Raw genomic sequence first — 132,533 nt, 5'->3', positions numbered from 1 at the left:
CTGGGTGCTCAGTACTCAGGGTGCTGGGTGCTCAGTGCTCAGTGTGCTGGGTGCTCAGTACTCAGGGTGCTGGGTCCTCAGTGCTCAGGGTGCTGGGTGCTCAGTGCTCGGGGTGATCAGTACTCAGGGTGCTGTGTGTTCAGTGCTCAGGGTACTGGGTGCTCAGTACTCAGGGTGCTCGGTGCTTAGTACTCAGGGTGCTGGGTGCTCAGTACTCAGGGTGCTCATTGCTCAGGGTGCTGGGTTCTCAGTACTCAGGGTGCTGGGTGCTCAGTACTCAGGGTGCTCAGTGCTCAGTACTCAGGGTGCTCAGTGCTCAGTACTCAGGGTGTTCAGTGCTCAGGGTGCTGGGTGCTCAGTGCTCGGGGTGCTGGGTGCTCAGTGCTCACGGTGCTGTGTGCTCAGTACTCAGGGTGCTGGGTGCTCAGTGCTCGGGGTGCTCGGTGCTCAGTGCTCAGGGTGCTGGGTGCTCAGTACTCAGGGTGCTCATTGCTCAGGGTGCTGGGTTCTCAGTACTCAGGGTGCTGGGTGCTCAGTACTCAGAGTGCTCAATGCTCAGTACTCAGGGTGCTCAGTGCTCAGTACTCAGGGTGCTCAGTGCTCAGGGTGCTGGGTGCTCAGTGCTCGGGGTGCTGGGTGCTCAGTGCTCACGGTGCTGTTTGCTCAGTACTCAGGGTGCTCAGTACTCAGGGTGCTGGGTGCTCAGTGCTCAGGGTGCTGGCTGCTCAGTGCTCAGGGTGCTGGGTGCTCAGTGCTCAGGGTGCTCGGTGCTCAGTGCTCAGGTTGCTGGGTGCTCAATACACAGGGTGCTGGGTGCTCAGTACTCAGGGTGCTCAGTGCTCAGTACTCAGGGTGCTCAGTGCTCAGGGTGCTGGGTGCTCAGTGCTCGGGGTGCTGGGTACTCAGTCCTCAGGGTGCTGGATGCTCAGTGCTCAGGGTGCTCGGTGATCAGTGCTCAGGGTGCTGGGTGCTCAGTACTCAGGGTGCTGGGTGCTCAGTGCACGGGGTGCTAGGGGCTCAGTACTCAGGGTGCTGGGTGCTCAGTGCTCAGGGTGCTGGGTGCTCAGTGCTCAGTGTGCTGGGTGCTCAGTACTCAGGTTGCACAGTACTCAGGGTGCTGGGTGCTCAGTGCTCGGGGTGCTGGGTGCTCAGTACTCAGGGTGCTCAGTACTCAGGATGCTGGGTGCTCAGTACTCAGGGTGCTGGGTACTCAGTGCTCAGTACACAGGGTGCTGAGTGCTCAGTGCTCGGGGTGCTGGGTGCTCAGTGCACAGTACTCAGGGTGCTGGGTGCTCAGTGCGCAGGGTGCTGGGTGCTCAGTACTCAGGGTGCTGGGTCCTCAGTGCTCAGGGTGCTGGGTGCTCAGTGCTCGGGGTGATCAGTACTCAGGGTGCTGTGTGTTCAGTGCTCAGGGTACTGGGTGCTCAGTACTCAGGGTGCTCGGTGCTTAGTACTCAGGGTGCTCGGTGCTCAGTACTCAGGGTGCTCATTGCTCAGGGTGCTGGGTTCTCAGTACTCAGGGTGCTGGGTGCTCAGTACTCAGGGTGCTCAGTGCTCAGTACTCAGGGTGCTCAGTGCTCAGTACTCAGGGTGCTCAGTGCTCAGGGTGCTGGGTGCTCAGTGCTCGGGGTGCTGGGTGCTCAGTGCTCACGGTGCTGTGTGCTCAGTACTCAGGGTGCTGGGTGCTCAGTGCTCGGGGTGCTCGGTGCTCAGTGCTCAGGGTGCTGGGTGCTCAGTACTCAGGGTGCTCATTGCTCAGGGTGCTGGGTTCTCAGTACTCAGGGTGCTGGGTGCTCAGTACTCAGAGTGCTCAATGCTCAGTACTCAGGGTGCTCAGTGCTCAGTACTCAGGGTGCTCAGTGCTCAGGGTGCTGGGTGCTCAGTGCTCGGGGTGCTGGGTGCTCAGTGCTCACGGTGCTGTTTGCTCAGTACTCAGGGTGCTCAGTACTCAGGGTGCTGGGTGCTCAGTGCTCAGGGTGCTGGCTGCTCAGTGCTCAGGGTGCTGGGTGCTCAGTGCTCAGGGTGCTCGGTGCTCAGTGCTCAGTTTGCTGGGTGCTCAATACACAGGGTGCTGGGTGCTCAGTACTCAGGGTGCTCAGTGCTCAGTACTCAGGGTGCTCAGTGCTCAGGGTGCTGGGTGCTCAGTGCTCGGGGTGCTGGGTACTCAGTCCTCAGGGTGCTGGATGCTCAGTGCTCAGGGTGCTCGGTGATCAGTGCTCAGGGTGCTGGGTGCTCAGTACTCAGGGTGCTGGGTGCTCAGTGCACGGGGTGCTAGGGGCTCAGTACTCAGGGTGCTGGGTGCTCAGTGCTCAGGGTGCTGGGTGCTCAGTGCTCAGTGTGCTGGGTGCTCAGTACTCAGGTTGCACAGTACTCAGGGTGCTGGGTGCTCAGTGCTCGGGGTGCTGGGTGCTCAGTACTCAGGGTGCTCAGTACTCAGGATGCTGGGTGCTCAGTACTCAGGATGCTGGGTGCTCAGTACTCAGGGTGTTGGGTGCTCAGTGCTCAGGGTGATCGGTGCTCAGTACTCAGGGTGCTCAGTACTCAGGGTGCTGGGTGCTCAGTGCTCAGGGTGCTGGGTGCTCAGTGCTCAGTGTGCTGGGTGCTCAGTACTCAGGTTGCACAGTACTCAGGGTGCTGGGTGCTCAGTGCTCGGGGTGCTGGGTGCTCAGTACTCAGGGTGCTCAGTACTCAGTACGTTGGGTGCTCAGTACTCAGGGTGTTGGGTGCTCAGTGCTCAGGGTGATCGGTGCTCAGTACTCAGGGTGCTCAGTACTCAGGGTGCTGGGTGCTCAGGGCTCGGGGTGCTGGGAGCTCAGTACTCAGGGTGCTGGGTGCTCAGTGCTCGGGGTGCTGGGTGCTGAGTGCTCAGGGTGCTGGGTGCTCAGTACTCGGGGTGCTCGGTGCTCAGTACTCAGGGTGCTGGGTGCTCAGTACTCAGGGTGCTGGGTGCTCAGTGATCAGGGTGCTCTCTGCTCAGTACTCAGGGTGCTGGGTGCTCAGTGCTCAGGATGCTGGGTGCTCAGTACTCAGGGTGCTGGGTGCTCAGTGCTCAGGGTGATCGGTGCTCAGTCCTCAGGGTGCTCAGTACTCAGGGTGCTGGGTGCTCAGTGCTCAGGTTGCTCAGTACTCAGGGTGCTGGGTACTCAGTACTCAGGGTGCTGTTTGCTCAGTGCTCGGGGTGCTGGGTGCTCAGTACTCGGAGTGCTCGGTGCTCAGTACTCAGGGTGCTGGGTGCTCAGTGCTCAGGGTGCTGGGTGCTCAGTACTCAGGTTGCACAGTACTCAGGGTGCTGGGTGCTCAGTGCTCGGGGTGCTGGGTGCTCAGTACTCAGGGTGCTCAGTACTCAGGATGCTGGGTGCTCAGTACTCAGGGTGCTGGGTACTCAGTGCTCAGTACACAGGGTGCTGAGTGCTCAGTGCTCGGGGTGCTGGGTGCTCAGTGCACAGTACTCAGGGGGCTGGGTGCTCAGTGCGCAGGGTGCTGGGTGCTCAGTACTCAGGGTGCTGGGTGCTCAGTGCTCAGTGTGCTGGGTGCTCAGTACTCAGGGTGCTGGGTCCTCAGTGCTCAGGGTGCTGGGTGCTCAGTGCTCGGGGTGATCAGTACTCAGGGTGCTGTGTGTTCAGTGCTCAGGGTACTGGGTGCTCAGTACTCAGGGTGCTCGGTGCTTAGTACTCAGGGTGCTGGGTGCTCAGTACTCAGGGTGCTCATTGCTCAGGGTGCTGGGTTCTCAGTACTCAGGGTGCTGGGTGCTCAGTACTCAGGGTGCTCAGTGCTCAGTACTCAGGGTGCTCAGTGCTCAGTACTCAGGGTGCTCAGTGCTCAGGGTGCTGGGTGCTCAGTGCTCGGGGTGCTGGGTGCTCAGTGCTCACGGTGCTGTGTGCTCAGTACTCAGGGTGCTGGGTGCTCAGTGCTCGGGGTGCTCGGTGCTCAGTGCTCAGGGTGCTGGGTGCTCAGTACTCAGGGTGCTCATTGCTCAGGGTGCTGGGTTCTCAGTACTCAGGGTGCTGGGTGCTCAGTACTCAGAGTACTCAATGCTCAGTACTCAGGGTGCTCAGTGCTCAGTACTCAGGGTGCTCAGTGCTCAGGGTGCTGGGTGCTCAGTGCTCGGGGTGCTGGGTGCTCAGTGCTCACGGTGCTGTTTGCTCAGTACTCAGGGTGCTCAGTACTCAGGGTGCTGGGTGCTCAGTGCTCAGGGTGCTGGCTGCTCAGTGCTCAGGGTGCTGGGTGCTCAGTGCTCAGGGTGCTCGGTGCTCAGTGCTCAGGTTGCTGGGTGCTCAATACACAGGGTGCTGGGTGCTCAGTACTCAGGGTGCTCAGTGCTCAGTACTCAGGGTGCTCAGTGCTCAGGGTGCTGGGTGCTCAGTGCTCGGGGTGCTGGGTACTCAGTCCTCAGGGTGCTGGATGCTCAGTGCTCAGGGTGCTCGGTGATCAGTGCTCAGGGTGCTGGGTGCTCAGTACTCAGGGTGCTGGGTGCTCAGTGCACGGGGTGCTAGGGGCTCAGTACTCAGGGTGCTGGGTGCTCAGTGCTCAGGGTGCTGGGTGCTCAGTGCTCAGTGTGCTGGGTGCTCAGTACTCAGGTTGCACAGTACTCAGGGTGCTGGGTGCTCAGTGCTCGGGGTGCTGGGTGCTCAGTACTCAGGGTGCTCAGTACTCAGGATGCTGGGTGCTCAGTACTCAGGGTGCTGGGTACTCAGTGCTCAGTACACAGGGTGCTGAGTGCTCAGTGCTCGGGGTGCTGGGTGCTCAGTGCACAGTACTCAGGGTGCTGGGTGCTCAGTGCGCAGGGTGCTGGGTGCTCAGTACTCAGGGTGCTGGGTGCTCAGTGCTCAGTGTGCTGGGTGCTCAGTACTCAGGGTGCTGGGTCCTCAGTGCTCAGGGTGCTGGGTGCTCAGTGCTCGGGGTGCTCAGTACTCAGGGTGCTGTGTGTTCAGTGCTCAGGGTACTGGGTGCTCAGTACTCAGGGTGCTCGGTGCTTAGTACTCAGGGTGCTGGGTGCTCAGTACTCAGGGTGCTCATTGCTCAGGGTGCTGGGTTCTCAGTACTCAGGGTGCTGGGTGCTCAGTACTCAGGGTGCTCAGTGCTCAGTACTCAGGGTGTTCAGTGCTCAGTACTCAGGGTGCTCAGTGCTCAGGGTGCTGGGTGCTCAGTGCTCGGGGTGCTGGGTGCTCAGTGCTCACGGTGCTGTGTGCTCAGTACTCAGGGTGCTGGGTGCTCAGTGCTCGGGGTGCTCGGTGCTCAGTGCTCAGGGTGCTGGGTGCTCAGTACTCAGGGTGCTCATTGCTCAGGGTGCTGGGTTCTCAGTACTCAGGGTGCTGGGTGCTCAGTACTCAGAGTGCTCAATGCTCAGTACTCAGGGTGCTCAGTGCTCAGTACTCAGGGTGCTCAGTGCTCAGGGTGCTGGGTGCTCAGTGCTCGGGGTGCTGGGTGCTCAGTGCTCACGGTGCTGTTTGCTCAGTACTCAGGGTGCTCAGTACTCAGGGTGCTGGGTGCTCAGTGCTCAGGGTGCTGGCTGCTCAGTGCTCAGGGTGCTGGGTGCTCAGTGCTCAGGGTGCTCGGTGCTCAGTGCTCAGGTTGCTGGGTGCTCAATACACAGGGTGCTGGGTGCTCAGTACTCAGGGTGCTCAGTGCTCAGTACTCAGGGTGCTCAGTGCTCAGGGTGCTGGGTGCTCAGTGCTCGGGGTGCTGGGTACTCAGTCCTCAGGGTGCTGGGTGCTCAGTGCTCAGGGTGCTCGGTGATCAGTGCTCAGGGTGCTGGGTGCTCAGTACTCAGGGTGCTGGGTGATCAGTGCACGGGGTGCTAGGGGCTCAGTACTCAGGGTGCTGGGTGCTCAGTGCTCAGGGTGCTGGGTGCTCAGTGCTCAGGGTGCTCGGTTCTTAGTACTCATGGTGCTCGGTGCTCGGGGTGCTGGGTGCTCAGTGCTCTGTGTGCTGGGTGCTCAGTGCAAGGGGTGCTGGGTGCTGAGTGCTCGGTGTGCTGGGTGCTCAGTGCTCGGGGTGCTGGGTGCTCAGTGCTCGGGGTGCTGGGTGCTCAGTACTCGGGGCCCTCGGTGCTCAGTGCTCAGGGTGCTCGGTGCTCAGTACTCAGGGTGCTGGGTGCTCAGTGCTCAGTGTGCTCGGTGCTCAGTACGTTGGGTGCTCAGTACTCAGGGTGTTGGGTGCTCAGTGCTCAGGGTGATCGGTGCTCAGTACTCAGGGTGCTCAGTACTCAGGGTGCTGGGTGCTCAGGGCTCGGGGTGCTGGGAGCTCAGTACTCAGGGTGCTGGGTGCTCAGTGCTCGGGGTGCTGGGTGCTGAGTGCTCAGGGTTCTTGGTGCTCAGTACTCGGGGTGCTCGGTGCTCAGTACTCAGGGTGCTGGTTGCTCAGTACTCAGGGTGCTGGGTGCTCAGTGATCAGGGTGCTCTCTGCTCAGTACTCAGGGTGCTGGGTGCTCAGTGCTCGGGGTGCTGGGTGCTTAGTACTCAGGGTGCTGGGTGCTCAGTGCTCAGGGTGATCGGTGCTCAGTCCTCAGGGTGCTCAGTACTCAGGGTGCTGGGTGCTCAGTACTCAGGGTGCTGGGTGCTCATTGCTCGGGGTGCTGGGTCCTCAGTGTTACGGGTGCTGGGTGCTCAGTGCTCGGGGTGCTGGGTGCTCAGTGCTCGGGGCCCTGGGTGCTCAGTGCTCGGGGTGCTCGGTGCTCAGTACTCAATGTTCTGGGTGCTCAGTGCTCAGGGTGCTCGGTGCTCAGTACTCAGGGTGCTGGGTGCTCAGTGCTCAGTGTGCTCGGTGCTCAGTACGTTGGGTGCTCAGTACTCAGGGTGTTGGGTGCTCAGTGCTCAGGGTGATCGGTGCTCAGTACTCAGGGTGCTCAGTACTCAGGGTGCTGGGTGCTCAGGGCTCGGGGTGCTGGGAGCTCAGTACTCAGGGTGCTGGGTGCTCAGTGCTCGGGGTGCCGGGTGCTGAGTGCTCAGGGTGCTGGGTGCTCAGTACTCGGGGTGCTCGGTGCTCAGTACTCAGGGTGCTGGGTGCTCAGTACTCAGGGTGCTGGGTGCTCAGTGATCAGGGTGCTCTCTGCTCAGTACTCAGGGTGCTGGGTGCTCAGTGCTCAGGATGCTGGGTGCTCAGTACTCAGGGTGCTGGGTGCTCAGTGCTCAGGGTGATCGGTGCTCAGTCCTCAGGGTGCTCAGTACTCAGGGTGCTGGGTGCTCAGTGCTCAGGTTGCTCAGTACTCAGGGTGCTGGGTACTCAGTACTCAGGGTGCTGTTTGCTCAGTGCTCGGGGTGCTGGGTGCTCAGTACTCGGAGTGCTCGGTGCTCAGTACTCAGGGTGCTGGGTGCTCAGTGCTCAGGGTGCTGGGTGCTCAGTACTCAGGTTGCACAGTACTCAGGGTGCTGGGTGCTCAGTGCTCGGGGTGCTGGGTGCTCAGTACTCAGGGTGCTCAGTACTCAGGATGCTGGGTGCTCAGTACTCAGGGTGCTGGGTACTCAGTGCTCAGTACACAGGGTGCTGAGTGCTCAGTGCTCGGGGTGCTGGGTGCTCAGTGCACAGTACTCAGGGTGCTGGGTGCTCAGAGCGCAGGGTGCTGGGTGCTCAGTACTCAGGGTGCTGGGTGCTCAGTGCTCAGTGTGCTGGGTGCTCAGTACTCAGGGTGCTGGGTCCTCAGTGCTCAGGGTGCTGGGTGCTCAGTGCTCGGGGTGATCAGTACTCAGGGTGCTGTGTGTTCAGTGCTCAGGGTACTGGGTGCTCAGTACTCAGGGTGCTCGGTGCTTAGTACTCAGGGTGCTGGGTGCTCAGTACTCAGGGTGCTCATTGCTCAGGGTGCTGGGTTCTCAGTACTCAGGGTGCTGGGTGCTCAGTACTCAGGGTGCTCAGTGCTCAGTACTCAGGGTGCTCAGTGCTCAGTACTCAGGGTGCTCAGTGCTCAGGGTGCTGGGTGCTCAGTGCTCGGGGTGCTGGGTGCTCAGTGCTCACGGTGCTGTGTGCTCAGTACTCAGGGTGCTGGGTGCTCAGTGCTCGGGGTGCTCGGTGCTCAGTGCTCAGGGTGCTGGGTGCTCAGTACTCAGGGTGCTCATTGCTCAGGGTGCTGGGTTCTCAGTACTCAGGGTGCTGGGTGCTCAGTACTCAGAGTGCTCAATGCTCAGTACTCAGGGTGCTCAGTGCTCAGTACTCAGGGTGCTCAGTGCTCAGGGTGCTGGGTGCTCAGTGCTCGGGGTGCTGGGTGCTCAGTGCTCACGGTGCTGTTTGCTCAGTACTCAGGGTGCTCAGTACTCAGGGTGCTGGGTGCTCAGTGCTCAGGGTGCTGGCTGCTCAGTGCTCAGGGTGCTGGGTGCTCAGTGCTCAGGGTGCTCGGTGCTCAGTGCTCAGGTTGCTGGGTGCTCAATACACAGGGTGCTGGGTGCTCAGTACTCAGGGTGCTCAGTGCTCAGTACTCAGGGTGCTCAGTGCTCAGGGTGCTGGGTGCTCAGTGCTCGGGGTGCTGGGTACTCAGTCCTCAGGGTGCTGGATGCTCAGTGCTCAGGGTGCTCGGTGATCAGTGCTCAGGGTGCTGGGTGCTCAGTACTCAGGGTGCTGGGTGCTCAGTGCACGGGGTGCTAGGGGCTCAGTACTCAGGGTGCTGGGTGCTCAGTGCTCAGGGTGCTGCGTGCTCAGTGCTCAGTGTGCTGGGTGCTCAGTACTCAGGTTGCACAGTACTCAGGGTGCTGGGTGCTCAGTGCTCGGGGTGCTGGGTGCTCAGTACTCAGGGTGCTCAGTACTCAGGATGCTGGGTGCTCAGTACTCAGGGTGCTGGGTACTCAGTGCTCAGTACACAGGGTGCTGAGTGCTCAGTGCTCGGGGTGCTGGGTGCTCAGTGCACAGTACTCAGGGTGCTGGGTGCTCAGTGCGCAGGGTGCTGGGTGCTCAGTACTCAGGGTGCTGGGTCCTCATTGTTCAGGGTGCTGGGTGCTCAGTGCTCGGGGTGATCAGTACTCAGGGTGCTGTGTGTTCAGTGCTCAGGGTACTGGGTGCTCAGTACTCAGGGTGCTCGGTGCTTAGTACTCAGGGTGCTGGGTGCTCAGTACTCAGGGTGCTCATTGCTCAGGGTGCTGGGTTCTCAGTACTCAGGGTGCTGGGTGCTCAGTACTCAGGGTGCTCAGTGCTCAGTACTCAGGGTGCTCAGTGCTCAGTACTCAGGGTGCTCAGTGCTCAGGGTGCTGGGTGCTCAGTGCTCGGGGTGCTGGGTGCTCAGTGCTCACGGTGCTGTGTGCTCAGTACTCAGGGTGCTGGGTGCTCAGTGCTCGGGGTGCTCGGTGCTCAGTGCTCAGGGTGCTGGGTGCTCAGTACTCAGGGTGCTCATTGCTCAGGGTGCTGGGTTCTCAGTACTCAGGGTGCTGGGTGCTCAGTACTCAGAGTGCTCAATGCTCAGTACTCAGGGTGCTCAGTGCTCAGTACTCAGGGTGCTCAGTGCTCAGGTTGCTGGGTGCTCAGTGCTCGGGGTGCTGGGTGCTCAGTGCTCACGGTGCTGTTTGCTCAGTACTCAGGGTGCTCAGTACTCAGGGTGCTGGGTGCTCAGTGCTCAGGGTGCTGGCTGCTCAGTGCTCAGGGTGCTGGGTGCTCAGTGCTCAGGGTGCTCGGTGCTCAGTGCTCAGGTTGCTGGGTGCTCAATACACAGGGTGCTGGGTGCTCAGTACTCAGGGTGCTCAGTGCTCAGTACTCAGGGTGCTCAGTGCTCAGGGTGCTGGGTGCTCAGTGCTCGGGGTGCTGGGTACTCAGTCCTCAGGGTGCTGGATGCTCAGTGCTCAGGGTGCTCGGTGATCAGTGCTCAGGGTGCTGGGTGCTCAGTACTCAGGGTGCTGGGTGCTCAGTGCACGGGGTGCTAGGGGCTCAGTACTCAGGGTGCTGGGTGCTCAGTGCTCAGGGTGCTGGGTGCTCAGTGCTCAGTGTGCTGGGTGCTCAGTACTCAGGTTGCACAGTACTCAGGGTGCTGGGTGCTCAGTGCTCGGGGTGCTGGGTGCTCAGTACTCAGGGTGCTCAGTACTCAGGATGCTGGGTGCTCAGTACTCAGGGTGCTGGGTACTCAGTGCTCAGTACACAGGGTGCTGAGTGCTCAGTGCTCGGGGTGCTGGGTGCTCAGTGCACAGTACTCAGGGTGCTGGGTGCTCAGTGCGCAGGGTGCTGGGTGCTCAGTACTCAGGGTGCTGGGTGCTCAGTGCTCAGTGTGCTGGGTGCTCAGTACTCAGGGTGCTGGGTCCTCAGTGCTCAGGGTGCTGGGTGCTCAGTGCTCGGGGTGCTCAGTACTCAGGGTGCTGTGTGTTCAGTGCTCAGGGTACTGGGTGCTCAGTACTCAGGGTGCTCGGTGCTTAGTACTCAGGGTGCTGGGTGCTCAGTACTCAGGGTGCTCATTGCTCAGGGTGCTGGGTTCTCAGTACTCAGGGTGCTGGGTGCTCAGTACTCAGGGTGCTCAGTGCTCAGTACTCAGGGTGTTCAGTGCTCAGTACTCAGGGTGCTCAGTGCTCAGGGTGCTGGGTGCTCAGTGCTCGGGGTGCTGGGTGCTCAGTGCTCACGGTGCTGTGTGCTCAGTACTCAGGGTGCTGGGTGCTCAGTGCTCGGGGTGCTCGGTGCTCAGTGCTCAGGGTGCTGGGTGCTCAGTACTCAGGGTGCTCATTGCTCAGGGTGCTGGGTTCTCAGTACTCAGGGTGCTGGGTGCTCAGTACTCAGAGTGCTCAATGCTCAGTACTCAGGGTGCTCAGTGCTCAGTACTCAGGGTGCTCAGTGCTCAGGGTGCTGGGTGCTCAGTGCTCGGGGTGCTGGGTGCTCAGTGCTCACGGTGCTGTTTGCTCAGTACTCAGGGTGCTCAGTACTCAGGGTGCTGGGTGCTCAGTGCTCAGGGTGCTGGCTGCTCAGTGCTCAGGGTGCTGGGTGCTCAGTGCTCAGGGTGCTCGGTGCTCAGTGCTCAGGTTGCTGGGTGCTCAATACACAGGGTGCTGGGTGCTCAGTACTCAGGGTGCTCAGTGCTCAGTACTCAGGGTGCTCAGTGCTCAGGGTGCTGGGTGCTCAGTGCTCGGGGTGCTGGGTACTCAGTCCTCAGGGTGCTGGGTGCTCAGTGCTCAGGGTGCTCGGTGATCAGTGCTCAGGGTGCTGGGTGCTCAGTACTCAGGGTGCTGGGTGCTCAGTGCACGGGGTGCTAGGGGCTCAGTACTCAGGGTGCTGGGTGCTCAGTGCTCAGGGTGCTCGGTGCTCAGTGCTCAGGGTGCTCGGTTCTTAGTACTCATGGTGCTCGTTGCTCGGGGTGCTGGGTGCTCAGTGCTCTGTCTGCTGGGTGCTCAGTGCAAGGGGTGCTGGGTGCTCAGTGCTCGGGGTGCTGGGTGCTCAGTACTCAGGGTGCTGGGTGCTCAGTACTCAGGGTGCTGGGTGCTCAGTGCTCAGGGTGCTGGGTGCTCAGTACTCAGGGTGCTGGGTGCTCGGTGCTCAGTACACTGGGTGCTCAGTACTCAGGGTGCTGGGTGCTCAGTACTCAGGGTGCTCGGTGCTTGGGGTGCTGGGTGCTCAGTTCTCAGGGTGCTCAGTGCTTGGGGTGCAGGGTGCTCAGTACTCAGGGTGCTGGTTGCTCAGTGCTCAGGGTGCTGGGTGCTGAGTACTCAGGGTGCTGGGTGCTCATTCTCGGGGTGCTGGGTGCTCAGTGCTCAGGGTGCTGGGTTCTCAGTGCTCAGGGTCCTCGGTGCTCAGTACTCAGGGTGCTCAGTACTCAGCGTGCTTTGTGCTCAGTGCTCAGGGTGCTGGGTGCTCAGTACTCAGGGTGCTGGGTGCTCAGTACTCACGGTGCTGGGTGCTCAGTACTCGGGGTGCTTTTTGCTCATTACTCAGGGTGCTGGGTGCTCAGTGCTCAGGGTGCTCGCTGCTCAGTACTCTTTTAGCTGGGTGCTCAGTACTCAGGGTGCTGGGTGCTCAGTGCTCGGGGTGCTCGGTGCTCAGTGCTCAGGATGCTCGGTGCTCAGTACTTTTGCTGCTGGGTGCTCAGTACTCAGGGTGCTGGGTGCTCAGTGCTCGGGGTGCTCGGTGCTCAGTACTCAGGGTGCTGGGTGCTCAGTGCTCAGGATGCTGGGTGCTCAGTACTCAGGGTGCTCAGTACTCAGTACTCAGGGTGCTGGGTGCTCAGTGCTTGGGGTGCTGGGTGCTCAGTGCTCAGGGTGATGGGTGCTCAGTGCTCGGGGTGCTGGGTGCTCAGTACTCGGAGTGCTCGGTGCTCAGTACTCAGGGTGCTGGGTGCTCAGTGCTCAGGGTGCTGGGTGCTCAGTACTCAGGTTGCACAGTACTCAGGGTGCTGGGTGCTCAGTGCTCGGGGTGCTGGGTGCTCAGTACTCAGGGTGCTCAGTACTCAGGATGCTGGGTGCTCAGTACTCAGGGTGCTGGGTACTCAGTGCTCAGTACACAGGGTGCTGAGTGCTCAGTGCTCGGGGTGCTGGGTGCTCAGTGCTCAGTACTCAGGGTGCTGGGTGCTCAGTGCGCAGGGTGCTGGGTGCTCAGTACTCAGGGTGCTGGGTGCTCAGTGCTCAGTGTGCTGGGTGCTCAGTACTCAGGGTGCTGGGTCCTCAGTGCTCAGGGTGCTGGGTGCTCAGTGCTCGGGGTGCTCAGTACTCAGGGTGCTGTGTGTTCAGTGCTCAGGGTACTGGGTGCTCAGTACTCAGGGTGCTCGGTGCTTAGTACTCAGGGTGCTGGGTGCTCAGTACTCAGGGTGCTCATTGCTCAGGGTGCTGGGTTCTCAGTACTCAGGGTGCTGGGTGCTCAGTACTCAGGGTGCTCAGTGCTCAGTACTCAGGGTGCTCAGTGCTCAGTACTCAGGGTGCTCAGTGCTCAGGTTGCTGGGTGCTCAGTGCTCGGGGTGCTGGGTGCTCAGTGCTCACGGTGCTGTGTGCTCAGTACTCAGGGTGCTGGGTGCTCAGTGCTCGGGGTGCTCGGTGCTCAGTGCTCAGGGTGCTGGGTGCTCAGTACTCAGGGTGCTCATTGCTCAGGGTGCTGGGTTCTCAGTACTCAGGGTGCTGGCTGCTCAGTACTCAGGGTGCTCAATGCTCAGTAATCAGGGTGCTCAGTGCTCAGTACTCAGGGTGCTCAGTGCTCAGGGTGCTGGGTGCTCTGTGCTCGGGGTGCTGGGTGCTCAGTGCTCACGGTGCTGTGTGCTCAGTACTCAGGGTGCTCAGTACTCTGGGTGCTGGGTGCTCAGTGCTCAGGGTGCTGGCTGCTCAGTGCTCAGGGTGCTGGGTGCTCAGTGCTCAGGGTGCTCGGTGCTCAGTGCTCAGGTTGCTGGGTGCTCAATACACAGGGTGCTGGGTGCTCAGTACTCAGGATACTCAGTGCTCAGTACTCAGGGTGCTCAGTGCTCAGGGTGCTGGGTGCTCAGTGCTCGGGGTGCTGGGTACTCAGTCCTCAGGGTGCTGGGTGCTCAGTGCTCAGGGTGCTCGGTGCTCAGTGCTCAGGGTGCTGGGTGCTCAGTACTCAGGGTGCTGGGTGCTCAGTGCACGGGGTGCTAGGGGCTCAGTACTCAGGGTGCTGGGTGCTCAGTGCTCAGGGTGCTCGGTTCTTAGTACTCATGGTGCTCGGTGCTCGGGGTGCTGGGTGCTCAGTGCTCGGTGTGCTGGGTGCTCAGTGCACGGGGTGCTGGGTGCTGAGTGCTCGGTGTGCTGGGTGCTCAGTGCTCGGGGTGCTGGGTGCTCAGTGCTCGGGGTGCTGGGTGCTCAGTACTCAGGGTGCTCGGTGCTCAGTACTCAGGGTGCTGGGTGCTCAGTGCTCAGGGTGCTGGGTGCTCAGTACTCAGGATGCTGGGTGCTCGGTGCTCAGTACACTGGGTGCTCAGTACTCAGGGTGCTGGGTGCTCAGTACTCAGGGTGCTGGTTGCTCAGTGCTCAGGGTGCTGGGTGCTGAGTACTCAGGGTGCTGGGTGCTCAGTACTCAGGGTGCTGGGTGCTCAGTGCTCGGTGTGCTGGGTGCTCAGTGCTCGGGTTGCTGGGTGCTCAGTGCTCGGGTTGCTGGGTGCTCAGTGCTCAGGGTGCTGGGTGCTCAGTGCTCAGTGTGCTGGGTGCTCATTGCTCGGGGTGCTGGGTCCTCAGTGTTACGGGTGCTGGGTGCTCAGTGCTCGGGGTGCTGGGTGCTCAGTGCTCGGGGCCCTGTGTGCTCAGTGCTCGGGGTGCTCGGTGCTCAGTACTCAGGGTTCTGGGTGCTCAGTGCTCAGGGTGCTCGGTGCTCAGTACTCAGGGTGCTGGGTGCTCAGTGCTCAGTGTGCTCGGTGCTCAGTACGTTGGGTGCTCAGTACTCAGGGTGTTGGGTGCTCAGTGCTCTGGGTGATCGGTGCTCAGTACTCAGGGTGCTCAGTACTCAGGGTGCTGGGTGCTCAGGGCTCGGGGTGCTGGGAGCTCAGTACTCAGGGTGCTGGGTGCTCAGTGCTCGGGGTGCTGGGTGCTGAGTGCTCAGGGTTCTTGGTGCTCAGTACTCGGGGTGCTCGGTGCTCAGTACTCAGGGTGCTGGGTGCTCAGTGCTCAGGATGCTGGGTGCTTAGTACTCAGGGTGCTGGGTGCTCAGTGCTCAGGGTGATCGGTGCTCAGTCCTCAGGGTGCTCAGTACTCAGGGTGCTGGGTGCTCAGTACTCAGGGTGCTGGGTGCTCATTGCTCGTGGTGCTGGGTCCTCAGTGTTACGGGTGCTGGGTGCTCAGTGCTCGGGGTGCTGGGTGCTCAGTGCTCGGGGCCCTGGGTGCTCAGTGCTCGGGGTGCTCGGTGCTCAGTACTCAATGTTCTGGGTGCTCAGTGCTCAGGGTGCTCGGTGCTCAGTACTCAGGGTGCTGGGTGCTCAGTGCTCAGTGTGCTCGGTGCTCAGTAAGTTGGGTGCTCAGTACTCAGGGTGTTGGGTGCTCAGTGCTCAGGGTGATCGGTGCTCAGTACTCAGGGTGCTCAGTACTCAGGGTGCTGGGTGCTCAGGGCTCGGGGTGCTGGGTGCTCAGTGCTCGGGGTGCTGGGTGCTGAGTGCTCAGGGTGCTGGGAGCTCAGTACTCGGGGTGCTCGGTGCTCAGTACTCAGGGTGCTGGGTGCTCAGTGCTCGGGGTGCTGGGTGCTGAGTGCTCAGGGTGCTGGGAGCTCAGTACTCGGGGTGCTCGGTGCTCAGTACTCAGGGTGCTGGGTGCTCAGTACTCAGGGTGCTGGGTGCTCAGTGATCAGGGTGCTCTCTGCTCAGTACTCAGGGTGCTGGGTGCTCAGTGCTCAGGATGCTGGGTGCTCAGTACTCAGGGTGCTGGGTGCTCAGTGCTCAGGGTGATCGGTGCTCAGTCCTCAGGGTGCTCAGTACTCAGGGTGCTGGGTGCTCAGTGCTCAGGTTGCTCAGTACTCAGGGTGCTGGGTACTCAGTACTCAGGGTGCTGTTTGCTCAGTGCTCGGGGTGCTGGGTGCTCAGTACTCAGGGTGCTGGGTTCTCAGTGCTCAGGGTGCTGGGTGCTCAGTACTCAGGGTGCTGGGTGCTCAGTACTCAGGGTGCTCAGTGCTCGGGGAGCTCGGTGCTCAGTACTCAGGGTGCTGGGTGCTCAGTACTCAGTGCTCGGGGTCCTGGGTGCTCAGCGCTCTGGGTGCTTAGTGCACAGTACTCAGGGTGCTGGGTGCTCAGTATTCAGGGTGCTCAGTGCTCTGGGTGCTGGGTGCTCATTACTCAGGGTGCTGGGTGCTCAGTACTCAGGGTGCTGGGTGCTCATTCTCGTGGTGCTGGGAGCTGATTCTCGTGGTGCTGGGTGCTCAGTGCTCGGGATGCTGGGTGCTCAGTACTCGGGGTGCTGGGTGCTCAGTGCTCAGCGTGCTGGGTGCTCAGTACTCAGGGTGCTCGGTTCTCAGTACTCAGGGTGCTGGGTGCTCATTCTCGGGGTGCTGGGTGCTCAGTGCTCAGGGTGCTGGGTTCTCAGTGCTCAGGGTCCTCGGTGCTCAGTACTCAGGGTGCTCAGTACTCAGCGTGCTTTGTGCTCAGTGCTCAGGGTGCTGGGTGCTCAGTACTCACGGTGCTGGGTGCTCAGTACTCGGGGTGCTTTGTGCTCATTACTCAGGGTGCTGGGTGCTCAGTGCTCAGGGTGCTCGCTGCTCAGTACTCTTTTAGCTGGGTGCTCAGTACTCAGGGTGCTGGGTGCTCAGTGCTCGGGGTGCTCGGTGCTCAGTGCTCAGGATGCTCGGTGCTCAGTACTTTTGCTGCTGGGTGCTCAGTACTCAGGGTGCTGGGTGCTCAGTGCTCGGGGTTCTCGGTGCTCAGTACTCAGGGTGCTGGGTGCTCAGTGCTCAGGATGCTGGGTGCTCAGTACTCAGGGTGCTCAGTACTCAGTACTCAGGGTGCTGGGTGCTCAGTGCTTGGGGTGCTGGGTGCTCAGTGCTCAGGGTGCTGGGTGCTCAGTGCTCGGGGTGCTGGGTGCTCAGTACTCGGAGTGCTCGGTGCTCAGTACTCAGGGTGCTGGGTGCTCAGTGCTCAGGGAGCTGGGTGCTCAGTACTCAGGTTGCACAGTACTCAGGGTGCTGGGTGCTCAGTGCTCCGGGTGCTGGGTGCTCAGTACTCAGGGTGCTCAGTACTCAGGATGCTGGGTGCTCAGTACACAGGGTGCTGGGTACTCAGTGCTCAGTACACAGGGTGCTGAGTGCTCAGTGCTCGGGGTGCTGGGTGCTCAGTGCACAGTACTCAGGGTGCTGGGTGCTCAGTGCGCAGGGTACTGGGTGCTCAGTACTCAGGGTGCTGGGTGCTCAGTGCTCAGTGTGCTGGGTGCTCAGTACTCAGGGTGCTGGGTCCTCAGTGCTCAGGTTGCTGGGTGCTCAGTGCTCGGGGTGCTCAGTACTCAGGGTGCTGTGTGTTCAGTGCTCAGGGTACTGGGTGCTCAGTACTCAGGGTGCTCTTTGCTTAGTACTCAGGGTGCTGGGTGCTCAGTACACAGGGTGCTCATTGCTCAGGGTGCTGGGTTCTCAGTACTCAGGGTGCTGGGTGCTCAGTACTCAGGGTGCTCAGTGCTCAGTACTCAGGGTGCTCAGTGCTCAGTACTCAGGGTGCTCAGTGCTCAGGGTTCTGGGTGCTCAGTGCTCGGGGTGCTGGGTGCTCAGTGCTCACGGTGCTGTGTGCTCAGTACTCAGGGTGCTGGGTGCTCAGTGCTCGGGGTGCTCGGTGCTCAGTGCTCAGGGTGCTGGGTGCTCAGTACTCAGGGTGCTCATTGCTCAGGGTGCTGGGTTCTCAGTACTCAGGGTGCTGGGTGCTCAGTGATCAGGGTGCTCTCTGCTCAGTACTCAGGGTGCTGGGTGCTCAGTGCTCAGGATGCTGGGTGCTTAGTACTCAGGGTGCTGGGTGCTCAGTGCTCAGGGTGATCGGTGCTCAGTCCTCAGGGTGCTCAGTACTCAGGGTGCTGGGTGCTCAGTACTCAGGGTGCTGGGTGCTCATTGCTCGGGGTGCTGGGTCCTCAGTGTTACGGGTGCTGGGTGCTCAGTGCTCGGGGTGCTGGGTGCTCAGTGCTCGGGGCCCTGGGTGCTCAGTGCTCGGGGTGCTCGGTGCTCAGTACTCAATGTTCTAGGTGCTCAGTGCTCAGGGTGCTCGGTGCTCAGTACTCAGGGTGCTGGGTGCTCAGTGCCCAGTGTGCTCGGTGCTCAGTACGTTGGGTGCTCAGTACTCAGGGTGTTGGGTGCTCAGTGCTCAGGGTGATCGGTGCTCAGTACTCAGGGTGCTCAGTACTCAGGGTGCTGGGTGCTCAGGGCTCGGGGTGCTGGGAGCTCAGTACTCAGGGTGCTGGGTGCTCAGTGCTCGGGGTGCTGGGTGCTGAGTGCTCAGGGTGCTGGGTGCTCAGTACTCGGGGTGCTCGGTGCTCAGTACTCAGGGTGCTGGGTGCTCAGTACTCAGGGTGCTGGGTGCTCAGTGATCAGGGTGCTCTCTGCTCAGTACTCAGGGTGCTCGGTTCTCAGTACTCAGGGTGCTGGGTGCTCATTCTCGGGGTGCTGGGTGCTCAGTGCTCAGGGTGCTGGGTTCTCAGTGCTCAGGGTCCTCGGTGCTCAGTACTCAGGGTGCTCAGTACTCAGCGTGCTTTGTGCTCAGTGCTCAGGGTGCTGGGTGCTCAGTACTCACGGTGCTGGGTGCTCAGTACTCGGGGTGCTTTGTGCTCATTACTCAGGGTGCTGGGTGCTCAGTGCTCAGGGTGCTCGCTGCTCAGTACTCTTTTAGCTGGGTGCTCAGTACTCAGGGTGCTGGGTGCTCAGTGCTCGGGGTGCTCGGTGCTCAGTGCTCAGGATGCTCGGTGCTCAGTACTTTTGCTGCTGGGTGCTCAGTACTCAGGGTGCTGGGTGCTCAGTGCTCGGGGTTCTCGGTGCTCAGTACTCAGGGTGCTGGGTGCTCAGTGCTCAGGATGCTGGGTGCTCAGTACTCAGGGTGCTCAGTACTCAGTACTCAGGGTGCTGGGTGCTCAGTGCTTGGGGTGCTGGGTGCTCAGTGCTCAGGGTGCTGGGTGCTCAGTGCTCGGGGTGCTGGGTGCTCAGTACTCGGAGTGCTCGGTGCTCAGTACTCAGGGTGCTGGGTGCTCAGTGCTCAGGGAGCTGGGTGCTCAGTACTCAGGTTGCACAGTACTCAGGGTGCTGGGTGCTCAGTGCTCCGGGTGCTGGGTGCTCAGTACTCAGGGTGCTCAGTACTCAGGATGCTGGGTGCTCAGTACTCAGGGTGCTGGGTACTCAGTGCTCAGTACACAGGGTGCTGAGTGCTCAGTGCTCGGGGTGCTGGGTGCTCAGTGCACAGTACTCAGGGTGCTGGGTGCTCAGTGCGCAGGGTACTGGGTGCTCAGTACTCAGGGTGCTGGGTGCTCAGTGCTCAGTGTGCTGGGTGCTCAGTACTCAGGGTGCTGGGTCCTCAGTGCTCAGGTTGCTGGGTGCTCAGTGCTCGGGGTGCTCAGTACTCAGGGTGCTGTGTGTTCAGTGCTCAGGGTACTGGGTGCTCAGTACTCAGGGTGCTCTTTGCTTAGTACTCAGGGTGCTGGGTGCTCAGTGCTCGGGGTGCTGGGTGCTGAGTGCTCAGGGTGCTGGGTGCTCAGTACTCGGGGTGCTCGGTGCTCAGTACTCAGGGTGCTGGGTGCTCAGTACTCAGGGTGCTGGGTGCTCAGTGATCAGGGTGCTCTCTGCTCAGTACTCAGGGTGCTGGGTGCTCAGTGCTCAGGATGCTGGGTGCTCAGTACTCAGGGTGCTGGGTGCTCAGTGCTCAGGGTGATCGGTGCTCAGTCCTCAGGGTGCTCAGTACTCAGGGTGCTGGGTGCTCAGTGCTCAGGTTGCTCAGTACTCAGGGTGCTGGGTACTCAGTACTCAGGGTGCTGTTTGCTCAGTGCTCGGGGTGCTGGGTGCTCAGTACTCAGGGTGCTGGGTGCTCAGTGCTCAGGGTGCTGGGTGCTCAGTACTCAGGGTGCTGGGTGCTCAGTACTCAGGGTGCTCAGTGCTCGGGGAGCTCGGTGCTCAGTACTCAGGGTGCTGGGTGCTCAGTACTCAGTGCTCGGGGTCCTGGGTGCTCAGCGCTCTGGGTGCTTAGTGCACAGTACTCAGGGTGCTGGGTGCTCAGTATTCAGGGTGCTCAGTGCTCTGGGTGCTGGGTGCTCATTACTCAGGGTGCTGGGTGCTCAGTACTCAGGGTGCTGGGTGCTCATTCTCGGGGTGCTGGGAGCTGATTCTCGTGGTGCTGGGTGCTCAGTGCTCGGGATGCTGGGTGCTCAGTACTCGGGGTGCTGGGTGCTCAGTGCTCAGCGTGCTGGGTGCTCAGTACTCAGGGTGCTCGGTTCTCAGTACTCAGGGTGCTGGGTGCTCATTCTCGGGGTGCTGGGTGCTCAGTGCTCAGGGTGCTGGGTTCTCAGTGCTCAGGGTCCTCGGTGCTCAGTACTCAGGGTGCTCAGTACTCAGCGTGCTTTGTGCTCAGTGCTCAGGGTGCTGGGTGCTCAGTACTCACGGTGCTGGGTGCTCAGTACTCGGGGTGCTTTGTGCTCATTACTCAGGGTGCTGGGTGCTCAGTGCTCAGGGTGCTCGCTGCTCAGTACTCTTTTAGCTGGGTGCTCAGTACTCAGGGTGCTGGGTGCTCAGTGCTCGGGGTGCTCGGTGCTCAGTGCTCAGGATGCTCGGTGCTCAGTACTTTTGCTGCTGGGTGCTCAGTACTCAGGGTGCTGGGTGCTCAGTGCTCGGGGTTCTCGGTGCTCAGTACTCAGGGTGCTGGGTGCTCAGTGCTCAGGATGCTGGGTGCTCAGTACTCAGGGTGCTCAGTACTCAGTATTCAGGGTGCTGGGTGCTCAGTGCTTGGGGTGCTGGGTGCTCAGTGCTCAGGGTGCTGGGTGCTCAGTGCTCGGGGTGCTGGGTGCTCAGTACTCGGAGTGCTCGGTGCTCAGTACTCAGGGTGCTGGGTGCTCAGTGCTCAGGGTGCTGGGTGCTCAGTACTCAGGTTGCACAGTACTCAGGGTGCTGGGTGCTCAGTGCTCGGGGTGCTGGGTGCTCAGTACTCAGGGTGCTCAGTACTCAGGATGCTGGGTGCTCAGTACTCAGGGTGCTGGGTACTCAGTGCTCAGTACACAGTGTGCTGAGTGCTCAGTGCTCGGGGTGCTGGGTGCTCAGTGCACAGTACTCAGGGTGCTGGGTGCTCAGTGCGCAGGGTGCTGGGTGCTCAGTACTCAGGGTGCTGGGTGCTCAGTGCTCAGTGTGCTGGGTGCTCAGTACTCAGGGTGCTGGGTCCTCAGTGCTCAGGGTACTGGGTGCTCAGTGCTCGGGGTGCTCAGTACTCAGGGTGCTGTGTGTTCAGTGCTCAGGGTACTGGGTGCTCAGTACTCAGGGTGCTCGGTGCTTAGTACTCAGGGTGCTGGGTGCTCAGTACTCAGGGTGCTCATTGCTCAGGGTGCTGGGTTCTCAGTACTCAGGGTGCTGGGTGCTCAGTTCTCAGGGTGCTCAGTGCTCAGTACTCAGGGTGCTCAGTGCTCAGTACTCAGGGTGCTCAGTGCTCAGGTTGCTGGGTGCTCAGTGCTCGGGGTGCTGGGTGCTCAGTGCTCACGGTGCTGTGTGCTCAGTACTCAGGGTGCTGGGTGCTCAGTGCTCGGGGTGCTCGGTGCTCAGTGCTCAGGGTGCTGGGTGCTCAGTACTCAGGGTGCTCATTGCTCAGGGTGCTGGGTTCTCAGTACTCAGGGTGCTGGGTGCTCAGTACTCAGAGTGCTCAATGCTCAGTACTCAGGGTGCTCAGTGCTCAGTACTCAGGGTGCTCAGTGCTCAGGGTGCTGGGTGCTCAGTGCTCGGGGTGCTGGGTGCTCAGTGCTCACGGTGCTGTTTGCTCAGTACTCAGGGTGCTCAGTACTCAGGGTGCTGGGTGCTCAGTGCTCAGGGTGGTGGCTGCTCAGTGCTCAGGGTGCTGGGTGCTCAGTGCTCAGGGTGCTCGGTGCTCAGTGCTCAGGTTGCTGGGTGCTCAATACACAGGGTGCTGGGTGCTCAGTACTCAGGGTGCTCAGTGCTCAGTACTCAGGGTGCTCAGTGCTCAGGGTGCTGGGTGCTCAGTGCTCGGGGTGCTGGGTACTCAGTCCTCAGGGTGCTGGGTGCTCAGTGCTCAGGGTGCTCGGTGATCAGTGCTCAGGGTGCTGGGTGCTCAGTACTCAGGGTGCTGGGTGCTCAGTGCACGGGGTGCTAGGGGCTCAGTACTCAGGGTGCTGGGTGCTCAGTGCTCAGGGTGCTGGGTGCTCAGTGCTCAGGGTGCTGGGTGCTCAGTACTCAGGTTGCACAGTACTCAGGGTGCTGGGTGCTCAGTGCTCGGGGTGCTGGGTGCTCAGTACTCAGGGTGCTCAGTACTCAGGATGCTGGGTGCTCAGTACTCAGCGTGCTGGGTACTCAGTGCTCAGTACACAGGGTGCTGAGTGCTCAGTGCTCGGGGTGCTGGGTGCTCAGTGCACAGTACTCAGGGTGCTGGGTGCTCAGTGCGCAGGGTGCTGGGTGCTCAGTACTCAGGGTGCTGGGTGCTCAGTGCTCAGTGTGCTGGGTGCTCAGTACTCAGGGTGCTGGGTCCTCAGTGCTCAGGGTGCTGGGTGCTCAGTGCTCGGGGTGCTCAGTACTCAGGGTGCTGTGTGTTCAGTGCTCAGGGTACTGGGTGCTCAGTACTCAGGGTGATCGGTGCTCAGTCCTCAGGGTGCTGGGTGCTCAGTACTCAGGGTGCTGGGTGCTCATTGCTCGGGGTGCTGGGTCCTCAGTGTTACGGGTGCTGGGTGCTCAGTGCTCGGGGTGCTGGGTGCTCAGTGCTCGGGGCCCTGGGTGCTCAGTGCTCGGGGTGCTCGGTGCTCAGTACTCAGGGTTCTGGGTGCTCAGTGCTCAGGGTGCTCGGTGCTCAGTACTCAGGGTGCTCAGTACTCAGGGTGCTGGGTGCTCAGTGCTCGGGGTGCTGGGTGCTGAGTGCTCAGGGTGCTGGGTGCTCAGTACTCGGGGTGCTCGGTGCTCAGTACTCAGGGTGCTGGGTGCTCAGTACTCAGGGTGCTGGGTGCTCAGTGATCAGGGTGCTCTCTGCTCAGTACTCAGGGTGCTGGGTGCTCAGTGCTCAGGATGCTGGGTGCTCAGTACTCAGGGTGCTGGGTGCTCAGTGCTCAGGGTGATCGGTGCTCAGTCCTCAGGGTGCTCAGTACTCAGGGTGCTGGGTGCTCAGTGCTCAGGTTGCTCAGTACTCAGGGTGCTGGGTACTCAGTACTCAGGGTGCTGTGTGCTCAGTGCTCGGGGTGCTGGGTGTTCAGTACTCAGGGTGCTGGGTGCTCAGTGCTCAGGGTGCTGGGTGCTCAGTACTCAGGGTGCTGGGTGCTCATTCTCGTGGTGCTGGGTGCTCAGTGCTCGGGGTGCTGGGTGCTCAGTACTCGGGGTGCTGGGTGCTCAGTGCTCAGCGTGCTGGGTGCTCAGTACTCAGGGTGCTCGGTTCTCAGTACTCAGGGTGCTGGGTGCTCATTCTCGGGGTGCTGGGTGCTCAGTGCTCAGGGTCCTCGGTGCTCAGTACTCAGGGTGCTCAGTACTCAGCGTGCTTTGTGCTCAGTGCTCAGGGTGCTGGGTGCTCAGTACTCAGGGTGCTGGGTGCTCAGTACTCACGGTGCTGGGTGCTCAGTACTCGGGGTGCTGGGTGCTCATTACTCAGTGTGCTGGGTGCTCAGTGCTCAGGGTGCTCGCTGCTCAGTACTCTTTTTGCTGGGTGCTCAGTACTCAGGGTGCTGGGTGCTCAGTGCTCGGGGTGCTCGGTGCTCAGTGCTCAGGATGCTCGGTGCTCAGTACTTTTGGTGCTGGGTGCTCGGTACTCAGGGTGCTGGGTGCTCAGTGCTCGGGGTGCTCGGTGCTCAGTACTCAGGGTGCTGGGTGCTCAGTGCTCAGAATGCTGGGTGCTCAGTACTCAGGGTGCTGGGTGCACAGTGCTCAGGGTGATCGGTGCTCAGTCCTCAGGGTGCTCAGTACTCAGGGTGCTGGGTGCTCAGTGCTCAGGTTGCTCAGTACTCAGGGTGCTGGGTCCTCAGTACTCAGGGTGCTGTGTGCTCAGTGCTCGGGGTGCTGGGTGCTCAGTACTCAGGGTGCTGGGTGCTCAGTGCTCAGGGTGCTGGGTGCTCAGTACTCAGGGTGCTGTGTGCTCATTCTCGTGGTGCTGGGTGCTCAGTGCTCGGGGTGCTGGGTGCTCAGTACTCGGGGTGCTGGGTGCTCAGTGCTCAGCGTGCTGGGTGCTCAGTACTCAGGGTGCTCGGTTCTCAGTACTCAGGGTGCTGGGTGCTCATTCTCGGGGTGCTGGGTGCTCAGTGCTCAGGGTCCTCGGTGCTCAGTACTCAGGGTGCTCAGTACTCAGCGTGCTTTGTGCTCAGTGCTCAGGGTGCTAGGTGCTCAGTACTCAGGGTGCTGGGTGCTCAGTACTCACGGTGCTGGGTGCTCAGTACTCAGGGTGCTCAGTACTCAGTACTCAGGGTGCTGGGTGCTCAGTGCTTGGGGTGTTGGGTGCTCAGTGCTCAGGGTGCTGGGTGCTCAGTGCTCGGGGTGCTGGGTGCTCAGTACTCGGAGTGCTCGGTGCTCAGTACTCAGGGTGCTGGGTGCTCAGTGCTCAGGTGCTGGGTGCTAAGTACTCAGGTTGCTGGGTGCTCAGTACTCAGGTTGCACAGTACTCGGGGTGCTGGGTGCTCAGTTCTCGGGGTGCTGGGTGCTCAGTACTCAGGGTGCTCAGTACTCAGCGTGCTTTGTGCTCAGTGCTCAGGGTGCTGGGTGCTCAGTACTCACGGTGCTGGGTGCTCAGTACTCGGGGTGCTTTGTGCTCATTACTCAGGGTGCTGGGTGCTCAGTGCTCAGGGTGCTCGCTGCTCAGTACTCTTTTAGCTGGGTGCTCAGTACTCAGGGTGCTGGGTGCTCAGTGCTCGGGGTGCTCGGTGCTCAGTGCTCAGGATGCTCGGTGCTCAGTACTTTTGCTGCTGGGTGCTCAGTACTCAGGGTGCTGGGTGCTCAGTGCTCGGGGTTCTCGGTGCTCAGTACTCAGGGTGCTGGGTGCTCAGTGCTCAGGATGCTGGGTGCTCAGTACTCAGGGTGCTCAGTACTCAGTATTCAGGGTGCTGGGTGCTCAGTGCTTGGGGTGCTGGGTGCTCAGTGCTCAGGGTGCTGGGTGCTCAGTGCTCGGGGTGCTGGGTGCTCAGTACTCGGAGTGCTCGGTGCTCAGTACTCAGGGTGCTGGGTGCTCAGTGCTCAGGGTGCTGGGTGCTCAGTACTCAGGTTGCACAGTACTCAGGGTGCTGGGTGCTCAGTGCTCGGGGTGCTGGGTGCTCAGTACTCAGGGTGCTCAGTACTCAGGATGCTGGGTGCTCAGTACTCAGGGTGCTGGGTACTCAGTGCTCAGTACACAGTGTGCTGAGTGCTCAGTGCTCGGGGTGCTGGGTGCTCAGTGCACAGTACTCAGGGTGCTGGGTGCTCAGTGCGCAGGGTGCTGGGTGCTCAGTACTCAGGGTGCTGGGTGCTCAGTGCTCAGTGTGCTGGGTGCTCAGTACTCAGGGTGCTGGGTCCTCAGTGCTCAGGGTACTGGGTGCTCAGTGCTCGGGGTGCTCAGTACTCAGGGTGCTGTGTGTTCAGTGCTCAGGGTACTGGGTGCTCAGTACTCAGGGTGCTCGGTGCTTAGTACTCAGGGTGCTGGGTGCTCAGTACTCAGGGTGCTCATTGCTCAGGGTGCTGGGTTCTCAGTACTCAGGGTGCTGGGTGCTCAGTTCTCAGGGTGCTCAGTGCTCAGTACTCAGGGTGCTCAGTGCTCAGTACTCAGGGTGCTCAGTGCTCAGGTTGCTGGGTGCTCAGTGCTCGGGGTGCTGGGTGCTCAGTGCTCACGGTGCTGTGTGCTCAGTACTCAGGGTGCTGGGTGCTCAGTGCTCGGGGTGCTCGGTGCTCAGTGCTCAGGGTGCTGGGTGCTCAGTACTCAGGGTGCTCATTGCTCAGGGTGCTGGGTTCTCAGTACTCAGGGTGCTGGGTGCTCAGTACTCAGAGTGCTCAATGCTCAGTACTCAGGGTGCTCAGTGCTCAGTACTCAGGGTGCTCAGTGCTCAGGGTGCTGGGTGCTCAGTGCTCGGGGTGCTGGGTGCTCAGTGCTCACGGTGCTGTTTGCTCAGTACTCAGGGTGCTCAGTACTCAGGGTGCTGGGTGCTCAGTGCTCAGGGTGCTGGCTGCTCAGTGCTCAGGGTGCTGGGTGCTCAGTGCTCAGGGTGCTCGGTGCTCAGTGCTCAGGTTGCTGGGTGCTCAATACACAGGGTGCTGGGTGCTCAGTACTCAGGGTGCTCAGTGCTCAGTACTCAGGGTGCTCAGTGCTCAGGGTGCTGGGTGCTCAGTGCTCGGGGTGCTGGGTACTCAGTCCTCAGGGTGCTGGGTGCTCAGTGCTCAGGGTGCTCGGTGATCAGTGCTCAGGGTGCTGGGTGCTCAGTACTCAGGGTGCTGGGTGCTCAGTGCACGGGGTGCTAGGGGCTCAGTACTCAGGGTGCTGGGTGCTCAGTGCTCAGGGTGCTGGGTGCTCAGTGCTCAGGGTGCTGGGTGCTCAGTACTCAGGTTGCACAGTACTCAGGGTGCTGGGTGCTCAGTGCTCGGGGTGCTGGGTGCTCAGTACTCAGGGTGCTCAGTACTCAGGATGCTGGGTGCTCAGTACTCAGCGTGCTGGGTACTCAGTGCTCAGTACACAGGGTGCTGAGTGCTCAGTGCTCGGGGTGCTGGGTGCTCAGTGCACAGTACTCAGGGTGCTGGGTGCTCAGTGCGCAGGGTGCTGGGTGCTCAGTACTCAGGGTGCTGGGTGCTCAGTGCTCAGTGTGCTGGGTGCTCAGTACTCAGGGTGCTGGGTCCTCAGTGCTCAGGGTGCTGGGTGCTCAGTGCTCGGGGTGCTCAGTACTCAGGGTGCTGTGTGTTCAGTGCTCAGGGTACTGGGTGCTCAGTACTCAGGGTGATCGGTGCTCAGTCCTCAGGGTGCTGGGTGCTCAGTACTCAGGGTGCTGGGTGCTCATTGCTCGGGGTGCTGGGTCCTCAGTGTTACGGGTGCTGGGTGCTCAGTGCTCGGGGTGCTGGGTGCTCAGTGCTCGGGGCCCTGGGTGCTCAGTGCTCGGGGTGCTCGGTGCTCAGTACTCAGGGTTCTGGGTGCTCAGTGCTCAGGGTGCTCGGTGCTCAGTACTCAGGGTGCTCAGTACTCAGGGTGCTGGGTGCTCAGTGCTCGGGGTGCTGGGTGCTGAGTGCTCAGGGTGCTGGGTGCTCAGTACTCGGGGTGCTCGGTGCTCAGTACTCAGGGTGCTGGGTGCTCAGTACTCAGGGTGCTGGGTGCTCAGTGATCAGGGTGCTCTCTGCTCAGTACTCAGGGTGCTGGGTGCTCAGTGCTCAGGATGCTGGGTGCTCAGTACTCAGGGTGCTGGGTGCTCAGTGCTCAGGGTGATCGGTGCTCAGTCCTCAGGGTGCTCAGTACTCAGGGTGCTGGGTGCTCAGTGCTCAGGTTGCTCAGTACTCAGGGTGCTGGGTACTCAGTACTCAGGGTGCTGTGTGCTCAGTGCTCGGGGTGCTGGGTGTTCAGTACTCAGGGTGCTGGGTGCTCAGTGCTCAGGGTGCTGGGTGCTCAGTACTCAGGGTGCTGGGTGCTCATTCTCGTGGTGCTGGGTGCTCAGTGCTCGGGGTGCTGGGTGCTCAGTACTCGGGGTGCTGGGTGCTCAGTGCTCAGCGTGCTGGGTGCTCAGTACTCAGGGTGCTCGGTTCTCAGTACTCAGGGTGCTGGGTGCTCATTCTCGGGGTGCTGGGTGCTCAGTGCTCAGGGTCCTCGGTGCTCAGTACTCAGGGTGCTCAGTACTCAGCGTGCTTTGTGCTCAGTGCTCAGGGTGCTGGGTGCTCAGTACTCAGGGTGCTGGGTGCTCAGTACTCACGGTGCTGGGTGCTCAGTACTCGGGGTGCTGGGTGCTCATTACTCAGTGTGCTGGGTGCTCAGTGCTCAGGGTGCTCGCTGCTCAGTACTCTTTTTGCTGGGTGCTCAGTACTCAGGGTGCTGGGTGCTCAGTGCTCGGGGTGCTCGGTGCTCAGTGCTCAGGATGCTCGGTGCTCAGTACTTTTGGTGCTGGGTGCTCGGTACTCAGGGTGCTGGGTGCTCAGTGCTCGGGGTGCTCGGTGCTCAGTACTCAGGGTGCTGGGTGCTCAGTGCTCAGAATGCTGGGTGCTCAGTACTCAGGGTGCTGGGTGCACAGTGCTCAGGGTGATCGGTGCTCAGTCCTCAGGGTGCTCAGTACTCAGGGTGCTGGGTGCTCAGTGCTCAGGTTGCTCAGTACTCAGGGTGCTGGGTCCTCAGTACTCAGGGTGCTGTGTGCTCAGTGCTCGGGGTGCTGGGTGCTCAGTACTCAGGGTGCTGGGTGCTCAGTGCTCAGGGTGCTGGGTGCTCAGTACTCAGGGTGCTGTGTGCTCATTCTCGTGGTGCTGGGTGCTCAGTGCTCGGGGTGCTGGGTGCTCAGTACTCGGGGTGCTGGGTGCTCAGTGCTCAGCGTGCTGGGTGCTCAGTACTCAGGGTGCTCGGTTCTCAGTACTCAGGGTGCTGGGTGCTCATTCTCGGGGTGCTGGGTGCTCAGTGCTCAGGGTCCTCGGTGCTCAGTACTCAGGGTGCTCAGTACTCAGCGTGCTTTGTGCTCAGTGCTCAGGGTGCTAGGTGCTCAGTACTCAGGGTGCTGGGTGCTCAGTACTCACGGTGCTGGGTGCTCAGTACTCAGGGTGCTCAGTACTCAGTACTCAGGGTGCTGGGTGCTCAGTGCTTGGGGTGTTGGGTGCTCAGTGCTCAGGGTGCTGGGTGCTCAGTGCTCGGGGTGCTGGGTGCTCAGTACTCGGAGTGCTCGGTGCTCAGTACTCAGGGTGCTGGGTGCTCAGTGCTCAGGTGCTGGGTGCTAAGTACTCAGGTTGCTGGGTGCTCAGTACTCAGGTTGCACAGTACTCGGGGTGCTGGGTGCTCAGTTCTCGGGGTGCTGGGTGCTCAGTACTCAGGGTGCTCAGTACTCAGGATGCTGGGTGCTCAGTACTCAGGGTGCTGGGTGCTCAGTACTCAGGGTGCTGGGTGCTCAGTCCTCAGGGTGCTAAGTGCTCAGGGTGCTGGGTGCTCAGTGCTCGGGGAGCTCGGTGCTCAGTACTCAGGGTGCTGAGTGCTCAGTACTCAGGGTGCTGGGTGCTCAGTACTCAGGGTGCTGGGTGCTCAGTTCTCGGGGTTTTGGGTGCTCAGTGCTCTGGGTGCTCAGTGCTCAGTACTCAGGGTGCTGGGTGCTCAGTACTCAGGGTGCTGGGTGCTCAGTGCTCGGGGTGCTGGGTGCTCAGTAGTCAGGGTGCTGTTTGCTCAGTGCTCGGGGTGCTCGGTGCTCAGTACTCAACGTGCTGGGTGCTCAGTTCTCACGGTGCTGGGTGCTCAGAACTCAGGGTGCTCAGTACTCAGGGTGCTGAGTGCTCAGTACTCAGGGTGCTGGGTGCTCAGTACTCAGGGTGCTGGGTGCTCAGTACTCAGGGTGCTGGGTGCTCAGTGCTCGGGGTGCTGGGTGCTCATTAATCAGGGTGCTGGGTGCTCAGTACTCAGGGTGCTCAGTACTCAGGGTGCTGGGTGCTCAGTACTCAGGGTGCTCAGTGCTTGGGGTGCTGGGTGCTCAGTGCTCGGGGTGCTGGGTGCTCAGTGCTCGGGGTGCTGGGTGCGCAGTGCTCGGGGTACTCGGTGCTTAGTGCTCGGGGTGCTGGGTACTCAGTTCTCGGGGTGCTCAGTGCTCAGTACTCAGGGTGCTGGGTGCTCAGTGCTCAGGGTGCTGGGTGCTCAGTGCTCGGGGTGCTGGGTGCTCGGTGCTCAGGTTGCTGGGTGCTCAGTACTCGGGGTGCTGGGTGCTCAGTACTCAGGGTGCTGGGTGCTCATTGCTCGGGGTGCTGGGTGCTCAGTGCTCCGGGTGCTGGGTGCTCAGTGCTCGGGGTGCTGGGTGCTCAGTGCTCAGGGTGCTGGGTGCTCAGTGCTCGGGGTGCTCGGTGCTCAGTACTCAGGGTTCTGTGTGCTCAGTGCTCCGGGTGCTGGGTGCTCAGTGCTCAGGGTACTGGGTGCTCAGTACTCAGGGTGCTCGGTGCTTAGTCCTCAGGGTGCTGGATGCTCAGTACTCAGGGTGCTCATTGCTCAGGGTGCTGGGTTCTCAGTACTCAGGGTGCTGGGTGCTCAGTACTCAGGGTGCTTAGTGCTCAGTACTCAGGGTGCTCAGTGCTCAGTACTCAGGGTGCTCAGTGCTCAGGGTGCTGGGTGCTCAGTGCTCGGGGTGCTGGGTGCTCAGTGCTCATGGTGCTGTGTGCTCAGTACTCAGGGTGCTGGGTGCTCAGTGCTCGGGGTGCTCGGTGCTCAGTGCTCAGGGTGCTGGGTGCTCAGTACTCAGGGTGCTCATTGCTCAGGGTGCTGGGTTCTCAGTACTCAGGGTGCTGGGTGCTCAGTACTCAGGGTGCTCAGTGCTCAGTACTCAGGGTGCTCAGTGCTCAGTACTCAGGGTGCTCAGTGCTCAGGGTGCTGGGTGCTCAGTGCTCGGGGTGCTGGGTGCTCAGTGCTCACGGTGCTGTGTGCTCAGTACTCAGGGTGCTCAATACTCAGGGTGCTGGGTGCTCAGTTCTCAGGGTGCTGGCTGCTCAGTGCTCAGGGTGCTGGGTGCTCAGTGCTCAGGGTGCTCGGTGCTCAGTGCTCAGGTTGATGGGTGCTCAATACTCAGGGTGCTGGGTGCTCATTCTCGGGGTGCTGGGTGCTCAGTGCTCAGGGTGCTGGGTGCTCAGTACTCAGGGTGCTGGGTGCTCAGTACTCACGGTGCTGGGTGCTCAGTACTCGGGGTGCTGGGTGCTCATTACTCAGTGTGCTGGGTGCTCAGTGCTCAGGGTGCTCGCTGCTCAGTACTCTTTTTGCTGGGTGCTCAGTACTCAGGGTGCTGGGTGCTCAGTGCTCGGGGTGCTCGGTGCTCAGTGCTCAGGATGCTCGGTGCTCAGTACTTTTGGTGCTGGGTGCTCGGTACTCAGGGTGCTGGGTGCTCAGTGCTCGGGGTGCTCGGTGCTCAGTACTCAGGGTGCTGGGTGCTCAGTGCTCAGGATGCTGGGTGCTCAGTACTCAGGGTGCTGGGTGCTCAGTGCTCAGGGTGATCGGTGCTCAGTCCTGAGGGTGCTCAGTACTCAGGGTGCTGGGTGCTCAGTGCTCAGGTTGCTCAGTACTCAGGGTGCTGGGTCCTCAGTACTCAGGGTGCTGTGTGCTCAGTGCTCGGGGTGCTGGGTGCTCAGTACTCAGGGTGCTGGGTGCTCAGTGCTCAGGGTGCTGGGTGCTCAGTACTCAGGGTGCTGGTTGCTCAGTGCTCAGGGTGCTGGGTGCTCAGTGCTCGGGGTGCTGGGTGCTCAGTACTCGGGGTGCTGGGTGCTCAGTGCTCAGCGTGCTGGGTGCTCAGTACTCAGGGTGCTCGGTTCTCAGTACTCAGGGTGCTGGGTGCTCATTCTCGGGGTGATGGGTGCTCAGTGCTCAGGGTCCTCGGTGCTCAGTACTCAGGGTGCTCAGTACTCAGCGTGCTTTGTGCTCAGTGTTCAGGGTGCTAGGTGCTCAGTACTCAGGGTGCTGGGTGCGCAGTACTCACCGTGCTGGGTGCTCAGTACTCGGGGTGCTGGGTGCTCATTACTCAGTGTGCTGGGTGCTCAGTGCTCAGGGTGCTCGCTGCTCAGTACTCTTTTTGCTGGGTGCTCAGTACTCAGGGTGCTGGGTGCTCAGTGCTCGGGGTGCTCGGTGCTCAGTGCTCAGGATGCTCGGTGCTCAGTACTTTTGGTGCTGGGTGCTCGGTACTCAGGATGCTGGGTGCTCAGTGCTCGGGGTGCTCGGTGCTCAGTACTCAGGGTGCTGGGTGCTCAGTGCTCAGGATGCTGGGTGCTCAGTACTCAGGGTGCTCAGTACTCAGTACTCAGGGTGCTGGGTGCTCAGTGCTTGGGGTGTTGGGTGCTCAGTGCTCAGGGTGCTGGGTGCTCAGTGCTCGGGGTGCTGGGTGCTCAGTACTCGGAGTGCTCGGTGCTCAGTACTCAGGGTGCTGGGTGCTCAGTGCTCAGGTGCTGGGTGCTAATTACTCAGGTTGCTGGGTGCTCAGTACTCAGGTTGCACAGTACTCAGTGTGCTGGGTGCTCAGTTCTCGGGGTGCTGGGTGCTCAGTACTCAGGGTTCTCAGTACTCAGGATGCTGGGTGCTCAGTACTCAGGGTGCTGGGTGCTCAGTACTCAGGGTGCTGGGTGCTCAGTCCTCAGGGTGCTAAGTTCTCAGGGTGCTGGGTGCTCAGTGCTCGGGGAGCTCGGTGCTCAGTACTCAGGGTGCTGAGTGCTCAGTACTCAGGGTGCTGGGTGCTCAGTACTCAGGGTGCTGGGTGCTCAGTTCTCGGGGTTTTGGGTGCTCAGTGCTCTGGGTGCTCAGTGCTCAGTACTCAGGGTGCTGGGTGCTCAGTACTCAGGGTGCTGGGTGCTCAGTGCTCGGGGTGCTGGGTGCTCAGTACTCAGGGTGCTGTTTGCTCAGTGCTCGGGGTGCTTGGTGCTCAGTACTCAAGGTGCTGGGTGCTCAGTGCTCACGGTGCTGGGTGCTCAGAACTCAGGGTGCTCAGTACTCAGGGTGCTGAGTGCTCAGTACTCAGGGTGCTGGGTGCTCAGTACTCAGGGTGCTGGGTGCTCAGTACTCAGGGTGCTGGGTGCTCAGTGCTCGGGGTGCTGGGTGCTCATTAATCAGGGTGCTGGGTGCTCAGTACTCAGGGTGCTCAGTGCTTGGGGTGCTGGGTGCTCAGTACTCAGGGTGCTCAGTGCTTGGGGTGCTGGGTGCTCAGTACTCAGGGTGCTGGTTGCTCAGTGCTCAGGGTGCTGGGTGCTGAGTACTCAGGGTGCTGGGTGCTCAGTACTCAGGGTGCTGGGTGCTCAGTGCTCGGGATGCTGGGTGCTCAGTGCTCGGGGTGCTGGGTGCTCAGTGCTCGGGGTGCTGGGTGCTCAGTGCTCAGGGTGCTGGGTGCTCAGTGCTCGGGGTGCTGGGTGCGCAGTGCTCGGTGTGCTCGGTGCTCAGTGCTCGGGGTGCTGGGTACTCAGTACTCGGGGTGCTCAGTGCTCCGGGTGCTGGGTGCTCAGTGCTCAGGGTACTGGGTGCTCAGTACTCAGGGTGCTCGGTGCTTAGTACTCAGGGTGCTGGGTGCTCAGTACTCAGGGTGCTCATTGCTCAGGGTGCTGGGTTCTCAGTACTCAGGGTGCTGGGTGCTCAGTACTCAGGGTGCTTAGTGCTCAGTACTCAGGGTGCTCAGTGCTCAGTACTCAGGGTGCTCAGTGCTCAGGGTGCTGGGTGCTCAGTGCTCGGGGTGCTGGGTGCTCAGTGCTCACGGTGCTGTGTGCTCAGTACTCAGGGTGCTGGGTGCTCAGTGCTCGGGGTGCTCGGTGCTCAGTGCTCAGGGTGCTGGGTGCTCAGTACTCAGGGTGCTCATTGCTCAGGGTGCTGGGTTCTCAGTACTCAGGGTGCTGGGTGCTCAGTACTCAGGGTGCTCAGTGCTCAGTACTCAGGGTGCTCAGTGTTCAGTACTCAGGGTGCTCAGTGCTCAGGGTGCTGGGTGCTCAGTGCTCGGGGTGCTGGGTGCTCAGTGCTCACGGTGCTGTGTGCTCAGAACTCAGGGTGCTCAGTACTCAGGGTGCTGGGTGCTCAGTTCTCAGGGTGCTGGCTGCTCAGTGCTCAGGGTGCTGGGTGCTCAGTGCTCAGGGTGCTCGGTGCTCAGTGCTCAGGTTGCTGGGTGCTCAATACTCAGGGTGCTGGGTGCTCAGTACTCAGGGTGCTCAGTGCTCAGTACTCAGGGTGCTCAGTGCTCAGGGTGCTGGGTGCTCAGTGCTCGGGGTGCTGGGTACTCAGTCCTCAGGGTGCTGGGTGCTCAGTGCTCAGGGTGCTCGGTGCTCAGTGCTCAGGGTGCTGGGTGCTCAGTACTCAGGGTGCTGGGTGCTCAGTGCACGGGGTGCTAGGGGCTCAGTACTCAGGGTGCTGGGTGCTCAGTGCTCAGGGTGCTGGGTGCTCAGTGCTCAGGGTGCTCGGTTCTTAGTACTCATGGTGCTCGGTGCTCGGGGTGCTGGGTGCTCAGTGCTCGGTGTGCTGGGTGCTCAGTGCACGGGGTGCTGGGTGCTGAGTGCTCGGTGTGCTGGGTGCTCAGTGCTCGGGGTGCTGGGTGCTCAGTGCTCGGGGTGCTGGGTGCTCAGTACTCAGGGTGCTCGGTGCTCAGTACTCAGGGTGCTGGGTGCTCAGTGCTCAGGGTGCTGGGTGCTCAGTACTCAGGGTGCTGGGTGCTCGGTGCTCAGTACACTGGGTGCTCAGTACTCAGGGTGCTGGGTGCTCAGTACTCAGGGTGCTCGGTGCTTGGGGTGCTGGGTGCTCAGTTCTCAGGGTGCTCAGTGCTTGGGGTGCAGGGTGCTCAGTACTCAGGGTGCTGGTTGCTCAGTGCTCAGGGTGCTGGGTGCTGAGTACTCAGGGTGCTGGGTGCTCAGTACTCAGGGTGCTGGGTGCCCAGTGCTCGGTGTGCTGGGTGCTCAGTGCTCGGGTTGCTGGGTGCTCAGTGCTCGGGTTGCTGGGTGCTCAGTGCTCGGGGTGCTGGGTGCTCAGTGCTCAGGGTGCTGGGTGCTCAGTGCTCGGTGTGCTCGGTGCTCAGTGCTCGCGGTGGTGGGTGCTCAGTACTCGGGGTGCTCAGTGCTCAGTACTCAGGGTGCTGGGTGCTCAGTACTCAGGGTGCTGGGTGCTCATTGCTCGGGGTGCTGGGTCCTCAGTGTTACGGGTGCTGGGTGCTCAGTGCTCGGGGTGCTGGGTGCTCAGTGCTCGGGGCCCTGGGTGCTCAGTGCTCGGGGTGCTCGGTGCTCAGTACTCAGGGTTCTGGGTGCTCAGTGCTCAGGGTGCTCGGTGCTCAGTACTCAGGGTGCTGGGTGCTCAGTGCTCAGTGTGCTCGGTGCTCAGTACGTTGGGTGCTCAGTACTCAGGGTGTTGGGTGCTCAGTGCTCAGGGTGATCGGTGCTCAGTACTCAGGGTGCTCAGTACTCAGGGTGCTGGGTGCTCAGGGCTCGGGGTGCTGGGAGCTCAGTACTCAGGGTGCTGGGTGCTCAGTGCTCGGGGTGCTGGGTGCTGAATGCTCATTGTGCTGGGTGCTCAGTACTCGGGGTGCTCGGTGCTCAGTACTCAGGGTGCTGGGTGCTCACTACTCAGGGTGCTGGGTGCTCAGTGATCAGGGTGCTCTCTGCTCAGTACTCAGGGTGCTGGGTGCTCAGCGCTCAGGATGCTGGGTGCTCAGTACTCAGGGTGCTGGGTGCTCAGTGCTCAGGGTGATCGGTGCTCAGTCCTCAGGGTGCTCAGTACTCAGGGTGCTGGGTGCTCAGTGCTCAGGTTGCTCAGTACTCAGGGTGCTGGGTACTCAGTACTCAGGGTGCTGTGTGCTCAGTGCTCGGGGTGCTGGTGCTGGGTGCTCAGTACTCAGGGTGCTGGGTGCTCAGTGCTCAGGGTGCTGGGTGCTCAGTACTCAGGGTGCTGGGTGCTCATTCTCGTGGTGCTGGGTGCTCAGTGCTCGGGGTGCTGGGTGCTCAGTACTCGGGGTGCTGGGTGCTCAGTGCTCAGCGTGCTGGGTGCTCAGTACTCAGGGTGCTCGGTTCTCAGGGTGCTGGGTGCTCAGTGCTCAGGTTGCTCAGTACTCAGGGTGCTGGGTACTCAGTACTCAGGGTGCTGGGTGCTCACTGCTCAGGGTGCTGGGTGCTCATTCTCGGGGTGCTGGGTGCTCAGTGCTCAGGGTCCTCTGTGCTCAGTACTCAGGGTGCTCAGTACTCAGCGTGCTTTGTGCTCAGTGCTCAGGGTGCTGGGTGCTCAGTACTCAGGGTGCTGGGTGCTCAGTACTCACGGTGCTGGGTGCTCAGTACTCGGGGTGCTGGGTGCTCATTACTCAGTGTGCTGGGTGCTCAGTGCTCAGGGTGCTCGCTGCTCAGTACTCTTTTTGCTGGGTGCTCAGTACTCAGGGTGCTGGGTGCTCAGTGCTCGGGGTGCTCGGTGCTCAGTGCTCAGGATGCTCGGTGCTCAGTACTTTTGGTGCTGGGTGCTCGGTACTCAGGGTGCTGGGTGCTCAGTGCTCGGGGTGCTCGGTGCTCAGTACTCAGGGTGCTGGGTGCTCAGTGCTCAGGATGCTGGGTGCTCAGTACTCAGGGTGCTCAGTACTCAGTACTCAGGATGCTGGGTGCTCAGTGCTTGGGGTGTTGGGTGCTCAGTGCTCAGGGTGCTGGGTGCTCAGTGCTCAGGGTGCTGGGTGCTCAGTGCTCAGGGTGCTGGGTGCTCAGTGCTCGGGGTGCTGGGTGCTCGGTGCTCAGGTTGCTGGGTGCTCAGTACTCGGGGTGCTGGGTGCTCAGTACTCAGGGTGCTGGGTGCTCATGTCTCAGGGTGCTGGGTGCTCAGTGTTCCGGGTGCTGGGTGCTCAGTGCTCGGGGTGCTGGGTGCTTAGTGCTCAGGGTGCTGGGTGCTCAGTGCTCGGGGTGCTCGGTGCTCAGTACTCAGGGTTCTGTGTGCTCAGTGCTCCGGGTGCTGGGTGCTCAGTGCTCAGGGTACTGGGTGCTCAGTACTCAGGGTGCTCGGTGCTTAGTACTCAGGGTGCTGGGTGCTCAGTACTCAGGGTGCTCATTGCTCAGGGTGCTGGGTTCTCAGTACTCAGGGTGCTGGGTGCTCAGTACTCAGGGTGCTTAGTGCTCAGTACTCAGGGTGCTCAGTGCTCAGTACTCAGGGTGCTCAGTGCTCAGGGTGCTGGGTGCTCAGTGCTCGGGGTGCTTGGTGCTCAGTGCTCAGGGTGCTGGGTGCTCAGTACTCAGGGTGCTGGGTGCTCAGTACTCAGGGTGCTCAGTGCTCAGTACTCAGGGTGCTCAGTGCTCTGTACTCAGGGTGCTCAGTGCTCAGGGTGCTGGGTGCTCAGTGCTCGGGGTGCTGGGTGCTCAGTGCTCACGGTGCTGTGTGCTCAGTACTCAGGGTGCTCAGTACTCAGGGTGCTGGGTGCTCAGTTCTCAGGGTGCTGGCTGCTCAGTGCTCAGGGTGCTGGGTGCTCAGTGCTCAGGGTGCTCGGTGCTCAGTGCTCAGGTTGCTGGGTGCTCAATACTCAGGGTGCTGGGTGCTCAGTACTCAGGGTGCTCAGTGCTCAGTACTCAGGGTGCTCAGTGCTCAGGGTGCTGGGTGCTCAGTGCTCGGGATGCTGGGTACTCAGTCCTCAGGGTGCTGGGTGCTCAGTGCTCAGGGTGCTCGGTGCTCAGTGCTCAGGGTGCTGGGTGCTCAGTACTCAGGGTGCTGGGTGCTCAGTGCACGGGGTGCTAGGGGCTCAGTACTCAGGGTGCTGGGTGCTCAGTGCTCAGGGTGCTGGGTGCTCAGTGCTCAGGGTGCTCGGTTCTTAGTACTCATGGTGCTCGGTGCTCGGGGTGCTGGGTGCTCAGTGCTCCGTGTGCTGGGTGCTCAGTGCACGTGGTGCTGGGTGCTGAGTGCTCGGTGTGCTGGGTGCTCAGTGCTCGGGGTGCTGGGTGTTCAGTGCTCGGGGTGCTGGGTGCTCAGTACTCAGGGTGCTCGGTGCTCAGTACTAAGGGTGCTGGGTGCTCAGTGCTCAGGGTGCTGGGTGCTCAGTACTCAGGGTGCTGGGTGCTCGGTGCTCAGTACACTGGGTGCTCAGTACTCAGGGTGCTGGGTGCTCAGTACTCAGGGTGCTCGGTGCTTGGGGTGCTGGGTGCTCAGTTCTCAGGGTGCTCAGTCCTTGGGGTGCAGGGTGCTCAGTACTCAGGTTTCCGGTTGCTCAGTGCTCAGGGTGCTGGGTGCTGAGTACTCAGGATGCTGGGTGCTCAGTACTCAGGGTGCTGGGTGCTCAGTGCTCGGTGTGCTGGGTGCTCAGTGCTCAGGATGCTGGGTGCTCAGTACTCAGGGTGCTGGGTGCTCATTGCTCGGGGTGCTGGGTCCTCAGTGTTACGGGTGCTGGGTGCTCAGTGCTCGGGGTGCTGGGTGCTCAGTGCTCGGGGCCCTGGGTGCTCAGTGCTCGGGGTGCTCGGTGCTCAGTACTCAGGGTTCTGGGTGCTCAGTGCTCAGGGTGTTCGGTGCTCAGTACTCAGGGTGCTGGGTGCTCAGTGCTCAGTGTGCTCGGTGCTCAGTACGTTGGGTGCTCAGTACTCAGGGTGTTGGGTGCTCAGTGCTCAGGGTGATCGGTGCTCAGTACTCAGGGTGCTCAGTACTCAGGGTGCTGGGTGCTCAGTACTCACGGTGCTGGGTGCTCAGTACTCGGGGTGCTGGGTGCTCATTACTCAGTGTGCTGGGTGCTCAGTGCTCAGGGTGCTCGCTGCTCAGTACTCTTTTTGCTGGGTGCTCAGTACTCAGGGTGCTGGGTGCTCAGTGCTCGGGGTGCTCGGTGCTCAGTGCTCAGGATGCTCGGTGCTCAGTACTTTTGGTGCTGGGTGCTCGGTACTTAGGGTGCTGGGTGCTCAGTGCTCGGGGTGCTCGGTGCTCAGTACTCAGGGTGCTGGGTGCTCAGTGCTCAGGATGCTGGGTGCTCAGTACTCAGGGTGCTGGGTGCTCAGTGCTCAGGGTGATCGGTGCTCAGTCCTCAGGGTGCTCAGTACTCAGGGTGCTGGGTGCTCAGTGCTCAGGTTGCTCAGTACTCAGGGTGCTGGGTCCTCAGTACTCAGGGTGCTGTGTGCTCAGTGCTCGGGGTGCTGGGTGCTCAGTACTCAGGGTGCTGGGTGCTCAGTGCTCAGGGTGCTGGGTGCTCAGTACTCAGGGTGCTGGGTGCTCATTCTCGTGGTGCTGGGTGCTCAGTGCTCGGGGTGCTGGGTGCTCAGTACTCGGGGTGGTGGGTGCTCAGTGCTCAGCGTGCTGGGTGCTCAGTACTCAGGGTGCTCGGTTCTCAGTACTCAGGGTGCTGGGTGCTCATTCTCGGGGTGCTGGGTGCTCAGTGCTCAGGGTCCTCGGTGCTCAGTACTCAGGGTGCTCAGTACTCAGCGTGCTTTGTGCTCAGTGCTCAGGGTGCTAGGTGCTCAGTACTCAGGGTGCTGGGTGCTCAGTACTCACGGTGCTGGGTGCTCAGTACTCGGGGTGCTGGGTGCTCATTACTCAGTGTGCTGGGTGCTCAGTGCTCAGGGTGCTCGCTGCTCAGTACTCTTTTTGCTGGGTGCTCAGTACTCAGGGTGCTGGGTGCTCAGTGCTCGGGGTGCTCGGTGCTCAGTGCTCAGGATGCTCGGTGCTCAGTACTTTTGGTGCTGGGTGCTCGGTACTCAGGGTGCTGGGTGCTCAGTGCTCGGGGTGCTCGGTGCTCAGTACTCAGGGTGCTGGGTGCTCAGTGCTCAGGATGCTGGGTGCTCAGTACTCAGAGTGCTCAGTACTCAGTACTCAGGGTGCTGGGTGCTCAGTGCTTGGGGTGTTGGGTGCTCAGTGCTCAGGGTGCTGGGTGCTCAGTGCTCGGGGTGCTGGGTGCTCAGTACTCGGAGTGCTCGGTGCTCAGTACTCAGGGTGCTGGGTGCTCAGTGCTCAGGTTCTGGGTGCTAAGTACTCAGGTTGCTGGGTGCTCAGTACTCAGGTTGCACAGTACTCAGGGTGCTGGGTGCTCAGTTCTCGGGGTGCTGGGTGCTCAGTACTCAGGGTGCTCAGTACTCAGGATGCTGGGTGCTCAGTACTCAGGGTGCTGGGTGCTCAGTACTCAGGGTGCTGTGTGCTCAGTCCTCAGGGTGCTAAGTGCTCAGGGTGCTGGGTGCTCAGTGCTCGGGGAGCTCGGTGCTCAGTACTCAGGGTGCTTAGTGCTTGGGGTGCTGGGTGCTCAGTACTCAGGGTGCTGGTTGCTCAGTGCTCAGGGTGCTGGGTGCTGAGTACTCAGGGTGCTGGGTGCTCAGTACTCAGGGTGCTGGGTGCTCAGTACTCAGGGTGCTTAGTGCTTGGGGTGCTGGGTGCTCAGTACTCAGGGTGCTGGTTGCTCAGTGCTCAGGGTGCTGGGTGCTGAGTACTCAGGGTGCTGGGTGCTCAGTACTCAGGGTGCTGGGTGCTCAGTGCTCGGGATGCTGGGTGCTCAGTGCTCGGGTGCTGGGTGCTCAGTGCTCGGGGTGCTGGGTGCTCAGTGCTCAGGGTGCTGGGTGCTCAGTGCTCGGGGTGCTGGGTGCTCAGTGCTCAGGGTGCTCGGTGCTCAGTGCTCGGGGTGCTGGGTACTCAGTACTCGGGGTGCTCAGTGCTCAGTACTCAGGGTGCTGGGTGCTCAGTGCTCAGGGTGCTGGGTGCTCAGTGCTCGGGGTGCTGGGTGCTCGGTGCTCAGGTTGCTGGGTGCTCAGTACTCGGGGTGCTGGGTGCTCAGTACTCAGGGTGCTGGGTGCTCATTGCTCGGGGTGCTGGGTGCTCAGTGCTCCGGGTGCTGGGTGCTCAGTGCTCGGGGTGCTGGGTGCTCAGTGCTCAGGGTGCTGGGTGCTCAGTGCTCGGGGTGCTCGGTGCTCAGTACTCAGGGTTCTGTGTGCTCAGTGCTCCGGGTGCTGGGTGCTCAGTGCTCAGGGTACTGGGTGCTCAGTACTCAGGGTGCTCGGTGCTTAGTACTCAGGGTGCTGGGTGCTCAGTACTCAGGGTGCTCATTGCTCAGGGTGCTGGGTTCTCAGTACTCAGGGTGCTGGGTGCTCAGTACTCAGGGTGCTTAGTGCTCAGTACTCAGGGTGCTCAGTGCTCAGTACTCAGGGTGCTCAGTGCTCAGGGTGCTGGGTGCTCAGTGCTCGGGGTGCTGGGTGCTCAGTGCTCACGGTGCTGTGTGCTCAGTACTCAGGGTGCTGGGTGCTCAGTGCTCGGGGTGCTCGGTGCTCAGTGCTCAGTGTGCTGGGTGCTCAGTACTCAGGGTGCTCATTGCTCAGGGTGCTGGGTTCTCAGTACTCAGGGTGCTGGGTGCTCAGTACTCAGGATGCTCAGTGCTCAGTACTCAGGGTGCTCAGTGCTCAGTACTCATGGTGCTCAGTGCTCAGGGTGCTGGGTGCTCAGTGCTCGGGGTGCTGGGTGCTCAGTGCTCACTGTGCTGTGTGCTCAGTACTCAGGGTGCTCAGTACTCAGGGTGCTGGGTGCTCAGTTCTCAGGGTGCTGGCTGCTCAGTGCTCAGGGTGCTGGGTGCTCAGTGCTCAGGGTGCTCAGTGCTCAGTACTCAGGGTGCTCAGTGCTCAGGGTGCTGGGTGCTCAGTGCTCGGGGTGCTGGGTACTCAGTCCTCAGGGTGCTGGGTGCTCAGTGCTCAGGGTGCTCGGTGCTCAGTGCTCAGGGTGCTGGGTGCTCAATACTCAGGGTGCTGGGTGCTCAGTACTCAGGGTGCTCAGTGCTCAGTACTCAGGGTGCTCAGTGCTCAGGGTGCTGGGTGCTCAGTGCTCGGGGTGCTGGGTACTCAGTCCTCAGGGTGCTGGGTGCTCAGTGCTCAGGGTGCTCGGTGCTCAGTGCTCAGGGTGCTGGGTGCTCAGTACTCAGGGTGCTGGGTGCTCAGTGCACGGGGTTCTAGGGGCTCAGTACTCAGGGTGCTGGGTGCTCAGTGCTCAGGGTGCTGGGTGCTCAGTGCTCAGGGTGCTCGGTTCTTAGTACTCATGGTGCTCGTTGCTCGGGGTGCTGGGTGCTCAGTGCTCGGTGTGCTGGGTGCTCAGTGCACGGGGTGCTGGGTGCTGAGTGCTCGGTGTGCTGGGTGCTTAGTGCTCGGGGTGCTGGGTGCTCAGTGCTCGGGGTGCTGGGTGCTCAGTACTCAGGGTGCTCGGTGCTCAGTACTCAGGGTGCTGGGTGCTCAGTGCTCAGGGTGCTGGGTGCTCAGTACTCAGGGTGCTGGGTGCTCGGTGCTCAGTACACTGGGTGCTCAGTACTCAGGGTGCTGGTTGCTCAGTACTCAGGGTACTCGGTGCTTGGGGTGCTGGGTGCTCAGTTCTCAGGGTGCTCAGTGCTTGGGGTGCAGGGTGCTCAGTACTCAGGGTCCTGGTTGCTCAGTGCTCAGGGTGCTGGGTGCTGAGTACTCAGGGTGCTGGGTGCTCAGTACTCAGGGTGCTGGGTGCTCAGTGCTCGGTGTGCTGGGTGCTCAGTGCTCGGGTTGCTGGGTGCTCAGTGCTCGGGTTGCTGGGTGCTCAGTGCTCGGGGTGCTGGGTGCTCAGTGCTCAGGGTGCTGGGTGCTCAGTGCTCGGGATGCTGGGTGCTCAGTGCTCGGTGTGCTCGGTGCTCAGTGTTCGGGGTGGTGGGTGCTCAGTACTCGGGGTGCTCAGTGCTCAGTACTCAGGGTGCTGGGTGCTCAGTACTCAGGGTGCTGGGTCCTCAGTGTTACGGGTGCTGGGTGCTCAGTGCTCGGGGTGCTGGGTGCTCAGTGCTCGGGGCCCTGGGTGCTCAGTGCTCGGGGTGCTCGGAGCTCAGTACTCAGGGTTCTGGGTGCTCAGTGCTCAGGGTGCTCGGTGCTCAGTACTCAGGGTGCTGGGTGCTCAGTGCTCAGTGTGCTCGGTGCTCAGTACGTTGGGTGCTCAGTACTCAGGGTGTTGGGTGCTCAGTGCTCAGGGTGATCGGTGCTCAGTACTCAGGGTGCTCAGTACTCAGGGTGCTGGGTGCTCAGGGCTCGGGGTGCTGGGAGCTCAGTACTCAGGGTGCTGGGTGCTCAGTGCTCGGGGTGCTGGGTGCTGAGTGCTCAGGGTGCTGGGTGCTCAGTACTCGGGGTGCTCGGTGCTCAGTACTCAGGGTGCTGGGTGCTCAGTACTCAGGGTGCTGGGTGCTCAGTGCTCAGGGTGCTCTCTGCTCAGTACTCAGGGTGCTGGGTGCTCAGTGCTCAGGATGCTGGGTGCTCAGTACTCAGGGTGCTGGGTGCTCAGTGCTCAGGGTGATCGGTGCTCAGTCCTCAGGGTGCTCAGTACTCAGGGTGCTGGGTGCTCAGTGCTCAGGTTGCTCAGTACTCAGGGTGCTGGGTACTCAGTACTCAGGGTGCTGTGTGCTCAGTGCTCGGGGTGCTGGGTGCTCAGTACTCAGGGTGCTGGGTGCTCAGTGCTCAGGGTGCTGGGTGCTCAGTACTCAGGGTGCTGGGTGGTCATTCTCGTGGTGCTGGGTGCTCAGTGCTCGGGGTGCTGGGTGCTCAGTACTCGGCGTGCTGGGTGCTCAGTGCTCAGCGTGCTGGGTGCTCAGTACTCAGGGTGCTCGGTTCTCAGTACTCAGGGTGCTGGGTGCTCATTCTCGGGGTGCTGGGTGCTCAGTGCTCAGGGTCCTCGGTGCTCAGTACTCAGGGTGCTCAGTACTCAGCGTACTTTGTGCTCAGTGCTCAGTTTGCTGGGTGCTCAGTACTCAGGGTGCTGGGTGCTCAGTACTCACGGTGCTGGGTGCTCAGTACTCGGGGTGCTGGGTGCTCATTACTCAGTGTGCTGGGTGCTCAGTGCTCTGGGTGCTCGCTGCTCAGTACTCTTTTTGCTGGGTGCTCAGTACTCAGGGTGCTGGGTGCTCAGTGCTCGGGGTGCTCGGTGCTCAGTGCTCAGGATGCTCGGTGCTCAGTACTTTTGGTGCTGGGTGCTCGGTACTCAGAGTGCTGGGTGCTCAGTGCTCGGGGTGCTCGGTGCTCAGTACTCAGGGTGCTGGGTGCTCAGTGCTCAGGATGCTGGGTGCTCAGTACTCAGGGTGCTCAGTACTCAGTACTCAGGGTGCTGGGTGCTCAGTGCTTGGGGTGTTGGGTGCGCAGTGCTCAGGGTGCTGGGTGCTCAGTGCTCGGGGTGCTGGGTGCTCAGTGCTCAGGGTGCTGGGTGCTCAGTGCTCGGGGTGCTGGGTGCTCGGTGCTCAGGTTGCTGGGTGCTCAGTACTCGGGGTGCTGGGTGCTCAGTACTCAGGGTGCTGGGTGCTCATGTCTCGGGGTGCTGGGTGCTCAGTGTTCCGGGTGCTGGGTGCTCAGTGCTCGGGGTGCTGGGTGCTCAGTGCTCAGGGTGCTGGGTGGTCAGTGCTCGGGGTGCTCGGTGCTCAGTACTCAGGGTTCTGTGTGCTCAGTGCTCCGGGTGCTGGGTGCTCAGTGCTCAGGGTACTGGGTGCTCAGTACTCAGGGTGCTCGGTGCTTAGTACTCAGGGTGCTGGGTGCTCAGTACTCAGGGTGCTCATTGCTCAGGGTGCTGGGTTCTCAGTACTCAGGGTGCTGGGTGCTCAGTACTAAGGGTGCTTAGTGCTCAGTACTCAGGGTGCTCAGTGCTCAGTACTCAGGGTGCTCAGTGCTCAGGGTGCTGGGTGCTCAGTGCTCGGGGTGCTGGGTGCTCAGTGCTCACGGTGCTGTGTGCTCAGTACTCAGGGTGCTGGGTGCTCAGTGCTCGGGGTGCTTGGTGCTCAGTGCTCAGGGTGCTGGGTGCTCAGTACTCAGGGTGCTCATTGCTCAGGGTGCTGGGTTCTCAGTACTCAGGGTGCTGGGTGCTCAGTACTCAGGGTGCTCAGTGCTCAGTACTCAGGGTGCTCAGTGCTCAGTACTCAGGGTGCTCAGTGCTCAGGGTGCTGGGTGCTCAGTGCTCGGGGTGCTGGGTGCTCAGTGCTCACGGTGCTGTGTGCTCAGTACTCAGGGTGCTCAGTACTCAGGGTGCTGGGTGCTCAGTTCTCAGGGTGCTGGCTGCTCAGTGCTCAGGGTGCTGGGTTCTCAGTGCTCAGGGTGCTCGGTGCTCAGTGCTCAGGTTGCTGGGTGCTCAATACTCAGGGTGCTGGGTGCTCAGTACTCAGGGTGCTCAGTGCTCAGTACTCAGGGTTCTCAGTGCTCAGGGTGCTGGGTGCTCAGTGCTCGGGATGCTGGGTACTCAGTCCTCAGGGTGCTGGGTGCTCAGTGCTCAGGGTGCTCGGTGCTCAGTGCTCAGGGTGCTGGGTGCTCAGTACTCAGGGTGCTGGGTGCTCAGTGCACGGGGTGCTAGGGGCTCAGTACTCAGGGTGCTGGGTGCTCAGTGCTCAGGGTGCTGGGTGCTCAGTGCTCAGGGTGCTCGGTTCTTAGTACTCATGGTGCTCGGTGCTCGGGGTGCTGGGTGCTCAGTGCTCGGTGTGCTGGGTGCTCAGTGCACGTGGTGCTGGGTGCTGAGTGCTCGGTGTGCTGGGTGCTCAGTGCTCGGGGTGCTGGGTGTTCAGTGCTCGGGGTGCTGGGTGCTCAGTACTCAGGGTGCTCGGTGCTCAGTACTAAGGGTGCTGGGTGCTCAGTGCTCAGGGTGCTGGGTGCTCAGTACTCAGGGTGCTGGGTGCTCGGTGCTCAGTACACTGGGTGCTCAGTACTCAGGGTGCTGGGTGCTCAGTACTCAGGGTGCTCGGTGCTTGGGGTGCTGGGTGCTCAGTTCTCAGGGTGCTCAGTGCTTGGGGTGCAGGGTGCTCAGTACTCAGGGTGCTGGTTGCTCAGTGCTCAGGGTGCTGGGTGCTGAGTACTCAGGGTGCTGGGTGCTCAGTACTCAGGGTGCTGGGTGCTCAGTGCTCGGTGTGCTGGGTGCTCAGTGCTCGGCTTGCTGGGTGCTCAGTGCTCGGGGTGCTGGGTGCTCAGTGCTCAGGGTGCTGGGTGCTCAGTGCTCGGGATGCTGGTTGCTCAGTGCTAGGTGTGCTCGGTGCTCAGTGCTCGGGGTGGTGGGTGCTCAGTACTCGAGGTGCTCAGTGCCCAGTACTCAGGGTGCTGGGTGCTCAGTACTCAGGGTGCTGGGTGCTCATTGCTCGGGGTGCTGGGTCCTCAGTGTTACGGGTGCTGGGTGCTCAGTGCTCGGGGTGCTGGGTGCTCAGTGCTCGGGGCCCTGGGTGCTCAGTGCTCGGGGTGCTCGGTGCTCAGTACTCAGGGTTCTGGGTGCTCAGTGCTCAGGGTGCTCGGTGCTCAGTACTCAGGGTGCTGGGTGCTCAGTGCTCAGCGTGCTCGGTGCTCAGTACGTTGGGTGCTCAGTACTCAGGGTGTTGGGTGCTCAGTGCTCAGGGTGATCGGTGCTCAGTACTCAGGGTGCTCAGTACTCAGGGTGCTGGGTGCTCAGGGCTCGGGGTGCTGGGAGCTCAGTACTCAGGGTGCTGGGTGCTCAGTGCTCGGGGTGCTGGGTGCTCAGTGCTCACGGTGCTGTGTGCTCAGTACTCAGGGTGCTCAGTACTCAGGGTGCTGGGTGCTCAGTACTCAGGGTGCTGGGTGCTCAGTACTCAGGGTGCTGGGTGCTCAGTGATCAGGGTGCTCTCTGCTCAGTACTCAGGGTGCTGGGTGCTCAGTGCTCAGGATGCTGGGTGCTCAGTACTCAGGGAGCTGGGTGCTCAGTGCTCAGGGTGATCGGTGCTCAGTCCTCAGGGTGCTCAGTACTCAGGGTGCTGGGTGCTCAGTGCTCAGGGTGCTGGGTGCTCAGTACTCAGGGTGCTCAGTGCTCAGTACTCAGGGTGCTCAGTGCTCAGGGTGCTGGGTGCTCAGTACTCAGGGTGCTGGGTGCTCGGTGCTCAGTACACTGGGTGCTCAGTACTCAGGGTGATCGGTGCTCAGTCCTCAGGGTGCTCAGTGCTCAGGTTGCTGGGTGCTCTGTACTCAGGGTGCTCAGTGCTCAGTACTCAGGGTGCTCAGTGCTCAGGGTGCTGGGTGCTCAGTGCTCTGGATGCTGGGTACTCAGTCCTCAGGGTGCTGGGTGCTCAGTGCTCAGGGTGCTCGGTGCTCAGTGCTCAGGGTGCTGGGTGCTCAGTACTCAGGGTGCTGGGTGCTCAGTGCTCGGGGTGCTGGGTGCTCAGTGCTCACGGTGCTGTGTGCTCAGTACTCAGGGTGCTCAGTACTCAGGGTGCTGGGTGCTCAGTTCTCAGAGTGCTGGCTGCTCAGTGCTCAGGGTGCTGGGTGCTCAGTGCTCAGGGTGCTCGGTGCTCAGTGCTCAGGTTGCTGGGTGCTCAATACTCAGGGTGCTGGGTGCTCAGTACTCAGGGTGCTCAGTGCTCAGTACTCAGGGTGCTCAGTGCTCAGGGTGCTGGGTGCTCAGTGCTCGGGATGCTGGGTACTCAGTCCTCAGGGTGCTGGGTGCTCAGTGCTCAGGGTGCTCGGTGCTCAGTGCTCAGGGTGCTGGGTGCTCAGTACTCAGGGTGCTGGGTGCTCAGTGCACGGGGTGCTAGGGGCTCAGTACTCAGGGTGCTGGGTGCTCAGTGCTCAGGGTGCTGGGTGCTCAGTGCTCAGGGTGCTCGGTTCTTAGTACTCATGGTGCTCGGTGCTCGGGGTGCTGGGTGCTCAGTGCTCCGTGTGCTGGGTGCTCAGTGCACGTGGTGCTGGGTGCTGAGTGCTCGGTGTGCTGGGTGCTCAGTGCTCGGGGTGCTGGGTGTTCAGTGCTCGGGGTGCTGGGTGCTCAGTACTCAGGGTGCTCGGTGCTCAGTACTAAGGGTGCTGGGTGCTCAGTGCTCAGGGTGCTGGGTGCTCAGTACTCAGGGTGCTGGGTGCTCGGTGCTCAGTACACTGGGTGCTCAGTACTCAGGGTGCTGGGTGCTCAGTACTCAGGGTGCTCGGTGCTTGGGGTGCTGGGTGCTCAGTTCTCAGGGTGCTCAGTCCTTGGGGTGCAGGGTGCTCAGTACTCAGGGTTCCGGTTGCTCAGTGCTCAGGGTGCTGGGTGCTGAGTACTCAGGATGCTGGGTGCTCAGTACTCAGGGTGCTGGGTGCTCAGTGCTCGGTGTGCTGGGTGCTCAGTGCTCGGGTTGCTGGGTGCTCAGTGCTCGGGTTGCTGGGTGCTCAGTGCTCGGGGTGCTGGGTGCTCAGTGCTCAGGGTGCTGGGTGCTCAGTGCTCGGGATGCTGGGTGCTCAGTGCTCGGTGTGCTCGGTGCTCAGTGCTCGGGGTGGTGGGTGCTCAGTACTCGGGGTGCTCAGTGCTCAGTACTCAGGGTGCTGGGTGCTCAGTACTCAGGGTGCTGGGTGCTCATTGCTCGGGGTGCTGGGTCCTCAGTGTTACGGGTGCTGTATGCTCAGTGCTCGGGGTGCTGGGTGCTCAGTGCTCGGGGCCCTGGGTGCTCAGTGCTCGGGGTGCTCGGTGCTCAGTACTCAGGGTTCTGGGTGCTCAGTGCTCAGGGTGCTCGGTGCTCAGTACTCAGGGTGCTGGGTGCTCAGTGCTCAGTGTGCTCGGTGCTCAGTACGTTGGGTGCTCAGTACTCAGGGTGTTGGGTGCTCAGTGCTCAGGGTGATCGGTGCTCAGTACTCAGGGTGCTCAGTACTCAGGGTGCTGGGTGCTCAGTACTCACGGTGCTGGGTGCTCAGTACTCGGGGTGCTGGGTGCTCATTACTCAGTGTGCTGGGTGCTCAGTGCTCAGGGTGCTCGCTGCTCAGTACTCTTTTTGCTGGGTGCTCAGTACTCAGGGTGCTGGGTGCTCAGTGCTCGGGGTGCTCGGTGCTCAGTGCTCAGGATGCTCGGTGCTCAGTACTTTTGGTGCTGGGTGCTCGGTACTTAGGGTGCTGGGTGCTCAGTGCTCGGGGTGCTCGGTGCTCAGTACTCAGGGTGCTGGGTGCTCAGTGCTCAGGATGCTGGGTGCTCAGTACTCAGGGTGCTGGGTGCTCAGTGCTCAGGGTGATCGGTGCTCAGTCCTCAGGGTGCTCAGTACTCAGGGTGCTGGGTGCTCAGTGCTCAGGTTGCTCAGTACTCAGGGTGCTGGGTCCTCAGTACTCAGGGTGCTGTGTGCTCAGTGCTCGGGGTGCTGGGTGCTCAGTACTCAGGGTGCTGGGTGCTCAGTGCTCAGGGTGCTGGGTGCTCAGTACTCAGGGTGCTGGGTGCTCATTCTCGTGGTGCTGGGTGCTCAGTGCTCGGGGTGCTGGGTGCTCAGTACTCGGGGTGCTGGGTGCTCAGTGCTCAGCGTGCTGGGTGCTCAGTACTCAGGGTGCTCGGTTCTCAGTACTCAGGGTGCTGGGTGCTCATTCTCGGGGTGCTGGGTGCTCAGTGCTCAGGGTCCTCGGTGCTCAGTACTCAGGGTGCTCAGTACTCAGCGTGCTTTGTGCTCAGAGCTCAGGGTGCTAGGTGCTCAGTACTCAGGGTGCTGGGTGCTCAGTACTCACGGTGCTGGGTGCTCAGTACTCGGGGTGCTGGGTGCTCATTACTCAGTGTGCTGGGTGCTCAGTGCTCAGGGTGCTCGCTGCTCAGTACTCTTTTTGCTGGGTGCTCAGTACTCAGGGTGCTGGGTGCTCAGTGCTCGGGGTGCTCGGTGCTCAGTGCTCAGGATGCTCGGTGCTCAGTACTTTTGGTGCTGGGTGCTCGGTACTCAGGGTGCTGGGTGCTCAGTGCTCGGGGTGCTCGGTGCTCAGTACTCAGGGTGCTGGGTGCTCAGTGCTCAGGATGCTGGGTGCTCAGTACTCAGGGTGCTCAGTACTCAGTACTCAGGGTGCTGGGTGCTCAGTGCTTGGGGTGTTGGGTGCTCAGTGCTCAGGGTGCTGGGTGCTCAGTGCTCGGGGTGCTGGGTGCTCAGTACTCGGAGTGCTCGGTGCTCAGTACTCAGGGTGCTGGGTGCTCAGTGCTCAGGTGCTGGGTGCTAAGTACTCAGGTTGCTGGGTGCTCAGTACTCAGGTTGCACAGTACTCAGGGTGCTGGGTGCTCAGTTCTCGGGGTGCTGGGTGCTCAGTACTCAGGGTGCTCAGTACTCAGGATGCTGGGTGCTCAGTACTCAGGGTGCTGGGTGCTCAGTACTCAGGGTGCTGGGTGCTCAGTCCTCAGGGTGCTAAGTGCTCAGGGTGCTGGGTGCTCAGTGCTCGGGGAGCTCGGTGCTCAGTACTCAGGGTGCTTAGTGCTTGGGGTGCTGGGTGCTCAGTACTCAGGGTGCTGGTTGCTCAGTGCTCAGGGTGCTGGCTGCTGAGTACTCAGGGTGCTGGGTGCTCAGTACACAGGGTGCTGGGTGATCAGTACTCAGGGTGCTTAGTGCTTGGGGTGCTGGGTGCTCAGTACTCAGGGTGCTGGTTGCTCAGTGCTCAGGGTGCTGGGTGCTGAGTACTCAGGGTGCTGGGTGCTCAGTACTCAGGGTGCTGGGTGCTCAGTGCTCGGGATGCTGGGTGCTCAGTGCTCGGGTGCTGGGTGCTCAGTGCTCGGGGTGCTGGGTGCTCAGTGCTCAGGGTGCTGGGTGCTCAGTGCTCGGGGTGCTGGGTGCTCAGTGCTCGGGGTGCTCGGTGCTCAGTGCTCGGGGTGCTGGGTACTCAGTACTCGGGGTGCTCAGTGCTCAGTACTCAGGGTGCTGGGTGCTCAGTGCTCATGGTGCTGGGTGCTCAGTGCTCGGGGTGCTGGGTGCTCGGTGCTCAGGTTGCTGGGTGCTCAGTACTCGGGGTGCTGGGTGCTCAGTACTCAGGGTGCTGGGTGCTCATTGCTCGGGGTGCTGGGTGCTCAGTGCTCCGGGTGATTGGTGCTCAGTGCTCGGGGTGCTGGGTGCTCAGTGCTCAGGGTGCTGGGTGCTCAGTGCTCGGGGTGCTCGGTGCTCAGTACTCAGGGTTCTGTGTGCTCAGTGCTCCGGGTGCTGGGTGCTCAGTGCTCAGGGTACTGGGTGCTCAGTACTCAGGGTGCTCGGTGCTTAGTACTCAGGGTGCTGGGTGCTCAGTACTCAGGGTGCTCATTGCTCAGGGTGCTGGGTTCTCAGTACTCAGGGTGCTGGGTGCTCAGTACTCAGGGTGCTTAGTGCTCAGTACTCAGGGTGCTCAGTGCTCAGTACTCAGGGTGCTCAGTGCTCAGGGTGCTGGGTGCTCAGTGCTCGGGGTGCTGGGTGCTCAGTGCTCACGGTGCTGTGTGCTCAGTACTCAGGGTGCTGGGTGCTCAGTGCTCGGGGTGCTCGGTGCTCAGTGCTCAGGGTGCTGGGTGCTCAGTACTCAGGGTGCTCATTGCTCAGGGTGCTGGGTTCTCAGTACTCAGGGTGCTGGGTGCTCAGTACTCAGGATGCTCAGTGCTCAGTACTCAGGGTGCTCAGTGCTCAGTACTCATGGTGCTCAGTGCTCAGGGTGCTGGGTGCTCAGTGCTCGGGGTGCTGGGTGCTCAGTGCTCACTGTGCTGTGTGCTCAGTACTCAGGGTGCTCAGTACTCAGGGTGCTGGGTGCTCAGTTCTCAGGGTGCTGGCTGCTCAGTGCTCAGGGTGCTGGGTGCTCAGTGCTCAGGGTGCTCAGTGCTCAGTACTCAGGGTGCTCAGTGCTCAGGGTGCTGGGTGCTCAGTGCTCGGGGTGCTGGGTACTCAGTCCTCAGGGTGCTGGGTGCTCAGTGCTCAGGGTGCTCGGTGCTCAGTGCACAGGGTGCTGGGTGCTCAATACTCAGGGTGCTGGGTGCTCAGTACTCAGGGTGCTCAGTGCTCAGTACTCAGGGTGCTCAGTGCTCAGGTTGCTGGGTGCTCAGTGCTCGGGGTGCTGGGTACTCAGTCCTCAGGTTGCTGGGTGCTCAGTGCTCAGGGTGCTCGGTGCTCAGTGCTCAGGGTGCTGGGTGCTCAGTACTCAGGGTGCTGGGTGCTCAGTGCACGGGGTTCTAGGGGCTCAGTACTCAGGGTGCTGGGTGCTCAGTGCTCAGGGTGCTGGGTGATCAGTGCTCAGGGTGCTCGGTTCTTAGTACTCATGGTGCTCGTTGCTCGGGGTGCTGGGTGCTCAGTGCTCGGTGTGCTGGGTGCTCAGTGCACGGGGTGCTGGGTGCTGAGTGCTCGGTGTGCTGGGTGCTTAGTGCTCGGGGTGCTGGGTGCTCAGTGCTCGGGGTGCTGGGTGCTCAGTACTCAGGGTGCTCGGTGCTCAGTACTCAGGGTGCTGGGTGCTCAGTGCTCAGGGTGCTGGGTGCTCAGTACTCAGGGTGCTGGGTGCTCGGTGCTCAGTACACTGGGTGCTCAGTACTCAGGGTGCTGGGTGCTCAGTACTCAGGGTGCTCGGTGCTTGGGGTGCTGGGTGCTCAGTTCTCAGGGTGCTCAGTGCTTGGGGTGCAGGGTGCTCAGTACTCAGGGTCCTGGTTGCTCAGTGCTCAGGGTGCTGGGTGCTGAGTACTCAGGGTGCTGGGTGCTCAGTACTCAGGGTGCTGGGTGCTCAGTGCTCGGTGTGCTGGGTGCTCAGTGCTCGGGTTGCTGGGTGCTCAGTGCTCGGGTTGCTGGGTGCTCAGTGCTCGGGGTGCTGGGTGCTCAGTGCTCAGGGTGCTGGGTGCTCAGTGCTCGGGATGCTGGGTGCTCAGTGCTCGGTGTGCTCGGTGCTCAGTGTTCGGGGTGGTGGGTGCTCAGTACTCGGGGTGCTCAGTGCTCAGTACTCAGGGTGCTGGGTGCTCAGTACTCAGGGTGCTGGGTGCTCATTGCTCGGGGTGCTGGGTCCTCAGTGTTACGGGTGCTGGGTGCTCAGTGCTCGGGGTGCTGGGTGCTCAGTGCTCGGGGCCCTGGGTGCTCAGTGCTCGGGGTGCTCGGAGCTCAGTACTCAGGGTTCTGGGTGCTCAGTGCTCAGGGTGCTCGGTGCTCAGTACTCAGGGTGCTGGGTGCTCAGTGCTCAGTGTGCTCGGTGCTCAGTACGTTGGGTGCTCAGTACTCAGGGTGTTGGGTGCTCAGTGCTCAGGGTGATCGGTGCTCAGTACTCAGGGTGCTCAGTACTCAGGGTGCTGAGTGCTCAGGGCTCGGGGTGCTGGGAGCTCAGTACTCAGGGTGCTGGGTGCTCAGTGCTCGGGGTGCTGGGTGCTGAGTGCTCAGGGTGCTGGGTGCTCAGTACTCGGGGTGCTCGGTGCTCAGTACTCAGGGTGCTGGGTGCTCAGTACTCAGGGTGCTGGGTGCTCAGTGATCAGGGTGCTCTCTGCTCAGTACTCAGGGTGCTGGGTGCTCAGTGCTCAGGATGCTGGGTGCTCAGTACTCAGGGTGCTGGGTGCTCAGTGCTCAGGGTGATCGGTGCTCAGTCCTCAGGGTGCTCAGTACTCAGGGTGCTGGGTGCTCAGTGCTCAGGTTGCTCAGTACTCAGGGTGCTGGGTACTCAGTACTCAGGGTGCTGTGTGCTCAGTGCTCGGGGTGCTGGGTGCTCAGTACTCAGGGTGCTGGGTGCTCATTCTCGTGGTGCTGGGTGCTCAGTGCTCGGGGTGCTGGGTGCTCAGTACTCGGGGTGCTGGGTGCTCAGTGCTCAGCATGCTGGGTGCTCAGTACTCAGGGTGCTCGGTTCTCAGTACTCAGGGTGCTGGGTGCTCATTCTCGGGGTGCTGGGTGCTCAGTGCTCAGGGTCCTCGGTGCTCAGTACTCAGGGTGCTCAGTACTCAGCGTACTTTGTGCTCAGTGCTCAGGGTGCTGGGTGCTCAGTACTCAGGGTGCTGGGTGCTCAGTACTCACGGTGCTGGGTGCTCAGTACTCGGGGTGCTGGGTGCTCATTACTCAGTGTGCTGGGTGCTCAGTGCTCAGGGTGCTCGCTGCTCAGTACTCTTGTTGCTGGGTGCTCAGTACTCAGGGTGCTGGGTGCTCAGTGCTCGGGGTGCTCGGTGCTCAGTGCTCAGGATGCTCGGTGCTCAGTACTTTTGGTGCTGGGTGCTCGGTACTCAGGGTGCTGGGTGCTCAGTGCTCGGGGTGCTCGGTGCTCAGTACTCAGGGTGCTGGGTGCTCAGTGCTCAGGATGCTGGGTGCTCAGTACTCAGGGTGCTCAGTACTCAGTACTCAGGGTGCTGGGTGCTCAGTGCTTGGGGTGTTGGGTGCGCAGTGCTCAGGGTGCTGGGTGCTCAGTGCTCGGGGTGCTGGGTGCTCAGTGCTCAGGGTGCTGGGTGCTCAGTGCTCGGGGTGCTGGGTGCTCGGTGCTCAGGTTGCTGGGTGCTCAGTACTCGGGGTGCTGGGTGCTCAGTACTCAGGGTGCTGGGTGCTCATGTCTCGGGGTGCTGGGTGCTCAGTGTTCCGGGTGCTGGGTGCTCAGTGCTCGGGGTGCTGGGTGCTCAGTGCTCAGGGTGCTGGGTGGTCAGTGCTCGGGGTGCTCGGTGCTCAGTACTCAGGGTTCTGTGTGCTCAGTGCTCCGGGTGCTGGGTGCTCAGTGCTCAGGGTACTGGGTGCTCAGTACTCAGGGTGCTCGGTGCTTAGTACTCAGGGTGCTGGGTGCTCAGTACTCAGGGTGCTCATTGCTCAGGGTGCTGGTTCTCAGTACTCAGGGTGCTGGGTGCTCAGTACTAAGGGTGCTTAGTGCTCAGTACTCAGGGTGCTCAGTGCTCAGTACTCAGGGTGCTCAGTGCTCAGGGTGCTGGGTGCTCAGTGCTCGGGGTGCTGGGTGCTCAGTGCTCACGTTGCTGTGTGCTCAGTACTCAGGGTGCTGGGTGCTCAGTGCTCGGGGTGCTTGGTGCTCAGTGCTCAGGGTGCTGGGTGCTCAGTACTCAGGGTGCTCATTGCTCAGGGTGCTGGGTTCTCAGTACTCAGGGTGCTGGGTGCTCAGTACTCAGGGTGCTCAGTGCTCAGTACTCAGGGTGCTCAGTGCTCAGTACTCAGGGTGCTCAGTGCTCAGGGTGCTGGGTGCTCAGTGCTCGGGGTGCTGGGTGCTCAGTGCTCACGGTGCTGTGTGCTCAGTACTCAGGGTGCTCAGTACTCAGGGTGCTGGGTGCTCAGTTCTCAGGGTGCTGGCTGCTCAGTGCTCAGGGTGCTGGGTGCTCAGTGCTCAGGGTGCTCGGTGCTCAGTGCTCAGGTTGCTGGGTGCTCAATACTCAGGGTGCTGGGTGCTCAGTACTCAGGGTGCTCAGTGCTCAGTACTCAGGGTTCTCAGTGCTCAGGGTGCTGGGTGCTCAGTGCTCGGGATGCTGGGTACTCAGTCCTCAGGGTGCTGGTTGCTCAGTGCTCAGGGTGCTCGGTGCTCAGTGCTCAGGGTGCTGGGTGCTCAGTACTCAGGGTGCTGGGTGCTCAGTGCACGGGGTGCTAGGGGCTCAGTACTCAGGGTGCTGGGTGCTCAGTGCTCAGGGTGCTGGGTGCTCAGTGCTCAGGGTGCTCGGTTCTTAGTACTCATGGTGCTCGGTGCTCGGGGTGCTGGGTGCTCAGTGCTCGGTGTGCTGGGTGCTCAGTGCACGTGGTGCTGGGTGCTGAGTGCTCGGTGTGCTGGGTGCTCAGTGCTCGGGGTGCTGGGTGTTCAGTGCTCGGGGTGCTGGGTGCTCAGTACTCAGGGTGCTCGGTGCTCAGTACTAAGGGTGCTGGGTGCTCAGTGCTCAGGGTGCTGGGTGCTCAGTACTCAGGGTGCTGGGTGCTCGGTGCTCAGTACACTGGGTGCTCAGTACTCAGGGTGCTGGGTGCTCAGTACTCAGGGTGCTCGGTGCTTGGGGTGCTGGGTGCTCAGTTCTCAGGGTGCTCAGTGCTTGGGGTGCAGGGTGCTCAGTACTCAGGGTGCTGGTTGCTCAGTGCTCAGGGTGCTGGGTGCTGAGTACTCAGGGTGCTGGGTGCTCAGTACTCAGGGTGCTGGGTGCTCAGTGCTCGGTGTGCTGGGTGCTCAGTGCTCGGCTTGCTGGGTGCTCAGTGCTCGGGGTGCTGGGTGCTCAGTGCTCAGGGTGCTGGGTGCTCAGTGCTCGGGATGCTGGGTGCTCAGTGCTAGGTGTGCTCGGTGCTCAGTGCTCGGGGTGGTGGGTGCTCAGTACTCGAGGTGCTCAGTGCCCAGTACTCAGGGTGCTGGGTGCTCAGTACTCAGGGTGCTGGGTGCTCATTGCTCGGGGTGCTGGGTCCTCAGTGTTACGGGTGCTGGGTGCTCAGTGCTCGGGGTGCTGGGTGCTCAGTGCTCGGGGCCCTGGGTGCTCAGTGCTCGGGGTGCTCGGTGCTCAGTACTCAGGGTTCTGGGTGCTCAGTGCTCAGGGTGCTCGGTGCTCAGTACTCAGGGTGCTGGGTGCTCAGTGCTCAGCGTGCTCGGTGCTCAGTACGTTGGGTGCTCAGTACTCAGGGTGTTGGGTGCTCAGTGCTCAGGGTGATCGGTGCTCAGTACTCAGGGTGCTCAGTACTCAGGGTGCTGGGTGCTCAGGGCTCGGGGTGCTGGGAGCTCAGTACTCAGGGTGCTGGGTGCTCAGTGCTCGGGGTGCTGGGTGCTGAGTGCTCAGGGTGCTGGGTGCTCAGTACTCGGGGTGCTCGGTGCTCAGTACTCAGGGTGCTGGGTGCTCAGTACTCAGGGTGCTGGGTGCTCAGTGATCAGGGTGCTCTCTGCTCAGTACTCAGGGTGCTGGGTGCTCAGTGCTCAGGATGCTGGGTGCTCAGTACTCAGGGAGCTGGGTGCTCAGTGCTCAGGGTGATCGGTGCTCAGTCCTCAGGGTGCTCAGTACTCAGGGTGCTGGGTGCTCAGTGCTCAGGGTGCTGGGTGCTCAGTACTCAGGGTGCTCAGTGCTCAGTACTCAGGGTGCTCAGTGCTCAGGGTGCTGGGTGCTCAGTACTCAGGGTGCTGGGTGCTCGGTGCTCAGTACACTGGGTGCTCAGTACTCAGGGTGATCGGTGCTCAGTCCTCAGGGTGCTCAGTGCTCAGGTTGCTGGGTGCTCTGTACTCAGGGTGCTCAGTGCTCAGTACTCAGGGTGCTCAGTGCTCAGGGTGCTGGGTGCTCAGTGCTCTGGATGCTGGGTACTCAGTCCTCAGGGTGCTGGGTGCTCAGTGCTCAGGGTGCTCGGTGCTCAGTGCTCAGGGTGCTGGGTGCTCAGTACTCAGGGTGCTGGGTGCTCAGTGCTCGGGGTGCTGGGTGCTCAGTGCTCACGGTGCTGTGTGCTCAGTACTCAGGGTGCTCAGTACTCAGGGTGCTGGGTGCTCAGTTCTCAGGGTGCTGGCTGCTCAGTGCTCAGGGTGCTGGGTGCTCAGTGCTCAGGGTGCTCGGTGCTCAGTGCTCAGGTTGCTGGGTGCTCAATACTCAGGGTGCTGGGTGCTCAGTACTCAGGGTGCTCAGTGCTCAGTACTCAGGGTGCTCAGTGCTCAGGGTGCTGGGTGCTCAGTGCTCGGGATGCTGGGTACTCAGTCCTCAGGGTGCTGGGTGCTCAGTGCTCAGGGTGCTCGGTGCTCAGTGCTCAGGGTGCTGGGTGCTCAGTACTCAGGGTGCTGGGTGCTCAGTGCACGGGGTGCTAGGGGCTCAGTACTCAGGGTGCTGGGTGCTCAGTGCTCAGGGTGCTGGGTGCTCAGTGCTCAGGGTGCTCGGTTCTTAGTACTCATGGTGCTCGGTGCTCGGGGTGCTGGGTGCTCAGTGCTCCGTGTGCTGGGTGCTCAGTGCACGTGGTGCTGGGTGCTGAGTGCTCGGTGTGCTGGGTGCTCAGTGCTCGGGGTGCTGGGTGTTCAGTGCTCGGGGTGCTGGGTGCTCAGTACTCAGGGTGCTCGGTGCTCAGTACTAAGGGTGCTGGGTGCTCAGTGCTCAGGGTGCTGGGTGCTCAGTACTCAGGGTGCTGGGTGCTCGGTGCTCAGTACACTGGGTGCTCAGTACTCAGGGTGCTGGGTGCTCAGTACTCAGGGTGCTCGGTGCTTGGGGTGCTGGGTGCTCAGTTCTCAGGGTGCTCAGTCCTTGGGGTGCAGGGTGCTCAGTACTCAGGGTTCCGGTTGCTCAGTGCTCAGGGTGCTGGGTGCTGAGTACTCAGGATGCTGGGTGCTCAGTACTCAGGGTGCTGGGTGCTCAGTGCTCGGTGTGCTGGGTGCTCAGTGCTCGGGTTGCTGGGTGCTCAGTGCTCGGGTTGCTGGGTGCTCAGTGCTCGGGGTGCTGGGTGCTCAGTGCTCAGGGTGCTGGGTGCTCAGTGCTCGGGATGCTGGGTGCTCAGTGCTCGGTGTGCTCGGTGCTCAGTGCTCGGGGTGGTGGGTGCTCAGTACTCGGGGTGCTCAGTGCTCAGTACTCAGGGTGCTGGGTGCTCAGTACTCAGGGTGCTGGGTGCTCATTGCTCGGGGTGCTGGGTCCTCAGTGTTACGGGTGCTGGGTGCTCAGTGCTCGGGGTGCTGGGTGCTCAGTGCTCGGGGCCCTGGGTGCTCAGTGCTCGGGGTGCTCGGTGCACAGTACTCAGGGTTCTGGGTGCTCAGTGCTCAGGGTGCTCGGTGCTCAGTACTCAGGGTGCTGGGTGCTCAGTGCTCAGTGTGCTCGGTGCTCAGTACGTTGGGTGCTCAGTACTCAGGGTGTTGGGTGCTCAGTGCTCAGGGTGATCGGTGCTCAGTACTCAGGGTGCTCAGTACTCAGGGTGCTGGGTGCTCAGTACTCACGGTGCTGGGTGCTCAGTACTCGGGGTGCTGGGTGCTCATTACTCAGTGTGCTGGGTGCTCAGTGCTCAGGGTGCTCGCTGCTCAGTACTCTTTTTGCTGGGTGCTCAGTACTCACGGTGCTGGGTGCTCAGTACTCGGGGTGCTCGGTGCTCAGTACTCAGGGTGCTGGGTGCTCAGTACTCAGGGTGCTGGGTGCTCAGTGATCAGGGTGCTCTCTGCTCAGTACTCAGGGTGCTGGGTGCTCAGTGCTCAGGATGCTGGGTGCTCAGTACTCAGGGAGCTGGGTGCTCAGTGCTCAGGGTGATCGGTGCTCAGTCCTCAGGGTGCTCAGTACTCAGGGTGCTGGGTGCTCAGTGCTCAGGGTGCTGGGTGCTCAGTACTCAGGGTGCTCAGTGCTCAGTACTCAGGGTGCTCAGTGCTCAGGGTGCTGGGTGCTCAGTACTCAGGTTGCTGGGTGCTCGGTGCTCAGTACACTGGGTGCTCAGTACTCAGGGTGATCGGTGCTCAGTCCTCAGGGTGCTCAGTGCTCAGGTTGCTGGGTGCTCTGTACTCAGGGTGCTCAGTGCTCAGTACTCAGGGTGCTCAGTGCTCAGGGTGCTGGGTGCTCAGTGCTCTGGATGCTGGGTACTCAGTCCTCAGGGTGCTGGGTGCTCAGTGCTCAGGGTGCTCGGTGCTCAGTGCTCAGGGTGCTGGGTGCTCAGTACTCAGGGTGCTGGGTGTTCAGTGCACGGGGTGCTAGGGGCTCAGTACTCAGGGTGCTGGGTGCTCAGTGCTCAGGGTGCTGGGTGCTCAGTGCTCAGGGTGCTCGGTTCTTAGTACTCATGGTGCTCGGTGCTCGGGGTGCTGGGTGCTCAGTGCTCGGTGTGCTGGGTGCTCAGTGCACGTGGTGCTGGGTGCTGAGTGCTCGGTGTGCTGGGTGCTCAGTGCTCGGGGTGCTGGGTGTTCAGTGCTCGGGGTGCTGGGTGCTCAGTACTCAGGGTGCTCGGTGCTCAGTACTAAGGGTGCTGGGTGCTCAGTGCTCAGGGTGCTGGGTGCTCAGTACTCAGGGTGCTGGGTGCTCGGTGCTCAGTACACTGGGTGCTCAGTACTCAGGGTGCTGGGTGCTCAGTACTCAGGGTGCTCGGTGCTTGGGGTGCTGGGTGCTCAGTTCTCAGGGTGCTCAGTGCTTGGGGTGCAGGGTGCTCAGTACTCAGGGTGCTGGTTGCTCAGTGCTCAGGGTGCTGGGTGCTGAGTACTCAGGGTGCTGGGTGCTCAGTACTCAGGGTGCTGGGTGCTCAGTGCTCGGTGTGCTGGGTGCTCAGTGCTCGGGTTGCTGGGTGCTCAGTGCTCGGGGTGCTGGGTGCTCAGTGCTCAGGGTGCTGGGTGCTCAGTGCTCGGGATGCTGGGTGCTCAGTGCTAGGTGTGCTCGGTGCTCAGTGCTCGGGGTGGTGGGTGCTCAGTACTCGGGGTGCTCAGTGCCCAGTACTCAGGGTGCTGGGTGCTCAGTACTCAGGGTGCTGGGTGCTCATTGCTCGGGGTGCTGGGTCCTCAGTGTTACGGGTGCTGGGTGCTCAGTGCTCGGGGTGCTGGGTGCTCAGTGCTCGGGGCCCTGGATGCTCAGTGCTCGGGGTGCTCGGTGCTCAGTACTCAGGGTTCTGGGTGCTCAGTGCTCAGGGTGCTCGGTGCTCAGTACTCAGGGTGCTGGGTGCTCAGTGCTCAGCGTGCTCGGTGCTCAGTACGTTGGGTGCTCAGTACTCAGGGTGTTGGGTGCTCAGTGCTCAGGGTGATCGGTGCTCAGTACTCAGGGTGCTCAGTACTCAGGGTGCTGGGTGCTCAGGGCTCGGGGTGCTGGGAGCTCAGTACTCAGGGTGCTGGGTGCTCAGTGCTCGGGTTGCTGGGTGCTGAGTGCTCAGGGTGCTGGGTGCTCAGTACTCGGGGTGCTCGGTGCTCAGTACTCAGGGTGCTGGGTGCTCAGTACTCAGGGTGCTGGGTGCTCAGTGATCAGGGTGCTCTCTGCTCAGTACTCAGGGTGCTGGGTGCTCAGTGCTCAGGATGCTGGGTGCTCAGTACTCAGGGTGCTGGGTGCTCAGAGCTCAGGGTGATCGGTGCTCAGTCCTCAGGGTGCTCAGTACTCAGGGTGCTGGGTGCTCAGTGCTCAGGTTGCTCAGTACTCAGGGTGCTGGGTACTCAGTACTCAGGGTGCTGTGTGCTCAGTGCTCGGGGTGGTGGGTGCTCAGTACTCAGGGTGCTGGGTGCTCAGTGCTCAGGGTGCTGGGTGCTCAGTACTCAGGGTGCTGGGTGCTCATTCTCGTGGTGCTGGGTGCTCAGTGCTCGGGGTGCTGGGTGCTCAGTACTCGGGGTGCTGGGTGCTCAGTACTCAGCGTGCTGGGTGCTCAGTACTCAGGGTGCTCGTTTCTCAGTACTCAGGGTGCTGGGTGCTCATTCTCAGGGTGCTGGGTGCTCAGTGCTCAGGGTCCTCGGTGCTCAGTACTCAGGGTGCTCAGTACTCAGCGTGCTTTGTGCTCAGTGCTCAGGGTGCTGGGTGCTCAGTACTCAGGGTGCTGGGTGCTCAGTACTCACGGTGCTGGGTGCTCAGTACTCGGGGTGCTGGGTGCTCATTACTCAGTGTGCTGGGTGCTCAGTGCTCAGGGTGCTCGCTGCTCAGTACTCTTTTTGCTGGGTGCTCAGTACTCAGGGTGCTGGGTGCTCAGTGCTCGGGGTGCTCGGTGCTCAGTGCTCAGGATGCTCGGTGCTCAGTACTTTTGGTGCTGGGTGCTCGGTACTCAGGGTGCTGGGTGCTCAGTGCTCGGGGTGCTCGGTGCTCAGTACTCAGGGTGCTGGGTGATCAGTTCTCAGGATGCTGGGTGCTCAGTACTCAGGGTGCTCAGTACTCAGTACTCAGGGTGCTGGGTGCTCAGTGCTTGGGGTGTTGGGTGCTCAGTGCTCAGGGTGCTGGGTGCTCAGTGCTCGGGGTGCTGGGTGCTCAGTACTCGGAGTGCTCGGTGCTCAGTGCTCAGGGTGCTGGGTGCTCAGTGCTCAGGTGCTGGGTGCTAAGTACTCAGGTTGCTGGGTGCACAGTACTCAGGTTGCACAGTACTCAGGGTGCTGGGTGCTCAGTGCTCGGGGTGCTGGGTGCTCAGTACTCAGGGTGCTCAGTACTAAGGATGCTGGGTGCTCAGTACTCAGGGTGCTGGGTGCTCAGTACTCAGGGTGCTGGGTGCTCAGTCCTCAGGGTGCTAAGTGCTCAGGGTGCTGGGTGCTCAGTGCTCGGGGAGCTCGGTGCTCAGTACTCAGGGTGCTGGGTGCTCAGTACTCAGGGTGTTGGGTGCTCAGTGCTCGGGGTTTTGGGTGCTCAGTGCTCAGGGTGCTCAGTGCTCAGTACTCAGGGTGCTGGGTGCTCAGTACTCAGGGTGCTGGGCTCAGTGCTCGGGGTGCTGGGTGCTCAGTACTCAGGGTGCTGTTTGCTCAGTGCTCGGGGTGCTCGGTGCTCAGTACTCAAGGTGCTGGGTGCTCAGTGCTCACGGTGCTGGGTGCTCAGAACTCAGGGTGCTCAGTTCTCAGGGTGCTGAGTGCTCAGTACTCAGGGTGCTGGGTGCTCAGTACTCAGGGTGCTGGGTGCTCAGTACTCAGGGTGCTGGGTGCTCAGTGCTCGGGGTGCGGGGTGCTCATTAATCAGGGTGCTGGGTGCTCAGTACTCAGGGTGCTCTGTGCTTGGGGTGCTGGGTGCTCAGTACTCAGGGTGCTCAGTGCTTGGGGTGCTGGGTGCTCAGTACTCAGGGTGCTGGTTGCTCAGTGCTCAGGGTGCTGGCTGCTGAGTACTCAGGGTGCTGGGTGCTCAGTACTCAGGGTACTGGGTGCTCAGTGCTCGGGATGCTGGGTGCTCAGTGCTCGGGGTGCTGGGTGCTCAGTGCTCGGGGTGCTGGGTGCTTAGTGCTCAGGGTGCTGGGTGCTCAGTGCTCGGGGTGCTGGGTGCTCAGTGCTCGGGGTGCTCGGTGCTCAGTGCTCGGGGTGCTGGGTACTCAGTACTCGGGGTGCTCAGTGCTCAGTACTCAGGGTGCTGGGTGCTCAGTGCTCAGGGTGCTGGGTGCTCAGTGCTCGGGGTGCTGGGTGCTCGGTGCTCAGGTTGCTGGGTGCTCAGTACTCGGGGTGCTGGGTGCTCAGTACTCAGGGTGCTGCGTGCTCAGTGCTCAGGGTGCTCGGTGCTCAGTACTCAGGGTGCTGGGTGCTCAGTGCTCAGGGTGCTCGGTGCTCAGTACTCAGGGTGCTGGGTGCTCAGGGCTCGGTGTGCTCGGTGCTCAGTACGTTGGGTGCTCAGTACTCAGGGTGCTGGCTGCTCAGTGCTCAGGGTGATCGGTGATCACCACTCAGCGTGCACAGTAATCAGGGAGCTGGGTGCTCAGTATTCAGGGTGCTCAGTGCTCGGGGTGCTGGGTGCTCAGTACTCAGGGTGCTGGGTGCTCAGTACTCAGGGTTCTGGGAGCTCATTCTCGGGGTGCTGGGTGCTCAGTGCTCGGGGTGCTGGGTGCTCAGTACTCGGGGTGGTGGGTGCTCAGTGCTCAGCATGCTGGGTGCTCAGTACTCAGGGTGCTCGGTTCTCAGTACTCAGGGGGCTGGGTGCTCATTCTCGGTGTGCTGGGTGCTCAGTGCTCGGGGTGCTGGGTGCTCAGTGCTCAGGGTCCTCGATGCTCAGTACTCAGGGTGCTCAGTACTCAGCGTGCTTTGTGCTCAGTGCTCAGGGTGCTGGGTGCTCAGTACTCAGGGTGCTGAGTGCTCAGTACTCACGGTGCTGGGTGCTCAGTACTCAGGGTGCTCAGTACTCAGTACTCAGGGTGCTGGGTGCTCAGTGCTTGGGGTACTGTGTGCTCAGTGCTCAGGGTGCTGGGTGCTCAGTGCTCGGGGTGCTGGGTGCTCAGTACACGGGGTGCTCGGTGCTCAGTACTCAGGGTGCTGGGTGCTCAGTACTCAGGGTGCTGGGTGCTCAGTGCTCAGGGTGCTGTGTGCTCAGTCCTCAGGTTGCTGGGTGCTCAGTACTCAGGGTGCTGGGTGCTCAGTGCTCAGGGTGCTGGGTGCTCAGTGCTCGGGGTGCTAGGTGCTCAGTGCTCAGGGTGCTGGGTACTCAGTGCTCAGTACACAGGGTGCTGAGTGCTCAGTGCTCGGGGTGCTGGGTGCTCAGTGCTCAGGGTGCTGGGTACTCAGTGCTCAGTACACAGGGTGCTGAGTGCTCAGTGCACAGGGTGCTGGGTGCTCAGTACTCAGGGTGCTCAGTGCTCAGGGTGCTGGGTGCTCAGTGCTCAGGGTGCTGGGTACTCAGTGCTCAGTACACAGGGTGCTGAGTGCTCAGTGCTCGGGGTGCTGGGTGCTCAGTGCTCAGGGTGCTGGGTGCTCAGTGCTCAGGGTGCTGGGTGCTCAGTACTCAGGGTCCTGGTTGCTCAGTGCTCAGGGTGCTGGGTGCTCAGTACTCAGGGTGCTGGGTCCTCAGTGCTCAGGGTGCTGGGTGCTCAGTGCTCGGGGTGCTCAGTACTCAGGGTGCTGGGTGTTCAGTGCTCAGGGTACTGGGTGCTCAGTACTCAGGGTGCTCGGTGCTTAGTACTCAGGGTGCTGGGTGCTCAGTACTCCGGGTGCTGGGTGCTCAGTGCTCGGGGTGCTCGGTGCTCAGTGCTCAGGGTGCTGGGTGCTCAGTACTCAGGGTGCTCAGTGCTCAGTACTCAGGGTGCTCAGTGCTCAGTACTCAGGGTGCTCAGTGCTCAGGGTGCTGGGTGCTCAGTGCTCGGGGTGCTGGGTGCTCATTGCTCACGGTGCTGTGTGCTCAGTACTCAGGGTGCTCAGTACTCAGGGTGCTGGGTGCTCAGTGCTCAGGGTGCTGGGTGCTCAGTGCTCAGGGTGCTGGGTGCTCAGAGCTCAGTGTGCTCGGTGCTCAGTGCTCAGGTTGCTGGGTGCTCAATACTCAGGGTGCTGGGTGCTCAGTACTCAGGGTGCTCAGTGCTCAGTACTCAGGGTGCTCAGTGCTCAGGGTGCTGGGTGCTCAGTGCTCGGGGTGCTTTGTACTCAGTCCTCAGGGTGCTGGGTGCTCAGTGCTCAGGGTGCTAGGTGCTCAGTGCTCAGGGTGCTGGGTGCTCAGTACTCAGGGTGCTGGGTGCTCAGTGCTCGGGGTGCTGGGGGCTCAGTACTCAGGGTGCTGGGTGCTCAGTGCTCAGGGTGCTAGGTGCTCAGTGCTCGGGGTGCTGGGTGCTCATTAATCAGGGTGCTGGGTGCTCAGTACTCAGGGTGCTCAGTGCTTGGGGTGCTGGGTGCTCAGTACTCAGGGTGCTCAGTGCTTAGGCTGCTGGGTGCTCAGTACTCAGGGTGCTGGTTGCTCAGTGCTCAGGGTGCTGGGTGCTGAGTACTCAGGGTGCTGGGTGCTCAGTACTCAGGGTGCTGGGTGCTCAGTGCTCAGGGTGATCGGTGCTCAGTGCTCGGGGTGCTCGTTGCTCAGTGCTCGGGGTGCTGGGTGCTCAGTGCTCAGGGTGCTGGGTGCTGAGTACTCAGGGTGCTGGGTGGTCAGTACTCAGGGTGCTGGGTGCTCAGCGCTCGGTGTGCTGGGTGCTCAGTGCTCGGGTTGCTGGGTGCTCAGTGCTCGGGTTGCTGGGTGCTCAGTGCTCGGGGTGCTGGGTGATCAGTGCTCAGGGTGCTGGGTGCTCAGTGCACGGTGTGCTGGGTGCTCAGTGCTCGGGTTGCTGGGTGCTCAGTGCTCGGGTTGCTGGGTGCTCAGTGCTCGGGGTGCTGGGTGCTCAGTGCTCAGGGTGCTGGGTGCTCAGTACTCGGGGTGCTCAGTGCTCAGTACTCAGGGTGTTGGGTGCTCAGTACTCAGGGTGCTGGGTTCTCATTGCTCGGGGTGCTGGGTCCTCAGTGTTACGGGTGCTGGGTGCTCAGTGCTCGGGGTGCTGGGTGCTCAGTGCTCGGGGCCCTGGGTGCTCAGTGCTCGGGGTGCTCGGTGCTCAGTACTCAGGGTTCTGGGTGCTCAGTGCTCAGGGTGCTCGGTGCTCAGTACTCAGGGTGTTGGGAGCTCAGTGCTCAGGGTGATCGGTGCTCAGTACTCAGGGTGCTCAGTACTCAGGGTGCTGGGTGCTCAGTGCTCGGGGTGCTGGGAGCTCAGTACTCAGGGTGCTGGGTGCTCAGTGCTCTGGGTGCTGGGTGCTGAGTGCTCAGGGTGCTGGGTGCTCAGTACTTGGGGTTGCTCGGTGCTCAGTACTCAGGGTGCTGTGTGCTCAGTACTCAGGGTGCTGGTTGCTCAGTGATCAGGGTGCTCTCTGCTCAGTACTCAGGGTGCTGGGTGCTCAGTGCTCAGGATGCTGGGTGCTCAGTACTCAGGGTGCTGGGTGCTCAGTGCTCAGGGTGATCGGTGCTCAGTCCTCAGGGTGCTCAGTACTCAGGGTGCTGGGTGCTCAGTGCTCAGGTTGCTCAGTGCTCAGGGTGCTGGGTGCTGAGTACTCAGGGTGCTGGGTGCTCAGTACTCAGGGTGCTGGGTGCTCAGTGCTCGGGGTGCTTTGTACTCAGTCCTCAGGGTGCTGGGTGCTCAGTGCTCAGGGTGCTAGGTGCTCAGTGCTCAGGGTGTTGGGTGCTCAGTACTCAGGGTGCTGGGTGCTCAGTGCTCGGGGTGCTGGGGGCTCAATACTCAGGGTGCTGGGTGCTCAGTGCTCAGGGTGCTGGGTGCTCAGTGCTCGGGGTGCTGGGTGCTCATTAATCAGGGTGCTGGGTGCTCAGTACTCAGGGTGCTCAGTGCTTGGGGTGCTGGGTGCTCAGTACTCAGGGTGCTCAGTGCTTAGGCTGCTGGGTGCTCAGTACTCAGGGTGCTGGTTGCTCAGTGCTCAGGGTGCTGGGTGCTGAGTACTCAGGGTGCTGGGTGCTCAGTACTCAGGGTGCTGGGTGCTCAGTGCTCAGGGTGATCGGTGCTCAGTGCTCGGGGTGCTCGTTGCTCAGTGCTCGGGGTGCTGGGTGCTGAGTGCTCAGGGTGCTGGGTGCTGAGTACTCAGGGTGCTGGGTGGTCAGTACTCAGGGTGCTGGGTGCTCAGCGCTCGGTGTGCTGGGTGCTCAGTGCTCGGGTTGCTGGGTGCTCAGTGCTCGGGTTGCTGGGTGCTCAGTGCTCGGGGTGCTGGGTGCTCAGTGCTCAGGGTGCTGGGTGCTCAGTGCTCGGGGTGCTGGGTGCTCAGTGCTCGGTGTGCTCGGTACTCAGTGCTCGGGGTATTGGGTGCTCAGTACTCGGGGTGCTCAGTGCTCAGTACTCAGGGTGTTGGGTGCTGAGTACTCAGGGTGCTGGGTGCTCAGTACTCAGGGTGCTGGGTGCTCAGTGCTCGGTGTGCTGGGTGCTCAGTGCTCGGGTTGCTGGGTGCTCAGTGCTCGGGGTGCTGGGTGCTCAGTGCTCAGGGTGCTGGGTGCTCAGTGCTCGGGATGCTGGGTGCTCAGTGCTAGGTGTGCTCGGTGCTCAGTGCGCGGGGTGGTGGGTGCTCAGTACTCGAGGTACTCAGTGCCCAGTACTCAGGGTGCTGGGTGCTCAGTACTCAGGGTGCTGGGTGCTCATTGCTCGGGGTGCTGGGTCCTCAGTTTTACGGGTGCTGGGTGCTCAGTGCTCGGGGTGCTGGGTGCTCAGTGCTCGGGGCCCTGGGTGCTCAGTGCTCGGGGTGCTCGGTGCTCAGTACTCAGGGTTCTGGGTGCTCAGTGCTCAGGGTGCTCGGTGCTCAGTACTCAGGGTGCTGGGTGCTCAGTGCTCAGCGTGCTCGGTGCTCAGTACGTTGGGTGCTCAGTACTCAGGGTGTTGGGTGCTCAGTGCTCAGGGTGATCGGTGCTCAGTACTCAGGGTGCTCAGTACTCAGGGTGCTGGGTGCTCAGGGCTCGGGGTGCTGGGAGCTCAGTACTCAGGGTGCTGGGTGCTCAGTGCTCGGGGTGCTGGGTGCTGAGTGCTCAGGGTGCTGGGTGCTCAGTACTCGGGGTGCTCGGTGCTCAGTACTCAGGGTGCTGGGTGCTCAGTACTCAGGGTGCTGGGTGCTCAGTGATCAGGGTGCTCTCTGCTCAGTACTCAGGGTGCTGGGTGCTCAGTGCTCAGGATGCTGGGTGCTCAGTACTCAGGGTGCTGGGTGCTCAGTGCTCAGGGTGATCGGTGCTCAGTCCTCAGGGTGCTCAGTACTCAGGGTGCTGGGTGCTCAGTGCTCAGGGTGCTGGGTGCTCAGTACTCAGGGTGCTCAGTGCTCAGTACTCAGGGTGCTCAGTGCTCAGGGTGCTGGGTGCTCAGTACTCAGGGTGCTGGGTGCTCGGTGCTCAGTACACTGGGTGCTCAGTACTCAGGGTGATCGGTGCTCAGTCCTCAGGGTGCTCAGTGCTCAGGTTGCTGGGTGCTCTGTACTCAGGGTGCTCAGTGCTCAGTACTCAGGGTGCTCAGTGCTCAGGGTGCTGGGTGCTCAGTGCTCTGGATGCTGGGTACTCAGTCCTCAGAGTGCTGGGTGCTCAGTGCTCAGGGTGCTGGGTGCTCAGTACTCAGGGTGCTGGGTGCTCAGTGCACGGGGTGCTAGGGGCTCAGTACTCAGGGTGCTGGGTGCTCAGTGCTCAGGGTGCTGGGTGCTCAGTGCTCAGGGTGCTCGGTTCTTAGTACTCATGGTGCTCGGTGCTCGGGGTGCTGGGTGCTCAGTGCTCGGTGTGCTGGGTGCTTAGTGCACGTGGTGCTGGGTGCTGAGTGCTCGGTGTGCTGGGTGCTCAGTGCTCGGGGTGCTGGGTGTTCAGTGCTCGGGGTGCTGGGTGCTCAGTACTCAGGGTGCTCGGTGCTCAGTACTAAGGGTGCTGGGTGCTCAGTGCTCAGGGTGCTGGGTGCTCAGTACTCAGGGTGCTGGGTGCTCGGTGCTCAGTACACTGGGTGCTCAGTACTCAGGGTGCTGGGTGCTCAGTACTCAGGGTGCTCGGTGCTTGGGGTGCTGGGTGCTCAGTTCTCAGGGTGCTCAGTGCTTGGGGTGCAGGGTGCTCAGTACTCAGGGTGCTGGTTGCTCAGTGCTCAGGGTGCTGGGTGCTGAGTACTCAGGGTGCTGGGTGCTCAGTGCTCGGGTTGCTGGGTGCTCAGTGCTCGGGGTGCTGGGTTCTCAGTGCTCAGGGTGCTGGGTGCTCAGTGCTCGGGATGCTGGGTGCTCAGTGCTAGGTGTGCTCGGTGCTCAGTGCTCGGGGTGGTGGGTGCTCAGTACTCGGGGTGCTCAGTGCCCAGTACTCAGGGTGCTGGGTGCTCCTTACTCAGGGTGCTGGGTGCTCATTGCTCGGGGTGCTGGGTCCTCAGTGTTACGGGTGCTGGGTGCTCAGTGCTCGGGGTGCTGGGTGCTCAGTGCTCGGGGCCCTGGGTGCTCAGTGCTCGGGGTGCTCGGTGCTCAGTACTCAGGGTTCTGGGTGCTCAGTGCTCAGGGTGCTCGGTGCTCAGTACTCAGGGTGCTGGGTGCTCAGTGCTCAGGTGCTGGGTGCTAAGTACTCAGGTTGCTGGGTGCACAGTACTCAGGTTGCACAGTACTCAGGGTGCTGGGTGCTCAGTGCTCGGGGTGCTGGGTGCTCAGTACTCAGGGTGCTCAGTACTAAGGATGCTGGGTGCTCAGTACTCAGGGTGCTGGGTGCTCAGTACTCAGGGTGCTGGGTGCTCAGTCCTCAGGGTGCTAAGTGCTCAGGGTGCTGGGTGCTCAGTGCTCGGGGAGCTCGGTGCTCAGTACTCAGGGTGCTGAGTGCTCAGTACTCAGGGTGCTGGGTGCTCAGTACTCAGGGTGTTGGGTGCTCAGTGCTCGGGGTTTTGGGTGCTCAGTGCTCAGGGTGCTCAGTGCTCAGTACTCAGGGTGCTGGGTGCTCAGTACTCAGGGTGCTGGGTGCTCAGTGCTCGGGGTGCTGGGTGCTCAGTACTCAGGGTGCTGTTTGCTCAGTGCTCGGGGTGCTCGGTGCTCAGTACTCAAGGTGCTGGGTGCTCAGTGCTCACGGTGCTGGGTGCTCAGAACTCAGGGTGCTCAGTACTCAGGGTGCTGAGTGCTCAGTACTCAGGGTGCTGGGTGCTCAGTACTCAGGGTGCTGGGTGCTCAGTACTCAGGGTGCTGGGTGCTCAGTGCTCGGGGTGCGGGGTGCTCATTAATCAGGGTGCTGGGTGCTCAGTACTCAGGGTGCTCTGTGCTTGGGGTGCTGGGTGCTCAGTACTCAGGGTGCTCAGTGCTTGGGGTGCTGGGTGCTCAGTACTCAGGGTGCTGGTTGCTCAGTGCTCAGGGTGCTGGCTGCTGAGTACTCAGGGTGCTGGGTGCTCAGTACTCAGGGTACTGGGTGCTCAGTGCTCGGGATGCTGGGTGCTCAGTGCTCGGGGTGCTGGGTGCTCAGTGCTCGGGGTGCTGGGTGCTTAGTGCTCAGGGTGCTGGGTGCTCAGTGCTCGGGGTGCTGGGTGCTCAGTGCTCGGGGTGCTCGGTGCTCAGTGCTCGGGGTGCTGGGTACTCAGTACTCGGGGTGCTCAGTGCTCAGTACTCAGGGTGCTGGGTGCTCAGTGCTCAGGGTGCTGGGTGCTCAGTGCTCGGGGTGCTGGGTGCTCGGTGCTCAGGTTGCTGGGTGCTCAGTACTCGGGGTGCTGGGTGCTCAGTACTCAGGGTGCTGCGTGCTCATTGCTCGGGGTGCTGGGTGCTCAGTGCTCCGGGTGCTGGGTGCTCAGTGCTCGGGGTGCTGGGTGCTCAGTGCTCAGGGTGCTGGGTGCTCAGTGCTCGGGGTGCTCGGTGCTCAGTACTCAGGGTTCTGTGTGCTCAGTGCTCAGGGTGCTCGGTGCTCAGTACTCAGGGTGCTGGGTGCTCAGTGCTCGGTGTGCTCGGTGCTCAGTACGTTGGGTGCTCAGTACTCAGGGTGCTGGGTGCTCAGTGCTCAGGGTGATCGGTGATCACCACTCAGCGTGCACAGTAATCAGGGAGCTGGGTGCTCAGTATTCAGGGTGCTCAGTGCTCGGGGTGCTGGGTGCTCAGTACTCAGGGTGCTGGGTGCTCAGTACTCAGGGTTCTGGGTGCTCATTCTCGGGGTGCTGGGTGCTCAGTGCTCGGGGTGCTGGGTGCTCAGTACTCGGGGTGGTGGGTGCTCAGTGCTCAGCATGCTGGGTGCTCAGTACTCAGGGTGCTCGGTTCTCAGTACTCAGGGGGCTGGGTGCTCATTCTCGGTGTGCTGGGTGCTCAGTGCTCGGGGTGCTGGGTGCTCAGTGCTCAGGGTCCTCGATGCTCAGTACTCAGGGTGCTCAGTACTCAGCGTGCTTTGTGCTCAGTGCTCAGGGTGCTGGGTGCTCAGTACTCAGGGTGCTGAGTGCTCAGTACTCACGGTGCTGGGTGCTCAGTACTCAGGGTGCTCAGTACTCAGTACTCAGGGTGCTGGGTGCTCAGTGCTTGGGGTACTGGGTGCTCAGTGCTCAGGGTGCTGGGTGCTCAGTGCTCGGGGTGCTGGGTGCTCAGTACACGGGGTGCTCGGTGCTCAGTACTCAGGGTGCTGGGTGCTCAGTACTCAGGGTGCTGGGTGCTCAGTGCTCAGGGTGCTGTGTGCTCAGTCCTCAGGTTGCTGGGTGCTCAGTACTCAGGGTGCTGGGTGCTCAGTGCTCAGGGTGCTGGGTGCTCAGTGCTCGGGGTGCTAGGTGCTCAGTGCTCAGGGTGCTGGGTACTCAGTGCTCAGTACACAGGGTGCTGAGTGCTCAGTGCTCGGGGTGCTGGGTGCTCAGTGCTCAGGGTGCTGGGTACTCAGTGCTCAGTACACAGGGTGCTGAGTGCTCAGTGCACAGGGTGCTGGGTGCTCAGTACTCAGGGTGCTCAGTGCTCAGGGTGCTGGGTGCTCAGTGCTCAGGGTGCTGGGTACTCAGTGCTCAGTACACAGGGTGCTGAGTGCTCAGTGCTCGGGGTGCTGGGTGCTGAGTGCTCAGGGTGCTGGGTGCTCAGTGCTCAGGGTGCTGGGTGCTCAGTACTCAGGGTCCTGGGTGCTCAGTGCTCAGGGTGCTGGGTGCTCAGTACTCAGGGTGCTGGGTCCTCAGTGCTCAGGGTGCTGGGTGCTCAGTGCTCGGGGTGCTCAGTACTCAGGGTGCTGGGTGTTCAGTGCTCAGGGTACTGGGTGCTCAGTACTCAGGGTGCTCGGTGCTTAGTACTCAGGGTGCTGGGTGCTCAGTACTCCGGGTGCTGGGTGCTCAGTGCTCGGGGTGCTCGGTGCTCAGTGCTCAGGGTGCTGGGTGCTCAGTACTCAGGGTGCTCAGTGCTCAGTACTCAGGGTGCTCAGTGCTCAGTACTCAGGGTGCTCAGTGCTCAGGGTGCTGGGTGCTCAGTGCTCGGGGTGCTGGGTGCTCAGTGCTCACGGTGCTGTGTGCTCAGTACTCAGGGTGCTCAGTACTCAGGGTGCTGGGTGCTCAGTGCTCAGGGTGCTGGGTGCTCAGTGCTCAGGGTGCTGGGTGCTCAGAGCTCAGTGTGCTCGGTGCTCAGTGCTCAGGTTGCTGGGTGCTCAATACTCAGGGTGCTGGGTGCTCAGTACTCAGGGTGCTCAGTGCTCAGTACTCAGGGTGCTCAGTGCTCAGGGTGCTGGGTGCTCAGTGCTCGGGGTGCTTTGTACTCAGTCCTCAGGGTGCTGGGTGCTCAGTACTCAGGGTGCTAGGTGCTCAGTGCTCAGGGTGCTGGGTGCTCAGTACTCAGGGTTCTGGGTGCTCAGTGCTCGGGGTGCTGGGGGCTCAGTACTCAGGGTGCTGGGTGCTCAGTGCTCAGGGTGCTGGGTGCTCAGTGCTCGGGGTGCTGGGTGCTCATTAATCAGGGTGCTGGGTGCTCAGTACTCAGGGTGCTCAGTGCTTGGGGTGCTGGGTGCTCAGTACTCAGGGTGCTCAGTGCTTAGGCTGCTGGGTGCTCAGTACTCAGGGTGCTGGTTGCTCAGTGCTCAGGGTGCTGGGTGCTGAGTACTCAGGGTGCTGGGTGCTCAGTACTCAGGGTGCTGGGTGCTCAGTGCTCAGGGTGATCGGTGCTCAGTGCTCGGGGTGCTCGTTGCTCAGTGCTCGGGGTGCTGGGTGCTCAGTGCTCAGGGTGCTGGGTGCTGAGTACTCAGGGTGCTGGGTGGTCAGTACTCAGGGTGCTGGGTGCTCAGCGCTCGGTGTGCTGGGTGCTCAGTGCTCGGGTTGCTGGGTGCTCAGTGCTCGGGTTGCTGGGTGCTCAGTGCTCGGGGTGCTGGGTGCTCAGTGCTCAGGGTGCTGGGTGCTCAGTGCTCGGTGTGCTGGGTGCTCAGTGCTCGGGTTGCTGGGTGCTCAGTGCTCGGGTTGCTGGGTGCTCAGTGCTCGGGGTGCTGGGTGCTCAGTGCTCAGGGTGCTGGGTGCTCAGTACTCGGGGTGCTCAGTGCTCAGTACTCAGGGTGTTGGGTGCTCAGTACTCAGGTCTCTGGGTGCTCATTGCTCGGGGTGCTGGGTCCTCAGTGTTACGGGTGCTGGGTGCTCAGTGCTCGGGGTGCTGGGTGCTCAGTGCTCGGGGCCCTGGGTGCTCAGTGCTCGGGGTGCTCGGTGCTCAGTACTCAGGGTTCTGGGTGCTCAGTGCTCAGGGTGCTCGGTGCTCAGTACTCAGGGTGTTGGGAGCTCAGTGCTCAGGGTGATCGGTGCTCAGTACTCAGGGTGCTCAGTACTCAGGGTGCTGGGTGCTCAGGGCTCGGGGTGCTGGGAGCTCAGTACTCAGGGTGCTGGGTGCTCAGTGCTCTGGGTGCTGGGTGCTGAGTGCTCAGGGTGCTGGGTGATCAGTACTTGGGGTTGCTCGGTGCTCAGTACTCAGGGTGCAGGGTGCTCAGTACTCAGGGTGCTGGGTGCTCAGTGATCAGGGTGCTCTCTGCTCAGTACTCAGGGTGCTGGGTGCTCAGTGCTCAGGATGCTGGGTGCTCAGTACTCAGGGTGCTGGGTGCTCAGTGCTCAGGGTGATCGGTGCTCAGTCCTCAGGGTGCTCAGTACTCAGGGTGCTGGGTGCTCAGTGCTCAGGTTGCTCAGTGCTCAGGGTGCTGGGTGCTGAGTACTCAGGGTGCTGGGTGCTCAGTACTCAGGGTGCTGGGTGCTCAGTGCTCGGGGTGCTTTGTACTCAGTCCTCAGGGTGCTGGGTGCTCAGTGCTCAGGGTGCTAGGTGCTCAGTGCTCAGGGTGCTGGGTGCTCAGTACTCAGGGTGCTGGGTGCTCAGTGCTCGGGGTGCTGGGGGCTCAGTACTCAGGGTGCTGGGTGTTCAGTGCTCAGGGTGCTGGGTGCTCAGTGCTCGGGGTGCTGGGTGCTCATTAATCAGGGTGCTGGGTGCTCAGTACTCAGGGTGCTCAGTGCTTGGGGTGCTGGGTGCTCAGTACTCAGGGTGCTCAGTGCTTAGGCTGCTGGGTGCTCAGTACTCAGCGTGCTGGTTGCTCAGTGCTCAGGGTGCTGGGTGCTGAGTACTCAGGGTGCTGGGTGCTCAGTACTCAGGGTGCTGGGTGCTCAGTGCTCAGGGTGATCGGTGCTCAGTGCTCGGGGTGCTCGTTGCTCAGTGCTCGGGGTGCTGGGTGCTCAGTGCTCAGGGTGCTGGGTGCTGAGTACTCAGGGTGCTGGGTGGTCAGTACTCAGGGTGCTGGGTGCTCAGCGCTCGGTGTGCTGGGTGCTCAGTGCTCGGGTTGCTGGGTGCTCAGTGCTCGGGTTGCTGGGTGCTCAGTGCTCGGGGTGCTGGGTGCTCAGTGCTCAGGGTGCTGGGTGCTCAGTGCTCGGGGTGCTGGGTGCTCAGTGCTCGGTGTGCTCGGTACTCAGTGCTCGGGGTATTGGGTGCTCAGTACTCGGGGTGCTCAGTGCTCAGTACTCAGGGTGTTGGGTGCTGAGTACTCAGGGTGCTGGGTGCTCAGTACTCAGGGTGCAGGGTGCTCAGTGCTCGGTGTGCTGGGTGCTCAGTGCTCGGGTTGCTGGGTGCTCAGTGCTCAGGGTGCTGGGTGCTCAGTGCTCAGGGTGCTGGGTGCTCAGTGCTCGGGATGCTGGGTGCTCAGTGCTAGGTGTGCTCGGTGCTCAGTGCGCGGGGTGGTGGGTGCTCAGTACTCGAGGTGCTCAGTGCCCAGTACTCAGGGTGCTGGGTGCTCAGTACTCAGGGTGCTGGGTGCTCATTGCTCGGGGTGCTGGGTCCTCAGTTTTACGGGTGCTGGGTGCTCAGTGCTCGGGGTGCTGGGTGCTCAGTGCTCGGGGCCCTGGGTGCTCAGTGCTCGGGGTGCTCGGTGCTCAGTACTCAGGGTTCTGGGTGCTCAGTGCTCAGGGTGCTCGGTGCTCAGTACTCAGGGTGCTGGGTGCTCAGTGCTCAGCGTGCTCGGTGCTCAGTACGTTGGGTGCTCAGTACTCAGGGTGTTGGGTGCTCAGGGCTCGGGGTGCTGGGAGCTCAGTACTCAGGGTGCTGGGTGCTCAGTGCTCGGGGTGCTGGGTGCTGAGTGCTCAGGGTGCTGGGTGCTCAGTACTCGGGGTGCTCGGTGCTCAGTACTCAGGGTGCTGGGTGCTCAGTACTCAGGGTGCTGGGTGCTCAGTGATCAGGGTGCTCTCTGCTCAGTACTCAGGGTGCTGGGTGCTCAGTGCTCAGGATGCTGGGTGCTCAGTACTCAGGGTGCTGGGTGCTCAGTGCTCAGGGTGATCGGTGCTCAGTCCTCAGGGTGCTCAGTACTCAGGGTGCTGGGTGCTCAGTGCTCAGGGTGCTGGGTGCTCAGTACTCAGGGTGCTCAGTGCTCAGTACTCAAGGTGCTCAGTGCTCAGGGTGCTGGGTGCTCAGTACTCAGGGTGCTGGGTGCTCGGTGCTGAGTACACTGGGTGCTCAGTACTCAGGGTGATCGGTGCTCAGTCCTCAGGGTGCTCAGTGCTCAGGTTGCTGGGTGCTCTGTACTCAGGGTGCTCAGTGCTCAGTACTCAGGGTGCTCAGTGCTCAGGGTGCTGGGTGCTCAGTGCTCTGGATGCTGGGTACTCAGTCCTCAGAGTGCTGGGTGCTCAGTGCTCAGGGTGCTCGGTGCTCAGTGCTCAGGGTGCTGGGTGCTCAGTACTCAGGGTGCTGGGTGCTCAGTGCACGGGGTGCTAGGGGCTCAGTACTCAGGGTGCTGGGTGCTCAGTGCTCAGGGTGCTGGGTGCTCAGTGCTCAGGGTGCTCGGTTCTTAGTACTCATGGTGCTCGGTGCTCGGGGTGCTGGGTGCTCAGTGCTCGGGGTGCTGGGTGTTCAGTGCTCGGGGTGCTGGGTGCTCAGTACTCAGGGTGCTCGGTGCTCAGTACTAAGGGTGCTGGGTGCTCAGTGCTCAGGGTGCTGGGTGCTCAGTACTCAGGGTGCTGGGTGCTCGGTGCTCAGTACACTGGGTGCTCAGTACTCAGGGTGCTGGGTGCTCAGTACTCAGGGTGCTCGGTGCTTGGGGTGCTGGGTGCTCAGTTCTCAGGGTGCTCAGTGCTTGGGGTGCAGGGTGCTCAGTACTCAGGGTGCTGGTTGCTCAGTGCTCAGGGTGCTGGGTGCTGAGTACTCAGGGTGCTGGGTGCTCAGTACTCAGGGTGCTGGGTGCTCAGTGCTCGGTGTGCTGGGTGCTCAGTGCTCGGGTTGCTGGGTGCTCAGTGCTCGGGGTGCTGGGTGCTCAGTTCTCAGGGTGCTGGGTGCTCAATGCTCGGGATGCTGGGTGCTCAGTGCTAGGTGTGCTCGGTGCTCAGTGCTCGGGGTGGTGGGTGCTCAGTACTCGGGGTGCTCAGTGCCCAGTACTCAGGGTGCTGGGTGCTCAGGACTCAGGGTGCTGGGTGCTCATTGCTCGGGGTGCTGGATCCTCAGTGTTACGGGTGCTGGGTGCTCAGTGCTCGGGGTGCTGGGTGCTCAGTGCTCGGGGCCCTGGGTGCTCAGTGCTCGGGGTGCTCGGTGCTCAGTACTCAGGGTTCTGGGTGCTCAGTGCTCAGGGTGCTCGGTGCTCAGTACTCAGGGTGCTGGGTGCTCAGTGCTCAGCGTGCTCGGTGCTCAGTACGTTGGGTGCTCAGTACTCAGGGTGTTGGGTGCTCAGTGCTCAGGGTGATCGGTGCTCAGTAAACAGGGTGCTCAGTACTCAGGGTGCTGGGTGCTCAGGGCTCGGGGTGCTGGGTGCTGAGTGCTCAGGGTGCTGGGTGCTCAGTACTCGGGGTGCTCGGTGCTCAGTACTCAGGGTGCTGGGTGCTCAGTACTCAGGGTGCTGGGTGCTCAATGATCAGGGTGCTCTCTGCTCAGTACTCAGGGTGCTGGGTGCTCAGTGCTCAGGATGCTGGGTGCTCAGTACTCAGGGTGCTGGGTGCTCAGTGCTCAGGGTGATCGGTGCTCAGTCCTCAGGGTGCTCAGTACTCAGGGTGCTGGGTGCTCAGTGCTCAGGTTGCTCAGTACTCAGGGTGCTGGATACTCAGTACTCAGGGTGCTGTGTGCTCAGTGCTCGGGGTGGTGGGTGCTCAGTACTCAGGGTGCTGGGTGCTCAGTGCTCAGGGTGCTGGGTGCTCAGTACTCAGGGTGCTGGCTGCTCATTCTCGTGGTGCTGGGTGCTCAGTGCTCGGGGTGCTGGGTGCTCAGTGCTCAGCGTGCTGGGTGTTCAGTACTCAGGGTGCTCGGTTCTCAGTACTCAGGGTGCTGGGTGCTCATTCTCGGGGTGCTGGGTGCTCAGTGCTCAGGGTCCTCGGTGCTCAGTACTCAGGGTGCTCAGTACTCAGCGTGCTTTGTGCTCAGTGCTCAGGGTGCTGGGTGCTTAGTACTCAGGGTGCTGGGTGCTCAGTACTCACGGTGCTGGGTGCTCAGTACTCGGGGTGCTGGGTGCTCATTACTCAGTGTGCTGGGTGCTCAGTGCTCAGGGTGCTCGCTGCTCAGTACTCTTTTTGCTGGGTGCTCAGTACTCAGGGTGCTGGGTGCTCAGTGCTCGGGGTGCTAAGTGCTCAGTGCTCAGGATGCTCGGTGCTCAGTACTTTTGGTGCTGGGTGCTCGGTACTCAGGGTGCTGGGTGCTCAGTGCTCGGGGTGCTCGGTGCCCAGTACTCAGGGTGCTGGGTGCTCAGTTCTCAGGATGCTGGGTGCTCAGTACTCAGGGTGCTCAGTACTCAGTACTCAGGGTGCTGGGTGCTCAGTGCTTGGGGTGTTGGGTGCTCAGTGCTCAGGGTGCTGGGTGCTCAGTGCTCGGGGTGCTGGGTGCTCAGTGCTCAGGTGCTGGGTGCTAAGTACTCAGGTTGCTGGGTGCACAGTACTCAGGTTGCACAGTACTCAGGGTGCTGGGTGCTCAGTGCTCGGGGTGCTGGGTGCTCAGTACTCAGGGTGCTCAGTACTAAGGATGCTGGGTGCTCAGTACTCAGGGTGCTGGTTGCTCAGTACTCAGGGTGCTGGGTGCTCAGTCCTCAGGGTGCTAAGTGCTCAGGGTGCTGGGTGCTCAGTGCTCGGGGAGCTCGGTGCTCAGTACTCAGGGTGCTGAGTGCTCAGTACTCAGGGTGCTGGGTGCTCAGTACTCAGGCTGTTGGGTGCTCAGTGCTCGGGGTTTTGGGTGCTCAGTGCTCAGGGTGCTCAGTACTCAGGGTGCTGGGTGCTCAGTACTCAGGGTGCTGGGTGGTCAGTGCTCGGGGTGCTGGGTGCTCAGTACTCAGGATGCTGTTTGCTCAGTGCTCGGGGTGCTCGGTGCTCAGTACTCAAGGTGCTGGGTGCTCAGTGCTCACGGTGCTGGGTGCTCAGAACTCAGGGTGCTCAGTACTCAGGGTGCTGAGTGCTCAGTACTCAGGGTGCTGGGTGCTCAGTACTCAGGGTGCTGGGTGCTCAGTACTCAGGGTGCTGGGTGCTCAGTGCTCGGGGTGCGGGGTGCTCATTAATCAGGGTGCTGGGTGCTCAGTACTCAGGGTGCTCAGTGCTTGGGGTGCTGGGTGCTCAGTACTCAGGATGCTCAGTGCTTGGGGTGCTGGGTGCTCAGTACTCAGGGTGCTGGTTGCTCAGTGCTCAGGGTGCTGGCTGCTGAGTACTCAGGGTGCTGGGTGCTCAGTACTCAGGGTACTGGGTGCTCAGTGCTCGGGATGCTGGGAGCTCAGTGCTCGGGGTGCTGGGTGCTCAGTGCTCGGGGTGCTGGGTGCTTAGTGCTCAGGGTGCTGGGTGCTCAGTGCTCGGGGTGCTGGGTGCTCAGTGCTCGGGGTGCTCGGTGCTCAGTGCTCGGGGTGCTGGGTACTCAGTACTCGGGGTGCTCAGTGCTCAGTACTCAGGGTGCTGGGTGCTCAGTGCTCAGGGTGCTGGGTGCTCAGTGCTCGGGGTGCTGGGTGCTCGGTGCTCAGGTTGCTGGGTGCTCAGTACTCGGGGTGCTGGGTGCTCAGTACTCAGGGTGCTCAGTGCTCGGGGTGCTGGGTGCTCAGTACTCAGGGTGCTGGGTGCTCAGTACTCAGGGTTCTGGGTGCTCATTCTCGGGGTGCTGGGTGCTCAGTGCTCGGGGTGCTGGGTGCTCAGTACTCGGGGTGGTGGGTGCTCAGTGCTCAGCATGCTGTGTGCTCAGTACTCAGGGTGCTCGGTTCTCAGTACTCAGGGGGCTGGGTGCTCATTGTCGGTGTGCTGGGTGCTCAGTGCTCGGGGTGCTGGGTGCTCAGTGCTCAGGGTCCTCGATGCTCAGTACTCAGGGTGCTCAGTACTCAGCGTGCTTTGTGCTCAGTGCTCAGGGTGCTGGGTGCTCAGTACTCAGGGTGCTGAGTGCTCAGTACTCACGGTGCTGGGTGCTCAGTACTCAGGGTGCTCAGTACTCAGTACTCAGGGTGCTGGGTGCTCAGTGCTTGGGGTACTGGGTGCTCAGTGCTCAGGGTGCTGGGTGCTCAGTGCTCGGGGTGCTGGGTGCTCAGTACACGGGGTGCTCGGTGCTCAGTACTCAGGGTGCTGGGTGCTCAGTACTCAGGGTGCTGGGTGCTCAGTGCTCAGGGTGCTGTGTGCTCAGTCCTCAGGTTGCTGGGTGCTCAGTACTCAGGGTGCTGGGTGCTCAGTGCTCAGGGTGCTGGGTGCTCAGTGCTCGGGGTGCTAGGTGCTCAGTGCTCAGTGTGCTGGGTACTCAGTGCTCAGTACACAGGGTGCTGAGTGCTCAGTGCTCGGGGTGCTGGGTGCTCAGTGCTCAGGGTGCTGGGTACTCAGTGCTCAGTACACAGGGTGCTGAGTGCTCAGTGCACAGGGTGCTGGGTGCTCAGTACTCAGGGTGCTCAGTGCTCAGGGTGCTGGGTGCTCAGTGCTCAGGGTGCTGGGTACTCAGTGCTCAGTACACAGGGTGCTGAGTGCTCAGTGCTCGGGGTGCTGGGTGCTCAGTGCTCAGGGTGCTGGGTGCTCAGTGCTCAGGGTGCTGGGTGCTCAGTACTCAGGGTCCTGGGTGCTCAGTGCTCAGGGTGCTGGGTGCTCAGTACTCAGGGTGCTGGGTCCTCAGTACTCAGGGTGCTGGGTGTTCAGTGCTCAGGGTACTGGGTGCTCAGTACTCAGGGTGCTCGGTGCTTAGTACTCAGGGTGCTGGGTGCTCAGTACTCCGGGTGCTGGGTGCTCAGTGCTCGGGGTGCTCGGTGCTCAGTGCTCAGGGTGCTGGGTGCTCAGTACTCAGGGTGCTCAGTGCTCAGTACTCAGGGTGCTCAGTGCTCAGTACTCAGGGTGCTCAGTGCTCAGGGTGCTGGGTGCTCAGTGCTCGGGGTGCTGGGTGCTCAGTGCTCACGGTGCTGTGTGCTCAGTACTCAGGGTGCTCAGTACTCAGGGTGCTGGGTGCTCAGTGCTCAGGGTGCTGGGTGCTCAGTGCTCAGGGAGCTGGGTGCTCAGAGCTCAGTGTGCTCGGTGCTCAGTGCTCAGGTTGCTGGGTGCTCAATACTCAGGGTGCTTGGTGCTCAGTACTCAGGGTGCTCAGTGCTCAGTACTCAGGGTGCTCAGTGCTCAGGGTGCTGGGTGCTCAGTGCTCGGGGTGCTTTGTACTCAGTCCTCAGGGTGCTGGGTGCTCAGTGCTCAGGGTGCTAGGTGCTCAGTGCTCAGGGTGCTGGGTGCTCAGTACTCAGGGTGCTGGGTGCTCAGTGCTCGGGGTGCTGGGGGCTCAGTACTCAGGGTTCTGGGTGCTCAGTGCTCAGGGTGCTGGGTGCTCAGTGCTCGGGGTGCTGGGTGCTCATTAATCAGGGTGCTGGGTGCTCAGTACTCAGGGTGCTCAGTGCTTGGGGTGCTGGGTGCTCAGTACTCAGGGTGCTCAGTGCTTAGGCTGCTGGGTGCTCAGTACTCAGGGTGCTGGTTGCTCAGTGCTCAGGGTGCTGGGTGCTGAGTACTCAGGGTGCTGGGTGCTCAGTACTCAGGGTGCTGGGTGCTCAGTGCTCAGGGTGATCGGTGCTCAGTGCTCGGGGTGCTCGTTGCTCAGTGCTCGGGGTGCTGGGTGCTCAGTGCTCAGGGTGCTGGGTGCTGAGTACTCAGGGTGCTGGGTGGTCAGTACTCAGGGTGCTGGGTGCTCAGCGCTCGGTGTGCTGGGTGCTCAGTGCTCGGGTTGCTGGGTGCTCAGTGCTCGGGTTGCTGGGTGCTCAGTGCTCGGGGTGCTGGGTGCTCAGTGCTCGGGGTGCTGGGTGCTTAGTGCTCAGGGTGCTGGGTGCTCAGTGCTCGGGGTGCTGGGTGCTCAGTGCTCGGGGTGCTCGGTGCTCAGTGCTCGGGGTGCTGGGTACTCAGTACTCGGGGTGCTCAGTGCTCAGTACTCAGGGTGCTGGGTGCTCAGTGCTCTGGGTGCTGGGTGCTCAGTGCTCGGGGTGCTGGGTGCTCGGTGCTCAGGTTGCTGGGTGCTCAGTACTCGGGGTGCTGGGTGCTCAGTACTCAGGGTGCTCAGTGCTCGGGGTGCTGGGTGCTCAGTACTCAGGGTGCTGGGTGCTCAGTACTCAGGGTTCTGGGTGCTCATTCTCGGGGTGCTGGGTGCTCAGTGCTCGGGGTGCTGGGTGCTCAGTACTCGGGGTGGTGGGTGCTCAGTGCTCAGCATGCTGGGTGCTCAGTACTCAGGGTGCTCGGTTCTCAGTACTCAGGGGGCTGGGTGCTCATTGTCGGTGTGCTGGGTGCTCAGTGCTCGGGGTGCTGGGTGCTCAGTGCTCAGGGTCCTCGATGCTCAGTACTCAGAGTGCTCAGTACTCAGCGTGCTTTGTGCTCAGTGCTCAGGGTGCTGGGTGCTCAGTACTCAGGGTGCTGAGTGCTCAGTACTCACGGTGCTGGGTGCTCAGTACTCAGGGTGCTCAGTACTCAGTACTCAGGGTGCTGGGTGCTCAGTGCTTGGGGTACTGGGTGCTCAGTGCTCAGGGTGCTGGGTGCTCAGTGCTCGGGGTGCTGGGTGCTCAGTACACGGGGTGCTCGGTGCTCAGTACTCAGGGTGCTGGGTGCTCAGTACTCAGGGTGCTGGGTGCTCAGTGCTCAGGGTGCTGTGTGCTCAGTCCTCAGGTTGCTGGGTGCTCAGTACTCAGGGTGCTGGGTGCTCAGTGCTCAGGGTGCTGGGTGCTCAGTGCTCGGGGTGCTAGGTGCTCAGTGCTCAGTGTGCTGGGTACTCAGTGCTCAGTACACAGGGTGCTGAGTGCTCAGTGCTCGGGGTGCTGGGTGCTCAGTGCTCAGGGTGCTGGGTACTCAGTGCTCAGTACACAGGGTGCTGAGTGCTCAGTGCACAGGGTGCTGGGTGCTCAGTACTCAGGGTGCTCAGTGCTCAGGGTGCTGGGTGCTCAGTGCTCAGGGTGCTGGGTACTCAGTGCTCAGTACACAGGGTGCTGAGTGCTCAGTGCTCGGGGTGCTGGGTGCTCAGTGCTCAGGGTGCTGGGTGCTCAGTGCTCAGGGTGCTGGGTGCTCAGTACTCAGGGTCCTGGGTGCTCAGTGCTCAGGGTGCTGGGTGCTCAGTACTCAGGGTGCTGGGTCCTCAGTACTCAGGGTGCTGGGTGTTCAGTGCTCAGGGTACTGGGTGCTCAGTACTCAGGGTGCTCGGTGCTTAGTACTCAGGGTGCTGGGTGCTCAGTACTCCGGGTGCTGGGTGCTCAGTGCTCGGGGTGCTCGGTGCTCAGTGCTCAGGGTGCTGGGTGCTCAGTACTCAGGGTGCTCAGTGCTCAGTACTCAGGGTGCTCAGTGCTCAGTACTCAGGGTGCTCAGTGCTCAGGGTGCTGGGTGCTCAGTGCTCGGGGTGCTGGGTGCTCAGTGCTCACGGTGCTGTGTGCTCAGTACTCAGGGTGCTCAGTACTCAGGGTGCTGGGTGCTCAGTGCTCAGGGTGCTGGGTGCTCAGTGCTCAGGGAGCTGGGTGCTCAGAGCTCAGTGTGCTCGGTGCTCAGTGCTCAGGTTGCTGGGTGCTCAGTACTCAGGGTGCTGGGTGCTCAGTACTCAGGGTGCTCTGTGCTTGGGGTGCTGGGTGCTCAGTACTCAGGGTGCTCAGTGCTTGGGGTGCTGGGTGCTCAGTACTCAGGGTGCTGGTTGCTCAGTGCTCAGGGTGCTGGCTGCTGAGTACTCAGGGTGCTGGGTGCTCAGTACTCAGGGTACTGGGTGCTCAGTGCTCGGGATGCTGGGTGCTCAGTGCTCGGGGTGCTGGGTGCTCAGTGCTCGGGGTGCTGGGTGCTTAGTGCTCAGGGTGCTGGGTGCTCAGTGCTCGGGGTGCTGGGTGCTCAGTGCTCGGGGTGCTCGGTGCTCAGTGCTCGGGGTGCTGGGTACTCAGTACTCGGGGTGCTCAGTGCTCAGTACTCAGGGTGCTGGGTGCTCAGTGCTCAGGGTGCTGGGTGCTCAGTGCTCGGGGTGCTGGGTGCTCGGTGCTCAGGTTGCTGGGTGCTCAGTACTCGGGGTGCTGGGTGCTCAGTACTCAGGGTGCTGCGTGCTCATTGCTCGGGGTGCTGGGTGCTCAGTGCTCCGGGTGCTGGGTGCTCAGTGCTCGGGGTGCTGGGTGCTCAGTGCTCAGGGTGCTGGGTGCTCAGTGCTCGGGGTGCTCGGTGCTCAGTACTCAGGGTTCTGTGTGCTCAGTGCTCAGGGTGCTCGGTGCTCAGTACTCAGGGTGCTGGGTGCTCAGTGCTCGGTGTGCTCGGTGCTCAGTACGTTGGGTGCTCAGTACTCAGGGTGCTGGGTGCTCAGTGCTCAGGGTGATCGGTGATCACCACTCAGCGTGCACAGTAATCAGGGAGCTGGGTGCTCAGTATTCAGGGTGCTCAGTGCTCGGGGTGCTGGGTGCTCAGTACTCAGGGTGCTGGGTGCTCAGTACTCAGGGTTCTGGGTGCTCATTCTCGGGGTGCTGGGTGCTCAGTGCTCGGGGTGCTGGGTGCTCAGTACTCGGGGTGGTGGGTGCTCAGTGCTCAGCATGCTGGGTGCTCAGTACTCAGGGTGCTCGGTTCTCAGTACTCAGGGGGCTGGGTGCTCATTCTCGGTGTGCTGGGTGCTCAGTGCTCGGGGTGCTGGGTGCTCAGTGCTCAGGGTCCTCGATGCTCAGTACTCAGGGTGCTCAGTACTCAGCGTGCTTTGTGCTCAGTGCTCAGGGTGCTGGGTGCTCAGTACTCAGGGTGCTGAGTGCTCAGTACTCACGGTGCTGGGTGCTCAGTACTCAGGGTGCTCAGTACTCAGTACTCAGGGTGCTGGGTGCTCAGTGCTTGGGGTACTGGGTGCTCAGTGCTCAGGGTGCTGGGTGCTCAGTGCTCGGGGTGCTGGGTGCTCAGTACACGGGGTGCTCGGTGCTCAGTACTCAGGGTGCTGGGTGCTCAGTACTCAGGGTGCTGGGTGCTCAGTGCTCAGGGTGCTGTGTGCTCAGTCCTCAGGTTGCTGGGTGCTCAGTACTCAGGGTGCTGGGTGCTCAGTGCTCAGGGTGCTGGGTGCTCAGTGCTCGGGGTGCTAGGTGCTCAGTGCTCAGGGTGCTGGGTACTCAGTGCTCAGTACACAGGGTGCTGAGTGCTCAGTGCTCGGGGTGCTGGGTGCTCAGTGCTCAGGGTGCTGGGTACTCAGTGCTCAGTACACAGGGTGCTGAGTGCTCAGTGCACAGGGTGCTGGGTGCTCAGTACTCAGGGTGCTCAGTGCTCAGGGTGCTGGGTGCTCAGTGCTCAGGGTGCTGGGTACTCAGTGCTCAGTACACAGGGTGCTGAGTGCTCAGTGCTCGGGGTGCTGGGTGCTGAGTGCTCAGGGTGCTGGGTGCTCAGTGCTCAGGGTGCTGGGTGCTCAGTACTCAGGGTCCTGGGTGCTCAGTGCTCAGGGTGCTGGGTGCTCAGTACTCAGGGTGCTGGGTCCTCAGTGCTCAGGGTGCTGGGTGCTCAGTGCTCGGGGTGCTCAGTACTCAGGGTGCTGGGTGTTCAGTGCTCAGGGTACTGGGTGCTCAGTACTCAGGGTGCTCGGTGCTTAGTACTCAGGGTGCTGGGTGCTCAGTACTCCGGGTGCTGGGTGCTCAGTGCTCGGGGTGCTCGGTGCTCAGTGCTCAGGGTGCTGGGTGCTCAGTACTCAGGGTGCTCAGTGCTCAGTACTCAGGGTGCTCAGTGCTCAGTACTCAGGGTGCTCAGTGCTCAGGGTGCTGGGTGCTCAGTGCTCGGGGTGCTGGGTGCTCAGTGCTCACGGTGCTGTGTGCTCAGTACTCAGGGTGCTCAGTACTCAGGGTGCTGGGTGCTCAGTGCTCAGGGTGCTGGGTGCTCAGTGCTCAGGGTGCTGGGTGCTCAGAGCTCAGTGTGCTCGGTGCTCAGTGCTCAGGTTGCTGGGTGCTCAATACTCAGGGTGCTGGGTGCTCAGTACTCAGGGTGCTCAGTGCTCAGTACTCAGGGTGCTCAGTGCTCAGGGTGCTGGGTGCTCAGTGCTCGGGGTGCTTTGTACTCAGTCCTCAGGGTGCTGGGTGCTCAGTACTCAGGGTGCTAGGTGCTCAGTGCTCAGGGTGCTGGGTGCTCAGTACTCAGGGTTCTGGGTGCTCAGTGCTCGGGGTGCTGGGGGCTCAGTACTCAGGGTGCTGGGTGCTCAGTGCTCAGGGTGCTGGGTGCTCAGTGCTCGGGGTGCTGGGTGCTCATTAATCAGGGTGCTGGGTGCTCAGTACTCAGGGTGCTCAGTGCTTGGGGTGCTGGGTGCTCAGTACTCAGGGTGCTCAGTGCTTAGGCTGCTGGGTGCTCAGTACTCAGGGTGCTGGTTGCTCAGTGCTCAGGGTGCTGGGTGCTGAGTACTCAGGGTGCTGGGTGCTCAGTACTCAGGGTGCTGGGTGCTCAGTGCTCAGGGTGATCGGTGCTCAGTGCTCGGGGTGCTCGTTGCTCAGTGCTCGGGGTGCTGGGTGCTCAGTGCTCAGGGTGCTGGGTGCTGAGTACTCAGGGTGCTGGGTGGTCAGTACTCAGGGTGCTGGGTGCTCAGCGCTCGGTGTGCTGGGTGCTCAGTGCTCGGGTTGCTGGGTGCTCAGTGCTCGGGTTGCTGGGTGCTCAGTGCTCGGGGTGCTGGGTGCTCAGTGCTCAGGGTGCTGGGTGCTCAGTGCTCGGTGTGCTGGGTGCTCAGTGCTCGGGTTGCTGGGTGCTCAGTGCTCGGGTTGCTGGGTGCTCAGTGCTCGGGGTGCTGGGTGCTCAGTGCTCAGGGTGCTGGGTGCTCAGTACTCGGGGTGCTCAGTGCTCAGTACTCAGGGTGTTGGGTGCTCAGTACTCAGGTCTCTGGGTGCTCATTGCTCGGGGTGCTGGGTCCTCAGTGTTACGGGTGCTGGGTGCTCAGTGCTCGGGGTGCTGGGTGCTCAGTGCTCGGGGCCCTGGGTGCTCAGTGCTCGGGGTGCTCGGTGCTCAGTACTCAGGGTTCTGGGTGCTCAGTGCTCAGGGTGCTCGGTGCTCAGTACTCAGGGTGTTGGGAGCTCAGTGCTCAGGGTGATCGGTGCTCAGTACTCAGGGTGCTCAGTACTCAGGGTGCTGGGTGCTCAGGGCTCGGGGTGCTGGGAGCTCAGTACTCAGGGTGCTGGGTGCTCAGTGCTCTGGGTGCTGGGTGCTGAGTGCTCAGGGTGCTGGGTGATCAGTACTTGGGGTTGCTCGGTGCTCAGTACTCAGGGTGCAGGGTGCTCAGTACTCAGGGTGCTGGGTGCTCAGTGATCAGGGTGCTCTCTGCTCAGTACTCAGGGTGCTGGGTGCTCAGTGCTCAGGATGCTGGGTGCTCAGTACTCAGGGTGCTGGGTGCTCAGTGCTCAGGGTGATCGGTGCTCAGTCCTCAGGGTGCTCAGTACTCAGGGTGCTGGGTGCTCAGTGCTCAGGTTGCTCAGTGCTCAGGGTGCTGGGTGCTGAGTACTCAGGGTGCTGGGTGCTCAGTACTCAGGGTGCTGGGTGCTCAGTGCTCGGGGTGCTTTGTACTCAGTCCTCAGGGTGCTGGGTGCTCAGTGCTCAGGGTGCTAGGTGCTCAGTGCTCAGGGTGCTGGGTGCTCAGTACTCAGGGTGCTGGGTGCTCAGTGCTCGGGGTGCTGGGGGCTCAGTACTCAGGGTGCTGGGTGTTCAGTGCTCAGGGTGCTGGGTGCTCAGTGCTCGGGGTGCTGGGTGCTCATTAATCAGGGTGCTGGGTGCTCAGTACTCAGGGTGCTCAGTGCTTGGGGTGCTGGGTGCTCAGTACTCAGGGTGCTCAGTGCTTAGGCTGCTGGGTGCTCAGTACTCAGCGTGCTGGTTGCTCAGTGCTCAGGGTGCTGGGTGCTGAGTACTCAGGGTGCTGGGTGCTCAGTACTCAGGGTGCTGGGTGCTCAGTGCTCAGGGTGATCGGTGCTCAGTGCTCGGGGTGCTCGTTGCTCAGTGCTCGGGGTGCTGGGTGCTCAGTGCTCAGGGTGCTGGGTGCTGAGTACTCAGGGTGCTGGGTGGTCAGTACTCAGGGTGCTGGGTGCTCAGCGCTCGGTGTGCTGGGTGCTCAGTGCTCGGGTTGCTGGGTGCTCAGTGCTCGGGTTGCTGGGTGCTCAGTGCTCGGGGTGCTGGGTGCTCAGTGCTCAGGGTGCTGGGTGCTCAGTGCTCGGGGTGCTGGGTGCTCAGTGCTCGGTGTGCTCGGTACTCAGTGCTCGGGGTATTGGGTGCTCAGTACTCGGGGTGCTCAGTGCTCAGTACTCAGGGTGTTGGGTGCTGAGTACTCAGGGTGCTGGGTGCTCAGTACTCAGGGTGCAGGGTGCTCAGTGCTCGGTGTGCTGGGTGCTCAGTGCTCGGGTTGCTGGGTGCTCAGTGCTCAGGGTGCTGGGTGCTCAGTGCTCAGGGTGCTGGGTGCTCAGTGCTCGGGATGCTGGGTGCTCAGTGCTAGGTGTGCTCGGTGCTCAGTGCGCGGGGTGGTGGGTGCTCAGTACTCGAGGTGCTCAGTGCCCAGTACTCAGGGTGCTGGGTGCTCAGTACTCAGGGTGCTGGGTGCTCATTGCTCGGGGTGCTGGGTCCTCAGTTTTACGGGTGCTGGGTGCTCAGTGCTCGGGGTGCTGGGTGCTCAGTGCTCGGGGCCCTGGGTGCTCAGTGCTCGGGGTGCTCGGTGCTCAGTACTCAGGGTTCTGGGTGCTCAGTGCTCAGGGTGCTCGGTGCTCAGTACTCAGGGTGCTGGGTGCTCAGTGCTCAGCGTGCTCGGTGCTCAGTACGTTGGGTGCTCAGTACTCAGGGTGTTGGGTGCTCAGGGCTCGGGGTGCTGGGAGCTCAGTACTCAGGGTGCTGGGTGCTCAGTGCTCGGGGTGCTGGGTGCTGAGTGCTCAGGGTGCTGGGTGCTCAGTACTCGGGGTGCTCGGTGCTCAGTACTCAGGGTGCTGGGTGCTCAGTACTCAGGGTGCTGGGTGCTCAGTGATCAGGGTGCTCTCTGCTCAGTACTCAGGGTGCTGGGTGCTCAGTGCTCAGGATGCTGGGTGCTCAGTACTCAGGGTGCTGGGTGCTCAGTGCTCAGGGTGATCGGTGCTCAGTCCTCAGGGTGCTCAGTACTCAGGGTGCTGGGTGCTCAGTGCTCAGGGTGCTGGGTGCTCAGTACTCAGGGTGCTCAGTGCTCAGTACTCAAGGTGCTCAGTGCTCAGGGTGCTGGGTGCTCAGTACTCAGGGTGCTGGGTGCTCGGTGCTGAGTACACTGGGTGCTCAGTACTCAGGGTGATCGGTGCTCAGTCCTCAGGGTGCTCAGTGCTCAGGTTGCTGGGTGCTCTGTACTCAGGGTGCTCAGTGCTCAGTACTCAGGGTGCTCAGTGCTCAGGGTGCTGGGTGCTCAGTGCTCTGGATGCTGGGTACTCAGTCCTCAGAGTGCTGGGTGCTCAGTGCTCAGGGTGCTCGGTGCTCAGTGCTCAGGGTGCTGGGTGCTCAGTACTCAGGGTGCTGGGTGCTCAGTGCACGGGGTGCTAGGGGCTCAGTACTCAGGGTGCTGGGTGCTCAGTGCTCAGGGTGCTGGGTGCTCAGTGCTCAGGGTGCTCGGTTCTTAGTACTCATGGTGCTCGGTGCTCGGGGTGCTGGGTGCTCAGTGCTCGGGGTGCTGGGTGTTCAGTGCTCGGGGTGCTGGGTGCTCAGTACTCAGGGTGCTCGGTGCTCAGTACTAAGGGTGCTGGGTGCTCAGTGCTCAGGGTGCTGGGTGCTCAGTACTCAGGGTGCTGGGTGCTCGGTGCTCAGTACACTGGGTGCTCAGTACTCAGGGTGCTGGGTGCTCAGTACTCAGGGTGCTCGGTGCTTGGGGTGCTGGGTGCTCAGTTCTCAGGGTGCTCAGTGCTTGGGGTGCAGGGTGCTCAGTACTCAGGGTGCTGGTTGCTCAGTGCTCAGGGTGCTGGGTGCTGAGTACTCAGGGTGCTGGGTGCTCAGTACTCAGGGTGCTGGGTGCTCAGTGCTCGGTGTGCTGGGTGCTCAGTGCTCGGGTTGCTGGGTGCTCAGTGCTCGGGGTGCTGGGTGCTCAGTTCTCAGGGTGCTGGGTGCTCAATGCTCGGGATGCTGGGTGCTCAGTGCTAGGTGTGCTCGGTGCTCAGTGCTCGGGGTGGTGGGTGCTCAGTACTCGGGGTGCTCAGTGCCCAGTACTCAGGGTGCTGGGTGCTCAGGACTCAGGGTGCTGGGTGCTCATTGCTCGGGGTGCTGGATCCTCAGTGTTACGGGTGCTGGGTGCTCAGTGCTCGGGGTGCTGGGTGCTCAGTGCTCGGGGCCCTGGGTGCTCAGTGCTCGGGGTGCTCGGTGCTCAGTACTCAGGGTTCTGGGTGCTCAGTGCTCAGGGTGCTCGGTGCTCAGTACTCAGGGTGCTGGGTGCTCAGTGCTCAGCGTGCTCGGTGCTCAGTACGTTGGGTGCTCAGTACTCAGGGTGTTGGGTGCTCAGTGCTCAGGGTGATCGGTGCTCAGTAAACAGGGTGCTCAGTACTCAGGGTGCTGGGTGCTCAGGGCTCGGGGTGCTGGGTGCTGAGTGCTCAGGGTGCTGGGTGCTCAGTACTCGGGGTGCTCGGTGCTCAGTACTCAGGGTGCTGGGTGCTCAGTACTCAGGGTGCTGGGTGCTCAATGATCAGGGTGCTCTCTGCTCAGTACTCAGGGTGCTGGGTGCTCAGTGCTCAGGATGCTGGGTGCTCAGTACTCAGGGTGCTGGGTGCTCAGTGCTCAGGGTGATCGGTGCTCAGTCCTCAGGGTGCTCAGTACTCAGGGTGCTGGGTGCTCAGTGCTCAGGTTGCTCAGTACTCAGGGTGCTGGATACTCAGTACTCAGGGTGCTGTGTGCTCAGTGCTCGGGGTGGTGGGTGCTCAGTACTCAGGGTGCTGGGTGCTCAGTGCTCAGGGTGCTGGGTGCTCAGTACTCAGGGTGCTGGCTGCTCATTCTCGTGGTGCTGGGTGCTCAGTGCTCGGGGTGCTGGGTGCTCAGTGCTCAGCGTGCTGGGTGTTCAGTACTCAGGGTGCTCGGTTCTCAGTACTCAGGGTGCTGGGTGCTCATTCTCGGGGTGCTGGGTGCTCAGTGCTCAGGGTCCTCGGTGCTCAGTACTCAGGGTGCTCAGTACTCAGCGTGCTTTGTGCTCAGTGCTCAGGGTGCTGGGTGCTTAGTACTCAGGGTGCTGGGTGCTCAGTACTCACGGTGCTGGGTGCTCAGTACTCGGGGTGCTGGGTGCTCATTACTCAGTGTGCTGGGTGCTCAGTGCTCAGGGTGCTCGCTGCTCAGTACTCTTTTTGCTGGGTGCTCAGTACTCAGGGTGCTGGGTGCTCAGTGCTCGGGGTGCTAAGTGCTCAGTGCTCAGGATGCTCGGTGCTCAGTACTTTTGGTGCTGGGTGCTCGGTACTCAGGGTGCTGGGTGCTCAGTGCTCGGGGTGCTCGGTGCCCAGTACTCAGGGTGCTGGGTGCTCAGTTCTCAGGATGCTGGGTGCTCAGTACTCAGGGTGCTCAGTACTCAGTACTCAGGGTGCTGGGTGCTCAGTGCTTGGGGTGTTGGGTGCTCAGTGCTCAGGGTGCTGGGTGCTCAGTGCTCGGGGTGCTGGGTGCTCAGTGCTCAGGTGCTGGGTGCTAAGTACTCAGGTTGCTGGGTGCACAGTACTCAGGTTGCACAGTACTCAGGGTGCTGGGTGCTCAGTGCTCGGGGTGCTGGGTGCTCAGTACTCAGGGTGCTCAGTACTAAGGATGCTGGGTGCTCAGTACTCAGGGTGCTGGTTGCTCAGTACTCAGGGTGCTGGGTGCTCAGTCCTCAGGGTGCTAAGTGCTCAGGGTGCTGGGTGCTCAGTGCTCGGGGAGCTCGGTGCTCAGTACTCAGGGTGCTGAGTGCTCAGTACTCAGGGTGCTGGGTGCTCAGTACTCAGGCTGTTGGGTGCTCAGTGCTCGGGGTTTTGGGTGCTCAGTGCTCAGGGTGCTCAGTACTCAGGGTGCTGGGTGCTCAGTACTCAGGGTGCTGGGTGGTCAGTGCTCGGGGTGCTGGGTGCTCAGTACTCAGGATGCTGTTTGCTCAGTGCTCGGGGTGCTCGGTGCTCAGTACTCAAGGTGCTGGGTGCTCAGTGCTCACGGTGCTGGGTGCTCAGAACTCAGGGTGCTCAGTACTCAGGGTGCTGAGTGCTCAGTACTCAGGGTGCTGGGTGCTCAGTACTCAGGGTGCTGGGTGCTCAGTACTCAGGGTGCTGGGTGCTCAGTGCTCGGGGTGCGGGGTGCTCATTAATCAGGGTGCTGGGTGCTCAGTACTCAGGGTGCTCAGTGCTTGGGGTGCTGGGTGCTCAGTACTCAGGATGCTCAGTGCTTGGGGTGCTGGGTGCTCAGTACTCAGGGTGCTGGTTGCTCAGTGCTCAGGGTGCTGGCTGCTGAGTACTCAGGGTGCTGGGTGCTCAGTACTCAGGGTACTGGGTGCTCAGTGCTCGGGATGCTGGGAGCTCAGTGCTCGGGGTGCTGGGTGCTCAGTGCTCGGGGTGCTGGGTGCTTAGTGCTCAGGGTGCTGGGTGCTCAGTGCTCGGGGTGCTGGGTGCTCAGTGCTCGGGGTGCTCGGTGCTCAGTGCTCGGGGTGCTGGGTACTCAGTACTCGGGGTGCTCAGTGCTCAGTACTCAGGGTGCTGGGTGCTCAGTGCTCAGGGTGCTGGGTGCTCAGTGCTCGGGGTGCTGGGTGCTCGGTGCTCAGGTTGCTGGGTGCTCAGTACTCGGGGTGCTGGGTGCTCAGTACTCAGGGTGCTCAGTGCTCGGGGTGCTGGGTGCTCAGTACTCAGGGTGCTGGGTGCTCAGTACTCAGGGTTCTGGGTGCTCATTCTCGGGGTGCTGGGTGCTCAGTGCTCGGGGTGCTGGGTGCTCAGTACTCGGGGTGGTGGGTGCTCAGTGCTCAGCATGCTGTGTGCTCAGTACTCAGGGTGCTCGGTTCTCAGTACTCAGGGGGCTGGGTGCTCATTGTCGGTGTGCTGGGTGCTCAGTGCTCGGGGTGCTGGGTGCTCAGTGCTCAGGGTCCTCGATGCTCAGTACTCAGGGTGCTCAGTACTCAGCGTGCTTTGTGCTCAGTGCTCAGGGTGCTGGGTGCTCAGTACTCAGGGTGCTGAGTGCTCAGTACTCACGGTGCTGGGTGCTCAGTACTCAGGGTGCTCAGTACTCAGTACTCAGGGTGCTGGGTGCTCAGTGCTTGGGGTACTGGGTGCTCAGTGCTCAGGGTGCTGGGTGCTCAGTGCTCGGGGTGCTGGGTGCTCAGTACACGGGGTGCTCGGTGCTCAGTACTCAGGGTGCTGGGTGCTCAGTACTCAGGGTGCTGGGTGCTCAGTGCTCAGGGTGCTGTGTGCTCAGTCCTCAGGTTGCTGGGTGCTCAGTACTCAGGGTGCTGGGTGCTCAGTGCTCAGGGTGCTGGGTGCTCAGTGCTCGGGGTGCTAGGTGCTCAGTGCTCAGTGTGCTGGGTACTCAGTGCTCAGTACACAGGGTGCTGAGTGCTCAGTGCTCGGGGTGCTGGGTGCTCAGTGCTCAGGGTGCTGGGTACTCAGTGCTCAGTACACAGGGTGCTGAGTGCTCAGTGCACAGGGTGCTGGGTGCTCAGTACTCAGGGTGCTCAGTGCTCAGGGTGCTGGGTGCTCAGTGCTCAGGGTGCTGGGTACTCAGTGCTCAGTACACAGGGTGCTGAGTGCTCAGTGCTCGGGGTGCTGGGTGCTCAGTGCTCAGGGTGCTGGGTGCTCAGTGCTCAGGGTGCTGGGTGCTCAGTACTCAGGGTCCTGGGTGCTCAGTGCTCAGGGTGCTGGGTGCTCAGTACTCAGGGTGCTGGGTCCTCAGTACTCAGGGTGCTGGGTGTTCAGTGCTCAGGGTACTGGGTGCTCAGTACTCAGGGTGCTCGGTGCTTAGTACTCAGGGTGCTGGGTGCTCAGTACTCCGGGTGCTGGGTGCTCAGTGCTCGGGGTGCTCGGTGCTCAGTGCTCAGGGTGCTGGGTGCTCAGTACTCAGGGTGCTCAGTGCTCAGTACTCAGGGTGCTCAGTGCTCAGTACTCAGGGTGCTCAGTGCTCAGGGTGCTGGGTGCTCAGTGCTCGGGGTGCTGGGTGCTCAGTGCTCACGGTGCTGTGTGCTCAGTACTCAGGGTGCTCAGTACTCAGGGTGCTGGGTGCTCAGTGCTCAGGGTGCTGGGTGCTCAGTGCTCAGGGAGCTGGGTGCTCAGAGCTCAGTGTGCTCGGTGCTCAGTGCTCAGGTTGCTGGGTGCTCAATACTCAGGGTGCTTGGTGCTCAGTACTCAGGGTGCTCAGTGCTCAGTACTCAGGGTGCTCAGTGCTCAGGGTGCTGGGTGCTCAGTGCTCGGGGTGCTTTGTACTCAGTCCTCAGGGTGCTGGGTGCTCAGTGCTCAGGGTGCTAGGTGCTCAGTGCTCAGGGTGCTGGGTGCTCAGTACTCAGGGTGCTGGGTGCTCAGTGCTCGGGGTGCTGGGGGCTCAGTACTCAGGGTTCTGGGTGCTCAGTGCTCAGGGTGCTGGGTGCTCAGTGCTCGGGGTGCTGGGTGCTCATTAATCAGGGTGCTGGGTGCTCAGTACTCAGGGTGCTCAGTGCTTGGGGTGCTGGGTGCTCAGTACTCAGGGTGCTCAGTGCTTAGGCTGCTGGGTGCTCAGTACTCAGGGTGCTGGTTGCTCAGTGCTCAGGGTGCTGGGTGCTGAGTACTCAGGGTGCTGGGTGCTCAGTACTCAGGGTGCTGGGTGCTCAGTGCTCAGGGTGATCGGTGCTCAGTGCTCGGGGTGCTCGTTGCTCAGTGCTCGGGGTGCTGGGTGCTCAGTGCTCAGGGTGCTGGGTGCTGAGTACTCAGGGTGCTGGGTGGTCAGTACTCAGGGTGCTGGGTGCTCAGCGCTCGGTGTGCTGGGTGCTCAGTGCTCGGGTTGCTGGGTGCTCAGTGCTCGGGTTGCTGGGTGCTCAGTGCTCGGGGTGCTGGGTGCTCAGTGCTCGGGGTGCTGGGTGCTTAGTGCTCAGGGTGCTGGGTGCTCAGTGCTCGGGGTGCTGGGTGCTCAGTGCTCGGGGTGCTCGGTGCTCAGTGCTCGGGGTGCTGGGTACTCAGTACTCGGGGTGCTCAGTGCTCAGTACTCAGGGTGCTGGGTGCTCAGTGCTCTGGGTGCTGGGTGCTCAGTGCTCGGGGTGCTGGGTGCTCGGTGCTCAGGTTGCTGGGTGCTCAGTACTCGGGGTGCTGGGTGCTCAGTACTCAGGGTGCTCAGTGCTCGGGGTGCTGGGTGCTCAGTACTCAGGGTGCTGGGTGCTCAGTACTCAGGGTTCTGGGTGCTCATTCTCGGGGTGCTGGGTGCTCAGTGCTCGGGGTGCTGGGTGCTCAGTACTCGGGGTGGTGGGTGCTCAGTGCTCAGCATGCTGGGTGCTCAGTACTCAGGGTGCTCGGTTCTCAGTACTCAGGGGGCTGGGTGCTCATTGTCGGTGTGCTGGGTGCTCAGTGCTCGGGGTGCTGGGTGCTCAGTGCTCAGGGTCCTCGATGCTCAGTACTCAGAGTGCTCAGTACTCAGCGTGCTTTGTGCTCAGTGCTCAGGGTGCTGGGTGCTCAGTACTCAGGGTGCTGAGTGCTCAGTACTCACGGTGCTGGGTGCTCAGTACTCAGGGTGCTCAGTACTCAGTACTCAGGGTGCTGGGTGCTCAGTGCTTGGGGTACTGGGTGCTCAGTGCTCAGGGTGCTGGGTGCTCAGTGCTCGGGGTGCTGGGTGCTCAGTACACGGGGTGCTCGGTGCTCAGTACTCAGGGTGCTGGGTGCTCAGTACTCAGGGTGCTGGGTGCTCAGTGCTCAGGGTGCTGTGTGCTCAGTCCTCAGGTTGCTGGGTGCTCAGTACTCAGGGTGCTGGGTGCTCAGTGCTCAGGGTGCTGGGTGCTCAGTGCTCGGGGTGCTAGGTGCTCAGTGCTCAGTGTGCTGGGTACTCAGTGCTCAGTACACAGGGTGCTGAGTGCTCAGTGCTCGGGGTGCTGGGTGCTCAGTGCTCAGGGTGCTGGGTACTCAGTGCTCAGTACACAGGGTGCTGAGTGCTCAGTGCACAGGGTGCTGGGTGCTCAGTACTCAGGGTGCTCAGTGCTCAGGGTGCTGGGTGCTCAGTGCTCAGGGTGCTGGGTACTCAGTGCTCAGTACACAGGGTGCTGAGTGCTCAGTGCTCGGGGTGCTGGGTGCTCAGTGCTCAGGGTGCTGGGTGCTCAGTGCTCAGGGTGCTGGGTGCTCAGTACTCAGGGTCCTGGGTGCTCAGTGCTCAGGGTGCTGGGTGCTCAGTACTCAGGGTGCTGGGTCCTCAGTACTCAGGGTGCTGGGTGTTCAGTGCTCAGGGTACTGGGTGCTCAGTACTCAGGGTGCTCGGTGCTTAGTACTCAGGGTGCTGGGTGCTCAGTACTCCGGGTGCTGGGTGCTCAGTGCTCGGGGTGCTCGGTGCTCAGTGCTCAGGGTGCTGGGTGCTCAGTACTCAGGGTGCTCAGTGCTCAGTACTCAGGGTGCTCAGTGCTCAGTACTCAGGGTGCTCAGTGCTCAGGGTGCTGGGTGCTCAGTGCTCGGGGTGCTGGGTGCTCAGTGCTCACGGTGCTGTGTGCTCAGTACTCAGGGTGCTCAGTACTCAGGGTGCTGGGTGCTCAGTGCTCAGGGTGCTGGGTGCTCAGTGCTCAGGGAGCTGGGTGCTCAGAGCTCAGTGTGCTCGGTGCTCAGTGCTCAGGTTGCTGGGTGCTCAATACTCAGGGTGCTTGGTGCTCAGTACTCAGGGTGCTCAGTGCTCAGTACTCAGGGTGCTCAGTGCTCAGGGTGCTGGGTGCTCAGTGCTCGGGGTGCTTTGTACTCAGTCCTCAGGGTGCTGGGTGCTCAGTGCTCAGGGTGCTAGGTGCTCAGTGCTCAGGGTGCTGGGTGCTCAGTACTCAGGGTGCTGGGTGCTCAGTGCTCGGGGTGCTGGGGGCTCAGTACTCAGGGTTCTGGGTGCTCAGTGCTCAGGGTGCTGGGTGCTCAGTGCTCGGGGTGCTGGGTGCTCATTAATCAGGGTGCTGGGTGCTCAGTACTCAGGGTGCTCAGTGCTTGGGGTGCTGGGTGCTCAGTACTCAGGGTGCTCAGTGCTTAGGCTGCTGGGTGCTCAGTACTCAGGGTGCTGGTTGCTCAGTGCTCAGGGTGCTGGGTGCTGAGTACTCAGGGTGCTGGGTGCTCAGTACTCAGGGTGCTGGGTGCTCAGTGCTCAGGGTGATCGGTGCTCAGTGCTCGGGGTGCTCGTTGCTCAGTGCTCGGGGTGCTGGGTGCTCAGTGCTCAGGGTGCTGGGTGCTGAGTACTCAGGGTGCTGGGTGGTCAGTACTCAGGGTGCTGGGTGCTCAGCGCTCGGTGTGCTGGGTGCTCAGTGCTCGGGTTGCTGGGTGCTCAGTGCTCGGGTTGCTGGGTGCTCAGTGCTCGGGGTGCTGGGTGCTCAGTGCTCAGGGTGCTGGGTGCTCAGTGCTCGGGGTGCTGGGTGCTCAGTGCTCGGTGTGCTCGGTACTCAGTGCTCGGGGTGGTGGGTGCTCAGTACTTGGGGTGCTCAGTGCTCAGTACTCAGGGTGTTGGGTGCTCAGTACTCAGGGTGCTGGGTGCTCATTGCTCGGGGTGCTGGGTCCTCAGTGTTACGGGTGCTGGGTGCTCAGTGCTCGGGGTGCTGGGTGCTCAGTGCTCGGGGCCCTGGGTGCTCAGTGCTCGGGGTGCTCGGTGCTCAGTACACAGGGTTCTGGGTGCTCAGTGCTCAGGGTGCTCGGTGCTCAGTACTCAGGGTGTTGGGAGCTCAGTGCTCAGGGTGATCGGTGCTCAGTACTCAGGGTGCTCAGTACTCAGGGTGCTGGGTGCTCAGGGCTCGGGGTGCTGGGAGCTCAGTACTCAGGGTGCTGGGTGCTCAGTGCTCTGGGTGCTGGGTGCTGAGTGCTCAGGTTGCTGGGTGCTCAGTACTTGGGGTTGCTCGGTGCTCAGTACTCAGGGTGCTGGGTGCTCAGTACTCAGGGTGCTGGGTGCTCAGTGATCAGGGTGCTCTCTGCTCAGTACTCAGGGTGCTGGGTGCTCAGTGCTCAGGATGCTGGGTGCTCAGTACTCAGGGTGCTGGGTGCTCAGTGCTCAGGGTGATCGGTGCTCAGTCCTCAGGGTGCTCAGTACTCAGGGTGCTGGGTGCTCAGTGCTCAGGTTGCTCAGTGCTCAGGGTGCTGGGTGCTGAGTACTCAGGGTGCTGGGTGCTCAGTACTCAGGGTGCTGGGTGCTCAGTGCTCGGGATGCTGGGTGCTCAGTGCTCGGGGTGCTGGGTGCTCAGTGCTCGGGGTGCTGGGTGCTCAGTGCTCAGGGTGCTGGGTGCTGAGTACTCAGGGTGCTGGGTGCTCAGTACTCAGGGTGCTGGGTGCTCAGTGCTCGGGTTGCTGGGTGCTCAGTGCTCGGGGTGCTGGGTGCTCAGTGCTCAGGGTGCTGGGTGCTCAGTGCTCGGGGTGCTGGGTGCTCAGTGCTCGGTGTGCTCGGTGCTCAGTGCTCGGGGTGGTGGGTGCTCAGTACTCGGGGTGCTCAGTGCTCAGTACTCAGGGTGTTGGGTGCTCAGTACTCAGGGTGCTGGGTGCTCATTGCTCGGGGTGCTGGGTCCTCAGTGTTACGGGTGCTGGGTGCTCAGTGCTCGGGGTGCTGGGTGCTCAGTGCTCGGGGCCCTGGGTGCTCAGTGCTCGGGGTGCTCGGTGCTCAGTACTCAGGGTTCTGGGTGCTCAGTGCTCAGGGTGCTCGGTGCTCAGTACTCAGGGTGCTGGGTGCTTAGTGCTCAGTGTGCTCGGTGCTCAGTACGTTGGGTGCTCAGTACTCAGGGTGTTGGGTGCTCAGTGCTCAGGGTGATCGGTGCTCAGTACTCAGGGTGCTCAGTACTCAGGGTGCTGGGTGCTCAGGGCTCGGGATGCTGGGTGCTCAGTGCTCGGGGTGCTGGGTGCTCAGTGCTCGGGGTGCTGGGTGCTCAGTGCTCAGGGTGCTGGGTGCTCAGTGCTCGGGGTGCTGGGTGCTCAGTGCTCGGGGTGCTCGGTGCTCAGTGCTCGGGGTGCTGGGTACTCAGTACTCGGGGTGCTCAGTGCTCAGTACTCAGGGTGCTGGGTGCTCAGTGCTCAGGGTGCTGGGTGCTCAGTGCTCGGGGTGCTGGGTGCTCGGTGCTCAGGTTGCTGGGTGCTCAGTACTCGGGGTGCTGGGTGCTCAGTACTCAGGGTGCTGGGTGCTCATTGCTCGGTTTGCTGGCTGCTCAGTGCTCGGGATGCTGGGTGCTCAGTGCTCGGGGTGCTGGGTGCTCAGTGCTCAGGGTGCTGGGTGCTTAGTGCTCAGGGTGCTGGGTGCTCAGTGCTCGGGGTGCTGGGTGCTCAGTGCTCGGGGTGCTCGGTGCTCAGTGCTCGGGGTGCTGGGTACTCAGTACTCGGGGTGCTCAGTGCTCAGTACTCAGGGTGCTGGGTGCTCAGTGCTCAGGGTGCTGGGTGCTCAGTGCTCGGGGTGCTGGGTGCTCGGTGCTCAGGTTGCTGGGTGCTCAGTACTCGGGGTGCTGGGTGCTCAGTACTCAGGGTGCTCAGTGCTCGGGGTGCTGGGTGCTCAGTACTCAGGGTGCTGGGTGCTCAGTACTCAGGGTTCTGGGTGCTCATTCTCGGGGTGCTGGGTGCTCAGTGCTCGGGGTGCTGGGTGCTCAGTACTCGGGGTGGTGGGTGCTCAGTGCTCAGCATGCTGGGTGCTCAGTACTCAGGGTGCTCGGTTCTCAGTACTCAGGGGGCTGGGTGCTCATTGTCGGTGTGCTGGGTGCTCAGTGCTCGAGGTGCTGGGTGCTCAGTGCTCAGGGTCCTCGATGCTCAGTACTCAGGGTGCTCAGTACTCAGCGTGCTTTGTGCTCAGTGCTCAGGGTGCTGGGTGCTCAGTACTCAGGGTGCTGAGTGCTCAGTACTCACGGTGCTGGGTGCTCAGTACTCAGGGTGCTCAGTACTCAGTACTCAGGGTGCTGGGTGCTCAGTGCTTGGGGTACTGGGTGCTCAGTGCTCAGGGTGCTGGGTGCTCAGTGCTCGGGGTGCTGGGTGCTCAGTACACGGGGTGCTCGGTGCTCAGTACTCAGGGTGCTGGGTGCTCAGTACTCAGGGTGCTGGGTGCTCAGTGCTCAGGGTGCTGTGTGCTCAGTCCTCAGGTTGCTGGGTGCTCAGTACTCAGGGTGCTGGGTGCTCAGTGCTCAGGGTGCTGGGTGCTCAGTGCTCGGGGTGCTAGGTGCTCAGTGCTCAGTGTGCTGGGTACTCAGTGCTCAGTACACAGGGTGCTGAGTGCTCAGTGCTCGGGGTGCTGGGTGCTCAGTGCTCAGGGTGCTGGGTACTCAGTGCTCAGTACACAGGGTGCTGAGTGCTCAGTGCACAGGGTGCTGGGTGCTCAGTACTCAGGGTGCTCAGTGCTCAGGGTGCTGGGTGCTCAGTGCTCAGGGTGCTGGGTACTCAGTGCTCAGTACACACGGTGCTGAGTGCTCAGTGCTCGGGGTGCTGGGTGCTCAGTGCTCAGGGTGCTGGGTGCTCAGTGCTCAGGGTGCTGGGTGCTCAGTACTCAGGGTCCTGGGTGCTCAGTGCTCAGGGTGCTGGGTGCTCAGTACTCAGGGTGCTGGGTCCTCAGTACTCAGGGTGCTGGGTGTTCAGTGCTCAGGGTACTGGGTGCTCAGTACTCAGGGTGCTCGGTGCTTAGTACTCAGGGTGCTGGGTGCTCAGTACTCCGGGTGCTGGGTGCTCAGTGCTCGGGGTGCTCGGTGCTCAGTGCTCAGGGTGCTTGGTGCTCAGTACTCAGGGTGCTCAGTGCTCAGTACTCAGGGTGCTCAGTGCTCAGTACTCAGGGTGCTCAGTGCTCAGGGTGCTGGGTGCTCAGTGCTCGGGGTGCTGGGTGCTCAGTGCTCACGGTGCTGTGTGCTCAGTACTCAGGGTGCTCAGTACTCAGGGTGCTGGGTGCTCAGTGCTCAGGGTGCTGGGTGCTCAGTGCTCAGGGAGCTGGGTGCTCAGAGCTCAGTGTGCTCGGTGCTCAGTGCTCAGGTTGCTGGGTGCTCAATACTCAGGGTGCTGGGTGCTCAGTACTCAGGGTGCTCAGTGCTCAGTACTCAGGGTGCTCAGTGCTCAGGGTGCTGGGTGCTCAGTGCTCGGGGTGCTTTGTACTCAGTCCTCAGGGTGCTGGGTGCTCAGTGCTCAGGGTGCTAGGTGCTCAGTGCTCAGGGTGCTGGGTGCTCAGTACTCAGGGTGCTGGGTGCTCAGTGCTCGGGGTGCTGGGGGCTCAGTACTCAGGGTGCTGGGTGCTCAGTGCTCAGGGTGCTGGGTGCTCAGTGCTCGGGGTGCTGGGTGCTCATTAATCAGGGTGCTGGGTGCTCAGTACTCAGGGTGCTCAGTGCTTGGGGTGCTGGGTGCTCAGTACTCAGGGTGCTCAGTGCTTAGGCTGCTGGGTGCTCAGTACTCAGGGTGCTGGTTGCTCAGTGCTCAGGGTGCTGGGTGCTGAGTACTCAGGGTGCTGGGTGCTCAGTACTCAGGGTGCTGGGTGCTCAGTGCTCAGGGTGATCGGTGCTCAGTGCTCGGGGTGCTCGTTGCTCAGTGCTCGGGGTGCTGGGTGCTCAGTGCTCAGGGTGCTGGGTGCTGAGTACTCAGGGTGCTGGGTGGTCAGTACTCAGGGTGCTGGGTGCTCAGCGCTCGGTGTGCTGGGTGCTCAGTGCTCGGGTTGCTGGGTGCTCAGTGCTCAGGTTGCTGGGTGCTCAGTGCTCGGGGTGCTGGGTGCTCAGTGCTCAGGGTGCTGGGTGCTCAGTGCTCGGGGTGCTGGGTGCTCAGTGCTCGGTGTGCTCGGTACTCAGTGCTCGGGGTGGTGGGTGCTCAGTACTTGGGGTGCTCAGTGCTCAGTACTCAGGGTGTTGGGTGCTCAGTACTCAGGGTGCTGGGTGCTCATTGCTCGGGGTGCTGGGTCCTCAGTGTTACGGGTGCTGGGTGCTCAGTGCTCGGGGTGCTGGGTGCTCAGTGCTCGGGGCCCTGGGTGCTCAGTGCTCGGGGTGCTCGGTGCTCAGTTCTCAGGGTTCTGGGTGCTCAGTGCTCAGGGTGCTCGGTGCTCAGTACTCAGGGTGTTGGGAGCTCAGTGCTCAGGGTGATCGGTGCTCAGTACTCAGGGTGCTCAGTACTCAGGGTGCTGGGTGCTCAGGGCTCGGGGTGCTGGGAGCTCAGTACTCAGGGTGCTGGGTGCTCAGTGCTCTGGGTGCTGGGTGCTGAGTGCTCAGGGTGCTGGGTGCTCAGTACTTGGGGTTGCTCGGTGCTCAGTACTCAGGGTGCTGGGTGCTCAGTACTCAGGGTGCTGGGTGCTCAGTGATCAGGGTGCTCTCTGCTCAGTACTCAGGGTGCTGGGTGCTCAGTGCTCATTATGCTGGGTGCTCAGTACTCAGGGTGCTGGGTGCTCAATGCTCAGGGTGATCGGTGCTCAGTCCTCAGGGTGCTCAGTACTCAGGGTGCTGGGTGCTCAGTGCTCAGGTTGCTCAGTGCTCAGGGTGCTGGGTGCTGAGTACTCAGGGTGCTGGGTGCTCAGTACTCAGGGTGCTGGGTGCTCAGTGCTCGGGATGCTGGGTGCTCAGTGCTCGGGGTGCTGGGTGCTCAGTGCTCGGGGTGCTGGGTGCTCAGTGCTCAGGGTGCTGGGTGCTGAGTACTCAGGGTGCTGGGTGCTCAGTACTCAGGGTGCTGGGTGCTCAGTGCTCGGGTTGCTGGGTGCTCAGTGCTCGGGGTGCTGGGTGCTCAGTGCTCAGGGTGCTGGGTGCTCAGTGCTCGGGGTGCTGGGTGCTCAGTGCTCGGTGTGCTCGGTGCTCAGTGCTCGGGGTGGTGGGTGCTCAGTACTCGGGGTGCTCAGTGCTCAGTACTCAGGGTGTTGGGTGCTCAGTACTCAGGGTGCTGGGTGCTCATTGCTCGGGTTGCTTGGTCCTCAGTGTTACGGGTGCTGGGTGCTCAGTGCTCGGGGTGCTGGGTGCTCAGTGCTCGGGGCCCTGGGTGCTCAGTGCTCGGGGTGCTCGGTGCTCAGTACTCAGGGTTCTGGGTGCTCAGTGCTCAGGGTGCTCGGTGCTCAGAACTCAGGGTGCTGGGTGCTTAGTGCTCAGTGTGCTCGGTGCTCAGTACGTTGGGTGCTCAGTACTCAGGGTGTTGGGTGCTCAGTGCTCAGGGTGATCGGTGCTCAGTACTCAGGGTGCTCAGTACTCAGGGTGCTGGGTGCTCAGGGCTCGGGATGCTGGGTGCTCAGTGCTCGGGGTGCTGGGTGCTCAGTGCTCGGGGTGCTGGGTGCTCAGTGCTCAGGGTGCTGGGTGCTCAGTGCTCGGGGTGCTGGGTGCTCAGTGCTCGGGGTGCTCGGTGCTCAGTGCTCGGGGTGCTGGGTACTCAGTACTCGGGGTGCTCAGTGCTCAGTACTCAGGGTGCTGGGTGCTCAGTGCTCAGGGTGCTGGGTGCTCAGTGCTCGGGGTGCTGGGTGCTCGGTGCTCAGGTTGCTGGGTGCTCAGTACTCGGGGTGCTGGGTGCTCAGTACTCAGGGTGCTGGGTGCTCATTGCTCGGTTTCCTGGGTGCTCAGTGCTCCGGGTGCTGGGTGCTCAGTGCTCGGGGTGCTGGGTGCTCAGTGCTCAGGGTGCTGGGTGCTCAGTGCTCGGGGTGGTCGGTGCTCAGTACTCAGGGTTCTGTGTGCTCAGTGCTCAGGGTGCTCGGTGCTCAGTCCTCAGGGTGCTGGGTGCTCAGTGCTCGGTGTGCTCGGTGCTCAGTACGTTGGGTGCTCAGTACTCAGGGTGCTGGGTCCTCAGTGCACAGGGTGATCGGTGATCACTACTCAGCGTGCACAGTAATCAGGGAGCTGGGTGCTCAGTATTCAGGGTGCTCAGTGCTCGGGGTGCTGGGTGCTCAGTACTCAGGGTGCTGGGAGCTCAGTACTCAGGGTGCTGGGTGCTCATTCTCGGGGTGCTGGGTGCTCACTGCTCGGGGTGCTGGGTGCTCAGTACTCGGGGTGGTGGGTGCTCAGTGCTCAGCATGCTGGGTGCTCAGTACTCAGGGTGCTCGGTTCTCAGTACTCAGGGGGCTGGGTGCTCATTCTCGGTGTGCTGGGTGCTCAGTGCTCGGGGTGCTGGGTGCTCAGTGCTCAGGGTCCTCGGTGGTCAGTACTCAGGGTGCTCTGTACTCAGCGTGCTTTGTGCTCAGTGCTCAGGGTGCTGGGTGCTCAGTACTCAGGGTGCTGAGTGCTCAGTACTCACGGTGCTGGGTGCTCAGTACTCAGGGTGCTCAGTACTCAGTACTCAGGGTGCTGGGTGCTCAGTGCTTGGGGTACTGAGTGCTCAGTGCTCAGGGTGCTGGGTGCTCAGTGCTCGGGGTGCTGGGTGCTCAGTACACGGGGTGCTCGGTGCTTAGTACTCAGGGTGCTGGGTGCTCAGTACTCAGGGTGCTGGGTGCTCAGTGCTCAGGGTGCTGTGTGCTCAGTACTCAGCTTGCTGGGTGCTCAGTACTCAGGGTGCTTGGTGCTCAGTGCTCAGGGTGCTGGGTGCTCAGTGCTCGGGGTGCTAGGTGCTCAGTACTCACGGTGCTCAGTGCTCAGTACTCAGCGTGCTGGGTGCTCAGTGCTCAGGGTGCTGGGTGCTCAGTGCTCGGGGTGCTAGGTGCTCAGTACTCACGGTGCTCAGTGCTCAGTACTCAGGGTGCTCAGTGCTCAGTACTCAGGGTGCTGGGTGCTCAGTGCTCAGGGTGCTGGGTGCTCAGTACTCAGGGAGCTTTGTGCTTAGTACTCAGGGTGCTCGGTCCTCAGTGCTCAGGGTGCTGGGTGCTCAGTACTCAGGGTGCTGGGTGCTCAGTGGTCAGGGTGCTCAGTGCTCAGCAGTCAGGGTGCTCGGTGCTCAGTGCTCAGGGTGCTCAGTGCTCAGTACTCAGGGTGCTCAGTGCTCTGGGTGCTGGGTGCTCAGTGCTCAGGGTGCTGGGTGATCAGTGCACAGGGTGCTGGGTGCTCAGTACTCAGGGTGCTCAGTGCTCAGGGTGCTGGGTGCTCAGTGCTCAGGGTGCTGGGTACTCAGTGCTCAGTACACAGGGTGCTGAGTGCTCAGTGCTCGGGGTGCTGGGTGCTCAGTGCTCAGGGAGCTGGGTGCTCAGTGCTCAGGGTGCTGGGTGCTCAGTACTCAGGGTGCTGGGTCCTCAGTGCTCAGGGTGCTGGGTGCTCAGTGCTCGGGGTGCTCAGTACTCAGGGTGCTGGGTGTTCAGTGCTCAGGGTACTGGGTGCTCAGTACTCAGGGTGCTCGGTGCTTAGTACTCAGGGTGCTGGGTGCTCAGTACTCCGGGTGCTGGGTGCTCAGTGCTCAGGGTGCTCGGTGCTCAGTGCTCAGGGTGCTGGGTGCTCAGTACTCAGGGTGCTCATTGCTCAGTACTCAGGGTGCTCAGTGCTCAGTACTCAGGTTGCTCAGTGCTCTGGGTGCTGGGTGCTCAGAGCTCAGGGTGCTGGGTGCTCAGTGCACAGGGTGCTGGGTGCTCAGTACTCAGGGTGCTCAGTGCTCGGGTTGCTGGGTGCTCAGTGCTCAGGGTGCTGGGTGCTCAGTACTCAGGGTGCTCAGTGCTCGGGTTGCTGGGTGCTCAGTACTCCGGGTGCTGGGTGCTCAGTGCTCGGGGTGCTCGGTGCTCAGTGCTCAGGGTGCTTGGTGCTCAGTACTCAGGGTGCTCAGTGCTCAGTACTCAGGGTGCTCAGTGCTCAGTACTCAGGGTGCTCAGTGCTCAGGGTGCTGGGTGCTCAGTGCTCGGGGTGCTGGGTGCTCAGTGCTCACGGTGCTGTGTGCTCAGTACTCAGGGTGCTCAGTACTCAGGGTGCTGGGTGCTCAGTGCTCAGGGTGCTGGGTGCTCAGTGCTCAGGGAGCTGGGTGCTCAGAGCTCAGTGTGCTCGGTGCTCAGTGCTCAGGTTGCTGGGTGCTCAATACTCAGGGTGCTGGGTGCTCAGTACTCAGGGTGCTCAGTGCTCAGTACTCAGGGTGCTCAGTGCTCAGGGTGCTGGGTGCTCAGTGCTCGGGGTGCTTTGTACTCAGTCCTCAGGGTGCTGGGTGCTCAGTGCTCAGGGTGCTAGGTGCTCAGTGCTCAGGGTGCTGGGTGCTCAGTACTCAGGGTGCTGGGTGCTCAGTGCTCGGGGTGCTGGGGGCTCAGTACTCAGGGTGCTGGGTGCTCAGTGCTCAGGGTGCTGGGTGCTCAGTGCTCGGGGTGCTGGGTGCTCATTAATCAGGGTGCTGGGTGCTCAGTACTCAGGGTGCTCAGTGCTTGGGGTGCTGGGTGCTCAGTACTCAGGGTGCTCAGTGCTTAGGCTGCTGGGTGCTCAGTACTCAGGGTGCTGGTTGCTCAGTGCTCAGGGTGCTGGGTGCTGAGTACTCAGGGTGCTGGGTGCTCAGTACTCAGGGTGCTGGGTGCTCAGTGCTCAGGGTGATCGGTGCTCAGTGCTCGGGGTGCTCGTTGCTCAGTGCTCGGGGTGCTGGGCGCTCAGTGCTCAGGGTGCTGGGTGCTGAGTACTCAGGGTGCTGGGTGGTCAGTACTCAGGGTGCTGGGTGCTCAGCGCTCGGTGTGCTGGGTGCTCAGTGCTCGGGTTGCTGGGTGCTCAGTGCTCAGGTTGCTGGGTGCTCAGTGCTCGGGGTGCTGGGTGCTCAGTGCTCAGGGTGCTGGGTGCTCAGTGCTCGGGGTGCTGGGTGCTCAGTGCTCGGTGTGCTCGGTACTCAGTGCTCGGGGTGGTGGGTGCTCAGTACTTGGGGTGCTCAGTGCTCAGTACTCAGGGTGTTGGGTGCTCAGTACTCAGGGTGCTGGGTGCTCATTGCTCGGGGTGCTGGGTCCTCAGTGTTACGGGTGCTGGGTGCTCAGTGCTCGGGGTGCTGGGTGCTCAGTGCTCGGGGCCCTGGGTGCTCAGTGCTCGGGGTGCTCGGTGCTCAGTTCTCAGGGTTCTGGGTGCTCAGTGCTCAGGGTGCTCGGTGCTCAGTACTCAGGGTGTTGGGAGCTCAGTGCTCAGGGTGATCGGTGCTCAGTACTCAGGGTGCTCAGTACTCAGGGTGCTGGGTGCTCAGGGCTCGGGGTGCTGGGAGCTCAGTACTCAGGGTGCTGGGTGCTCAGTGCTCTGGGTGCTGGGTGCTGAGTGCTCAGGGTGCTGGGTGCTCAGTACTTGGGGTTGCTCGGTGCTCAGTACTCAGGGTGCTGGGTGCTCAGTACTCAGGGTGCTGGGTGCTCAGTGATCAGGGTGCTCTCTGCTCAGTACTCAGGGTGCTGGGTGCTCAGTGCTCATTATGCTGGGTGCTCAGTACTCAGGGTGCTGGGTGCTCAATGCTCAGGGTGATCGGTGCTCAGTCCTCAGGGTGCTCAGTACTCAGGGTGCTGGGTGCTCAGTGCTCAGGTTGCTCAGTGCTCAGGGTGCTGGGTGCTGAGTACTCAGGGTGCTGGGTGCTCAGTACTCAGGGTGCTGGGTGCTCAGTGCTCGGGATGCTGGGTGCTCAGTGCTCGGGGTGCTGGGTGCTCAGTGCTCGGGGTGCTGGGTGCTCAGTGCTCAGGGTGCTGGGTGCTGAGTACTCAGGGTGCTGGGTGCTCAGTACTCAGGGTGCTGGGTGCTCAGTGCTCGGGTTGCTGGGTGCTCAGTGCTCGGGGTGCTGGGTGCTCAGTGCTCAGGGTGCTGGGTGCTCAGTGCTCGGGGTGCTGGGTGCTCAGTGCTCGGTGTGCTCGGTGCTCAGTGCTCGGGGTGGTGGGTGCTCAGTACTCGGGGTGCTCAGTGCTCAGTACTCAGGGTGTTGGGTGCTCAGTACTCAGGGTGCTGGGTGCTCATTGCTCGGGTTGCTGGGTCCTCAGTGTTACGGGTGCTGGGTGCTCAGTGCTCGGGGTGCTGGGTGCTCAGTGCTCGGGGCCCTGGGTGCTCAGTGCTCGGGGTGCTCGGTGCTCAGTACTCAGGGTTCTGGGTGCTCAGTGCTCAGGGTGCTCGGTGCTCAGAACTCAGGGTGCTGGGTGCTTAGTGCTCAGTGTGCTCGGTGCTCAGTACGTTGGGTGCTCAGTACTCAGGGTGTTGGGTGCTCAGTGCTCAGGGTGATCGGTGCTCAGTACTCAGGGTGCTCAGTACTCAGGGTGCTGGGTGCTCAGGGCTCGGGATGCTGGGTGCTCAGTGCTCGGGGTGCTGGGTGCTCAGTGCTCGGGGTGCTGGGTGCTCAGTGCTCAGGGTGCTGGGTGCTCAGTGCTCGGGGTGCTGGGTGCTCAGTGCTCGGGGTGCTCGGTGCTCAGTGCTCGGGGTGCTGGGTACTCAGTACTCGGGGTGCTCAGTGCTCAGTACTCAGGGTGCTGGGTGCTCAGTGCTCAGGGTGCTGGGTGCTCAGTGCTCGGGGTGCTGGGTGCTCGGTGCTCAGGTTGCTGGGTGCTCAGTACTCGGGGTGCTGGGTGCTCAGTACTCAGGGTGCTGGGTGCTCATTGCTCGGTTTCCTGGGTGCTCAGTGCTCCGGGTGCTGGGTGCTCAGTGCTCGGGGTGCTGGGTGCTCAGTGCTCAGGGTGCTGGGTGCTCAGTGCTCGGGGTGGTCGGTGCTCAGTACTCAGGGTTCTGTGTGCTCAGTGCTCAGGGTGCTCGGTGCTCAGTCCTCAGGGTGCTGGGTGCTCAGTGCTCGGTGTGCTCGGTGCTCAGTACGTTGGGTGCTCAGTACTCAGGGTGCTGGGTCCTCAGTGCACAGGGTGATCGGTGATCACTACTCAGCGTGCACAGTAATCAGGGAGCTGGGTGCTCAGTATTCAGGGTGCTCAGTGCTCGGGGTGCTGGGTGCTCAGTACTCAGGGTGCTGGGAGCTCAGTACTCAGGGTGCTGGGTGCTCATTCTCGGGGTGCTGGGTGCTCACTGCTCGGGGTGCTGGGTGCTCAGTACTCGGGGTGGTGGGTGCTCAGTGCTCAGCATGCTGGGTGCTCAGTACTCAGGGTGCTCGGTTCTCAGTACTCAGGGGGCTGGGTGCTCATTCTCGGTGTGCTGGGTGCTCAGTGCTCGGGGTGCTGGGTGCTCAGTGCTCAGGGTCCTCGGTGGTCAGTACTCAGGGTGCTCTGTACTCAGCGTGCTTTGTGCTCAGTGCTCAGGGTGCTGGGTGCTCAGTACTCAGGGTGCTGAGTGCTCAGTACTCACGGTGCTGGGTGCTCAGTACTCAGGGTGCTCAGTACTCAGTACTCAGGGTGCTGGGTGCTCAGTGCTTGGGGTACTGAGTGCTCAGTGCTCAGGGTGCTGGGTGCTCAGTGCTCGGGGTGCTGGGTGCTCAGTACACGGGGTGCTCGGTGCTTAGTACTCAGGGTGCTGGGTGCTCAGTACTCAGGGTGCTGGGTGCTCAGTGCTCAGGGTGCTGTGTGCTCAGTACTCAGCTTGCTGGGTGCTCAGTACTCAGGGTGCTTGGTGCTCAGTGCTCAGGGTGCTGGGTGCTCAGTGCTCGGGGTGCTAGGTGCTCAGTACTCACGGTGCTCAGTGCTCAGTACTCAGCGTGCTGGGTGCTCAGTGCTCAGGGTGCTGGGTGCTCAGTGCTCGGGGTGCTAGGTGCTCAGTACTCACGGTGCTCAGTGCTCAGTACTCAGGGTGCTCAGTGCTCAGTACTCAGGGTGCTGGGTGCTCAGTGCTCAGGGTGCTGGGTGCTCAGTACTCAGGGAGCTTTGTGCTTAGTACTCAGGGTGCTCGGTCCTCAGTGCTCAGGGTGCTGGGTGCTCAGTACTCAGGGTGCTGGGTGCTCAGTGGTCAGGGTGCTCAGTGCTCAGCAGTCAGGGTGCTCGGTGCTCAGTGCTCAGGGTGCTCAGTGCTCAGTACTCAGGGTGCTCAGTGCTCTGGGTGCTGGGTGCTCAGTGCTCAGGGTGCTGGGTGATCAGTGCACAGGGTGCTGGGTGCTCAGTACTCAGGGTGCTCAGTGCTCAGGGTGCTGGGTGCTCAGTGCTCAGGGTGCTGGGTACTCAGTGCTCAGTACACAGGGTGCTGAGTGCTCAGTGCTCGGGGTGCTGGGTGCTCAGTGCTCAGGGAGCTGGGTGCTCAGTGCTCAGGGTGCTGGGTGCTCAGTACTCAGGGTGCTGGGTCCTCAGTGCTCAGGGTGCTGGGTGCTCAGTGCTCGGGGTGCTCAGTACTCAGGGTGCTGGGTGTTCAGTGCTCAGGGTACTGGGTGCTCAGTACTCAGGGTGCTCGGTGCTTAGTACTCAGGGTGCTGGGTGCTCAGTACTCCGGGTGCTGGGTGCTCAGTGCTCAGGGTGCTCGGTGCTCAGTGCTCAGGGTGCTGGGTGCTCAGTACTCAGGGTGCTCATTGCTCAGTACTCAGGGTGCTCAGTGCTCAGTACTCAGGTTGCTCAGTGCTCTGGGTGCTGGGTGCTCAGAGCTCAGGGTGCTGGGTGCTCAGTGCACAGGGTGCTGGGTGCTCAGTACTCAGGGTGCTCAGTGCTCGGGTTGCTGGGTGCTCAGTGCTCAGGGTGCTGGGTGCTCAGTACTCAGGGTGCTGGGTGCTCAGTGCTCAGGGTGCTGGGTGCTCAGTACTCAGGGTGCTGGGTCCTCAGTGCTCAGGGTGCTGGGTGCTCAGTGCTCGGGGTGCTCAGTACTCAGGGTGCTGGGTGTTCAGTGCTCAGGGTACTGGGTGCTCAGTACTCAGGGTGCTCGGTGCTTAGTACTCAGGGTGCTGGGTGCTCAGTACTCCGGGTGCTGGGTGCTCAGTGCTCAGGGTGCTCGGTGCTCAGTGCTCAGGGTGCTGGGTGCTCAGTACTCAGGGTGCTCATTGCTCAGGGTGCTGGGTGCTCATTACTCAGGGTGCTGGGTGCTCAGTACTCAAAGTGCTCAGTGCTCAGTACTCAGGGTGCTCAGTGCTCAGTACTCAGGGTGCTCAGGGCTCAGGGTGCTGGGTGCTCACTGCTCGGGGTGCTGGGTGCTCAGTGCTCGGGGTGCTGGGTGCTCAGTGCTCACGGTGCTGTGTGCTCAGTACTCAGGGTGCTCAGTACTCAGGGTGCTGGGTGCTCAGTGCTCAGGGTGCTGGGTGCTCAGTGCTCAGGGTGCTGGGTGCTCAGAGCTCAGGGTGCTCGGTGCTCAGTGCTCAGGTTGCTGGGTGCTCAATACTCAGGGTGCTGGGTGCTCAGTACTCAGGGTGCTCAGTGCTCAGTACTCAGGGTGCTCAGTGCTCAGGGTGCTGGGTGCTCAGTGCTCGGGGTGCTGGGTACTCAGTCCTCAGGGTGCTGGGTGCTCAGTGCTCACGGTGCTCGGTGCTCAGTGCTCAGGGTGCTGGGTGCTCAGTACTCAGGGTGCTGGGTGCTCAGTGCTCGGGGTGCTGGGGGCTCAGTACTCAGGGTGCTGGGTGCTCAGTGCTCAGGGTGCTGGGTGCTCAGTGCTCGGGGTGCTGGGTGCTCATTAATCAGGGTGCTGGGTGCTCAGTACTCAGGGTGCTCAGTGCTTGGGGTGCAGGGTGCTCAGTACTCAGGGTGCTCAGTGCTTGGGGTGCTGGGTGCTAAGTACTCAGGGTGCTGGTTGCTCAGTGCTCAGGGTGCTGGGTGCTGAGTACTCAGGGTGCTGGGTGCTCAGTACTCAGGGTGCTGGGTGCTCAGTGCTCGGGATGCTGGGTGCTCAGTGCTCGGGGTGCTGGGTGCTCAGTGCTCGGGGTGCTGGGTGCTCAGTGCTCAGGGTGCTGGGTTCTCAGTGCTCGGGGTGCTGGGTGCTCAGTGCTCGGGGTGCTCGGTGCTCAGTGCTCGGGGTGCTGGGTACTCAGTACTCGGGGTGCTCAGTGCTCAGTACTCAGGGTGCTGGGTGCTCATTGCTCGGGGTGCTGGGTGCTCAGTGCTCCGGGTGCTGGGTGCTCATTGCTCGGGGTGCTGGGTGCTCAGTGCTCAGGGTGCTGGGTGCTCAGTCCTCGGAGTGCTCGGTGATCAGTACTCAGGGTTCTGTGTGCTCAGTGCTCAGGGTGCTCGTTGCTCAGTACTCAGGGTGCTGGGTGCTCAGTGCTCGGTGTGCTCGGTGCTCAGTACGTTGGGTGCTCAGTGCTCAGGGTGATCGGTGATCACTACTCAGCGTGCACAGTAATCAGGGAGCTGGGTGCTCAGTATTCAGGGTGCTCAGTGCTCGGGGTGCTGGGTGCTCAGTACTCAGGGTGCTGGGTGCTCAGTACTCAGGGTGCTGGGTGCTCATTCTCGATGTGCTGGGGGCTCAGTGCTCGGGGTGCTGGGTGCTCAGTACTCGGGGTGGTGGGTGCTCAGTGCTCAGCATGCTGGGTGCTCAGTACTCAGGGTGCTCGGTTCTCAGTACTCAGGGGGCTGGGTGCTCATTCTCGGTGTGCTGGGTGCTCAGTGCTCGGGGTGCTGGGTGCTCAGTGCTCAGGGTCCTCGGTGCTCAGTACTCAGGGTGCTCAGTACTCAGCGTGCTTTGTGCTCAGTGCTCAGGGTGCTGGGTGCTCAGTGCTCAGGGTGCTGTGTGCTCAGTACTCAGGTTGCTGGGTGCTCAGTACTCAGGGTGCTGGGTGCTCAGTGCTCAGGGTGCTGGGTGCTCAGTGCTCGGGGTGCTAGGTGCTCAGTACTCAGGGTGCTCAGTGCTCAGTACTCAGCGTGCTGGGTGCTCAGTGCTCAGGGTGCTCGGTGCTCAGTACTCAGGGTGCTCAGTGCTCAGTACTCAGGGTGCTGGGTGCTCAGTGCTCAGGGTGCTGGGTGCTCAGTACTCAGGGTGCTTTGTGCTTAGTACTCAGGGTGCTTGGTCCTCAGTGCTCAGGGTGCTGGGTGCTCAGTACTCAGGGTGCTGGGTGCTCAGTGGTCAGGGTGCTCAGTGCTCAGCAGTCAGGGTGCTCGGTGCTCAGTTCTCAGGGTGCTCAGTGCTCAGTACTCAGGGTGCTCAGTGCTCTGGGTGCTGGGTGCTCAGTGCTCAGGGTGCTGGGTGATCAGTGCACAGGGTGCTGGGTGCTCAGTACTCAGGGTGCTCAGTGCTCAGGGTGCTGGGTGCTCAGTGCTCAGGGTGCTGGGTACTCAGTGCTCAGTACACAGGGTGCTGAGTGCTCAGTGCTCGGGGTGCTGGGTTCTCAGTGCTCAGGGTGCTGGGTGCTCAGTGCTCAGGGTGCTGGGTGCTCAGTACTCAGGGTGCTGGGTGCTCAGTGCTCAGGGTGCTGGGTGCTCAGTACTCAGGGTGCTGGGTCCTCAGTGCTCAGGGTGCTGGGTGCTCAGTGCTCAGGGTGCTGGGTGCTCAGTACTCAGGGTGCTGGGTGCTCAGTGCTCAGGGGGCTGGGTGCTCAGTACTCAGGGTGCTGGGTCCTCAGTGCTCAGGGTGCTGGGTGCTCAGTGCTCGGGGTGCTCAGTACTCAGGGTGCTGGGTGTTCAGTTCTCAGGGTACTGGGTGCTCAGTACTCAGGGTGCTCGGTGCTTAGTACTCAGGGTGCTGGGTGCTCAGTACTCCGGGTGCTGGGTGCTCAGTGCTCGGGGTGCTCGGTGCTCAGTGCTCAGGGTGCTGGGTGCTCAGTACTCAGGGTGCTCATTGCTCAGGGTGCTGGGTGCTCATTACTCAGGGTGCTGGGTGCTCAGTACTCAACGTGCTCAGTGCTCAGTACTCAGGGTGCTCAGTGCTCAGTACTCAGGGTGCTCAGGGCTCAGGGTGCTGGGTGCTCACTGCTCGGGGTGCTGGGTGCTCAGTGCTCGGGGTGCTGGGTGCTCAGTGCTCACGGTGCTGTGTGCTCAGTACTCAGGGTGCTCAGTACTCAGGGTGCTGGGTGCTCAGTGCTCAGGGTGCTGGGTGCTCAGTGCTCAGGGTGCTGGGTGCTCAGAGCTCAGGGTGCTCGGTGCTCAGTGCTCAGGTTGCTGGGTGCTCAATACTCAGGGTGCTGGGTGCTCAGTACTCAGGGTGCTCAGTGCTCAGTACTCAGGGTGCTCAGTGCTCAGGGTGCTGGGTGCTCAGTGCTCGGGGTGCTGGGTACTCAGTCCTCAGGGTGCTGGGTGCTCAGTGCTCGGGGTGCTGGGGGCTCAGTACTCAGGGTGCTGGGTGCTCAGTGGTCAGGGTGCTGGGTGCTCAGTGCTCGGGGTGCTGGGTGCTCATTAAACAGGGTGCTGGGTGCTCAGTACTCAGGGTGCTCAGTGCTTGGGGTGCTGGGTGCTCAGTACTCAGGGTGCTCAGTGCTTGGGGTGCTGGGTGCTAAGTACTCAGGGTGCTGGTTGCTCAGTGCTCAGGGTGCTGGGTGCTGAGTACTCAGGGTGCTGGGTGCTCAGTACTCAGGGTGCTGGGTGCTCAGTGCTCGGGATGCTGGTTGCTCAGTGCTCGGGGTGCTGGGTGCTCAGTGCTCGGGGTGCTGGGTGCTCAGTGCTCAGGGTGCTGGGTTCTCAGTGCTCGGGGTGCTGGGTGCTCAGTGCTCGGGGAGCTCGGTGCTCAGTGCTCGGGGTGCTGGGTACTCAGTACTCGGGGTGCTCAGTGCTCAGTACTCAGGGTGCTGGGTGCTCATTGCTCGGGGTGCTGGGTGCTCAGTGCTCCGGGTGCTGGGTGCTCAGTGCTCGGGGTGCTGGGTGCTCAGTGCTCGGGTTGCTGGGTGCTCAGTCCTCGGGGTGCTCGGTGATCAGTACTCAGGGTTCTGTGTGCTCAGTGCTCAGGGTGCTCGGTGCTCAGTACTCAGGGTGCTGGGTGCTCAGTGCTCGGTGTGCTCGGTGCTCAGTACGTTGGGTGCTCAGTGCTCAGGGTGATCGGTGATCACTACTCAGCGTGCACAGTAATCAGGGAGCTGGGTGCTCAGTATTCAGGGTGCTCAGTGCTCGGGGTGGTGGGTGCTCAGTACTCAGGGTGCTGGGTGCTCAGTACTCAGGGTGCTGGGTGCTCATTCTCGATGTGCTGGGTGCTCAGTGCTCGGGGTGCTGGGTGCTCAGTACTCGGGGTGGTGGGTGCTCAGTGCTCAGCATGCTGGGTGCTCAGTACTCAGGGTGCTCGGTTCTCAGTACTCAGGGGGCTGGGTGCTCATTCTCGGTGTGCTGGGTGCTCAGTGCTCGGGGTGCTGGGTGCTCAGTGCTCAAGGTCCTCGGTGCTCAGTACTCAGGGTGCTCAGTACTCAGCGTGCTTTGTGCTCAGTGCTCAGGGTGCTGGGTGCTCAGTACTCAGGGTTCTGAGTGCTCAGTACTCACGGTGCTGGGTGCTCAGTACTCAGGGTGCTCAGTACTCAGTACTCAGGGTGCTGGGTGCTCAGTGCTTGGGGTACTGAGTGCTCAGTGCTCAGGGTGCTGGGTGCTCAGTGCTCGGTGTGCTGGGTGCTCAGTACACGGGGTGCTCGGTGCTCAGTACTCAGGGTGCTGGGTGCTCAGTACTCAGGGTGCTGGGTGCTCAGTGCTCAGGGTGCTGTGTGCTCAGTACTCAGGTTGCTGGGTGCTCAGTACTCAGGGTGCTGGGTGCTCAGTGCTCAGGGTGCTGGGTGCTCAGTGCTCGGGGTGCTAGGTGCTCAGTACTCAGGGTGCTCAGTGCTCAGTACTCAGCGTGCTGGGTGTTCAGTGCTCAGGGTGCTCGGTGCTCAGTACTCAGGGTGCTCAGTGCTCAGTACTCAGGGTGCTGGGTGCTCAGTGCTCAGGGTGCTGGGTGCTCAGCACTCAGGGTGCTTTGTGCTTAGTACTCAGGGTGCTTTGTCCTCAGTGCTCAGGGTGCTGGGTGCTCAGTACTCAGGGTGCTGGGTGCTCAGTGGTCAGGGTGCTCAGTGCTCAGCAGTCAGGGTGCTCGGTGCTCAGTTCTCAGGGTGCTCAGTGCTCAGTACTCAGGGTGCTCAGTGCTCTGGGTGCTGGGTGCTCAGTGCTCAGGGTGCTGGGTGATCAGTGCACAGGGTGCTGGGTGCTCAGTACTCAGGGTGCTCAGTGCTCAGGGTGCTGGGTGCTCAGTGCTCAGGGTGCTGGGTACTCAGTGCTCAGTACACAGGGTGCTGAGTGCTCAGTGCTCGGGGTGCTGGGTTCTCAGTGCTCAGGGTGCTGGGTGCTCAGTGCTCAGGGTGCTGGGTGCTCAGTACTCAGGGTGCTGGGTGCTCAGTGCTCAGGGTGCTGGGTGCTCAGTACTCAGGGTGCTGGGTCCTCAGTGCTCAGGGTGCTGGGTGCTCAGTGCTCGGGGTGCTCAGTACTCAGGGTGCTGGGTGTTCAGTGCTCAGGGTACTGGGTGCTCAGTACTCAGGGTTCTCGGTGCTTAGTACTCAGGGTGCTGGGTGCTCAGTAGTCCGGGTGCTGGGTGCTCAGTGCTCGGGGTGCTCGGTGCTCAGTGCTCAGGGTGCTGGGTGCTCAGTACTCAGGGTGCTCATTGCTCAGGGTGCAGGGTGCTCATTACTCAGGGTGCTGATTGCTCAGTACTCAGGGTGCTCAGTGCTCAGTACTCAGGGTGCTCAGTGCTCAGTACTCAGGTTGATCAGTGCTCTGGGTGCTGGGTGCTCAGTGCTCAGGGTGCTGGGTGCTCAGTGCACAGGGTGCTGGGTGCTCAGTACTCAGGGTGCTCAGTGCTCAGGGTGCTGGGTGCTCAGTGCTCAGGGTGCTGGGTACTCAGTGCTCAGTACACAGGGTGCTGAGTGCTCAGTGCTCGGGGTGCTGGGTGGTCAGTGCTCAGGGTGCTGGGTGCTCAGTGCTCAGGGTGCTGGGTGCTCAGTACTCAGGGTGCTGGGTGCTCAGTGCTCAGGGGGCTGGGTGCTCAGTACTCAGGGTGCTGGGTGCTCAGTACTCAGGGTGCTCAGTGCTCAGGGTGCTGGCTGCTCAGTGCTCGGGGTGCTCAGTACTCAGGGTGCTGGGTGTTCAGTTCTCAGGGTACTGGGTGCTCAGTACTCAGGGTGCTCGGTGCTTAGTACTCAGGGTGCTGGGTGCTCAGTACTCCGGGTGCTGGGTGCTCAGTGCTCGGGGTGCTCGGTGCTCAGTGCTCAGGGTGCTGGGTGCTCAGTACTCAGGGTGCTCATTGCTCAGGGTGCTGGGTGCTCATTACTCAGGGTGCTGGGTGCTCAGTACTCAGGGTGCTCAGTGCTCAGTACTCAGGGTGCTCAGTGCTCAGTACTCAGGGTGCTCAGTGCTCAGGGTGCTGGGTGCTCAGTGCTCGGGGTGCTGGGTGCTCAGTGCTCACGGTGCTGTGTGCTCAATACTCAGGGTGCTCAGTACTCAGCGTGCTGGGTGCTCAGTGCTCAGGGTGCTGGGTGCTCAGTGCTCAGGGTGCTGGGTGCTCAGAGCTCAGGGTGCTCGGTGCTCAGTGCTCAGGTTGCTGGGTGCTCAATTCTCAGGGTGCTGGGTGCTCAGTACTCAGGGTGCTCAGTGCTCAGTACTCAGGGTGCTCAGTGCTCAGGTTGCTGGGTGCTCAGTCCTCGGGGTGCTGGGTACTCAGTCCTCAGGGTGCTGGGTGCTCAGTGCTCAGGGTGCTCGGTGCTCAGTGCTCAAGGTGCTGGGTGCTCAGTACTCAGGGTGCTGGGTGCTCAGTGCTTGGGGTGCTGGGGGCTCAGTACTCAGGGTGCTGGGTGCTCAGTGCTCAGGGTGCTGGGTGCTCAGTGCTCGTGGTGCTGGGAGCTCATTAATCAGGGTGCTGGGTGCTCAGTACTCAGGGTGCTCAGTGCTTGGGGTGCTGGGTGCTCAGTACTCAGGGTGCTGGGTCCTCAGTGCTCAGGGTGCTGGGTGCTCAGTGCTCGGGGTGCTCAGTACTCAGGGTGCTGGGTGTTCAGTGCTCAGGGTACTGGGTGCTCAGTACTCAGGGTTCTCGGTGCTTAGTACTCAGGGTGCTGGGTGCTCAGTAGTCCGGGTGCTGGGTGCTCAGTGCTCGGGGTGCTCGGTGCTCAGTGCTCAGGGTGCTGGGTGCTCAGTACTCAGGGTGCTCATTGCTCAGGGTGCAGGGTGCTCATTACTCAGGGTGCTGAGTGCTCAGTACTCAGGGTGCTGGGTGCTCAGTGGTCAGGGTGCTCAGTGCTCAGCAGTCAGGGTGCTCGGTGCTCAGTGCTCAGGGTGCTCAGTGCTCAGTACTCAGGGTGCTCAGTGCTCTGGGTGCTGGGTGCTCAGTGCTCAGGGTGCTGGGTGATCAGTGCACAGGGTGCTGGGTGCTCAGTACTCAGGGTGCTCAGTGCTCAGGGTGCTGGGTGCTCAGTGCTCAGGGTGCTGGGTACTCAGTGCTCAGTACACAGGGTGCTGAGTGCTCAGTGCTCGGGGTGCTGGGTGCTCAGTGCTCAGGGAGCTGGGTGCTCAGTGCTCAGGGTGCTGGGTGCTCAGTACTCAGGGTGCTGGGTCCTCAGTGCTCAGGGTGCTGGGTGCTCAGTGCTCGGGGTGCTCAGTACTCAGGGTGCTGGGTGTTCAGTGCTCAGGGTACTGGGTGCTCAGTACTCAGGGTGCTCGGTGCTTAGTACTCAGGGTGCTGGGTGCTCAGTACTCCGGGTGCTGGGTGCTCAGTGCTCAGGGTGCTCGGTGCTCAGTGCTCAGGGTGCTGGGTGCTCAGTACTCAGGGTGCTCATTGCTCAGTACTCAGGGTGCTCAGTGCTCAGTACTCAGGTTGCTCAGTGCTCTGGGTGCTGGGTGCTCAGTGCTCAGGGTGCTGGGTGCTCAGTGCACAGGGTGCTGGGTGCTCAGTACTCAGGGTGCTCAGTGCTCAGGGTGCTAGGTGCTCAGTGCTCATGGTGCTATGTGCTCAGTACTCAGGGTGCTGGGTGCTCAGTGCTCAGGGTGCTGGGTGCTCAGTACTCAGGGTGCTCATTGCTCAGGGTGCTGGGTGCTCATTACTCAGGGTGCTGGGTGCTCAGTACTCAACGTGCTCAGTGCTCAGTACTCAGGGTGCTCAGTGCTCAGTACTCAGGGTGCTCAGGGCTCAGGGTGCTGGGTGCTCACTGCTCGGGGTGCTGGGTGCTCAGTGCTCGGGGTGCTGGGTGCTCAGTGCTCACGGTGCTGTGTGCTCAGTACTCAGGGTGCTCAGTACTCAGGGTGCTGGGTGCTCAGTGCTCAGGGTGCTGGGTGCTCAGTGCTCAGGGTGCTGGGTGCTCAGAGCTCAGGGTGCTCGGTGCTCAGTGCTCAGGTTGCTGGGTGCTCAATACTCAGGGTGCTGGGTGCTCAGTACTCAGGGTGCTCAGTGCTCAGTATTCAGGGTGCTCAGTGCTCAGGGTGCTGGGTGCTCAGTGCTCACGGTGCTCGGTGCTCAGTGCTCAGGGTGCTGGGTGCTCAGTACTCAGGGTGCTGGGTGCTCAGTGCTCGGGGTGCTGGGGGCTCAGTACTCAGGGTGCTGGGTGCTCAGTGCTCAGGGTGCTGGGTGCTCAGTGCTCGGGGTGCTGGGTGCTCATTAATCAGGGTGCTGGGTGCTCAGTACTCAGGGTGCTCAGTGCTTGGGGTGCTGGGTGCTCAGTACTCAGGGTGCTCAGTGCTTGGGGTGCTGGGTGCTAAGTACTCAGGGTGCTGGTTGCTCAGTGCTCAGGGTGCTGGGTGCTGAGTACTCAGGGTGCTGGGTGCTCAGTACTCAGGGTGCTGGGTGCTCAGTGCTCGGGATGCTGGGTGCTCAGTGCTCGGGGTGCTGGGTGCTCAGTGCTCGGGGTGCTGGGTGCTCAGTGCTCAGGGTGCTGGGTTCTCAGTGCTCGGCGTGCTGGGTGCTCAGTGCTCGGGGTGCTCGGTGCTCAGTGCTCGGGGTGCTGGGTACTCAGGACTCGGGGTGCTCAGTGCTCAGTACTCAGGGTGCTGGGTGCTCATTGCTCGGGGTGCTGGGTGCTCAGTGCTCCGGGTGCTGGGTGCTCAGTGCTCGGGGTGCTCGGTGATCAGTACTCAGGGTTCTGTGTGCTCAGTGCTCAGGGTGCTCGTTGCTCAGTACTCAGGGTGCTGGGTGCTCAGTGCTCGGTGTGCTCGGTGCTCAGTACGTTGGGTGCTCAGTGCTCAGGGTGATCGGTGATCACTACTCAGCGTGCACAGTAATCAGGGAGCTGGGTGCTCAGTATTCAGGGTGCTCAGTGCTCGGGGTGCTGGGTGCTCAGTACTCAGGGTGCTGGGTGCTCAGTACTCAGGGTGCTGGGTGCTCATTCTCGATGTGCTGGGGGCTCAGTGCTCGGGGTGCTGGGTGCTCAGTACTCGGGGTGGTGGGTGCTCAGTGCTCAGCATGCTGGGTGCTCAGTACTCAGGGTGCTCGGTTCTCAGTACTCAGGGGGCTGGGTGCTCATTCTCGGTGTGCTGGGTGCTCAGTGCTCGGGGTGCTGGGTGCTCAGTGCTCAGGGTCCTCGGTGCTCAGTACTCAGGGTGCTCAGTACTCAGCGTGCTTTGTGCTCAGTGCTCAGGGTGCTGGGTGCTCAGTGCTCAGGGTGCTGTGTGCTCAGTACTCAGGTTGCTGGGTGCTCAGTACTCAGGGTGCTGGGTGCTCAGTGCTCAGGGTGCTGGGTGCTCAGTGCTCGGGGTGCTAGGTGCTCAGTACTCAGGGTGCTCAGTGCTCAGTACTCAGCGTGCTGGGTGCTCAGTGCTCAGGGTGCTCGGTGCTCAGTACTCAGGGTGCTCAGTGCTCAGTACTCAGGGTGCTGGGTGCTCAGTGCTCAGGGTGCTGGGTGCTCAGTACTCAGGGTGCTTTGTGCTTAGTACTCAGGGTGCTTGGTCCTCAGTGCTCAGGGTGCTGGGTGCTCAGTACTCAGGGTGCTGGGTGCTCAGTGGTCAGGGTGCTCAGTGCTCAGCAGTCAGGGTGCTCGGTGCTCAGTTCTCAGGGTGCTCAGTGCTCAGTACTCAGGGTGCTCAGTGCTCTGTGTGCTGGGTGCTCAGTGCTCAGGGTGCTGGGTGATCAGTGCACAGGGTGCTGGGTGCTCAGTACTCAGGGTGCTCAGTGCTCAGGATGCTGGGTGCTCAGTGCTCAGGGTGCTGGGTACTCAGTGCTCAGTACACAGGGTGCTGAGTGCTCAGTGCTCGGGGTGCTGGGTTCTCAGTGCTCAGGGTGCTGGGTGCTCAGTGCTCAGGGTGCTGGGTGCTCAGTACTCAGGGTGCTGGGTGCTCAGTGCTCAGGGTGCTGGGTGCTCAGTACTCAGGGTGCTGGGTCCTCAGTGCTCAGGGTGCTGGGTGCTCAGTGCTCAGGGTGCTGGGTGCTCAGTACTCAGGGTGCTGGGTGCTCAGTGCTCAGGGGGCTGGGTGCTCAGTACTCAGGGTGCTGGGTCCTCAGTGCTCAGGGTGCTGGGTGCTCAGTGCTCGGGGTGCTCAGTACTCAGGGTGCTGGGTGTTCAGTTCTCAGGGTACTGGGTGCTCAGTACTCAGGGTGCTCGGTGCTTAGTACTCAGGGTGCTGGGTGCTCAGTACTCCGGGTGCTGGGTGCTCAGTGTTCGGGGTGCTCGGTGCTCAGTGCTCAGGGTGCTGGGTGCTCAGTACTCAGGGTGCTCATTGCTCAGGGTGCTGGGTGCTCATTACTCAGGGTGCTGGGTGCTCAGTACTCAACGTGCTCAGTGCTCAGTACTCAGGGTGCTCAGTGCTCAGTACTCAGGGTGCTCAGGGCTCAGGGTGCTGGGTGCTCACTGCTCGGGGTGCTGGGTGCTCAGTGCTCGGGGTGCTGGGTGCTCAGTGCTCACGGTGCTGTGTGCTCAGTACTCAGGGTGCTCAGTACTCAGGGTGCTGGGTGCTCAGTGCTCAGGGTGCTGGGTGCTCAGTGCTCAGGGTGCTGGGTGCTCAGAGCTCAGGGTGCTCGGTGCTCAGTGCTCAGGTTGCTGGGTGCTCAGTACTCAGGGTGCTCAGTGCTCAGTACTCAGGGTGCTCAGTGCTCAGGGTGCTGGGTGCTCAGTGCTCGGGGTGCTGGGTACTCAGTCCTCAGGGTGCTGGGTGCTCAGTGCTCGGGGTGCTGGGGGCTCAGTACTCAGGGTGCTGGGTGCTCAGTGCTCAGGGTGCTGGGTGCTCAGTGCTCGGGGTGCTGGGTGCTCATTAAACAGGGTGCTGGGTGCTCAGTACTCAGGGTGCTCAGTGCTTGGGGTGCTGGGTGCTCAGTACTCAGGGTGCTCAGTGCTTGGGGTGCTGGGTGCTAAGTACTCAGGGTGCTGGTTGCTCAGTGCTCAGGGTGCTGGGTGCTGAGTACTCAGGGTGCTGGGTGCTCAGTACTCAGGGTGCTGGGTGCTCAGTGCTTGTGATGCTGGGTGCTCAGTGCTCGGGGTGCTGGGTGCTCAGTGCTCGGGGTGCTGGGTGCTCAGTGCTCAGGGTGCTGGGTTCTCAGTGCTCGGGGTGCTGGGTGCTCAGTGCTCGGCGAGCTCGGTGCTCAGTGCTCGGTGTGCTGGGTACTCAGTACTCGGGGTGCTCAGTGCTCAGTACTCAGGGTGCTGGGTGCTCATTGCTCGGGGTGCTGGGTGCTCAGTGCTCCGGGTGCTGGGTGCTCAGTGCTCGGGGTGCTGGGTGCTCAGTGCTCGGGTTGCTGGGTGCTCAGTCCTCGGGGTGCTCGGTGATCAGTACTCAGGGTTCTGTGTGCTCAGTGCTCAGGGTGCTCGGTGCTCAGTACTCAGGGTGCTGGGTGCTCAGTGCTCGGTGTGCTCGGTGCTCAGTACGTTGGGTGCTCAGTGCTCAGGGTGATCGGTGATCACTACTCAGCGTGCACAGTAATCAGGGAGCTGGGTGCTCAGTATTCAGGGTGCTCAGTGCTCGGGGTGCTGGGTGCTCAGTACTCAGGGTGCTGGGTGCTCAGTACTCAGGGTGCTGGGTGCTCATTCTCGATGTGCTGGGTGCTCAGTGCTCGGGGTGCTGGGTGCTCAGTACTCGGGGTGGTGGGTGCTCAGTGCTCAGCATGCTGGGTGCTCAGTACTCAGGGTGCTCGGTTCTCAGTACTCAGGGGGCTGGGTGCTCATTCTCGGTGTGCTGGGTGCTCAGTGCTCGGGGTGCTGGGTGCTCAGTGCTCAAGGTCCTCGGTGCTCAGTACTCAGGGTGCTCAGTACTCAGCGTGCTTTGTGCTCAGTGCTCAGGGTGCTGGGTGCTCAGTACTCAGGGTGCTGAGTGCTCAGTACTCACGGTGCTGGGTGCTCAGTACTCAGGGTGCTCAGTACTCAGTACTCAGGGTGCTGGGTGCTCAGTGCTTGGGGTACTGAGTGCTCAGTGCTCAGGGTGCTGGGTGCTCAGTGCTCGGGGTGCTGGGTGCTCAGTACACGGGGTGCTCGGTGCTCAGTACTCAGGGTGCTGGGTGCTCAGTACTCAGGGTGCTGGGTGCTCAGTGCTCAGGGTGCTGTGTGCTCAGTACTCAGGTTGCTGGGTGCTCAGTACTCAGGGTGCTGGGTGCTCAGTGCTCAGGGTGCTGGGTGCTCAGTGCTCGGGGTGCTAGGTGCTCAGTACTCAGGGTGCTCAGTGCTCAGTACTCAGCGTGCTGGGTGCTCAGTGCTCAGGGTGCTCGGTGCTCAGTACTCAGGGTGCTCAGTGCTCAGTACTCAGGGTGCTGGGTGCTCAGTGCTCAGGGTGCTGGGTGCTCAGTACTCAGGGTGCTTTGTGCTTAGTACTCAGGGTGCTTGGTCCTCAGTGCTCAGGGTGCTGGGTGCTCAGTACTCAGGGTGCTGGGTGCTCAGTGGTCAGGGTGCTCAGTGCTCAGCAGTCAGGGTGCTCGGTGCTCAGTTCTCAGGGTGCTCAGTGCTCAGTACTCAGGGTGCTCAGTGCTCTGGGTGCTGGGTGCTCAGTGCTCAGGGTGCTGGGTGATCAGTGCACAGGGTGCTGGGTGCTCAGTACTCAGGGTGCTCAGTGCTCAGGGTGCTGGGTGCTCAGTGCTCAGGGTGCTGGGTACTCAGTGCTCAGTACACAGGGTGCTGAGTGCTCAGTGCTCGGGGTGCTGGGTTCTCAGTGCTCAGGGTGCTGGGTGCTCAGTGCTCAGGGTGCTGGGTGCTCAGTACTCAGGGTGCTGGGTGCTCAGTGCTCAGGGTGCTGGGTGCTCAGTACTCAGGGTGCTGGGTCCTCAGTGCTCAGGGTGCTGGGTGCTCAGTGCTCGGGGTGCTCAGTACTCAGGGTGCTGGGTGTTCAGTGCTCAGGGTAATGGGTGCTCAGTACTCAGGGTTCTCGGTGCTTAGTACTCAGGGTGCTGGGTGCTCAGTAGTCCGGGTGCTGGGTGCTCAGTGCTCGGGGTGCTCGGTGCTCAGTGCTCAGGGTGCTGGGTGCTCAGTACTCAGGGTGCTCATTGCTCAGGGTGCAGGGTGCTCATTACTCAGGGTGCTGAGTGCTCAGTACTCAGGGTGCTCAGTGCTCAGTACTCAGGGTGCTCAGTGCTCAGTACTCAGGTTGATCAGTGCTCTGGGTGCTGGGTGCTCAGTGCTCAGGGTGCTGGGTGCTCAGTGCACAGGGTGCTGGGTGCTCAGTACTCAGGGTGCTCAGTGCTCAGGGTGCTGGGTGCTCAGTGCTCAGGGTGCTGGGTACTCAGTGCACAGTACACAGGGTGCTGAGTGCTCAGTGCTCGGGGTGCTGGGTGGTCAGTGCTCAGGGTGCTGGGTGCTCAGTGCTCAGGGTGCTGGGTGCTCAGTACTCAGGGTGCTGGGTGCTCAGTGCTCAGGGGGCTGGGTGCTCAGTACTCAGGGTGCTGGGTGCTCAGTACTCAGGGTGCTCAGTGCTCAGGGTGCTGGGTGCTCAGTGCTCGGGGTGCTCAGTACTCAGGGTGCTGGGTGTTCAGTTCTCAGGGTACTGGGTGCTCAGTACTCAGGGTGCTCGGTGCTTAGTACTCAGGGTGCTGGGTGCTCAGTACTCCGGGTGCTGGGTGCTCAGTGCTCGGGGTGCTCGGTGCTCAGTGCTCAGGGTGCTGGGTGCTCAGTACTCAGGGTGCTCATTGCTCAGGGTGCTGGGTGCTCATTACTCAGGGTGCTGGGTGCTCAGTACTCAGGGTGCTCAGTGCTCAGTACTCAGGGTGCTCAGTGCTCAGTACTCAGGGTGCTCAGTGCTCAGGGTGCTGGGTGCTCAGTGCTCGGGGTGCTGGGTGCTCAGTGCTCACGGTGCTGTGTGCTCAATACTCAGGGTGCTCAGTACTCAGCGTGCTGGGTGCTCAGTGCTCAGGGTGCTGGGTGCTCAGTGCTCAGGGTGCTGGGTGCTCAGAGCTCAGGGTGCTCGGTGCTCAGTGCTCAGGTTGCTGGGTGCTCAATTCTCAGGGTGCTGGGTGCTCAGTACTCAGGGTGCTCAGTGCTCAGTACTCAGGGTGCTCAGTGCTCAGGTTGCTGGGTGCTCAGTGCTCGGGGTGCTGAGTACTCAGTCCTCAGGGTGCTGGGTGCTCAGTGCTCAGGGTGCTCGGTGCTCAGTGCTCAAGGTGCTGGGTGCTCAGTACTCAGGGTGCTGGGTGCTCAGTGCTTGGGGTGCTGGGGGCTCAGTACTCAGGGTGCTGGGTGCTCAGTGCTAAGGGTGCTGGGTGCTCAGTGCTCGTGGTGCTGGGAGCTCATTAATCAGGGTGCTGGGTGCTCAGTACTCAGGGTGCTCAGTGCTTGGGGTGCTGGGTGCTCAGTACTCAGGGTGCTCAGTGCTTGGGGTGCTGGGTGCTCAGTACTCAGGGTGCTGGTTGCTCAGTGCTCAGGGTGCTGGGTGCTGAGTACTCAGGGTGCTGGGTGCTCAGTACTCAGGGTGCTGGGTGCTCAGTGCTCGGGATGCTGGGTGCTCAGTGCTCGGGGTGCTGGGTGCTCAGTGCTCGGGGTGCTGGGTGCTCAGTGCTCAGGGTGCTGGGTGCTCAGTGCTCGGGGTGCTGGGTGCTCAGTGCTCGGGGTGCTCAGTGCTCAGTGCTCGGGGTGCTGGGTACTCAGTACTCGGTGTGCTCAGTGCTCAGTACTCAGGGTGCTGGGTGCTCAGTGCTCAGGGTGCTGGGTGCTCAGTTCTCGGGGTGCTGGGTGCTCGGTGCTCAGGTTGCTGGGTGCTCAGTACTCGGGGTGCTGGGTGCTCAGTACTCAGGGTGCTGGGTGCTCATTGCTCGTGGTGCTGGGTGCTCAGTGCTCCGGGTGCTGGGTGCTCAGTGCTCGGGGTGCTGGGTGCTCAGTGCTCAGGGTGCTGGGTGCTCAGTGCTCGGGGTGCTCGGTGCTCAGTACACAGGGTTCTGTGTGCTCAGTGCTCAGGGTGCTCGGTGCTCAGTACTCAGGGTGCTGGGTGCTCAGTGCTCGGTGTGCTCGGTGCTCAGTACGTTGGGTGCTCAGTACTCATGGTGCCGGGTGCTCTGTGCTCAGGGTGATCGGTGATCACTACTCAGCGTGCACAGTAATCAGGGAGCTGGGTGCTCAGTATTCAGGGTGCTCAGTGCTCGGGGTGCTGGGTGCTCAGTACTCAGGGTGCTGGGTGCTCAGTACTCAGGGTGCTGGGTGCTCATTCTCGGGGTGCTGGGTGCTCAGTGCTCGGGGTGCTGGGTGCTCAGTACTCGGGGTGGTGGGTGCTCAGTGCTCAGCATGCTGGGTGCTCAGTACTCAGGGTGCTCGGTTCTCAGTACTCAGGGGGCTGGGTGCTCATTCTCGGTGTGCTGGGTGCTCAGTGCTCGGGGTGCTGGGTGCTCAGTGCTCAGGGTCCTCGGTGCTCATTACTCAGGGTGCTCAGTACTCAGCGTGCTTTGTGCTCAGTGCTCAGGGTGCTGGGTGCTCAGTACTCAGGGTGCTGAGTGCTCAGTACTCACGGTGCTGGGTGCTCAGTACTCAGGGTGCTCAGTACTCAGTACTCAGGGTGCTGGGTGCTCAGTGCTTGGGGTACTGGGTGCTCAGTGCTCACGGTGCTGGGTGCTCAGTGCTCGGGGTGCTGGGTGCTCAGTACACGGGGTGCTCGGTGCTCAGTACTCAGGGTGCTGGGTGCTCAGTGCTCAGGGTGCTGTGTGCTCAGTACTCAGGTTGCTGGGTGCTCAGTACTCAGGGTGCTGGGTGCTCAGTGCTCAGAGTGCTGGGTGCTCAGTGCTCGGGGTGCTAGGTGCTCAGTACTCAGGGTGCTCAGTGCTCAGTACTCAGCGTGCTGGGTGCTCAGTGCTCAGGGTGCTCGGTGCTCAGTACTCAGGGTGCTCAGTGCTCAGAACTCAGGGTGCTGGGTGCTCAGTGCTCAGGGTGCTGGGTGCTCAGTACTCAGGGTGCTTTGTGCTTAGTACTCAGGGTGCTCGGTCCTCAGTGCTCAGGGTGCTGGGTGCTCAGTACTCAGGGTGCTGGGTGCTCAGTGGTCAGGGTGCTCAGTGCTCAGCAGTCAGGGTGCTCGGTGCTCAGTGCTCAGGGTGCTCAGTGCTCAGTACTCAGGGTGCTCAGTGCTCTGGGTGCTGGGTGCTCAGTGCTCAGTGTGCTGGGTGCTCAGTGCACAGGGTGCTGGGTGCTCAGTACTCAGGGTGCTCAGTGCTCAGGGTGCTGGGTGCTCAGTGCTCAGGGTGCTGGGTACTCAGTGCTCAGTACACATGGTGCTGAGTGCTCAGTGCTCGGGGTGCTGGGTGCTCAGGGCTCAGGGTGCTGGGTGCTCAGTGCTCAGGGTGCTGGGTGCTCAGTACTCAGGGTGCTGGGTGCTCAGTGCTCAGGGTGCTGGGTGCTCAGTACTCAGGGTGCTGGGTCCTCAGTGCTCAGGGTGCTGGGTGCTCAGTGCTCGGGGTGCTCAGTACTCAGGGTCCTGGGTGTTCAGTGCTCAGGTTACTGGGTGCTCAGTACTCAGGGTGCTCGGTGCTTAGTACTCAGGGTGCTGGGTGCTCAGTACTCCGGGTGCTGGGTGCTCAGTGCTCGGGGTGCTCGGTGCTCAGTGCTCAGGGTGCTGGGTTCTCAGTATTCAGGGTGCGCATTGCTCAGGGTGCTGGGTGCTCATTACTCAGGGTGCTGGGTGCTCACTACTCAGGGTGCTCAGTGCTCAGTACTCAGGGTGCTCAGTGCTCAGTACTCAGGGTGCTCAGTGCTCAGGGTGCTGGGTGCTCAGTGCTCGGGGTGCTGGGTGCTCAGTGCTCACGGTGCTGTGTGCTCAGTACTCAGGGTGCTCAGTACTCAGGGTGCTGGGTGCTCAGTGCTCAGTGGGCTGGGTGCTCAGTGCTCAGGGTGCTGGGTGCTCAGAGCTCAGGGTGCTCGGTGCTCAGTGCTCAGGTTGCTGGGTGCTCAATACTCAGGGTGCTGGGTGCTCAGTACTCAGGGTGCTCAGTGCACAGTACTCAGGGTGCTCAGTGCTCAGGGTGCTGGGTGCTCAGTGCTCGGGGTGCTGGGTACTCAGTCCTCAGGGTGCTGGGTGCTCAGTGCTCAGGGTGCTCGGTGCTCAGTGCTCAGGGTGCTGGGTGCTCAGTACTCAGGGTGCTGGGTGCTCAGTGCTCGGGGTGCTGGGGGCTCAGTACTCAGGGTGCTGGGTGCTCAGTGCTCAGGGTGCTGGGTGCTCAGTGCTCAGGGAGATCGGTGCTTAGTACTCATGGTGCTCGGTGCTCGGGGTGCTGGGTACTCAGTGCTCGGTGTGCTGGGTGCTCAGTGCTCGGGGTGCTGGGTGCTCAGTGCTCGGGGTGCTGGGTGCTCAGTACTCAGGGTGCTCGGTGCTCAGTACTCAGGGTGCTGGGTGCTCAGTGCTCAGGGTGCTGGGTGCTCGGTGCTCAGTACACTGGATGCTCAGTACTCAGGGTGCTGGGTGCTCAGTACTCAGGGTGCTCGGTGCTCAATACTCAGGGTGCTGGGTGCTCAGTTCTCGGGGTGCTGGGTGCTCATTAATCAGGGTGCTCAGTGCTCAGTACTCAGCGTGCTGGGTGCTCAGTGCTCAGGGTGCTCGGTGCTCAGTACTCAGGGTGCTCAGTGCTCAGTACTCAGCGTGCTGGGTGCTCAGTGCTCAGGGTGCTGGGTGCTCAGTACTCAGGGTGCTTTGTGCTTTGTACTCAGGGTGCTCGGTCCTCAGTGATCAGGGTGCTGGGTGCTCAGTACTCAGGGTGCTGGGTGCTCAGTGGTCAGTGTGCTCAGTGCTCAGCACTCAGGGTGCTCGGTGCTCAGTGCTCAGGGTGCTCAGTGCTCAGTACTCAGGGTGCTCAGTGCTCTGGGTGCTGGGTGCTCAGTGCTCAGTGTGCTGGGTGCTCAGTGCTCAGGGTGCTGGGTGCTCAGTACTCAGGGTGCTCAGTGCTCAGGGTGCTGGGTACTCAGTGCTCAGTACACAGGGTGCTGAGTGCTCAGTGCTCGGGGTGCTGGGTGCTCAGTGCTCATTACTCAGGGTGCTGGGTGCTCAGTGCTCAGGGTGCTGGGTGCTCAGTACTCAGGGTGCTGGGTGCTCAGTGCTCAGGGTGCTGGGTGCTCAGTACTCAGGGTGCTGGGTCCTCAGTGCTCAGGGTGCTGGGTGCTCAATGCTCGGGGTGCTCAGTACTCAGGGTGCTGTGTGTTCAGTGCTCAGGGTACTGGGTGCTCAGTACTCAGGGTGCTCGGTGCTTAGTACTCAGGGTGCTGGGTGCTCAGTACTCAGGGTGCTGGGTGCTCAGTGCTCGGGGTGCTCGGTGCTCAGTGCTCAGGGTGCTGGGTGCTCAGTACTCAGGGTGCTCATTGCTCAGGGTGCTGGGTGCTCAGTGCTCAGGGTGCTGGGTGCTCAGTACTCAGGGTGCTCAGTGCTCAGTACTCAGGGTGCTCAGTGCTCAGTACTCAGGGTGCTCAGTGCTCAGGGTGCTGGGTGCTCAGTGCTCGGGGTGCTGGGTGCTCAGTGCTCACGGTGCTCTGTGCTCAGTACTCAGGGTGCTCAGTACTCAGGGTGCTCAGTGCTCAGTACTCAGTGTGCTCAGTGCTTGCGGTGCTGGGTGCTCAGTTCTCAGGGTGCTCAGTGCTTGGGGTGCAGGGTGCTCAGTACTCAGGGTGCTGGTTGCTCAGTGCTCAGGGTGCTGGGTGCTGAGTACTCAGGGTGCTGGGTGCTCAGTACTCAGGGTGCTGGGTGCTCAGTGCTCGGGGTGCTGGGTGCTCAGTGCTCGGGTTGCTGGGTGCATAGTGCTCGGGGTGCTGGGTGCTCAGTGCTCAGGGTGCTGGGTGCTCAGTGCTCAGGGTGCTGGGTACTCAGTGCTCGGGGTGCTGGGTGCAGAGTGCTCGGTGTGCTCGGTCCTCAGTGCTCGGGGTGGTGGGTGCTCAGTACTCGGGGTGCTCAGTGCTCAGTACTCAGGGTGCTGGGTGCTCAGTGCTCAGGGTGCTGGGTGCTCAGTGCTCGGGCTGCTGGGTGCTCGGTGCTCAGGTTGCTGGGTGCTCAGTACTCGGGGTGCTGGGTGCTCAGTACTCAGGGTGCTGGGTGCTCATTGCTCGGGGTGCTGGGTCCTCAGTGCTACGGGTGCTGGGTGCTCAGTGCTCGGGGTGCTGGGTGCTCAGTGCTCGGGGCGCTGGGTGCTCAGTGCTCGGGGTGCTCGGTGCTCAGTACTCAGGGTGCTGGGTGCTCAGTGCTCAGGGTGCTCGGTGCTCAGTACTCAGGGTGCTGGCTGCTCAGTGCTCAGTGTGCGCGGTGCTCACTACGTTGGGTGCTCAGTACTCAGGGTATTGGGTGCTCAGTGCTCAGGGTGATCGGTGCTCAGTACTCAGGGTGCTCAGTACTCAGGGTGCTGGGTGCTCAGGGCTCGGGGTGCTGGGAGCTCAGTACTCAGGGTGCTGGGTGCTCAGTGCTCGGTGTGCTGGGTGCTGAGTGCTCAGGGTGCTGGGTGCTCAGTACTCGGGGTGCTCGGTGCTCAGTACTCAGGGTGCTGGGTGCTCAGTACTCAGGGTGCTGGGTGCTCAGTGATCAGGGTGCTCTCTGCTCAGTACTCAGGGTGCTGGGTGCTCAGTGCTCAGGGTGCTGGGTGCTCAGTACTCAGGGTGCTGGGTGCTCAGTGCTCAGGGTGATCGGTGCTCAGTCCTCAGGGTGCTCAGTACTCAGGGTGCTGGGTGCTCAGTGCTCAGGTTGCTCAGTACTCAGGGTGCTGGGTCCTCAGTACTCAGGGTGCTGTGTGCTCAGTGCTCGGGGTGCTGGGTGCTCAGTACTCAGGGTGCTGGGTGCTCAGTGCTCAGGGTGCTGGGTGCTCAGTACTCAGGGTGCTGGGTGCTCAGTACTCAGGGTGCTCAGTGCTCGGGGAGCTCGGTGCTCAGTACTCAGGGTGCTGGGTGCTCAGTACTCAGTGCTCGGGGTCCTGGGTGCTCAGCGCTCTGGGTGCTTAGTGCACAGTACTCAGGGTGCTGGGTGCTCAGTATTCAGGGTGCTCAGTGCTCGGGGTGCTGGGTGCTCATTACTCAGGGTGCTGGGTGCTCAGTACTCAGGGTGCTGGGTGCTCTTTCTCGTGGTGCTGGGTGCTCAGTGCTCGGGGTGCTGGGTGCTCAGTACTCGGGGTGCTGGGTGCTCAGTGCTCAGCGTGCTGCGTGCTCAGTACTCAGGGTGCTCGGTTCTCAGTACTCAGGGTGCTGGGTGCTCATTCTCGGGGTGCTGGGTGCTCAGTGCTCAGGGTGCTGGGTGCTCAGTTCTCAGGGTCCTCTATGCTCAGTACTCAGGGTGCTCAGTACTCAGTGTGCTTTGTGCTCAGTGCTCAGGGTGCTGGGTGCTCAGTACTCAGGGTGCTGGGTGCTCAGTGCTCGGGGTGCTGGGTGCTCAGTACTCGGGGTGCTGGGTGCTCATTACTCAGGGTGCTGGGTGCTCAGTGCTCAGGGTGCTCGCTGCTCAGTACACTTTTTGCTGGGTGCTCAGTACTCAGGGTGCTGGGTGCTCAGTGCTCGGGGTGCTCGGTGCTCAGTGCTCAGGATGCTCGGTGCTCAGTACTTTTGGTGCTGGGTGCTCAGTACTCAGGGTGCTGCGTGCTCAGTGCTCGGGGTGCTCGGTGCTCAGTACTCAGGGTGCTGGGTGCTCAGTGCTCAGGATGCTGGGTGCTCAGTACTCAGGGTGCTCAGTACTCAGTACTCAGGGTGCTGGGTGCTCAGTGCTTGGGGTGCTGGGTGCTCAGTGCTCAGGGTGCTGGGTGCTCAGTGCTCGGGGTGCTGGGTGCTCAGTACTCGGAGTGCTCGGTGCTCAGTACTCAGGGTGCTGGGTGCTAAGTGCTCAGGTGCTGGGTGCTAAGTACTCAGGTTGCTGGGTGCTCAGTACTCAGGTTGCACAGTACTCAGGATGCTGGGTGCTCAGTGCTCGGGGTGCTGGGTGCTCAGTACTCACTGTGCTCAGTACTCAGGATGCTGGGTGCTCAGTACTCAGGGTGCTGGGTGCTCAGTACTCAGGGTGCTGGGTGCTCAGTCCTCAGGGTGCTAAGTGCTCAGGGTGCTGGGTGCTCAGTGCTCAGGGTGCTGGGTGCTCTGTGCTCAGGATGCTCGGTGCTCAGTGCTCAGGTTGCTGGGTGCTCAATACTCAGGGTGCTGGGTGCTCAGTACTCAGGGTGCTCAGTGCTCAGTAATCAGGGTGCTCAGTGCTCAGGGTGCTGGGTGCTCAGTTCTCGGGGTGCTGGGTGCTCATTAATCAGGGTGCTCAGTGCTCAGTACTCAGCGTGCTGGGTGCTCCGTGCTCAGGGTGCTCGGTGCTCAGTACTCAGGGTGCTCAGTGCTCAGTACTCAGTGTGCTGGGTGCTCAGTGCTCAGGGTGCTGGGTGCTCAGTACTCAGGGTGCTTTGTGCTTAGTACTCAGGGTGCTCGGTCCTCAGTGCTCAGGGTGCTGGGTGCTCAGTACTCAGGGTGCTGGGTGCTCAGTGGTCAGGGTGCTCAGTGCTCAGCACTCAGGGTGCTCGGTGCTCAGTGCTCAGGGTGCTCAGTGCTCAGTACTCAGGGTGCTCAATGCTCTGGGTGCTGGGTGCTGGGTGCTCAGTGCTCAGGGTGCTGGGTGCTCAGTGCTCAGGGTGCTGGGTGCTCAGTACTCAGGGTGCTCAGTGCTCAGGGTGCTGGGTGCTCAGTGCTCGGGGTGCTGGGTACTCAGTGCTCAGTACACAGGGTGCTGAGTGCTCAGTGCTCGGGTGCTGGGTGCTCAGTGCTCATTACTCAGAGTGCTGGGTGCTCAGTGCTCAGGGTGCTGGGTGCTCAGTACTCAGGGTGCTGGGTGCTCAGTGCTCAGGGTGCTGGGTGCTCAGTACTCAGGGTGCTGGGTCCTCAGTGCTCAGGGTGCTGGGTGCTCAATGCTCAGGGTGCTCAGTACTCAGGGTGCTGTGTGTTCAGTGCTCAGGGTACTGGGTGCTCAGTACTCAGGGTGCTCGGTGCTTAGTACTCAGGGTGCTGGGTGCTCAGTACTCCGGGTGCTCATTGCTCAGGGTGCTGGGTGCTCAGTACTCAGGGTGCTGGGTGCTCAGTACTCAGGGTGCTCAGTGCTCAGTACTCAGGGTGCTCAGTGCTCAGTACTCAGGGTGCTCAGTGCTCAGGGTGCTGGGTGCTCAGTGCTCGGGGTGCTGGGTGCTCAGTGCTCACGGTGCTGTGTGCTCAGTACTCAGGGTGCTCAGTACTCAGGGTGCTTGGTGCTCAGTGCTCAGGGTGCTCGGTGCTCAGTGCTCAGGTTGCTGGGTGCTCAATACTCAGGGTGCTGGGTGCTCAGTACTCAGGGTGCTCAGTGCTCAGTACTCAGGGTGCTCAGTGCTCAGGGTGCTGGTTGCTCATTGCTCGGGGTGCTGGGTGCTCAGTGCTCGGGGTGCTGGTTGCTCAGTACTCAGGGTGCTCGGTGCTCAGTACTCAGGGTGCTTGGTGCTCAGTGCTCAGGGTGCTGGGTGCTCAGTACTCAGGGTGCTGGGTGTTCGGTGCTCAGTACACTGGGTGCTCAGTACTCAGGGTGCTGGGTGCTCAGTACTCAGGGTGCTCGGTGCTCAATACTCAGGGTGCTGGGTGCTCAGTTCTCGGGGTGCTGGGTGCTCATTAATCAGGGTGCTGGGTGCTCAGTACTCAGGGTGCTCAGTGCTTGGGGTGCTGGGTGCTCAGTTCTCAGGGTGCTCAGTGCTTGGGGTGCAGGGTGCTCAGTACTCAGGGTACTGGTTGCTCAGTGCTCAGGGTGCTGGGTGCTGAGTACTCAGGGTGCTGGGTGCTCAGTACTCAGGGTGCTGGGTGCACAGTGCTCGGGGTGCTGGGTGCTCAGTGCTCGGGTTGCTGGGTGCTTAGTGCTCGGGGTGCTGGGTGCTCAGTGCTCAGGGTGCTGGCTGCTCAGTGCTCAGGGTGCTGGGTGCTCAGTGCTCGGGGCGCTGGGTGCTCAGTGCTCGGGGTGCTCGGTGCTCAGTACTCAGGGTGCTGGGTGCTCAGTGCTCAGGGTGCTCGGTGCTCAGTACTCAGGGTGCTGGGTGCTCAGTGCTCAGTGTGCTCGGTGCTCAGTACGTTGGGTGCTCAGTACTCAGGGTGTTGGGTGCTCAGTGCTCAGGGTGATCGGTGCTCAGTACTCAGGGTGCTCAGTACTCAGGGTGCTGGGTGCTCAGTACTCAGGGTGCTGGGTGCTCATTCTCGTGGTGCTGGGTGCTCAGTGCTCGAGGTGCTGGGTGCTCAGTACTCGGGGTGCTGGGTGCTCAGTGCTCAGCGTGCTGCGTGCTCAGTACTCAGGGTGCTCGGTTCTCAGTACTCAGGGTGCTGGGTGCTCAGTGCTCAGTGTGCTCGGTGCTCAGTACGTTGGGTGCTCAGTACTCAGGGTGTTGGGTGCTCAGTGCTCAGGGTGCTGGGTGCTGAGTACTCAGGGTGCTGGGTGCTCAGTACTCAGGGTGCTGGGTGCTCAGTGCTCGGGGTGCTGGGTGCTCAGTGCTCGGGTTGCTGGGTGCTTAGTGCTCGGGGTGCTGGGTGCTCAGTGCTCAGGGTGCTGGGTGCTCAGTGCTCAGGGTGCTGGGTGCTCAGTGCTCGGGGCGCTGGGTGCT

Source organism: Microtus oregoni, unplaced genomic scaffold (genome assembly GCF_018167655.1).
Source record: "Microtus oregoni isolate MIOR12 unplaced genomic scaffold, Mior012 000066F_ref0000041, whole genome shotgun sequence".
NCBI classification, from domain to species: domain Eukaryota; kingdom Metazoa; phylum Chordata; class Mammalia; order Rodentia; family Cricetidae; genus Microtus; species Microtus oregoni.
The sequence above is the reverse complement of the archived record's forward strand: the minus strand, read 5'-3'. Positions refer to the sequence as shown.